This window comes from Ochotona curzoniae, unplaced genomic scaffold (genome assembly GCF_017591425.1).
Source record: "Ochotona curzoniae isolate NIBS_2020 unplaced genomic scaffold, NIBS_Ocur_1.0 contig_3437, whole genome shotgun sequence".
Classification (NCBI taxonomy): Eukaryota; Metazoa; Chordata; class Mammalia; order Lagomorpha; family Ochotonidae; genus Ochotona; species Ochotona curzoniae.
The window spans coordinates 806,656-942,180 of NW_024465862.1; the positions used below are offsets into that span (position 1 = coordinate 806,656).

General features: G+C 41.5%; 1 protein-coding gene and 3 pseudogenes across 1 annotated transcript; 1 reads left to right on the forward strand and 3 right to left on the reverse strand.

Moving 5' to 3' along the window:
- Positions 1–7,103: 7,103 nt before the first annotated feature.
- LOC121156616 lies at positions 7,104–7,664 on the reverse strand (annotated as a pseudogene).
- A 28,276-nt stretch (positions 7,665–35,940) lies between these two features.
- LOC121156620 lies at positions 35,941–39,083 on the reverse strand (annotated as a pseudogene).
- Positions 39,084–39,338: 255 nt separating this feature from the next.
- On the reverse strand, positions 39,339–44,076 carry LOC121156621 (annotated as a pseudogene).
- A 929-nt stretch (positions 44,077–45,005) lies between these two features.
- LOC121156613 (cytochrome P450 3A6-like) lies at positions 45,006–111,154 on the forward strand. The gene is made up of 13 exons (XM_040980404.1): positions 45,006–45,076; positions 47,165–47,258; positions 51,256–51,308; positions 65,824–65,923; positions 68,244–68,357; positions 68,697–68,785; positions 70,678–70,826; positions 100,172–100,299; positions 100,518–100,584; positions 101,897–102,057; positions 103,565–103,791; positions 109,324–109,492; positions 111,059–111,154. Exons 1-13 carry the CDS (start codon positions 45,006–45,008, stop codon positions 111,152–111,154), a joined length of 1,518 nt encoding a protein of 505 aa, XP_040836338.1.
- Positions 111,155–135,525: the final 24,371 nt, after the last annotated feature.

Consider the following 135,525-nt stretch of genomic DNA (forward strand, 5'->3'; position numbering starts at 1 on the left):
GTCCTTGTACTCACAAAGAGTTCTGTCTTTAGCTATCAGTGTCAAGATGCCAGGGGCCTCTGCTGGGATTTCCTACCCCTGATTCCCCCATCAACATGCAAATTCAAGGCACACTCCACGTGGCCCCTATGTACACGGGGACTCTGGTTGCCCCCACAGCACTGGTGTTACAGCCACCTCAATTTCAAGGTATGTTCCACCTGGCTCTTCTGTTCACTGGGGCCCTGGGCACCCCTGTGTCACCAGTGCATCTCAACATCTTTCCTCTGCAGCACTCATTCTGTTGTTAAGCATGTGACCGTGATTTTCACTTGTGAAGTTTCATGTTTGACCTGCTTAATTTCTGTGATAATGTTATTTTTTAATTACTTGAACTCTTCCCAGCGCCTTTCACTGTCTCTGAGGAATTCCATGATTCTTTTTTATATAACTTATCTGGTAGCTCCTCAGTGTCTTCTTCTCGCAACTCAGGCACTGAGGTTTTTTGTTTTTTTGTTTTTTTTTTTTTTTCATCATTTTGCAGGGAATGCTGGCTCTTTCCTCTGAATAATTACTTTTTCTGATGCTTCTCTCCATTGCATTGTTGTTTTGGAATTTCAGCCTTTGATGTGCTTTTGGGGTTTCTGGGACCACTGTGTCTGTTTGTTGCTCTGTGGATTGTTGGGGCCCATCAGTTAGCCTGGTTACCAGTGTGTCTGTCAGCTGCTGCCATCTTGTGGGCGACTCTTGGTTTCTCTCTCCTCAGCAGTTGGGGCTTTACACGGATTTTGTGTGTCAGCCCTTTGTCCACAGCCTCTGCTGGCAGTACAGTTGCCTAGAGTGGGTGTGGTGCAGCTACTGCCACACTGTGTGCAGACAGCAGCATGGTTCTCCATGTTCAAGCAAGGGTGGGGAATTTGGTGACTGTGTCCTGAAATTTGTACCTCTACCACTGGGTTCCCTGTGGTTGGTTGGGTATTGCTATGGTGCTTACTTAAGTGCACCTTAAGAGTCTGGTACTATGAGAGAAAGTTCTGACCCTGGGGGCCCTTGTGTCTGTGTTTTGGGCAATTCAGACATCCTTCTGTACAGCTCAAGTCTGAGTGTGCTTGGGTGGGGATAGGCTTGTGGCTCTCTCTGAGCACCTCCAACCCACATAGTTCCCTTCCCAACTCTCTATTCCCCAAAGGCATTCATCCTTCACAAGAGGCTTCTCAGGGCAATACTTCCGGAGCAGTTCTCTCTGGTGCGAATTTTTTTTTTAATCCCACGAATATCCTGACCTAAGAGTCTTTCTTCCTTCCTCCATCTCTTATGGGTTGGCTGGGCTTCCACTGGCTTCTTCCCTGCCTGGATTTGTGACTCACCAGATTTAGAGTCTGTATGGTCCAGCTGGTATCTGCCTTTGGCAGCTCTGGGTGCAGGTTGCCCTCTTCACTTTTTTTTTTGAGTTGGTGTTCTGAATTGTGTGAATCATGTTGTTCACACTGAATTCAGGGAGCTTCAGACACCTTTCCCTGCAATTCTATACTTCCTGGTTCCCCCTCTTCTTAACTCTGTCCCTTTCTCTTTGCACTCTCAGCTGCACCAATTTTCTGTTGTTCATATTTTTCCCTGCCTTGAATAATATTCTATCATAGCCGGAACCTCTTCGTCTTCATGTTTTCAGTTGAGGTCATTGTTTAATATTCAAATGACAGAAGAGAGAGAGGCAGTCCCATAAGAACATAGGCGATATATGTAATTATTAATAATTTGTAATTAGTTGGTTTGATTGTAGTTCTCTTTCTAGGATGTCTTTTCTGTTCCTTTGGACTCAGTGTTTATGTTTGTGCTGAACCAGTCTGTTTTTGTTGTTTTAAAGATTTTTTTTTTAATTTGAAAAGAGGATTTACAGAGAGAAGGAGAGACAGATGTTTCATGTTCTGTTTCACTCCTGAATGGCCACAACAGCCAGAGCTGAACGCATTTGAAGTTGGTTTGCAAGAGCTTCTTAGGGGTCTTCCTACGATTGTAGAGTCCCAAAGTTTTGGGCCATGGTTTGCTGCTTCCCCACTTCATAAGCAGGGAGCTGGATTGGTAATGGAACGACTATGTTACACTGTGCCCGGATAAGAACCTGGTGTTTGCTATGGGATGATGATCTAATTATGAATACTTTAAAAAGAGGTATTTATTTTATCTGTAGAAACAGAGAAGTAGAGACAAAGAGAGATATCTTCCATCTGTTGGTTCACTCCCTGGATGGTTGCAGTACCTGGAGCTGAAGCCAGGATCTAGCAGCCTACTTTGGTTTTCCATGTGAGTTCAAGGACCAAAGGCTTAAGCCATTCTCCACTGCTTTTACAGATCTCATGGATATCTGGATAGAAGGTAGAGCAGCAGAGACATGAAGTGGTGCACATATGGGGTGCTGGCCCTGCAGGTGAAGGGGTGGCTTGATTTTCCTCTGTGTTGTTCCCCTTGCATGTGAAGTTCAGTATCATTTTATCCAATTCTGAGAAGAAAGTTGTATCCATTTTGATTGGAATTGTATTGAATATGTAAATTTTGTTTTGGTTTATCTGGACATATTGGTGATATTATTTTTAAAAGTCCACAAACGGGATTTTTTCCATGTTTGTGTCTTCTCTTTAATGTTTTGTCATTTTTGTTTTTCAAAGGATATTTATTATTTAATTGTTATTCAAAAGGCATTTTCTTTGTTAGAGGTATTATGTAATTTTTATCATAGCAATCTCTCAGATCCCTGTTAATTATACTTCAAGATAATAAAATTTTTGAATCTATTATGCATAGGGCTTACAAATTCTTTTTCAGCCATGGAATATTTTAGAAAATCAAAAGCTATTGATTTGTAGGTATTGATTTTTCTCTCCTGCAACTTTGCCAATAGGTTTCTGCGCTGGAAAGAATCATGTCATCTTCTCACAAGGATAGACTGACTCCCTCTTTCTAGTACATTTCATTTTTATGAGGAGTGGTAGGGAAAGCAGGAGGATTAACTGCCCAGGAGGGAATAGATAGGATATGATGGTCCCTGGGAGCTTGTGCTCACACTGCTGAGCAAAGCATCAATGTGATAAACAGAACTGCTTAAGTCAGGTGATCAGGAACAAGGTCAATAGTCTAATCTCAACAAACTTCCAACATTTCATTTGGTTTTAAAATTAAAACTTGAACTGCTGCGTCCTCTACTCAAGTTCACAATGCCATGAAGTTAAATAACATGAGACTGAATGACTAATGCATCACTGAGGAAATGACAAAGAAACTCAAGAACCATGATGAAGAAAATGATGTTACTGTATGACCTATAAGCCAGTGAAGATGATATGAGAAGAAAAAAACTGTTTTGAAGAAAATTAAATAAAGACCAAAACATCAAAATCCAAGTGACACAGTTTCTGCTGATCTTTGTTGATAAGATGTCGTGTGTCTTCTGGAGGCAACAAAAATGTTTTTTAAAAAAATTTATGTATTTTGTTGCAAAGTCAGATATACAGATGGAAGGAGAGGCAGACAGGAAGATCTTTCTGATGACTCATTCTCCAAGTGGCTGCAATGGCCGGAGCTGAACCAATCTGAAGCTAGGATCCAGGGGCCTCCTCTTGGTCTCCAATGCAGGTGCAGGGTCCCAAGGTTTGGAGTATTGTTGACTGCTTTCCCAGGCCACAGAATTCGTCAATTCTGCCCTTGTCCCCCAAAACTGTACATGCTTACAAACATACTAACATATAACTAACGAGGCCACCAGGGTTATCCCAACCTGGCAGTTGTTTGCTGGCCTCACCATGACTCATGTGTGCCATCTGGTCCAGGCACTAGTCTCATGGTGCATTCGAGGAACAGCTCCACAACCCAGTGATATCTTGGGCTTCAGCTCCTGCAGGCAGGTGCGGTTTCTCTCCCGACAGTGCTTCTTATGGGCCGGCCAGTCTTTCTGCTGGCACTGGGAGCTGCAGTATCATGCCACCTAGCAGTCCCTTCAGATGTTGACCTCCTGGAGCTGCTTCTTGATCACTGTGCAAGGTGGGTAGTGCCACTCATAGTAGGTGCACGAGTCCTACTCTTTCTCCACCACGTCCCATTTGGTGTTGTAGTACTGTGTCATATTCAGGCCAGGAAACTGCTTTTGTCCAGGCTTTGAGCTGTCCTTGAGTGCTTTTCCAGGCCACAAGCAGGGAGCTGGATAGGAATCAGGGCCTCTTGGATAGGAACTGTTGCCCGTAGGGATCCCAGCACATACAAGGGAAGGACCTTAACTGTGTGAGACTGTGAGACGACCACGCCAGGCCCTTATTTCATTTTGAGAGAAAACAGAGAGTTGCTGGATACTTTATTCTGGGCAGGCTTTTTTCTTTGTTTAGCTTTTAGAATCTGGAATATGTTGCTTCATTCTCTTCTTGCCTGTAGAGTTTCCTGTGAGGGGTCAGCTGTGAATCTGATTGCCATTTCTCTATATGTCAATTGGTATTTTTAAAAGGCAGATTTAAGAATCTTTTCCTTGTGTTGGTTTGAAGAGAGCTTGAGAGTTCTGTGCCCCTCCTGAATATTGTTTCCCAATTCTTTTTCCAGATTATGGTAACTTTCCCATATTATTTCATTAAATGCATTTTAAACTTATCTTTCTGTACCTTCTCGAACTCCCATAACTCCTATTTTTCACTGTTTAAGTTTGAGTATTTTTTAGCTTGACCCAGGTTTGCTTTCAGCAATTTGATTGTTTTCCACTTGTGACAAGAAATTCTGAGATTCTTTCTTCTGCCTCTTCATTTTATTATTGAGACTTCCCACTGGAGTTTTAATTTGCTCTATTGCAGCTTTCATTTTCAATAATTTGGCTTGATTTTGTTTCAGTGTTGCTATTTCCTGTGTGACACACTCCTTAAATTCCTTGAACTCCTGCATGTGTTTCTCATTGTTGATAAGAAGCTTTATAATGTGTGTTTGAAATTCTATATGCCTCATTTTGTCAATGTATTCTTAAGCTAACTCTGAGTTTGGCAAAGGCATTTGCTTCTTTGTAGGAGAGTCTTCAGTACCATTCATTGTGCCTCTGTTTGTAATTTTGTTCTTGATCATTTTAATTCTGGTTAGCAGAGTTTTGTCCTCAGGGCAGATTTCTATGGTGTGTTACCCAGGGATTCTACATTTGATTTTACTTATATAGTGCCTTGCCTTCATAGTATTAACAAAAAAAAGAAGTGAATTCAAACTTTATAGTTCAAAAAGGCCGGCTATTCCCCAGAATAATGTTACCTTGAGAATTTAAAAATCCTGAGAGAAATAAATTCATTAGAATCTTATGACATTTGGGCCCAGTGGCGTGGCCTCGTGGCTAAAGTCCTCACCTTGAATGTGCCAGGATCCCATATTGGTGCTGGTTCCAATCCTGGCAGCTCCACTTCCCATCCAGCTCCCTGCATGTGGCCTGGGAAAACAGTCTAGGACAGTCCAAAGTCTTGGGACCCTGCACCCCTGTGTGATACCTGGAACAAGTTTCTGGATCCAGGCTTCGTATCGGCATAGCATTGGCCGTTGCGCTCACTTGGGGAGTGAATCATCGGACAGAAGGTTTTCCTTTCTGTCTCTCCTCTTCTCTGTGCATCTGACTTTCCAAAAAGCAAATAATTTTATTTTAAAGAATCTTATGAGTTTCTCAGGGAGGATGATGAGGAAGAGGTTGGAGAGAAAAATCCATAAGTATTTTATGATTTACTCTGTAGAATTAAATATTAAAAAATCTGTTCTGAAGCACTGTGTTTCTTTTCTCTCCAAAAGTGTAAGTAAATAGGTATGAAAGGGTTCTTTTGTTTCTGTTGGAAATCTATCTTTGGTTCTACTTGTAAGTACTCAGGATGTTCCTCAGGACTCATCTGAAGATGCACCAGAGCCTTCCCTCACTTAAGCACTGCCTACCATGACTGCTGTGTTTGACTTCAAAGAAAGTTCAAGTAATTCCTATCGTGCTCCTTAGTCATGCTGGATGTCTTGGCCCTTTTCCTAGAGCAAACAAAGTCTATAACATTTAGGGATAATTCCAATAAGCCTGGACAGACTGTTGCTTTGCTTTCTGCTATCTGTTTTGGGGGAAGGTGAAAGGGTAAGAACAGGGAATGGTAACTAAATGAAGGTGAGGAAAGCATGGAGAGCTCAAGGAGGTCGGCCAAGTGCTGTTGTGAGCTCTCTGCTTCTTAACCAAGCCACGCTGATACTATTGCTGAAATTTCCATCATTTGGTAATGTCTCTGACCAGCAACGACACTACCTACAAAGCACACTCTTGAGGGTCTGGGAAAAGCCAGAACTGCAACCGGACCCCTTAATGCCAAAAGTGTCTGCGATTTGGTCTTAGCTTTTCTCCCTGCTTCTCTAGCCCACTCTCCACTACTTTTCTTTCCATTTTACTCCTTGTAGTTGCTTTTGTACCACCTCTGGTGCTCTATTCTTTCCGTAGGGCTTATTGCTTTTGCACCCCTCTCTGCTTTTTCTCCCCATACACCTTAGCTTTTCTCCCTGAAGATCTTAGCTATTCTACTTGTCTCAGCTGCTCCATTCTTCTCATTTCATGTTTCAGCTTTAGGTGGCTGATTTTATACCACTCTACACCAATGACTTGTCCTCATGGGTCCACTTGGTGCTACCAGATATGCCAGTAACCATGACATAATTACAGTGAGGGCATCAGCTTATCCCTGTTACTTCCAGTTTATCTGCTTGTGAGACCAATTCTGCATCCTTGACCTGGGCCAGCTACCATCCTGCAATGGCCTTTCCTAATCCTGGGAGCAGCTTCGACACCCCACTCTCCACATTGTAGTACATTATGATAACGTTAAAAAAGGAAAAATGTTAAGAAAATGTATCTAAGTTTTAAAGTTATCGCTGGAATATGCTGAATTGTTTGGTTCTGTGTAAAGTACAAGTAATTAAGACACTGACTTTTTTTATACTTGTGAAGCTATCAGATCATCTGCATGAGACAGGCAGCAATGATGAGTTGTTATATGTTGTTACTGGAGGGCAAAGGTTCAAGCCAATATTCACACTGCAGTCAATGAGAGGAAGCAGGCCAAGGCAGTGGGCTTCTAGAGTAGCACAAAGTGTAGGTGCAGTCAGTATTAGCAGGAACAGCATTTGCCGACTGGCTCGTCCTGAGGCTTTTCCAGTTTTATGTCAATCATGTCTTCTCTGCTTCTGTCCTGTGTGCTTTCCATTCCAGTCAAAGTTGCTGCCACTCATTGGAAGAGCTGCTTTATGTTTATCCTGCTTTTCCATTAGTTTCAATAAACATGACATTCAGATCTTGGGCTTTCCTCTCTCCCTCCTCAGTAGACACTAGCTTCTTGTCAACAACATCTGTTTCATTTCATTCTAGCATAATGATAACACCACTTTATTCTGTTCTGACATCGTCAATCCATTTTGTAGTTTGCTGGATGAAATTGACACTAGTAATATCATAAACTACTATGGCTGCAGCAGAATTGTGAAAGTAAGTGGAATGAGGCTATGGAAACGTTCCTGATTCTTAGTATTCCCCCACTGTAGCCTCATTGCTCAATCCTGCAAATACATTGTTTTTGGTATAAAACCAATGCCAATTGTTGTCTGGTAGGTGTTGTCAAAAACATCATACATGAATCTGGTGATCAAGAATGTCTTTCTAATGCTCTACTCTCCCAGGATTACTCAATGGATTCCTGAAGTGCCCTTCCATGGACATGATGGAGCCAGAGGAGCTGCTGCAGCTTCAGCTTAGAAGACGGCCTGCTCTGATGCCTACTACCACTGGCTGAAAGAGAAGAAAAACAAAATTGAAAAATGCGGAAAAATAAAAAAGCGTGGGTCAGCACAATAGCAGGTGCATCCTCCACTGCTTCCCTGTAGAGTAGTCTAACAATGAGTGAGGCCCAAACGTGTGTGCTGAGATGGAGGGTGGTTTCAAAACAATCAGGGCTGTGCTCATGGCTCCCGAGGCAAGTGCCTTTCCCTGCCTCAGCACCCAGGATGGAGACTGCCTGCAAGAGGCTGAAGGTGGTGAAGCGGCATCCTCAGATGCTTCTGGGACCTCTTAACACCTAGCTTCTCAGCTCCCATAGCTGCAGCTAATGCTGCCATTGCTGTAGTCCAACCTGCCAAGGGCACAAGTCACTCGCACTGAGCAGGGAAGGCTAGGTGCTAGCTTACCACTCCTCTGGCCAAGATTGTGAATGAGTCACTATGGCTTTTTGTTTTAATTGTTTGGAGAAGTCTCTCTTCCATCAGTTTGATTCCACAATGACAAAGTGGGTACCAGCACAGTCTCATTACTAATTATCTCCTAGGGCTGCAATGAGGATTGATTAAGAAAGGTGAGAGACACTTGGTAGCCACGCAGTGCTGTGGAGAGGCATAGGAGTTGTCTATCAGAAGAGACATTGTTCTAGAGGCACTAGAACATGAGCAGTAATGATAAGGTCCTGCTCGTCCTTTTTTCTCAGTAACTTTGCAGCAGTGTAAGGAGGGTGGAATGGACACCCTATGCCTTCTCCCATCCTCTGTAGGCAGGCTTCCATACCAGATTAAGGGTCAGGATTTATCATCCATCAATAAACCCCCTACTGACTAGGAAAATAGATGGTATGTTCTTCTAACCCTCTTGTCCCAAAGAAGAAGTTCTAAGTTATATCTTTAAAGATCTGGGTGTAGTCTGTGCTACCTAAGGTGACATCTGCCACAGCCTTGATGTCCATGTGGACATGTGGGCTGTTCTGTTGTGTTTTTGTCACACCCATTCTTTTGGATACATAATCTTCCTGTAGTGAGAGAACCAATGTGAATGAAATCTAATTAGTGTACTGCAAGGTTCTGAGTGCACACAACACAGCCTGAATTGATGTAGCTCAAGGCAGCCATGGTTGCATCAAGGGCAGTCTTCAGGAATTCTTGTGGCAGCAGAATCCTGGTGGATCACCCACAATGTTCAGTCATGGGAACTGAGACACTGATAGCTCCTCTCACTGTGGAAGATGCAATGTTCTCCACAGGGTCACAGAGAAAGGGCATACAGGGTCCAGCAGTATTACCTGACTCAACTAACCTGTTGAGTCACACCATGATAGAAGCTAGGGACATAACAGAGACTAAGACCAGGCCATGCCCTTGAGATGCTTGTGATGTAAAGAAAGCACAGGTAGAACTGACAGTGATACTGGAGGGCAGGGAAGACAATGACCCAAATGTGTGTGTGGGACTGATGCTACCTGGAGGAGAGTGCTTTGTGTGCTTGAGGAGTTTGATGAAGAGTGATGCTACCTGGAGGGTTTCTATGTGTTTTGGTGTTTGAAGGACAAATAAGCCTCTATGGGCAGGGGGTCATTCTAGTCAGGGGAAGCTTCATGAGTAAGATGTCTTGGTGTGAGTTATTTGTGTGGATTTCAGATAATTTGAATGTGGGCAGCAATGGAGAGAAAGGTTGGGTGTGATTTGCTCTTATAGTCCATTATTTGTTGTTGTTGCTGTTTTTAGTATTGATCTGGCACAGAACATGAACTTGACCGAGATGACCAAGGGGTGTCTAAGATTCCTTGCCAACTGCCAAGTTGGAGAGAGTCCCAGATTGCAGGCAGGGCACAAGTAAATCTTCTACTCATTGCAGTTTCAGCTACACCTCATTCCCCAGTATATAAATATCCTAGTCACCTTAAATGGATCATGGCTTACAGGGCAGGGCAGCTGTGCATGCACAGCCCAGCAAAGAGCAGCACACACAGCTGCAGAGAACACTCAGACAGAGCTGCAGCAGAGAGTGACAATGGACCTGATGCCATACTTTTCCTTAGAAACCTGGGTTCTCGTGGCTACCAGCCTGTTGCTCCTGTATCTGTGAGTATCTGTCCATCTGATCTCTCCTTTAGTCTTGCATCTGGAATGGTAATGAGGCTTGTCTTTCATTCATCTGTGCTTTAGCCCTGGAACTCCCCTAATGCCACCTATCTCCTGTGAATTGACTCCTCAGCCTTTCACTAGGTAGAATGGTGATTTTCAGAGGAGGGCAGACCTGGCAGCAATCTGCAACTATCTTTTCCTTATTCATTACAGTTTCTCTGACATTAAAAATTTGGCATTAATATAGAGATTTATTTTCATTCTGATATTTTTCTTCAAGTAGCCTCAAGAAACCAGAACACCACCAAATTCACTTTTAATTTTCTTCTTATTTTTTTTTTAATTTCCCTTTAATATTGTTCATCATTGAAAGTGATTCGTGTTCATATGGGTTCTGATTAAGGTGAGAGTTTGAGGCATGGAAGAATGTGTGTGTGTGTGTGTGTGTGTGTGTGTGTGTGTGACATATGTTTCAGTTTTATTTGTTTTTGTCCTGAGTCTGCAGTGGAGTATGTAGGAGGTGCTATTCCTTGATGTTAGATTACCTCAGACCCCATGGATGGGGATCAGTCATTGATTGATGCCTTTGAGACCCAGAATTGTGGAAGAATGTCTCAAGGGAGTTATTTCAGTAATTTTGATACTTCTGAAAAATTTTTGAGTTCATTACTCCCTGTTGAGAAAATCTTTCCAAGGTCTGTTGGTTGACAAAGTCCAACTATTGCATCCACAGACCTAGGCACATGATGCAATGCTTGGCCAAAATTGTATAATCTGTTCTGTTTTCATCTTCTGGTGAGTCAGTTGATATCCCCTGCTGGCCTAGATGAACTTGCTGTCATGACCCTGGTGTGCATCTGGACATGCTCTCCTCCATAGTGGCATCAGTAACTGAGGCAGTACAGTCCAAAACATGTGCTTCAAAGTTGAACCATGCATCCTGTGAATTTCCTTGAGTCCAGCATCTGAACCTAGCTGTTTCTTGGGAGTCCCTAAGAAACCTCATTTTGATTACCTCATTCTTGACTCTTGTGTTTATTTTCCAGTACTTTGTCACCTGCAGTAGCCAGCACACATACCATACTCTTTGTTCAGTTTCAATTTTACCCCATCCCTCATGTGAGTTGATAGGTGCCTTGGTCCAGGCCTGCCTGAAGTATACCAGTGGGTTGTGCAGACTAATTGAGCAACTTCATGACCTCCACTAGGACTGCCCTCAGCCCTGGTTTTTGCTATCTTCTGCTGCAGCCTAGCTCTACTCAGTGCACATCCCATCTGGCTCTCATGAATACTTATGGGTGCTGTGGTTTAGCTCAGAATGCCCCACCTCCACACATAGACCTGGTTCTTGGGTTCCAAGGTGATAACACAGCACGGGAGTGCTCCTAGTTCCTAAATCAGGGATGTTCACAGCACTGAATCCTGTGCCTTCCCTGGTGTACTGCTGTCCAGCCTAATATGATTCACAGCTAATGCTGGCACCTGTCAGCTGATGCAGCAGTCCAGCTCAGCCTGGCCCATTTCCAAATGAATCCACAAACAGTGCCAGCTCTTATTCTGATACTGAGCATGTGTCCCTTCTATGTATCACCCCTGTGACCTGACTTCTTGACTTTACAGATATGGCACCTCTACACATGGCCTTTTTAAGAAGCTGGGCATTCCTAGGCCAACACCTCTGCCTTTCCTTGGTAATGTCATGTGCTATCGCAAGGTCAGTGTCATTTGAACTGCTGTCTTTTCTTCACATATTTGCATAGAATGTTGAGTTTTATGAGATGAAGTTCTCCTCAGGGGAGAAGGTTTGAATTTATCCACTTTCTGATAGATGTGTGAATCGCAATATCCATGATTACACTTGGTCAGAAGTTGAGAAGTTCAACTGAATCCAGGCCTCATGAGTAAAATAGAGGTACCCTGTTAGTTGAGCCATATTTGCTGCAGGATACAATATGTTTCAGTGTGAATTTAAAATGAGAATGCAGGGACAGATATGGGGCACAGATACTCATATATGGGAGAGAGGTGTCTTAGGTGCTTGCTGGAATGCCTGACCCTGTGCCATTATTATAATGTGCTGGTGCTGTGTGTTGCAGTGGTATTTGTTACTCTTTCCCACATTTTGCTCTCATACTGGAAGGTGAGTTCACATGCATTCTTTCACCAATGCATTTTCCCCCTCAGAAACATAGTCAAGTGTGCAAATATATTGACTGGTGTCTTTAGTATCTTAAATCTGTCAGATGTCTAGAAAGCTCATGGGATCTAGTTATGTGAGTGGATTCATCATGGGGACCATCACAGTTTTCCCCAAGTCTCAGTTTCCGCATGTATGCATGGAGAATTGCTGGGCTATGAGATATTTTATTTTAAGACCACAGAACTCAGGAAACTGCTTCACAGTGATAAGGATTACATAGTATCTGTAGATAAGGTGTAGCCACACGGTTTCCACAGTAATCAGGCAAAATCAAACGTGCCTTTGTATTCTCCACTTCAAATATTGTCTTTCTTTTTCTCGAGGTGTCTCTGAATAGGAGTTTCTGGATAATTAGATGCTAACATATTAAGCTCATTGTAGTTGTAGTTTGCTTCAATTCGAGATCAAGTTTACTGGTTTTACAATAGTAATCAGATTTCATTTTTTCTCCCATTCAGGGTGTGTGGGAATTTGACATAAAATGTTGCAAAGAATATGGAAATATGTGGGGGTGAGTATTTGGAAAGCTTCCTTGTTCTTCTGAGGTACTCACTGTTTTGGGGACAGCTTTAGCTCACAGCCTTTTTGTATAAGGATATCCACGGTAAAGTTTTGGAGGCATGTCCTATGAAGGGCTGCATACACTCCAGCTATCAGTGTCTGAATTTGGTGTCAGTGTTGTAGGTCATCACTTTTTTCAGCTGTTGTTTTTCCAGGAACCCCAGTCTGAACAGAGTCATGCTGTTGCATATTTGGCTGCTTATAGATTCTTAAATGAGTACAATATATTTTCCCAGGACATTGTAATATATCTTTGTACCTGTGTGATAGCATATTTTCTTCTATTAATTCCTTTGAATTAAACATCTGAATTCTTTTACCTAAAGATTGTATTTGTTATGTGCTTTTGAAAGACGGATTATGGGTGGGGCTGGCATGGTGGTATAGATGGTTATTCCTCCACCTATTAGTGCTGGCATTGCACATGGACGCCCGCTTGTGTATAACTGCTCCACTTGTGTTTCAGCAATCTGCTGACTGCTTAGGAAAGCAGTGAAAAATGGCTCAAGATTTTGGTACCCTGCCTGCACGTGGGAAACTTGGAAGAAACTCCTGGTTCAATGCTCATTATTCAACATAGGTGTCAGGGCTGCTAACTCATGCTCCGTCTTCTGCTGCTTTTGGAAGTTGATATGTGGGAGCTGATTCTAATATTGAGCAGCTTTTCTGGTGATGAGTTTCAATTCTTATGCCACTATGCCAGCACTCTAGCATTATTTCTATGTGTGTGATCTTCATGATGAATTATCTAGTTTTTTAAAAAGTATGAATGGTATGGTACAATTATGTAGGGTCTCAGATTACCAACCCCTGAAACTCACAATCCCAGAACGAATTTACCCATATTGTTACAGTAATATAGTCATCCATCACAAGTTATAATTTGATTAGCCTGTTATCTAAGAGTGCCCCAACATTGTTGGTAAAGACAATGTCAGACACTCCAGTATCCCATTGCCTAGACATGTCCAACAATTTCATTGGGAGTCCATTTTTGACTTGATGTTAGGAATGCATATTGCATTGTTCATTCACATCTGAGTATCGTAGTCTCTATTAATCCATCTCTATATATTCCCTTAAATGATAAGCCACAAAATAAGATAAAAAACAGATTTGATGTTAAAACAAGGACAAAATGAAAATAAAGAAAAATATGTCATGATAGAGTTGAAACAGCACACCACTGATGAATTAATGCATGTGTGACAGAATGAAAACACAAATGCCTAATTTGATGAACTTTTACTTATATTAGAGAGAACATATGTTATTTGTCCTCTTGTGATTGAGTTATTTCACTGAAGATGATGCTCCCTAGCTGGGGGCATCTAGTTGCTAATGGTTTAATTTCATTCTTTTTAATGGCTGAGTAATATTCCATGGAGTAAATGTACAACAGTTTTTTTAACCCCTCCTCTTTGGACGGGCATATGGATTGTTTCCATGTGTTTGTTATTGTTGCTTGTGCTGCTGTAAATATAGAATTACAGCTCCCTTTCTCATGCAGTTTCCATTAAGTTTGGGTATATTGCTAGGAGTGGGATATCTGGGTCATATGGCAGGTTTATTGGCAATTCTCTAAGCACCCTACATACTGATTTTCATAGTGGTTGTACTAACCTATACTCCCACCAGCAGTGAATTTGGGTACCTTTCTCCCCACTTCCACACCAGCAGGCATTTTTAGTAGAGTTCTGGATGTAGGCCCATCTGACTGGAGTTAGGTGGCACCTCAATGTGGTTTTCATTTGTATCTCCCTGACAGCTAGAGTACCTGAGCATCTGTCTGATATCCATTTGGATCTCATTTGAAAAATGTGTGTTCATTTCCTTTCCACATTTTTTTCACATTTTTCTTTTGTTGTTGTTCCTGGGAGTCTGTGGAGAGGGCCAATCTTTTCCAGCTAGAACTATCTGGCCCTGATTTGCAAATCTGTGAGCGGAACTACTTAATCAACACCAGCACATACCAGCCCTAAAACATGAGTACTGAGAAGAGTGAAAGCTCCCGCCAACCACAAGGTGGCAGCAGCCAACAGTGACCTGACCATCTGGCTGGCTGATAGGCAAATTAGGGTTGGATGACATAGGTCCAGTAGGGTGAAGTGCAAGGACAGATTGCAGGAAAAGAAAGGGATCTGGCAATTGGCAGGGGTGTACATGGAGACCCTCAGTACAGAGGGAAGCAGCAGTGAGCGTAGAGTAGTGTTGTAGAGAACAGAGAGCACAATAGTGGCTGGTGAGCAGAGATCCAGACCCCAGCAACAGCCAAGGACCCAGCAGCAGTCATGGCTAGATTCTTCTGGCTGCCAGGTATTTCATCTTACAAATCATCACTAAGGAGAAGAATTCGCCAACTATAATAGCAATGTCAAAAGCCAAAAGAAGAGACAGAGACAGTATGAATGTTAGTGAAGACTCTTCAGCAAAGGAGAAAAAGCACTGCCCACCCTCAGAGTTAATGGAGGAAGACATTGAATAAATGGGACACACAGAATTCAGAAAACTGATTACACAATGTGAATATAGCAATGTGAAGCACATGCAGGAATTCAAGGAATTTAAATGATATGTTACATAGGAAATAGCAGGAATGAATCAAATAAAAGCTGATATATCAGAAATAAAGAACACTGGAGCAAATTAAAAGTACATTGAAGAATCTTACAAAATAGAACAGATGAAGCAGAAGAATTTCAGAACTGGAAGATATTTCCTATCAGTATGGGAGAACAAACAAAAAGCTGGAAACAGAGCTGGGTCAAGCTAAAAGCAACATTGAAGAAATGAAAGATACTATTAAAGGGCCCAACAAAAGAGTTATGGGATTGCCAGAAGGTGCAGAATGAGAAACTGTGATTAAAGGTGTAGTCAATAAAAAAATGAATGAAAGCATCCCTAATCTGGAGAAAGAATTGGAAAACAAGATACAGGAGGTTAATAGAACTCCCAACAGAGTTGATCAAAAGGGAGTGTCACTGGGACATGTGATAAATTAGCTCCCTTCAGTTAAATAAAAGGAAAATGTTTCATTTTGCAAAGGAAAAAAAACCCCACCAAATTAAGTATAAAAAAATCCCAATCAAACTGATAGCTGACTTCCCAGAGGAAACACTGTAGGACAGAAGAGAATGGAGTGATATATTTCAGATTCTAAAAGGAAAACATTTTCATCCCAGGATAACAAATCCCATAAAGCTCCCTTTTTTTTATTAGAAACTGAAACAAAACTCTTCCATAGTAAAGAGACACTCTAAGAATTTGCTTTTCTCAGACCAGAATTAAAATTGAAACTCAAAGATGTTGTTGTATAAGAAAAAGGAGTAACAGCTACCAAAACCAAAGACAAATGTGGGGAACATCCCACTAAAAGCCTAGAAGAAGTCTAACTCAACGAATAAACCAAAGTTACACTTATGAATATTAATATTGAATGTAAATTTCCTAAATTCATCATTCAAACACCCCAGATTGCAGGACTGGATCAAAATACAAACCGGGGGAACGAGTCAAGATGGCCAATGGAGTTAGACTGATGTAATCCCGGGTCCTAAATGATAGGGATGGGAGCAGTTTGAAGTGAGCCCAAGAGGAAAAGAACAGCGGGGAACATGTGAGAAATTCCCCAGTCCCACCAGGACTGAGAAAAATGGCACATGGCAGTAAACCAATCATGAAATACTGGGATCAACAACCTGAGAAAAACAAAGAGAGAGCCCTAGACTGCAGAGACTCCCCTGAAACTTCGGTGAGTCCCTAACACAGGGGAGAATCTGCCTTTAGCAGGAGGTGAAACCAGGAAATCGATCGGGAAGCGAACCCTTGGTGAAACGCAAAAAAAGAGTCCCCCCCCGCCCCCCAGCAGGAGGCAAAATTTGGCTAACGAAATTGGGCTAGCGCAATTCGATGAGTCAGTAGCACAGCGAAAGACATGTCCTAAGCAGGAGGAACTTGAGGAAAAAAAAAATGAAGAAAGGTGCCTGAACTATTGGATTGGATCCAAACAGGCTCAGATTTGGGCAGACTGGCCAGAGGTGGAAAAAAAAAAAAAAGAAAAAAGAAAAAAAATCCTTGGTCAGCAAGACTTCAGGTCACCAACTAGGTGGCAGCAGGGGTCAAGGGTGCGAAGCCAGCAATACCTTATATCACATAGACATGAGGAGAAGTCATAGGAAAATAAATGAGTCAGAGGATGGAGCCAGTGCCACCCCAAAAAGTCACCAAAAGGCCTTGGTCAATTGCAGAGATTATGGATGAAGAAATTGAAGATGTATCAGATAAGGAGTTCAAAAAAATAATTATGATACTCTTCAGAGACAATGAAAAACGATGGGAAGAACATAAGGAATTCAAAAACCACATAATCACAGAAACAAAATTACTCAAAAACAAGATCCTCGACCTCAAACACAGAGTCGAGAGCTTAACCAACAGAATTACTGTGGCAGAAGATAGGATATCCAAATTGGAAGATTCCCAGATTGAAAGCAGGCAGTTCATTAACCAACTGGAGACACAATTACACAAGGCATCCAAGGCGATCCAGGATATGACAACATCAAGAAGTCAAATATCAGAATTATGGGGCTCCCAGAAGGAGTGGAGAGACATCCATATGACCAGTGCTCAATGAAATTATACAGGAGAACTTCCAAAATGCTTGGAACATGAGCCCACTCCCAATCCAGGAAGGCCAGAGAATGCCCCACAGCTTTGACCCAAAAAGATCTTCTCCCAGACACGTGGTAATTATGCTTCCCTCCAATGAACACAAAGAAAGAATCCTGAGGCTAGCATGAAGCAAAGACAAGCTTACATTTAGAGGCAGGTCCATCAGAATCACCACTGACTTCTCAGAACAGACGCTCAAGCAAGATGGGAATGGAATAAAATCTTTCCAATACTGAAACAGAACAACTGTTTCAACCAAGAATATTGTACCCAGCAAAGATCTCAATTGTATTTGAGAATGAAATTAGACACTTCCATAGCAAAGAGCAATTAGAAGACTATGCCAGCACAAAACCAGCTCTACAAAGTCTCCTCAGAAATGCGCTACTCCCAGAGAAAAAGGAAACAAACCATAAGCAAGGATGGCAAGTGGAAAGATCACTACATTAAAGCTCATGCAAGGAAAGACACTCAAATATCAGCAACCTCAAAGACACACACGCATGGCAGGACAAAATCGTAATCTTTCAATTTTAACCCTTAACATGAATGGACATAATTATTCAGTCAAAAAACACAGATTAACAGACTGGCTTAACAAACAGGACCCAACTATGTGCTGCCAACAAGAAACAAATATAACTAGAAAGGACGCTAAAAACTGAAAGTGAAGGAATGGAAAAAGAGATTTCATGCCAATGGATGAGAAAAAAAGTCTGGTGTAGCTGGTCATAATTTCAGATGATATAGACTTCAACGTGACAAGAATCAAAATGGACAGGGAAGGGCGATATATATTGTTGGAAGGCAAGATCCATCAGGAAGAAATGATCATTCTTAACATTTATGCTACAAGTCCAGATGCACTCAGCTACGTGAAACAATTACTTATATATTTAAAGGGGGATGTAGATGAACATACAATAATCCAGGGAGATCTGAATACTCCATTAACACCAATAGATAAATCAATGAGACAAAAGATCAACAGAGAGGCAACAGAGCTCACACAAACATTAGAACAACTGGACTTGGTAGACATCTATAGAATATTTCATCCTAAAGCCGCAGATTATACATTTTTTTTTTTTAGCAGTGCATGGCAACTTCTCTAGGATAGACCACATGATAGGACACAAAGAAAGTTTAACTAACTACAAAAAATCAGAATCATACCATGTACCTTCTCAGACCATCACGAATGAAACTGGAAATCAGCAATTCAAAATGCCCCAGGAAATACATAAACTCTTGGATATTGAACAATATGCTATTAAATGAGCAATGGGTTAGAGAAGAAATTAAAGATGAGGTAAAAAAAAATCCTAGCCAATAGAATTCAAAAACACATCAGATAGATCATTCATCCAAACCAAGTTGGATTCATCCCGGGAATGCAGGAATAGTTCAAAATTTGGAAATTTATAAATGTAATACACCACATCCAAAAACTGGAAAACAAAAAACGTATAATAGTATCACTAGATATAGAAAAAGCGTTTGGCAAAATCCAACATCACTTTATTTTAAAGACCCTAACCTGGGTAGGCATAAAAGGAACAATTAACAACATAATCAAAGCAATAAATTAAAAATCCAATGCCAGCATCATACCGAATGGAGAAAAACTGGAACTCTTTCCACTGAGATTTGGAACAAGACAAGGATGCCCTCTATCACCACTGCTATTTAGAATAGTCCTAGAGATGCTCACAGAGGCCATAAGACAAAACAAAGAAATCAAAGGAATTCTTATGGGAAATGAAGACATTCAGAGATGACATGATCCTTTACATAAGAACCAAGAGACTCAAGACAGAGACTCCTAGTACTTATATGAGAATTTGGCAGAGTGGCAGGGTACAAAATAAATGAACAAAAAACAACAGCCCTATTGTATGCAAACAGCCCCAAGATGGAAAAAGGTCTAACCAGCAAGTTACCATTCAAAATAACAGAGAAAAGTATGAAGTAGCTAGGAATAAATTTAACCAAAAGCATAGAAGACCTTTTTGAAGAAAATTACAAAACACTTTAAAAACAAATTGAACAAGACCTCAAAAGATGGAGCAATATCACATCCTCCTGGATAGGCAAAACTAACATCATTAAAATCTCTATACTGCCAAAAGCAATATGTACTTTCAATGAAAACCCAATCAAATTACCCAAAACATTCTTCATTGAACTGGATACAATGATACAAAGGTTTATCTGGAAGCACAAAAAACCACGAACAGCTAGAACCATCCTGAAGAACAGGAACTTAACAGGGGGAATCACAGTCCCAGACCTCTGGACATACTATATGGCAGTGGTTATCAAAACAGCCTGGTACTGGCACAAAGATAGAGAAGAAGATCAATGGAACATAATAGAAACTACAGAAGGAAACCCACATAGATACAGCCAAATAATCTTTGACAAAAAGACAGGTGACAACCCAAGCAAATGGGAAAGTCTTTTCAACAAATGCTGTTGGGACATCTGGATGATAGCTTGTAGAAACAAGAAGATAGACTCATACCTCTCACCATACACTAAGATCAAATCTAAATGTATAAAAGACCTAGACCTACATCCAGAAACCTTCAAACCTTTGGAAAAAAATGTTGGAAACACTGTGCAAGAGCTAGGCACAGGCCCTGACTTCCTATAAAGGACTCCAAAAGACATAGCATTTAAGACCAAAGTAAACAAATGGGACTTCATCAAACTAAGAAGCTTCTGTTCAGCAAGGGAAACAATCAACAAACTAAAAAGCAACCCACAGAATGGGAGAAGATCTTTGCACACTGCATAGGTAATAGTGGGCTAATGTCAGAAAATACAAAGATCTCCAGAACAACTAAGACACCAAAACAAACCAACCAGTAAAGAATGATCACAGGAAATGGTAAGACGTTTCACAAAGGAACAAACCCAAATAGCAAACAAACATATGAAAAAATGCTCAAGTTCCCTAACAATAAGGGAAACCCAAATTAAGACAACAATGAGGTACCAGCTAACGCCAGCAAGGATGGCACACATACAAAAAACCACCAACAACACTTGCTGGCGAGCATGTGGGTAAAAGGCAACCCTACTCCTCTCCTGGTGGAACTGCAAACTTGTACAGCCTCTATGGAAATCAGAATGGAGGATACTCAAAAAACTGAAAATCAGCATACCGTATGACCCAGCCATAGCACTCCTAGAAATATATCCAAACCACCTGTTTCACAAGAAGCCAACATGCAGCCCTATGTTTATAGCAGCAAATCAATAATTGCAAAGAATTGGAAGCAACTGAAATGCCCATCAACAGAAGACTGGATAAGAAAACTATGACTTATTTAATTCATGGAATACTACTCAGCTATTAAAAAAAAAAAAACAAAAACGAAATGCAGTTTTTGTTTGGCCAAATGGGCCCAACTGGAATCCATTATGCTAAGAGAAATGAACCAATCCCAAAAGGTTAAATACCACATGTTTGCCTTAATTTGAATTGAAAAGATGTCAATCTGGAAAATAGTACCTGTATATTGTAATATTATTACAATCTCTGACAGCCTGTATCCAATGTAATAAGATAAGCCGTTGTAATCTACAAATCAAAAATTAATGTGAGTTAGACTGCTTATGATCTACATCAAAGAACTATAAAACCTAAAACTCTTAATACCCTATGTTATTCCATAATGGGGAGGGCATGTAGAGAAATCTTCCATCTCCCTAAAAAATGTGAGGAAGACAAGAAATATAGCCTATCAAGATCAAATCTGGTAACTCATAGACAACAGACTTGAGTAGGCACTAGACAATAGTAAAGCTACACAGGCATAAGGGTGGAACTGGGAGCAATCCTGACAGCCTCTTAATAGGAGGACATGCATATAGAGCAGGGGGGAGACACTGGAGTGGAGCGGGTGGACAGAAGGAGGCTCATCTCCAAACCCTGAAGACTCCCAGATCCTTACCAAAGACTATCAGTACAGACATCAAGGATTACATCACAACTGCCAAGGAGACCACGGGGAATAGGAGTGCCTTCGGAGGCCTAGAACTCCGAGATCACCCACCCCCATCTGGAGCTTCCACTGGTGATGGAAGAAGTCCAAACTCTGCTGTGCAGAAACCAGCATCATTGGAATGACAACCAGGAGTCCTGAGTGGTCTGCAGAAACAGAAGAATAATAAACTTCCTTCGTGACTAGGGAGGTGAGCTCTCTCTGGTCCTTGCCTAGCTCCAGCTCTGGGTCCCCACCTTCTCTCTCGATGACCATTAGGATCACTCCAGTAACTGCTCAGAACAAATGAACAAGCACACAAACAAACAAAAAACCTAGAATGGACAGACAACAACAAGGAAAGCTTAGAATCAGACAGGAAATGGTGAGCGTGGATTCACTCATACCTCACTAGGTGGGACACAAAGATTAGTTACGCCTCACTGGGGTATTGCAGATTTCTCTGCACACCTCTCCTAAAAAAAATGTTCTGTACCTAAACTGATGACACATGTCTTGCTAGAGTTATAAGCCAGTTCAGACCATCTGAAAAACAACCAAGTTCAGCAAAATCATGCTTCAACACTATAAACAGCTAAATACTAAAACGAAAATAGTCACGAGACAGCTGAATAGTAATAGTAATAGTAATAGTAATACTAATAGTAATAGTAATAGTAATAGTAATAGTAATAGTAATAGTAATAGTAATCTATAGCCATTTTGAGGGTATAGAACCCGATTGAATATAAACCAAAATTGAAATGTCTATGAAGAAGTCATAGGATGTGGTTAAGAACCTGCATTTTTCTATTAATATATTTGTTAATCAATACTATGTCAATTAATGCCATAATGTTCTAAATTGTTGTTGATGTTATGTTGGGGCTTTTAATTGATTGGGATGATACTTTATTGGCTTTACCTTCAGACCAATGATGGTCTCACCAAGAAATCACTGAACTCACTAGGATAATAAGATGCTGTATTTTATGCTTGATAAATACTTCCAATTTGAACTGTGGCAATGCAACAAGGTGGAGAAATCCACCATGGGAGAGGGTTCAGGGAGGTATGGGGGGAATCCCAGTGCCTATAACACTGTGTCACATAATGCAATGCAATTAATAATAATAAAGAAAACAATAACAAAAGCAAAGATCAACTGAATTGACCAAAAAAAAAAAAGCCGCATTTATCTACTGCTTACAGGAGATACATCTCACCAAGAAAGATCAGAGGAAATTGAAAGTGATCAAAATTCCTCATTAACAGCGAGAGACAAATCTATGAAAATGAAACTCACTAGAACAACAACAGAATTCACTCAAGCTCTAGAAATGGATTTAGTTGATTTGTACTGAACCTTTCATCCTACTGACAGAGAATACAATATTTCTTACCAGTATATGGAACCTGCTGCAGAATTGATCATGTTATAGGCCACAAAACAAGTGTCAGCAAATTTTAAAAAGTTAAAATTATACCATGCATCTTCCTAGACCATCATGGAGTGAAGGTAGAGACCAAGAACTCAAAATACCAAGGAGGATCTATAAACACATGGAGACTGAATAACATGTCATCAAATAAGAAATGTGTTAGAGAGGAAATCATAGGGGAAATAAAAAAAAACCGAAGGCATCAATACAACCTATCAAGACTTCTGGGGGCATAATCAAGGCAGTGTTAAGAGGAAAGTTCATCTCAAGCAATGCTTAAATTAAGAAAATAGAAAGGAATCACATAAATGAACTAAACCTACAATTGAAGGACAGAAAAGCAACAGCAAAGCAATTCTAAGAATAGTAGGAAAAAACAAGAAATAAACAAATAAGGAAGGAAATTACCCAGATAGAAACCAAAAGAAACTACACATAAGAACAATCAATCAAAGAGCTGGTTCTTTGAGAAAATCAACAAAATAAACTCGCTACTAGCTCAACAAATCCCAAAGAAGGAGACAGAAGATACGCATCAATAGCATCCGAGATGAGAAAGGAGATGTAACAACATACTTTGGAAATACAAAGAATCATCAGGAACTATTACAAGTAAGTATATGTGAACAAATCAGAAAACCTAGAAGAGATGGATAGATTTTTGGACACATAAAATCCACCAGAACTAAATCAAGAAGCGATTAACAACCTGAATAGATCTATAACATTGACTGAAATTGAATTGGTAATTCAAGCCCTTCCAACAAAGAAAAGTCCTGGACCAGATGGCTTCATTGCTGAATTCTACCAAACTTTTCAAGAGAACTTACTCCAATCCTTCAAAGCTTTTCCAAACAGTAGAAAGAGAGGCAATTCTTCCGAACTCTTTCTATGAAGCCAGCATTACCTTAATACTACAGCAGGGGAGCAAAAAAGAGAAGGAAAAGAAAAAGAGAACAACAGACAGATATCCTTGATGAACATAGATGCAAAGATCCTCAATGAAATAGTAGCCAAAAGGATGCAACATTACATCAGGCAGATCATTCACCTGGACCAGATGGGATTCATCCCAGGCTCGCAGGGATGAGTCAACATTCACAATTCACTAAATGTGATACATCACATCAATAAATTAAAAAAAATAAAGATCACATGATCATCTCAATAAATGCAGAGAAAGCATTTGATAAAATTCAACACCACTTCATGCTGAAAACCATAAGCAAGAGAGGCATACAAGGAACATTCCACAACACAATCAAAGCAACTTACAGAAAGCCAAATGCTAGCATCATTCCAACTGGGGAAAGATTGAAAGCCTTTCCACTAAAATCTGAAACTAGACATTGATGTCCACTGTCACCATTATTCCTCAATATAGCATTGGAAATCCTTGCCAGAGCCCATTAGGCAATAAAAAGGAATTAAAGGATTTCAAATTGAAAATGAGAAACTGAAAGGATCTGTATTTGCAGATCACATGTTTCTCTATATAGGAGAACCAAAATACAGTTGAGGCACTATTGGATCACATTTTGGCATGGTAGCAGTATACAAAATAAATGAACAAATATGTGGTGCTAAAGTATGCAAATAATACCATGGCTGAGAGAGAAATTGTAATTATTGTCATGTTTCTCCTCTCTCTTTCTCTCTCTCTCCCTCTGTGTGTGTGTGCATGTAGTTAACCACATGAGACAGATGTGTAGATTTGTATAGTTAGCAGCACAAACAGATCAGAACTCTTCCATCAGAGAAAACTCACTTTTACTCTTGTTAAGAGTGACAACATGTATCTTATCCCTTAATTTTAACAGATTTCTTGTAAGATTTTTTACTTTTTATTCAGAGGAGACCAATTTCTTCATTTTGCCCAAAGTTCATTTTTTTCAAAGTTGAATGAAATAATGTTGAAATTGAAAAAAAGAATTAAACTTTTTTTTGATAAGGTTTTAGCTGCTGCTGGGTTCTCCCTGCCCCCGTCCAACTTAAATATCTTCTCCGCTTTTTCTCCTCTCCAGTCTCACAATGTGTGCTGTTTGTGAATTTTCCCAAGTCCACCATGTTGCCACTGGAGTGTGTCCCAACCACGTAGGAGACATGTCCCTTTTATCACTGTTGTTGGTACTGCCCATAAATAACAAAGATCTAGTTCTCATCGTACCTTCATTAGGGGCCTGGGATACAAGGATGAACTCACAACAAAATGACTGACAGTCTCCTACATGTCTGTTGTTTATTTTGCTTTTGATATCAAGTCTGAGAATTCTTTGCCTAGCACTTCTGTGTTTTAAGATTTTATGGCTACACATTATGCATATAATCTATTTTGACCTAGTATTTATGTCAGGTGTGAGGTTTAGACTACTGTTAATTTTTGACTATGTGCGACCCATTTGTTTCAACATTCCTTCACTCACTTCATTGAACTGATTTATCACCTGTGAAAATCAGGAGTGATTGTGTGGGTCTAGGTTTCATCATCTGTTCTGTGGAACTGATGACTCTGTCTATTCCTCCAATAATGCCATAGTGTCTTGGTAATGGCAGCTCTATAAAAGCCTTAACATGTAGAGTGAATTCTGCCACTTTATTTTTCAGGACTGACTTAGCTGTTCTTGGTCTCTTATCTTTCCATACAAATACGAATCTAGGATAGCTCATTTTTGTCTGCAGCAAAGCGCAGATGAACTGTTAGAGTCTGTGTCCTTGGAGTTGTGAGTCTGTCTGTCTATGGCCATAGCATGCATCTCCATTGTGTTAGGTTTCTTTAATTCTGTTCATTAACATATTGCTATCATACTATCTAACTATGCATCCATCTATCTCTATGTATACATGTTAATTCTTTACCTAAACTGCTTATATATATTGGAAGTGATTGCAAGTATATTTATATTATACCTTTATACATGTAACAGGAGAGTGATTTCATCTGAATTCTGACTGAGGGAATGATAAAATGTTGAGTTTCTCCATTACATTGTATAATGACTAAAAGCCTTTTCTTCTACTCTTTTCGTTTACTCTGTAAGACAGCATCTCTCTTTTTTTTTTAAAAAAATCAAGTTAAGGAAATTTGTCTGTATATCTGTGTTTTAATTATTTTCTTTTATAGTGTTGGAAATGTTCATTTTAAACAAACTATAGCTTTAGAAGATGGAAAAATGTTCCTAAAATTTTGACTTTTTCGGCCAGTCTCAGGATGGTCTATATAATTCTCTTTTTCCTTTTCCTGTTGTGGTGATATTGAGACAAATGAACTTCCATAGAACCTCATTGTTTCTTCAAAATAGCAAATAAGTTTTTTTTTTTTTTTAAGATTTGTGTATTTTTATTTGAAGGGCAGATTTTGCAGAGAAAGAAGTTGAGATGTGCAAGGAAGTTTCCCATTCACTGGTTCACTTTATAAGAGGCTGCAATGGCCAGAGCAGATTTAACCAAAGCCCAGCTGCAGGAAGTTCGTCTGGGTTTCCCATGTAGGTGCACAGGAGAGGTGACTTCCTCAATCTTTCCAGTTTCTCCAGGTTATATGCAGGGAGCTGGATCAGAATACTGATATAGGATGTCAAAGCTGATATAGGATGTCAGAACTGCAATGAGAACTTTAGCATCACAAATAGTTATCTAATCTCAGAGATACAATTTTTCATTTCTGCTGTGTGATTTTTCAATAAATACATGTAGAATCAACGGAGCAGGGAGTTAATATTTTTGGTCTTTAATTTTGTGAAAGGTTTTCATTAGATATACCAGAAATCGCTTACTGAAAAGAGTGGTGATGGCAGAGAAAGAATGGGAGAGAGGGTAGGAGAGTAGGAGTGAGACTTAGAGTGTGAACATCCATCCGTTGGTTCACTCCAAAATTACTGCAATGGCCAGAGCTTGGTCAATCTGAAGCTGGAAGCAAGGAAGTCTTTTTGTCATCCTCTGTTGCTTTGCTTGTCCATTAGAAGGGACCTGGAACATAAGTAGAGCATTGGTGACCTTATTGGGTCCCACTGACACTGTTCCTTCTATTTTTTTATAGTTTCATTAAGCCAGGCCCCATGAGTTCTTCTCTTCAAGTGTTTCATTCAATAGAGATATACACTACTGTGAAGTATAGATGTATACTTTACTATCAATTCCTAAATGTTATTACTACACAGTGTTATGGTGCCTGCCTTTCAACATCCTTCTGTTTCCTCCTGCAGTCTTTCAAGGCATGCAATAAACCTTCTTTGTGTTCAGAATGGACTCTAAAACACATACACATGAAAGAAACATTTGGTGTTTGTTTTTCTGTGTATGGTTTATTGGGCTTAGGATAATAAGCTCCTGTTCCATCCACTGTTCTGCAAATAACAGGACTTCAGAGTTTAGTTCTTTCTTTAATATTATGATTTCATTGTCTGGAGGGGAAATATCCCTCAAAGTGGAACAACTGAACCTAAATGAAGTGTATTTCTACTTTTCAAGGAAAGTTCTCTTATTTGTTGTAGCTTATGTGCATGATTTTGTGTATAGAGAGATGGGCAAAGGGATGGAAAACAAAGTTGGTTTAAAGAAACATACAGTTTCTGTGGGCCATCTGGCTTTCCACCAGCAATTCCTTTCTGTTCTGCTTTATGTTAGAGGATTTTCTAGGATCCTATTTCTGTTTTGCCTCCTAGAATGACAAACTCTCTGATTTATGGCACATTGACTTTTATAGGAAAATGGAAGAAAAATGCCTCAGATCATAGCAAATTTACTATCCTATGTGTCTAGGCATTTGGAATAATATTTATTGAACACATAATCTTAGCAGAGCAACTGGTATACTTTTACTAAACACTTTAGAAATGTCTGATGTGTGTGTAACTAATGTTTACAACAGTGATGATCCTTAGAACTTATACAGAGCAAAATGTCTGTATTTGAATTCTAGTCTTTTGGACCAGTAGGAGTTATGAAAAACATGCTTGGCAACTCTAAGGATAAAGAATGGGAGAGACTTAGAACACTGGTGTGTCCAACCTTCACTAGTGGAAAACTCAAGGAGGTAAGAAATTAGTAGATGTTTAAATAAAAACTTAGCTGAGTCTGGAGTAAAGTCGAAAGAAAATCCTAGTGAATTTGAAGGAAAAGTTCATTGGGCTCAAGTTTCCTAAAAGTGATCTTTTTGTGTATGTGTCCTAGAAGAGACATTAGATCATTGAAGATTTTGCTGACTTATCTGTGCTTTGGTAATCCATTCCTTTTGACTTGGATATTTATTTTAACTGTGAATTGTCTGGTGTATACTTAGACCTATGTCACTCCCAAAAATGCATTAGAAAACGGTGGAATAGGGTAAGGACACGTTTAAACGGACGGAGAAGCATTTAACCAGAATGAAGTAGAGAGGACGTATTTCAGGGAGTACGAAAGGACAGAACAACAGCAGAGGGGTACCTGGAGACTGATGGACACAGAAAAGCAGTGGGCACAGCAGTGTGGTGCTGTAGTGAATGATATTCCAGCATGGCAATCTAAACTCCACCAGCAGCCGGAACTCCACCAGCAACCAGGTGGGAAGGGACTTTCACTGGGAGCTTGGGAGGTGCACCCAGACGGGGAACTGTCTGTCTTGCTGGTTCATTTGATTTGACCAGGAGCAGAAACAGAGCAGCAGATCGCAGGTGGGCAGTGCGAGAACAGCAAGGATTTCATAGCCCAGTCAGCCCCCTAGAGCTGAATTGTTCGCCATTTTGCCTAAGGAAGAAAGGGCAAGGGAAAGGACTGAGCATGCTCTGAGAAGGGAGTGAGCTCATTTCTGACTCAGTGAACTGCAACTACGTGGCATTCTATGGGTTCCATCTGGGGCAGGTCTGGGTACCCCTCGGATCTGACAGCCAGCAGATCAAGAATTGTTGTGGTAGCATGTCGGGCGCCATTTTGTGCACTGTGGCAATAGCTTTGGGACTGCAGGGGACAACAGAGAATTGCGCATGTGCTGAGCTCACGAGAACTCGCTGAGATCTCACAGGAAAATAATACCGACTGTGGCATCGTACAGGTCAAAACAGGTCCGTGTGGCACCCAGATCTAACATCCAACAAGTTTGGACAAGATCAGCGCCACCAACAACCTAAGTAGATAGGACGCCTGGTATATCTTTAATCCTGGAACCCACTCCAGCCAGAAGAGGGAGAAAGGTTGCAGAGACAATAGTGCAGCCTCAGCACGGTATCACAGGAGGTGGAGAGTGGTGAGCCAAGAGCTGGGGCTGTGGAGACCACGGTGGATATCTGACATAAGAAGCCAGACCTGGAACTCGCTGGAGGTTGTGGCACAAGTGGCTGCAAGCAACAAGTTGTGTACCAACTTCAATAAGTAAAATCACATTGTAGACCTGTGGGTCACACAGCTTAGAAACCTGCCCCAAGAAGAAGACTCTGCTAACCAGAAGTACAATGATCAAGAGCAAAAGAAGAGACAAAGTCACAATGAGCATTACTGAAAACTCCCCTGCAAAAGAGCAAAACCCTTTGCCAACCTCAGAGTTAACTGAGGAAGACATTGAGAAAATGGGGAACACAGAATCCATAAGACTCATTTTAAAGATTCTGGTCAAAAATGAGAAGTTAATGCAAGAGTTCAAAGAATTTAAGGAAGCAGTAAAGCAAATCAAGACTGGAATATCAGAAATTAAGAACACAGTAGAGCAAATTACAAGTACAGTGGAGAGTCTCCAAAATAGAATGAAGCAAGCAGAAGAAAAAAATCTCAGAATTGGCAGATATCTCCTGTCACCAGGGGGAAGCAAACAAAAAGCTGGAAGCAGAGCTGGATCAGGCCAAAAAAAGTATTCAAGAATTGAAAGACATGGAGAGTTTTAAGATGGCCAACGTAGGAGGAAGGCTGTGAGGGAGAGCCCAGTGAGAGAGGCAGCACAACAGTCACACAGTGGAATCTAGCACTGCCAGACAAACCCTCAGCCATAGCTTTCATGTGGGCTGGCATGTGGCAGTCAGTGATGTTGTATGCTAACTGCCCATCTTAGGACTCCCATGTGGGCTGATGAATCATTCTGACCCAAACAGATCATATGGACTCTCCCCTCCAAACCACCATGTCTCAGTCCCCATGCTTGCCAGCAAGTTCAGTGACCCCGTCATTGGAAATCACACAGAATTCATCCCTCACCTACACTCACGTTGGTCTTATTCATGGATGTCTCTAGGTAGCAATTACATACCCCAAAAATCCTAGAGCTTGTAGCAGGGTGGCCAGCATGCAGAGCCTGGCGGCACTTGGTGTGCTGGCTGCCTAAAGCCCCGGGCTCACTCACTGTGTGGCAATGGTGTCCATGGCTAGAGTCCCAAGCATTGTGTCTCACCTGGCTCAGGTAACCCCATGCAGTTGCCATGCTGCTGAGGATTGTTTTCACCGGAACCTTGCATCTGAACACCCACCCCCTAATCTCCTCATGCCACAGGGCCAGAGGTTTAATCCCATTTCGGAGATTCCCTCATGGAGTCCCAGGGGAGAGAAATCTCTCAGGCCTCTTAAAAGCTCAGGACTCACTCTCCACCTGGCAGTGGTGTCCATGGCCAGAGTCCCAAGCATTGTGTCTGACCAGGTTCAGGTAACCCCTGCAATTGCTAGGGCTGCTTTCACCCTAACCCTGTGGTTGAACACCCCAGGAGCTTCTTATCATGGCAGTTGATGAGTACCTGAATGCTGTTCTTGACCAATTGTGTGAGCACCAAGTGAAGCCCATGTTGAATTGCTCCTCCTGCCACTTCAGCAGCCCCTCGGGCATGGTCTCACTCTTGGGCTTGTTGAGGAGGCTCATGGTCCTGGCTATGCCTCTGTTCACTTCCCTCTACATTGCCACTGTTTCTGTAGCCCAGATTTGTTTCACAACATAGATTTAAATGTCCAGTTAAAATAATTGCAAACAACAGGATATCTATCTATATACATAAATATCTATTATACATATTTACATTATAATTGTATTATAACAGTTTGAAATAAGTACTCTTAACTTGAGAATGACGTGGTTTATTTCAAGTTAAACCTTGTGGATTTCAGAGAAGTCAACATCATGTTAATTTATAATCACCTGCTGGTTCATTTCCCAAATGTTGCAATAGCTGTTTTGGCTTCAGGAATGGAGCTGGACTAAAGTGAACTGTCTTATAACTGAGCCATTTCAGTACGTGAATGGGGGCCCTTGAGGTTTCATAGTAGTGTGAGCTGCAACCTGTGACATTGGCATCCTATATATAGGCATGGATTGAACTACCAGCTCCTCTATTACAATGCAGCTCCCTGCTAACAAAGCTGGAAAGCTGGAAAAATGGTGGTGAATGTCAAGTGCTTGAGCCTCTATCATTCATTTGGGGAACCCATATGAACTTCCTGACTCCCAGCTTTGCCCTGGCTGAACACCAGCTGTCATGAACATTTGGGGAATGAATAGGCAAAAGGAAGATCTGTCTCTATTACGCTATCTATTAAATAAATAAAATAAATCATAAAAATAATTCTTAAAATTGAAGCTGACCTGTGTTATAAGACTTAATATCCGATAAATAGCAGTGAATTTCCTACAGATATATCAATAATAAACACTTACTAAAGTTAATGAGAAATTCTCAGTAAAGATCAATTTGAGTATTTGGGGTTGAATTTACCTTGAAAAGTGCAATTTTTGCTCAAGAACACCTACAGTGTATAATTTCCAAGATTATGTAAGATGCAAGTGAATTCACATGGAAAAATTTAAAACCCTTTGGATCTCATTGATTGACATTCTGCAGATGGTATGGAGTGAGCATAATATTTCAGCTAGCTTTCACGGGGCATTTTCTTTGGATAATGTAATTTCTGATCATGTTAATGTGAGTTGTCCCACTTGTTCCTGGGAAAACCAGTTCATATTCTCAACCTGAATAATGTTTTATTACAACCTGAACCTCTTCAATTTCATGTTTTAAGTTGAAGTCATTGTTTAATAATCAAATGACAGAAGAGAGTGAGGCAGTCCCATAAGGAGACAGGAGATATACGTAATACATAGTAATTTGTAAGTAGTTGACCTGATGTGTAGGTCTCTTTCTAGGAAGTCTATTCTATTCTTTATTCAATGTCTATGTTTCTGCCTGAACCCATCTTTTTTAAAAGATTTATTTATTTTTTTAATATTTGAAAAACAGATTTACAGAGAGATGGAGAGACAGAAAAATGGATTTTTCATGTTAGGTCTCATTCCTGAATGGCCACAACAGCCAGAGCTGAGACAGTTTGAAGTGGGGTTGCAAGAGGTTCTTATGGGTCTTCCTATGGTTGCAGGGTCCCAATGCTTCAGGCTCATATGGGGTGCTGGCACTGCAGTGAAGGGGTGGCTTGTTTTTCCTCTGTGTGGATCCCCCTGCATATGAAGTTCAGCATCATTTCATGCAGATCTGAGAAGAATTTTGCATCTATTTTGACTGGGATTATGTTGAATATGAAAATTTTATTTTAGTTTATATGGATGTCTTGATGATGTTACTTTTAAAAGTACCTAAACATAAGGATTTTTCCACTTTTGTGTCTTCTGTTTGTTTTGTCACTTTTGTTTTTCCAAAAATTTTATTATAAAATTTTTATTCAAAAGACATTTTCATTTGTTAAAAGTATTATGTAATTTTCATCATACAGATTTCTAAGATCCCTCTTACATGTTTTTCAAGATATTAAAATTTTTGAATCTATTGTGCATAGGGCTTACAAATTCTTTTTCAGCCATAGAATATTTTAGAAAATCAAACGCTATTGATTTTTTGGTGTTGATTTTCTATCCTTCAACTTTACCAGTAGGCTTTGGTAGAAGCTTGTTTCTCCCTTAGAGAAAGTCATGCCATCTTCTAACAAGGATAGACTGACTTCTTTCTAATACATTTCATTTTATGAGGAGTAGTAGGGCAGGAGGAGGATTACCCACCTTGGAGGGAATAGATAGAATATGTCGGTCTCTGGAGCCTGTGCTCCCACTGCTGAGCTGAGCAAAGAATCAATGGGATAAAGAGAGCTGCTTAACCCAAGTGATCAGGAACAAGGTCCATAGTCTAATCTCAGCAAACTTTCACAATTTTGTTTGGTTTTAAAATTAAAACTTGAACTCCTGAATATTCTACTTAAGATGAAAACACATTATGCAATTTGAGGCTACTTTATAACTGTCATCCTTGTTTAACCATTAATGAAACTTTTTTTTCCCAGGTAGAATGAACTGTTTTGCTGAGACAGGTGAGGATCAGGTACTGGGCAGATCCTCTGTTCTCACCATCTTTTTTTTTTTTAAGATTTATTCATTTTTATTACAAAGTCAGATATACAGAGAGGAGGAAAGACAGAGAAGAAGATCTTCCGTCTGATGATTCACTCCCCAAATGAGCCACAATGGCTGGTACTGCGCTGACCCAAAGCCGGGAACCAGGAACCTCTTCCGGGTCTCCCATGTGGGCGCAGGGTCTGAAAGCTTTGGGCCATCCTTGAATGCTTTCCAAGGCTACAAGCAGGGAGATGGATGGGAAGCGGGGCTTCTGGGATTAGAACCGGCACCCATATGGGATCCCAGGGTGTTCAAGGTGAGAACTTAAGCCAGTAGGCCACGCCGCCGGGCCCTGTTCTCACCATCTTAATCGAGATTGGCTGATCAAGGTCCCAAGCCTACTGTAGATCACAGATCAGGGTTTATCCTGATGTGCAGTGCTCTATGAGGGAAAGATATAATCCTGAAGGTCCCATTTCCAGATCAGGCAGTTGAGGCTCAAGAAGGATAAATAATTGGTGTGGAGAGGCTGAACTGATCACATGCTTTGGACCTCTCTGTTAGGATTCTGCAAAATGGAATAGATAACCGTATAGTCCCAGAAAGTCCATGGTTACTTGGTAAAACTGGTACCCATACCCTGTCTCTTCACCATGTCCCTGTCAGGTTCTTACTGGTTCTTGCAATTTCACAATTTTAAACTCCCAGCAATGTTACCACCACACAATGAATCATAGAGCTGAATTAATCAAAGAAGGGAAATGACAAATGTTAAGGAGAATATACAGAAATGGCAAAGCCCATAATTTTTTAAATCTTTCCATTTGTTACTATTATACTTATTTTCACTTTGTGATACAGTTCCATAGTCCCTGGGATTTCCCTTAATCCTTCACCAAGTCTCCCTCCCCAGCTGAGTCCCCATATATAATTATAATTGTATAGTTCTTCATAAGCAGTCATAAACCTATCATTATAGACATGGACAATGATAGTCCTGCATCCTGTTAATTAAATATATTTAGCAGTTTCATTGGGATTTCATCTTTGATCTGAAAGTAGAGATGCAAATTGCATTGTATCCTCACAGCTGGATATGAGAGTCTCCATTAGTTAGTATAAATTCCCTTAAATGGAAAACCACAAAACAAAATCAACAACAGAAGAAATAGAAATTCACAATGCCATGAAGTAAAAGAATATGCTATTGAATGACTAATGTGTCGCTGAAGAAATGACAAAGAAAATCAAGAACCATGATCAAGAAATGATGTTACTGTATGACCTACTAATCAGTGATGATAATATGACAAAGAAAAACTAGTTTGAATAAATGAAAATACAAACTCAAACATCAAAGGCCATGCAATATAGTTTCATTCCCAAAGTGACCGCAATGACTAGAGCTGAGACAATCCAAAGCCAGGAACTCAGAGCTTCTTCTTTTCTCCCACGCTTATGCATGCTCCCAAGGTTTTGGGCCATCTTTGAATGCTTTCCCAGGCCACAAGCTGGGAGATGGATGGGAGGCAGGTCTGCCAAGTTTAGAACCGGAACCCATATATGTTCCTGGTGCATTCAAGGTGTGGAAACAAGCCATTATTCCACGGTGCCAGGTCCAGTCTTATTTTTTATATTTACTGCTCTATGACATCTGATTGATGGGCTTAAGCCATTTTCATTGATTGTTAGTATGAACAGATGGGTGTTTGTCCCTGTCACTTTAGCAATGGGTTGTGATTGTCATGGTTGGGGTTGTGAGATCAGTAGTTCAGTTGGAGGGTTTCCCAGAGAAAATTTGTCTGAGTGATCCCAGAACTGCTTCTTGTGTGTGCTTGCCAGTACAGAGTCCAGCACAGTCCAGCGCCCCAATCAGCTTGTGCATATCAGCTGTGTTGCAATTACTGTGTCAGTTCTGTTTTCAGTCCTGTCTTCTGTAAGAACCAATGGGTGTTGCTGTCAAGCTTGATTCTGTCCACTTCACACTCGGCTCTCACACAAACCAGTGGGAGCTGCAGCCTAGTTGGGGCGACTCCCAATAACCCACACCTGGCCTGTCCCCTATCGTGGTTCCCATGTTTGCCAGTTATGTATCACAGTCTCCTTCAGTCTGTCCCACATCCCATTCAGCTTTCATATAGGTCAATGGGCATTGAAGCCTAGTTCAACCTAACCAGCCCCATTATCCAGCCCACAAACATGCTGTCAGGTGCCGTTCTGGCTAGCCGTTCCTGCTTCAGGTGTGGTTTTCATGCTCTCCAGTGGGAGTGGTAACCCAAGAGCGGGGTGCCCACTATTTCCCTACTGATCTACTCTCACACCTGGGTCATGCACTCTCCAGGTGGTCCTTCAGGTTAACTTGACAGAATTAGCCCCCAGTGCCACCCTCTGCCAGCTGATGCAGCCACAAAGGCCAACCAACACTCTCTGATTTGTGGTTGCACTGGTAGAAACAATCAGTCCAACCTGGCTTTTCTCTGATCTAGGTCACATGAGGCCCACAGGTATTGTAGTCCTGCCTGATCTGTTCTGTCGCCATCTCAATATATGCTTTCCAGTGGGAGTTGCGTTCATCAAGGGGATCCTCCACATCCCCCCTACTCTTAGCTTTTCTTTAAGATGGAAGAATATTTTTTCTTTTATTTATTTATTTATTATACTTATATAATATAAAGTATATTATATATATATATATATTCTGAGTGGCCCTGTGCCATCCTAGGGTCAGAGTAATGATTCTGTTTGTCACTTCCGCCCTCCCTACTTCCCCATCCTCTAAAAAAACTGTACATGAGTTTACAAACATATTAATATATATAGAATGAGAGTTTCAGGGGGTGCCTGATGCCGGCAGCTGTGGCCTGGCCTCATGCCTCATGGGCACCTTCAGGTCCAGGTGCCAGTCTGATGGCACATCTGAGAAGTAGCCCCACACCCCAGTCATAACTTGGGCTCCAGCTCATGTAGGCAGTAGTGTTTTTGCTTCAGTCCGTGCTTCTTGTGGGCTGGCCATTCCTTCTGCTGGCACTGGGAGCTGCAGTATCAGGCCACCTGACTGCACCTGCAGATGTTGAACTCCTGGAGCTGCTTCTTTGTTGTGGGCTAAGGAGTTGACTAGCACTTATTAAGGCAAGCACTACAGGGAGTGGGCTTGGGGCTAGAAGCACCTCTTCTCAGCTGTATCCAATATGCGTTAATGAGGGTGTGGGGTAAAAGAGTAAACAAGAAGTAGGTGAAAGGCCAAGAGAGAAGGCAATAAAGGGAAGCCTCAGAGAGGCTTTTGGGAGAGACTTCTACCATCACAGGTCTCAAGTTGGTGCCTCAATTCCTCAGACCCTCGCCATGTCCCATGCTACTGACGCAGCTGGCCATAACACTTCTTGATCACTGTGCAACTCAAAGTAGGTGCACAGGTTCTTTTCCTCCACCACGTCCCCATTGGCATTGTAGTACTATTTCTTGTTCAGGTTGGGGAACTGCTAGTCTATGGGGCCTGTAGGGAGCTGCTAATTCGTGAACAAATACAGTCTGTGCTCCCATGCTTGTTGGAGGCCTCCTCGGCTCAGGGCCGCCAGCCTCAATGCACAAGCTGTAGGTTGTCCATGGTCATAGTGTTTAGATGTACCACCTTGAAGCTGGCACCAACCTGGTGCTGCTTCCAGCATCTTGTGCATGAGCCTGCAGCATCCCTGCTTTGGTTCTTGTCAAAGTTGTACTCGAAGAACTTAGCAATCTTAGCACCATTTCCATCCATATTAATTTCCAAGTGGACTTCGAAGGTGTAGACCTCCACCAGTGGGAAGTCCTGCTCATGGATCAGTGTGTACTTTGCACAATGCCCAATTTGTTTTTGGTCATGATCAGACCTGTGCTGTCTGCCTGAAGCGCTGTTCCTTATTTGCAGTCACTTGTGCCACTCCCTCTGGCGAGTTTCAGATCTGGGTTCATGTTAGACTTCCACCATGGTCTCCATAGCCCATCCCCTGGCTCACTACTACCTCCTTTTATTCTATGATGGTGTTGCACCATGGTCTGTACAAACTCTCTCTGTGTGCATTTGAGAAGTTCCAAGGACTAGTGAGATACTACGTGTCATAGGTAGCTAGGTTGTTTTTGGTGCTGATCTTTTGTGGAATGTGTTTGCTGTTAAGTTTGAGGGTCACCCAGATCTATTTTGAGCCGTAAGATGCCAAAGGCAGTATAATTTTTGATGTGGGATCAGTGCAATGCAGTGAACTTAGTGAGTTCATTCCCAGCTCAACACATACACAGCTCACTGCTGTCCCTGCAGTCTCAAAGCCTTTGCTGTACAAAATGGTTGTGCCACATGTGGAGTTGTCAAACTGATGGGTATTAGGCATGAAAGCTATCCAGGCCAATTTTGGGTTGAACCTGGGTTCTACCCAGGTGAATTTCTGTCTGCTGGTGCAGTTCAGATTGCCATTCACGGACTGCAGCTGGGGTGCATGGTTTCTTCAATAGCATACCATTGTCTTTGTTGGCTTCTCATGTCTATCAGTCTCCAGGTGCCCCCCTGCCATCAATCTGTCTTCTCCTATTTCCTGGAATTTGACCTCTCTGCTTACTCTTTCTAATGTGTCTTCATTTGTTTTAAGTGTGTTCTTACCGAATTCTACCATCTTGATTCTCAGAAATAGGTTTTGCACACACTGATTCGTTCCCTAGTGGCTGTAACAGGAAGAGCTGAAGTGATCTGAACAATGCTCATATTTTGCCAGTGAGAATGTAAAGTAGTGCAACTGCTATGGAAAATAGTTTTTGTTTTCTCAAATGATTAAACCTAGAAATACCATATAATCTAGAGATACTATACTTGCTGATATTCTGAAGAGAACTGAAAGGTGTAACTCTAAAATATATTTTCAGACTCACTTCAGCCAGTTCTGCAAGAGCCCAAAATGATGACACCTCAAATGCTCTGAAATAAATGGGTAGGTAAAGAAATTATATATACATATTATGTAACACCATGCAGCCATCAGTATGGTTCATATGCATGATTCTTGACATATGATGCTAATTGAAAGAAATCAAACATCTTAGTCCACATGTTGTTTGGTCTTGTTCATGTGAATTGTCCAGAATGGGCTGACTTATCTGAACAGAGCACACAGTTTTTTTTTTCCAGGAGCTGAGAGAAGAAAGAATGTGAAGACAGTATTTATTGGAATAGGATTTTCTCTTGGAGTGATGTGCATATTTGAAATGAAATTGAGGTGTTGATTGCCCAACAATGTGAGGATTATAAATTCAGTTCTTGTTCATTTTAGGATTAATTAAAAGTTGAGATTTTTATTTGAAGTATGGAATTAGGAGAGAAAGAAAGAGGAAGAAAGAGAGAGAGAAGAAGAGAACAAGGGCTCAGCTTCCAGGCCTTTGTTTGGCCAAATCCGGGAACCTGAAACTTCATCCAGGTTTCCCACCTGGGTGTCATGGGCTCTAGCACTTGAGCTTTCTGTTTTCCAGGTGTGTAATTTAGCAAGGAGGCAAAATGTATCATTTGCTTCAAACATGGCCTGCACATGGCTAGGTGGACTGAAGCAAGACAAGTAAGTCATTGAACAGATCAAGTGTGGCCTTGATCACTGGAGGCAGTTATTGCAATCTGTGGGTGATATGAACTGTTGCAGGGACTGGAGTGAAGGAGGGACATTACGTGGTGCATGCCTTATCTGGTGGTCGAGGAGGAGATGGCCTTCATAAGGTCAGGTTGGGGTCAGGTAAAATAAGTTAGGAAATCACTGCAATAGTCAGTATGGCAAATGTCATAGTGTTGCCAACTTCCACACAACCTGTTTAATCGAACTGTTCCATGTAGTCTCTGACTTATTGGAAACCTCACTTTTCTGATTGCAAAACATCAGAAGTGTTTGCAACACTGATAATTCTGTTGATTTTAAAGCTTTAGTGGATTTGTAAGTTTGTACTGAGTTAAAGATGTGTGTGTGTGTGTGTGTGTGTGTTGTTTTTGTGGTTATGAGCACAAAAGCATTTGTGGAGCATTTTTGGAATCACAATGAAAGTTTTTTGGGAGATGTGCAACAAAATATTACCTTATGCATGTTTAACACACTGAACCCCAGTAATTATGACACTGATTCATGTTGTGGCCACTAGATAGGACTTCATTCTATGGCTTATTTTTTTCCGTTTTCCATATTGTATTGATATTTATTTCAGGACATGCCATGTCAAAATAAAACAAGAGTTATCCCTTGCATTTAATAGTAATATTGTCTTATAAAAGCACTTTACAACTTCATTCTATCTTTGAGTGTGAGTTACAGGTAGGTGGGCTAATATGTGATTACATGTCTTTATCCAGATCCGTAATCTGAGTGCTCTCTGTATAGTACAAGGTCACAATAATTGAGCTGTGGAAGAGGAGGAAAACAGGGAAATAAGGCTTTCCTGTTAAGGGTTTTGTTGCAATAAGGAGATAAGGAAATATGAAGACATTTTTGTCATCTTTTCATCTTTATACTGGGTTAAGCAATGCTTACAATGTAAATTTAGCAGGTTTTTCAGGGTTTTTACTCAGAATTTTTCTTCCTGCGAACAACGCATTTACAAATGAGTTTATTAATTTATACAGCAATCTCCTAACAACTAGTAAAAATTGAAAGTTTGCAGTCCTAGTATATTTTTTGTAGTGTCTTATGCGAAATACATTTTGCCATGGTGATGAAGCTCTAAGACAATCCAAAAGTTGTTGGCTGCTGGTGGGTGCCACACCAGGATCATCTCCATCCTCAGAGTCCGACTCCAGCTACTGGGTACGCACAGTGACCTGTCCCTGGGCCCACCCGAACTCCAGTGTCTGCTTCCTTCATGGTTACTACACTGAAGGGGGAAGTCTGGAGAGCTGGGAGGGTCCAAGGGGACCCATCCCCTGCCATCATTGTGCGGTGGATGGAATAGGAGAGGGGACAAACTCGATGTCTGCGGATTAAAACTTCCAGCAGCCTGTTGGCTACTGGTGGGTGCCAGGCCAGGATCGTCTCCATGCTCGTAGCTCTGGTTCCAGCCAACACATAAACGCGGTGACTTGTCCCTGGTCGGCCAGTGCACCATTTCGCGCTAGGCTATGCATGCTGGGCACCAGTTGGTGAGCTCTGGGGTTTCGGTGCTTGGATTTGCTGCTCAGGTAGCTCTATGTTAATCCCACTGTATTTCTGGGATGTCAATCAATCCTAAAGACTCCCAAACAATGAAACTTTTTCTTTGAAGGTGAGCAATGCTAATGAGAGCTGGTAGGTTGGAGGAGAGGAACCAGATGATTTTTATGAATAAGACTGATACACCAAACTCCTTTAAATACTATGTAGAAATTGTAACCACAGAACATTGTGGACCACCGAGCACCAGTTCATGCAAAAGCTAAGGATCGGGGCATGTATAGGAGAATCATATCCTATTACCCAACATGATGATGAATCAGGAGACAGGTTACATTAGGCATGGCCATAACATTAACTAGCACTTGAGAGAACCATATCCAGGGGTAGATTCTGTGGGAGATGTGTCAGCCAAACACTCTGGAAGTAGGAGACCCACTGGTTAGCTCAAAGTTTGGGTGGATGGGCTATGCTAGGTATTAACAAGGAGCTTGCATTCAATCACAGGTAAAGAAACTCACAACAGTCTGGACTGGTCCAGGCAACAGCACCAGAATGTGCATTCTGAACAGGGTGTGGGATGGGCTGGGCTGCAATATTCACCAGCACATACAAAACCTAATGGAAGGCCAGACAGCGCCAGACACTGGCCTTAAATCCAGTGGCATGTGTGAGAACTGGGTTGGGGAGTGGATCAAATGGAGGAACTTGGGAAACGCCCCTGGTGAGTCATAGCTTCCACTGGTGAACACATGGTCCAGACCTGGGGGTTGGACAAGCTGGTCAAAGTAGCTCCAATGGCTAGCTAATGTGTGAGTTGGTAAAGGAGTGGAATAGATGGGGCAGGACTGAGAAATCCTTAGCCCACAAGCAAAATTAGAAATCAGGATGGAGCACAGGTCATGCCGAGCTAGGCTCTTGCACCTGCATGAGCCAGAGACGCTAAGCCACAGTTTCTAAGGCAGAGGTTGGGACAGGTGAGGGGCTGAACTAAGCTTAGTCAGAGCAACCACTGGCATGCGCACGATTTATGCCTGGGAATAGGCCCAGTTGGAGACTTGAAGGACACACTAACTGGGTTGAGGTTCCCACCAATGTGCTAGAATGGGGTCTGCCTTTTGATCAGGAAACGGTTGTAGTCTCCCTTGGCACAAGTGTGGACTGGGACTGGAAATACCAGGCTGGGCCAGATCCCAACACAGTCTGGTGTCCTGGAGGACCAGCGTAGATGTGGGATGGACTAGGCTAGGTCTCAACCCCTACTGAGCCATGTGTGCACTGTATGTGTTTATGGCCGAGCCATGGCTGAGCTGAAACATCCAATAGTAATAGGGCTGGCTCATGGACCCACTGGTATGTGCAAAATCTGGCATTGGGAGAGGTTCTGATGGAGGAGCCTGGACAACTCCTCTGGCGGGACACAGACCCGGCAGGTAAGCACAAGAAGCATGATAGCAAACAGCCCAGAATAGGCCATTGAGAGTTTCCCACTGGCATACATTTGACATAGGTTGGGGGAAGACCAGGCTGAATCAGTTCCCATCAACCACTGATGCACTGGCAAATCCAAGCACCAGAACAGAGTGTGGGTTTAAGCCAGGTTTAGTTGTCACAAAACTCTAGTGCACAATACGGAATGCTATGGTGAGGTTGCCTGTACCAGATATGACTGCAGCCCCCAACCAGCACACGTGTGAGAACCAGGAAGTGAGGGAGCAGAGCCAGGAAGGGGAATAAGATGTAGTTACCTTGCTGGACAGCCACCCCTACTAGAGATTGTGAGCCAGGATGGAGGGCAGACCAGACTAAGCAGGGCTACAACACCTGTGGGCCTCATGTGGACTAGATCAGGGAAAAGCCAGGCTGGGCTGATTATTCCTACTGGTGCAAACAAAAATTAGAATAGGTGAGGGTAGTTTGGGCTTACCCACAGCCTCAACAGACAGAAACTGGCACTGGCAGCTAGTTCTGTCAAGTTAAATCACAGAATCACCTGGAGAATGCATAATCCAGTAGTGGAAGTGGCCTAGTAATAAACAGTAGGCTCATCACTCTTCGGCAACTACTCCCACTGGAGGGAAAAAACCCAGGACAGGGGCAGCGTGGCTAAACAGAAAGGCACCTACCAGATCTGTGTGGGCTGGATAGTTGAGCTGGTTAAAAGAAACTAGGCTTCAATCCCCAGTGACATGAATGAGCCACATGGGAAATGCACATACTGGACTGGTCTGCTACACATACTGGCAAACCAGGGTAGGGTGCAGGCATGGTGGGGGTTATTGTGGTCCTGAGACTTTTGCAGTTTTATATCAGTCATGTTTTCTCTGCTTCTATCCTGTGTGCTTTCCATTCCTGGCAAAGCTGCTGCCACACATCAGATGAGCTGCTTTGTTTGTCCTGCTTTTCCACTAGTTTCAATAAACATGACATTCAGCTCTTGGGCTTTCCTCTCTCCCTCCTCAGTAGACACTTGCTTCTTGTCAGCAACATCTAATTCATTTCATGCTAGCATAATGATAACACCACTTCTTCTTTCTTTTCTGATATCATCAATCCATGTTGTAGTTTGCTAGAAGCAATTTACTCTTGTAATATAATAAACTGCTATGGCAGCGGCAGAATTGCAGATGTATGTGGTAATGAGGCTACGAAAATGTTCCTGACCAACAGTATCCCACACTGTAGCCTGATTACTCAATCCTCCAAACACATTGATTTTGATAAACAATCAATGTGAAATGTTGTCTGGTAGGTATTGTCAAAAATATCACACATGAATCTGGTGATCAGGAATGTCTTTCCAATGCTTTACATCCCCAGGATTACTCAATGGATTCCCGAAGTGACCTTGTTGTGTGTGTCAAGTGCAACAGCAAGTGCATGAGCCATTGGAGGAGCAAGGCTGGAGCGCAGCAGCCCCAACTGCTTCCCTGTAGAGTTGTCTAACAATGAATGAGGCCCACAAACTGTGTGCTGAGATGGCGGGTGGTTTCGAAACAATCAGGGCTGTGCTCATGGTTCCCGAGGCAAGTGCCTTTCCCTGCCTCAGCACCCAGGATGGAGACTGCCTGCAAGAGGCTGAAGGTGGTGAAGCGGCATCCTCAGACGTGTCTGGGACCTCTTACACCTAGCTTCTCAGCTCCCACAGCTGCAGCCAATGCTGCCATTGCTGCAGTCCAACCTGCCGAGTGTACAAACCTCTGGCACCAAGCAGGGCAGACCAGGTGCTAGCTTGCCACCCCTCTGGCCAACGTCGTGTATGTGTCACTATGGCTTCTTGTTTTAACTGTTTGGGGAAGTTCTCTCCATCTGATTGATTCCACAATGACAAAGTGGGTACCAGCAGAGTCTCATTACTAATTATCTCCTATGGCTTCAATGAGGAATGATTAAGAAAGGGGAGAGACACTTGGTAGCCATGCAGTGCTTTGGAGAGGCATAGGAGTTGTCTATCAGGAGAGACACATCACATGAGGAGCTAGAACATGAGCAGTAATGATAAAGTCTTGGTCATCCTTCTTTCTTCACTAGCATTGAAGCAGTGCAAGGAGGGTAGAAAAGGAACCCTGTTCCTTCTCCCAGCCTTGGTAGGCAGGCTTCCATACCAGATTAAGGGTCAGGATTTACCATCCATCAATAAACCCCCTACTGACTAGGAAATTGGATGGTATGTTCTTCTATCCCCTTTGTCCCAAAGAAAAAGTTCTGAATTATATTTTTAAGTATCCTGTGTTGCCTGTGCTACCTAAGCTGTCATCTACCACAACCGTGATGGCCAAGGTGGTTGAGGTCCATGTGGACATGTGGGCTGTTCTGTTGTGTTTTTGTCTCATTCATTCTTTTGGATACATAATCTTGCTGTAGAGAGAGAACCAAAATGAATGAAATTTAATTAGTCCACTCAGCTCTCTGAGTGCACACAACACAGCCTGAATTGTTGTAGCTCATGGCAGCCATGGTTCCATCTGGTCCAGTCTCCAGGAATTCTTGTGGCAGCAGAATCCTGGTGGATCACTCACAATGTTCAGTCATGGGTTCTGAGGCCCTGATAGCTCCTGTCACTGTGGTAATAAACTGGAAAGATGCAATGTTCTCCACAGGGTCACAGAGAAAGGGCATACAGGGTCCAGCAGTATTACCTGACTCAACTAACCTGTTGAGTCACACCATGATAGAAGCTAGGGACATAACAGAGACTAAGACCAGGCCATGCTCTTGAGATGCTTGTGATGTAAAGAAAGCACAGGTAGAACTGACAGTGATACTGGAGGTCAGGGAAGACAGTGACCCAAATGTGTGTGGGACTGATGGACTGATGCTACCAGGAGGAGAGTGCTTTGTGTGCTTGAGGAGTTTGATGAAGAGTGATGCTACCTGGAGGGTTTCTATGTGTTTTGGGGCTTGAACAACAAGTAGCCTTGTATGGGTAGAGGGTCATTCTAGTCAGAGGTAGCTTCGTAAAATGTCTTGGTGTGAGTTATTTGTGTGGATTTCAGATTATTTGAATGTGGGCAGTAATTGGAAGAAAGATACTGTAGGGAGATTTGCTGTGACAGGTCATTGAGGGTTTTTTTTTTTAAAGAATTGATTGATTACAGTACATGAACTTCACTGAGATGACCGAGGGGTGTCTAAGATTCTTTGCCAACTGACAAGTTGGAGAAACTCCCAGTAGGTAGGCAGGGCATATGTAAATATCCTATTTGTTGCATTTCTAGCTACACCTCATTCTCCAGTATATAAATATTGCAGTCACCCTGACTGGATCATGGCTACAGGCAGGGCAGCTGTGCATGCACAGCCCAGCAAAGAGCAGCACACACAGCTGCAGAGAACACTCAGACAGAGCTGCAGCAGAGAGTGACAATGGACCTGATGCCAGACTTTTCCTTAGAAACCTGGGTTCTCGTGGCTACCAGCCTGGTGCTCCTGTATCTGTGAGTATCTGTCCATCTGAATTCTCCTTTAGTCTTGCATCTGGAATGATAATGAGGCTTGTCTTTCCTTCATCTGTTCTGGTGGTCAGACGGGAAGTTGTCCAAGTGCTGGGTGATACCCATAGAAAGGTAATTACAGATTTCAGTGAGACTACAAACATATCTCACCCCTTCCAGTTCCCAACTCTGCCTGTAAGAAGTGTTAATGGCATCTGTTTCATAGAAGAGACTGATTGGCTCTCAGTTTGGCCAATGCTGTCTAGTTGGAATTCAGTTGACATTGGTCATAAAAACATGGATTCCAAGTGCAGGGGAATCCTCATCCAGGGCCTACACTCCCGAGATTCTGATGGCAGAAGAGCTTAACTTGCACTGATTTGGAGTAGCTTTACCTTCTGAGTCTGCAACTGCACTGCAGGAGTGTGGGAAATCATTCCCTGTCCGTGTGGTTGGCTCTTGCCTTTTTCTTTTCCACTGCCCAGTTATCATTGACACAGAGCAGTCCAGTGTCCCGGACTTCAGTGGAGGCTCAGATTTCAGTTTTTCTATCCCTCTGTGCTTCAGCCCTGATACTCCCCTAATGCCACCTGTCTCCTCTGAATTGACTCCTCAGCCTTGCACTATTTGAAATGGTGATTGGCAGCAATCTGTGACTATCTTTTCCTTATTTGTCACAGTTTCTGTAAAGTTAACAAGTTAGCATTAGTATAGAGATTTATTTTTCCTCTGATATTTTTCTTCAAGAAACCAGAGCTCCACCAAATTCACTTTTAATTTTCTTCTTAATTTTTTTTTTTTTTTACTTTCCTTTTAATATTGTTCATCATTGAGAGGGACCCATGTCTATATGGGTTCTGATTAGGGTGAGAGTTTGAGGCATGAAAGAATGTGTGTGAGATATATGCTTCAGTTTTATTTATTTGTTTTTGTCCTGAGTCTTCAGTGGAGTGGGCAGCAGATGCTATTATTTGATGTCGGACTATCTCAGACCCCATGGATGGGGATCAGTCATTGATTGATGCCTTAGATACTCACAATTGTGGAAGAATGTCTCAAGGGAGTTATTTCAGTAATTTTGATACTTCTGAGAAGTTTTTGGTTTTGTTACTCCATTGTTAAGAAAATCTTTCCAAGGTCTGTTGGTTGACAAAGTCCACCTATTGCATCCACAGACCTAGCAACCTGTTGCAATGCTTGGCCAGGAGACTAGTCCAACCTGTTCTGTTTTCCACCCTCTGATGAATCAGCTGATATCCTCTTCTGACCTAGATGAACTTTCTGTCATGACCCTGGCGTGCAGCTGGACATGCTGTTCTCCATACAGCATCAGTAACTGAGGTGGTCCAATTCCAATACATGTGCTTCAAAGTTGAACCATACATTCTGTGATTTTGCTTGAGGCCAGTGTCTGAATGTAGCAGTTATTTTAGAGTCCCCTAAGACATTTCACTTGGATTACCTCATTCTTGACTCTTGTTTATTTTCTAGTGCAGGTCAGTTGTGCTGTCACATGCAGTAGTCAGCACGCATACCATACTGTTTGGTCAGTTCCAATCTTACCCCATCCCTCATGTGAGTTGATGGGTGCTGTGTTCCAGCCCTGCCTCATGCATACCAGTGGGTTATGCAGACTAAATGAGGTAACCTGCAAGACCCTGACAAGGACTGGTTCCAGCCCTGGTTTTTGCCATCTTGTGCTGCAGCCTAGCCCTACTCAGTGCACATCCCATCTGGCTCTCATGAACGATCATGGGTGCTGTGGTTTATCTCAGCCTGCCCCACCTCCACACCCACTCCTAGTTCTTGTGCTCATCACAGTGAGACACAACCTAGCACAAGAGTGTTCATCATTCCAAAGCACACGGATGTTCAAAACACTGAAACCTGCACATTTTAGCTAGTACTGCCATCCAGCCTAATATGACTCATAACTAGTGCAGTCACCGTTTAGCTAATGCAGCAGTCCAGCTTAGCCTGGCCCATTTCCAAATGAATCCACACACAGTGCCAGCGCTTATTGTGATATCTGAAGAGGCATCCCTTCTATGTAAACTATTATTTCTGTGACCTGACTCATTGAATTTACAGATATGGCACCTCTACACATGGCCTTTTTAAGAAGCTGGGCATTCCTGGGCCAACACCTCTGCCTTTCCTTGGTAATATTATGGGCTACCGCAAGGTGAGTTTCATTTGAACTGCTGCCTTTTCTTCACATATTTGCATAGAATGTTGAGTTTTATGAGATGAAGTTTTCCTCAGGGGAGAAGGTTTGAATTTACCCACTTTCTGATAGATGTGCGGATAAAAATATCCATGACTACACTTGATCAGAAGCTCAGAAGTTCAACTGAATCCAGGTCTTTGTTTTACAATTTTATTTTTATTTTTTTATTATATTTTTTTACAATCTTTACATAGTTAATTAGGGTAAAAATGTTCAAAGGCTATAGGTAAGAATATTATTTCCATATTGTTTTCTTCATGCAGCTGAGGTAAAGGGGGGATATAGAGGGAGAAGCTCCACCCAGTCTCCCATCCACCCCAAGTCCCAGATGTGGAAAATGCTCTGAGGGTGTTGCTCAAGTGGTTTTGATAGTTCAACAGTTAGGAATGACTACCAATCTCACCATTCCAAGCACGATGAGGTCCTTGAAGAATCCACTGATATAGTCCATCATAGAGTCTCCATTTGCCCGGTTTTTCACTTCCAAAAGGTTAATGTGGTTGATTGACTTGTTCTGTCTTCTGTCTTTTCTTAGTTTTGGTTCAGAGTCCTGCAGTTCGATTGGGGAGATCCCCAAAGAAACTTTGTTTGAGATGTTCCCAGACCAGATTCTTGCATGTACTTGCAAGTACAGGGCCCAGCACAGTCCATCTCCCTGATCAGCTGGTGTTTGCATTTGCTGGGTTGGTTTTGTTTCCAGCCCTGTCTTCCACTGGAACCAATGGGTGTTGCAGTCCAGCCTGGTTCTACCCAGCACATACTCAGTCCTCACATACACCAGTGGGAGTTGCAGCCTAGTCAGAGTGACCCACAATAACCCCCACCATGCCTGCACCCTACCCTGGTTTCCCAATATGTGTAGCAGACCAGTCCAGTCTGTTCCACATCCCATTTGGCTCATTCATGTCACTGGGTGTTGAAGCTCAGTTCCATCTAACCGGCTCAACTATCCAGCCCTCACCAATGTTGTTGAGTACCTCTCTGTCTAGCCACCGCAGCTCCCATCCTAGATTTTTTGCACTCCCGTGGGAGTGGTAACCCAAGAGGGAGGAGCCCACTATTTCCCTCCAGGTTTCTCTCACTCCCAGGTTATGCCCTGTTCCGGTGGTTCTGTGGTTTGACTTAATAGAATTAGCCCCCAGTGCCAGCTTCTGCCACTGATTCTGTAGCTAAGCCCAAACAATCCTCACCTATTCTAATTTTTGTTTGCACCAGTAGGAATAATCAGCCCAGCCTGGCTTTTCCCTGATCTAGTCCACATGAGGCCCACAGGTGTTGTAGCCCTGCTTAGTCTGGTCTGCCCTCCATCCTGGCTCACAATCTCTAGTGGGAGTAGCTGTCTGGCAAGGGACTCTCCCCTATTCCCCTTCCCGGCACTGCCCCCTCACTTCCTGGTTGTCACACGTGTGCTGGTTGGGGGCTGCAGTCATATCTGGTACAGGCAACCTCACCATAGCATTCCGTATTGTGCACTAGAGTTTTTGTCGTGACCGAACCTGGCTTGACCCACACTCTGTTCTGGTGCTTGGATTTGCCAGTGCATCAGTGGTTGATGGGAACTGATTCAGCCTGGTCTTCCCCCAACCTATGTCAAATGTATGCCAGTGGGAAACTCTCAATGGCCTATTCTGGGCTGTTTGCTATCATGCTTCTTGTGCTTACCTGTCGGGTCTGTGTCCTGCCAGAGGAGTTGTCCAGGCTCCTCCATCAGAACCTCTCCCAATGCCAGATTTTGCACATACCAGTGGGTCCATGAGCCAGCCCTACTCAGTTCACCTCCTGTCCTAGCATGAATAGTGGCTTTTCCTGATTGGCCTTCATCCCCATCTGTTTCTTGCTGTTGGATGTTTCAGCTCAGCCATGGCTCGGCCATAAACACATACAGTGCACACATGGCTCAGTAGGGGTTGAGACCTAGCCTAGTCCATCCCACATCTACGCTGGTCCTCCAGGACACCAGACTGTGTTGGGATCTGGCCCAGCCTGGTATTTCCAGTCCCAGTCCACACTTGTGCCAAGGGAGACTACAACCGTTTCCTGATCAAAAGGCAGACCCCATTCTAGCACATTGGTGGGAACCTCAACCCAGTTAGTGTGTCCTTCAAGTCTCCAACTGGGCCTATTCCCAGGCATAGATCATGCACATGCCAGTGGTTGCTCTGACTAAGCTTAGTTCAGCCCCTCACCTGTCCCAACCTCTGCCTTAGAAACTGTGGCTTAGCGTCTCTGGCTCATGCAGGTGCAAGAGCCTAGCTCGGCATGACCTGTGCTCCATCCTGATTTCTAATTTTGCTTGTGGGCTAAGGATTTCTCAGTCCTGCCCCATCTATTCCACTCCTTTACCAACTCACACATTAGCTAGCCATTGGAGCTACTTTGACCAGCTTGTCCAACCCCCAGGTCTGGACCATGTGTTCACCAGTGGAAGCTATGACTCACCAGGGGCGTTTCCCAAGTTCCTCCATTTCATCCACTCCCCAACCCAGTTCTCACACATGCCACTGGATTTAAGGCCAGTGTCTGGCGCTGTCTGGCCTTCCATTAGGTTTTGTATGTGCTGGTGAATATTGCAGCCCAGCCCATCCCACACCCTGTTCAGAATGCACATTCTGGTGCTGTTGCCTGGACCAGTCCAGACTGTTGTGAGTTTCTTTACTTGTGATTGAATGTCAGCTCCTTGTTAATACCCAGCATAGCTCATCACACCCAAACTTTGAGCTAACCAGTGGGTCTCCTACTTCCAGAGTGTTTGGCTGACACATCTCCCACAGAATCTACCCCTGGATATGGTTCTCTCAAGTGCTAGTTAATGTTATGGCCCTGCCTAATGTGACCAGTCTTCTGATCCATGATCATGTCAGGTCATAGGATATCCAGCTGGACAAGCCCCGATCTTCAGCTTTTGCATGAACTGGTGCTCGGTGCTCAGCATTGTTATGTGATTTCAAGTTCTTCAAAGAATAGTTACTGTCATTGTGAATCTTTAGGATTGACTCACATCCCAGAAGCATAGTAGGTTTAACCTGGAGCTACCTAAGAAGCGATTCAAAGAACCAAAATCCCGGATCTCCCTGGTCAGGCAGCCTGCAGGTGGAACCTGGTGCCAAATGGTGCAGTGACCGCCTGGGGACTACGTGCTCATGGTGGCTGGCTTGTGGGATCCAGGCATAAGATGCCCTGTCCTGAGGCCCACCTGAATCCAGTTCTTATGCGTAGAATGGAGGTAGCCTGTTAGCTGAGCAATCTCTGCTGCAGCCTATGATATATGAATTTAAAATGAGAAGGCGAGGACAGATAAAGGGCACAGACACTCAAATGTGGCAGAGAGGTGTCTTAGCTGCTATGCTTTAATGCCTGACCCTGTGCCACTATTATATGCTGGTGCTGTGTTTAGAGGTGGTGTCTGTTACTCTTTCCCACATTTTGCTCTCATACTGGAAGGTGAGTTTACATGCATTCTTTCACCAATGCACTTTCTCCCTCAGGATCATACCCAAGAGTGACATAAATCTTTAAATACAAAAAAAAAAAAAAAATTGACTGGTGTTTTTAGTACCTAAAACCTGTCAGAAGGAACCTCACAGTTTTCCCCAAGTCTCAATTTCTGCATGTGTGCATGGAGAAAAATACTTGCTGGGCTATGAGATATTTTGAAACCACAGAGGCCCAGGAAACTGCTTCACAGAGATAAGGATTACATAGTATCTGTAGATAAGTTTTAGCGGCAGGGTTTCCACAGTATTCAGGGAAAACTAAAAAATGCCTTTGTATTCTCCACTTCAAATATCATCTCTCTTTTTTTCCCCAGGTCTCTCTGAATTGGAGTTTCTGGATAACTAAATCATAACATATTAAGCTCGTAGTAATTTTATTTTACTTAGTTTGCTTCAATTGGAGATCAAGTTTACTGGTTTTACAATAATAATCACATTTCATTTTATTTCCCTTTCAGAGTGTGTGGAATTTTGACGTGAAATGTTATAAAAAATATGGAAAAATGTGGGGGTGAGTATTTGGAGAGCTTCCTTTTTCTTCTGAGGTACTCACTGTTTTGGGGACAACTTTAGCTCACAGCCTTTTTGCATAAGGATATCCAGGGTAAAGTTGTTGATGATTGTCCTATGAAGGGCTGCATACACTCCAGCTATCAGTGTCTGAATTTGGTGTCAGTGTTGTAGGTCATCACTTTTTTCAGCTGTTGTTTTTCCAGGAACCCCAGTCTGAACAGAGTCATGCTGTTGCATATTTGGCTGCTTATAGATCCTTAAATGAGTACAATATATTTTTTCCAAGAAATTGTAATCTGTCTTTGTACCTGTGTGCTAACATATCTTCTTGTGTTAATTCCTTTCCATTAAAAATATAAATTCTGTTACCTAAAGATTGTATTTATTATGTGCTTTTGAAAGAAGGATTATGGGTGGGGCTGGCATGGTGAAACAGATGGTTATTTCTCCACCTGTTAGCGCTGGCATTGCATATGGACAGCTGCTTCTGTCTAGCTGCTCCACTTGTGATTCAGCACTTTGGTGACTGCTCAGGAAAGCAGTGAAGAATGGCTCAACAACTTGGGCCCCTGCCCCCATATGAGAAACTTGGAAGAAACTCCTGGTCCATTGTTTGCTTCAGGTCAATTCTGGCCATTCTGGCCATTTGGGAAGTAAACTAGAGGATGGGAAACTTTTTTTTTTTTTTGCATTTCTTCTCTTTTTGCAAAATATGCCTTTAATAGAAGAATGATGAATGAGTCAATAGAATTCTTAAGAAAAGAAACAAGGACTGAGAGGTGCAAGTAAATATTTTGTATATATACTATATACGTATGTAATATATGTGTATATATGTGTATATTAGGGTGACATATGGTACATCATTGTCCATTTCCAACATTTTTTCAGCAGAGAAAGTGGTATAACTGATGTGCTTGGAATCTATGAGGAAATTGGAAAAGATTTTGCCTCTTCCTACATTTTTTTTTTAAAATTTCAGATCTTGTCTGATCAATCCTAATAGCTGGTCCAGGGGCTTCTGAGGTAACACGGTCTACAAAACTATTGTGATCTGATGGGAGAACATAAAGCACTGGATCTCGTTTCACTCAATCTTAAATTTCCCTTGCTGGATTTAGTACTTGTCAATCTTAGATGATTCACTTGCCTTTGTATATCACTTGCTTTGCACCAGTTTTGTAAATTAAAAGATATGCAGAGAGAAGAGGATCTCTGCCATTTGTTGGCTCATGCCACAAATGCCAGAGAATGCTAGGGTTTGTCTGGTTGTGGATATGTGTAGTAGATGGGAGGAGCCAGGATCATATTCCAGATCTCCCATGGAGGTGACAGGAAGCAATCACCTGTATGACCACTTTCTGCAACTCAGGGTTTTCTCTGACATAATACAGAATCTGTGGTTGGGTCTTCAAAATGAACTCAGCCAACATAGTGTAGGATGTGGTAACCGACTGCCATGGTCACTGCTGGGAAATGCTTACTCCCTTATTTGACTTCACGGTGTTATAAATTCTCTGTTTTTCTTCCTGTTCTTGATTTTGCTGTATGGATTTTCATCTAAGGGTATGTGTAGTAGTGGTGCAAGAGTGACTATCATATCCAGACATGAAGATACAATACAATATGCATCTCAACTTCCAAATCACAGATGAACTCCCAATGAAAGTGTTACATTTATCTTAACAATAGAATGCTGGACTCCGCTATTGTCTATACCTACAACATCAGAATACATAAAAAGCAGAATGATGGACTTATGACTATGTATGAAGGACTGTACTACAGCAATATAGGGGAAGGGAAATCCCAGAACCTATGGAAATGTATCATAAAATAATAAAACCAAGAATGTTTTTTTAAATCATGAAATATCTGAGATTACAAAAGAGTTTGTGGGAAATTTATATGATGAACAAACTATCCATGATTTGCAGTTTTACCTCAAATTCAGCTTATCTTTTCCTTGGTGTAATTTGAAATTCTCTTATTTTTTACTTTGTTTGAACATAGATCTAAGAAATGTTCTAACATTCTTTCAAAAATATTTATTGTAGTTTCAAAATCATAATTACAGAGAGAATCAGAGAAAAACAGGTTTTCCATCTTCTGGTTCACTCTCTGTAAGACCAAATAGCTTGTATGAGACAAGTTAAGGCCAGGAACCAGGGGATTTATTCAGTCTTCAACATCGGTGTCAGGGCTGCTAACTCATGGGCCATCTTCTGCTGCTTTTGCAAGTTGCTATTTTCGAGCTGATTCTAATCTTGAGCAGCTTTTCTGGTGATGACTTTAGATTCCTATGCCACCGTGGAAAAATCTAGCATTATTCCTATGTGTGTGATCTTCAGGATGAATTATCTAGTTTTTTTCTTTTTAATTAGGAATTTTATGGTACAATTATGTAGGGTCTGAGATTACCTACCCCTGAAACTCGCAACCCCTGGCCAATTATACCATATTTTTACAATAGTATAGTCATCCATCACAAGTTATAATTTGATCAGCCTCTTATTTAAGAGTGCCCCAACATTGTTGGCAAAGACAATGTCAGACACTCCAGTATTCCATTGTCTAGACATGTCCAACAGTTTCATTGGGAGTCCATTTTTGACTTGATGTTAGGAATGCGTATTGCATTGTTCATTCACATCTGAGTATCGTAGTCTCTATTAATCCATCTCTATATATTCCCTTAAATGATAAGCCACAAAATAAGGTAAAAAACAGATATGATGTTAAAACAAGGACAAAATGAAAATAAAGAAAAAATATGTCATGATAGAGTTGAAACAGCACACCACTGATGAATTAATGCATGTGTGACAGAATGAAAACACAAATGCCTAATTTGATGAACTTTTACTTATATTAGAGAGAACATATGTTATTTGTCCTCTTGTGATTGAGTTATTTCACTGAAGATGATGCTCTCTAGCTGGGGGCATCTAGTTGCTAATGGTTTAATTTCATTCTTTTTAATGGCTGAGTGATATTCCATGGAGTAAATGTACCACAGTTTCGTTAACCCCTCCTCTTAAGACGGGCATCTGGATTGTTTCCATGTCCTTGCTATTGTTGTTTGTGCTGCTGTCAATATAGGATTACAGCTCCCTTTCTCATGTAGTTTTTATTAACTATGCGTATATTGCTAGGAGTGGGAAATCTGGGTCATATGGCAGATTTATTTGCAACTCTCTAAGCACACCCCATACTGATTTCCATAGTGGTAGTAATAGCCTGTACTCTCAGCAGCAGTGAAGACAGGTAACTTTCTCTCCACATCTACAACAACAGGTATTGTTAATAGAGTTCTGAAGGCCAATCTGACTGGAGTTAGGTGGCACCTCAATGTGGTTTTCATTTGTATCTCCCTGACAGCTAGGTAGCTTGATCATCTTTCATTATGTCTGATATCCATTTGGATATCATTTGAAACATGTGTGTTCATTTCCTTTCCACATTACTTTTTCACATTTTTATTGTTGTTGTTGTTGTCACTGGGAGTCTGTGGAGAGGGCCAATCTTTGTCAGCTAGAACACACTGGCCCTGCTTAAAAAATCTATGGTTAGAACTACTTAATCAGCACCAGCAGATACAAGTCCTACAGCAGAAAATGTGAGTACCAAGGAGAGTGAAAGCACCTGCAAAGCACAAGGTGGCAGCAGCCAACAACAACAACCTGATTACCTGACTGTTTGATAGGAAAATGAAGGTTTAATGACATAGATCCAGTAGGGTGAAGTGCAAGGACATTACAGGAAAAGATAGGGATCTGGCAGTTGGTGGAGGGGTGGGGTACATGTAGACCCTCTGTACAGAGGGAAGTTGCAGTGAGGGCAGTGTTGCAGAGAACACAGAGCACACCGGGGCTGGTGAGCAGTGATCCAGACCCCAGCAACAGCCAAGCACCCAGCAACAGTCACAGCTAGATTATTCTGGCTGCCAGGTAATACATCTTACAAATCTGCATTAAGAAGAATAATTCACCAAGCAGAATAGCGATCTCAAAAGGCAAAAGAAGAGACAGACAGTATGAATGTTAGTGAAGACTCTTCAGCAAAGGAGAAAAAGCACTTCCCACCCTCAGTTAATGCAGGAAGACATTGAATAAATGGGACACACAGAATTCAGAAAACTGATTATACAGCTTTTTGAACAACAATGTGAAGCAATGCAGGAGTTCAAGAAATTTAAGAAATATGTTACATAGGAAACAGCAGCAATGAATCAAATGGAAGCAGATATATCAGAAATAAAGAACACAGGAGCAAATTAAAATACAGTGGAGAGTCTCAAAAATAGAATGGATGAAGCAGAAGAATTTCAGAACTGGAAGATATTTCCTATCAGCATGGGAGAACAAACAAAGAACTGGAAACAGAGCTGTGTCAAACTTAGAGAAATACTGACAAAAATGAACGATAGTATTAGTAGGACCAACAAAAGAACTATGGAACTACCTGAAGGTGCAGAATGAGAAGCTGGGAGTAAAGGTGTAGTCAATGAAATAATGAATGAAAAACGTTCCTAATCTGGAGAAAGAATTAGAAAACAAGATACAGGAGGTTAAAAGAACTCCCAACAGAGTTGATCAAAAGTGAATGTCGAGGAGAAGAAGATGGCCGACGTAGGAGGAAGGCTGTGAGGGAGCGTCCAGTGAGAGAAGGATAGAAAGCTACAGAAGCAGCAAAGAGGAACAGCAGGGATCCGCAGGGAGAGGTCCGTGAAGTTCCCTGGGACAGTGTGGAGCCAAAAAGATCCACACAACTCGGAAGAACAACGAGAACGGAGCAGGGCAAAGGCAGAGAAACCGACATCCCACTCCAGACCTGCTGAGTCACTTTTGAAAACGGCCTGACGGGAGACGCGGCCAGCTCGGAGGCGGGGAGATCAGGGGGATCATCGCAGGCGGGAGGCCTTCGGCAGCAGTGGAGGCAGACTGCAACAGCCGGACATTTGGTGAGCTGGGGGTTGACGTGGCAGCCTCCGCATTCCTCGCCCCATGCTGAGGTTCCAGCCTCTGAGAACGCGGAGCAGGCGGCCAAAACTGTTGGGTCTGTGTGGAACTACGCACAGTGGTGTTGGTGGCTGAGGGGGCCCCGGGGGCCAGTGTGTCTCGGTGCGCAGAGGCAGCTGGCGAGGGTCTGGAGTCCCCCACATCCTGCCTGGTGAGTGCGCGAAACCACCAGGAGGACTCTAAACGCCGCACCGAGCGGGCTTGGCAGCCCCGCCTGCAGCAGCAGCACCTCCGCAGCGCAGGTGTCAGGTGTCAGGAGAGCTCTGAGATTTGGGAAGTGTAGCGCTGTGGGTCCCTGACACGCAGGTACCACTCCCATAGTGAACTGCTCACTTCTCGCCTCCCACCCTGCAGTTCTGAGTGTGGGCGACCCACCAGGAGAGCTCTGAAAACTCCTGCACCAAACTGACACGGTGCAAACCTACCGTGAAGTCATTATAACAGGGCGCCTGGGCCACTCCTCCGCTAAGGGCCTGTGTGGGGGAGCCACACGGGAGCAGGGGCTCTGAACACCCACACACCACGAGTGGTGGATTCACTGCACAAGAGCCACGCCCAGAAAGTGCCTCACCCACAGTCCCGTGTGTGGGAGACGCACCAGGTGGGCTCTGAAAAACCCTGCAGTCCCTGACACGGAGAACGCAGGGAGAAAGCACATAAAACCTTCTACGCCCTGTGGATTCCTGTGCAGGGGGCACACCCAGAGAGCGCCTCCATCCCTCCACGCCCTGGGGTGTCACACCTGTAGAAGAGGTGCCCAGAGTGTGCCTGGAATCCACTGGGCCCCCAAGGTGGTGCTCTACAGCCCCGGGCCCTGAGAACGCACCAACGGTGCCTTGAAAATTACCACGCCCGGCAACACCACGCCTGCAGGCTCCAATCTCTACAGGAAAGCACCTGACAGCCCCTCAACACACGGGTCCATTTGCCTCACCAGAATACACCAACGCAATGGGAAAAACCACCAGAAAGAGTTGTGCTCCAGATGAAAGAGCCAGCACCCCACCAAACAAGGGCCAAAAGCCATTATCAATATCGGCGATACGAGATGAAGACATGGAAGTGTTACCAGCAAAGGAATTGATGAAAATAATGCTAAAATTTCTCAGAGACGTGGACACAAAGCTGGAAGACCTCCAGAACCGCATAATCACCGAAATACAACAAATCAAAACCAAACTGGATGCCCAAGATAATAAGATTGAAAGCCTCATCAACAGAATAAATGCGGCAGAGGAAAGGATCTCTGAAACAGAAGACACACAAAATGAAAGTGCCCAGCGAATTAAACAGCTGGAGACAAACCTCAGCAAAACTAATAAAATGATGCAAGAGATGAAGGATTACCTTAGAAAATTGAATATTCGGATCATCGGCCTCCCCGAGGGAGTAGAAAGAGAATCTGGGATGCAAGCAGTGCTTGATGAAATTATACAGGAAAACTTCCAAAACACCTGGAACACGAATCCACCCCGCATACAGGATGGACAGAGAACTCCCAACAGACATGATCCAAAGAGATCTTCACCCAGACACACGGTGCTCAAGTTCTACTCCAATGAAGACAAAGAAGGAATCCTGAGACAAGTACGAAGTAGAGAAAAGATCACATACAGGGGAAAACCCATCAGAATCACTGCTGACTTCTCCGAAGAGACCCTACAAGCAAGGAGAGAATGGACAAAGATCTTCCAAGTCCTGAAACAAAACAACTGTCAACCAAAAATAATCTACCCAGCAAAGATCTCATTTGTATATGAGAACGAAATCAGATACTTCAATAGCAAAGAAAAACTAGAAGAATATGTCTACACAAAACCAGCTCTGCAAAGTCTCCTTAGAAATGCGCTAGTCCCGGACAAAAAGGAGGCAAATCACAAACAAAGTTGGCAAATAAGAAGGTCTCCAAACTAAAGGCCGCACAAACAAGACAATTACATAGGCAACAACACACACACAACACAATCACATGGCAGGGCAAAATTGCAACCTCTCAATTTTAACTCTCAACACAAATGGTCTAAATTCACCAATCAAACGACAGAGATTAATAGAATGGATCATCAAACAAGACCCAACCATCTGTTGCCTACAAGAAACGCATCTAACCAGAAAGGATGCAAAGAAACTGAAAGTGAAGGGATGGAAAAAGATATTTCACGCCAATAGACGAGAAAAAAAAGCTGGGGTAGCTATCCTAATTTCAGACGAGATAGATTTCATTCTAACTAACATCAAAAGAGACAGGGAAGGCCATTTTATACTGGTGAAAGGAATGATCCATCAAGAAGCAATCACCATCATTAATGTTTATGCACCGAATCTTAATGCACCTAGTTACGTAAAGCAATTACTTACAGACTTAAGGGAAGACATAGACACCCGCACAATTCTTGTAGGCGATCTCAACACACCTCTAACAACAATGGACCGGTCTACGAAACAAAAACTCAACAAAGAAACAACAGAGCTCACACAAACAATAGAACAACTGGACTTAGTAGACATATATAGAACTTTTTATCCTAAGGCCACAGACTATACATTCTTCTCAGCAGTGCATGGCACCTTCTCCAGAATCGACCACATGATAGGACATAAAGCGAATCTAAACAACTTCCAAAACATTAGTATCATACCATGTACCCTCTCAGACCACCATGGGATGAAACTGGAAATCAACAACTCAAAACTCCCCAGGAAGTATAGGCACTCTTGGAAATTGAACAATATGCTATTAAACGAACAATGGGTCAGAGAAGAAATTAAAGATGAGATCAAAAAATTTATGGAAACCAATGAAAACTCTGATACAACATTCCAAAACTTGTGGGACACCGCCAAAGCAGTGCTACGAGGTAGATTCATCGCAATCGGAGCACATGTCAAGGCCCAAGAAAGACGCCAAATACAGGAACTAACCTCACACCTCCAGGATCTGGAAAAACAGCAGCAGAAGAGTCCCACGCACAATAGGAAACAAGAAATCATCAAAACAAGGGAGGAGATAAACCAAATAGAAATCAAAAAAACTATACATAAAATCAACAAATCAAAAAGTTGGTTTTTTGAGAAAATAAACAAAATAGACACTCCACTGGCCCGATTGACCAAAAAAAAAACAAGAGAAAGTGAGAATCAATAGCATTAAAGATGAAAAAGGCAACATAACAACAGACACTGCAATCATTAAGAAAATAATTAGAAATTACTACAAAGAACTGTACTCCCACAAATTTGAGGACCACCAAGAAATAGAAAAGTTCTTGGACTCCCACCACTTACCAAAACTCAGTCCGGAGGCAACTGCAGAATTAAATAAACCCATAACCGAGGTAGAGATTGAAACAGTCATCAAAGATCTCCCAACGAAAAAAAGCCCAGGCCCAGACGGCTTCACTACAGAATTCTACAAAACATTCCGAACAGAACTAACCCCAATCCTCTACAAGCTCTTCAAAACAATAGAGGAGGAAGCAACCCTCCCAAACTCATTCTATGAAGCCAACATCACCTTAATCCCAAAACCGGACAGAGAACCATCAGAGAAGGAAAACTACAGACCTATTTCTCTGATGAACATTGATGCTAAAATTCTCAACAAAATCCTAGCCAATAGAATTCAAAAAATCATCAGACAGATCATTCATCCGGATCAAGTAGGATTCATCCCTGGAATGCAGGGATGGTTCAACATTCGGAAATCCATAAATGTTATAAACCATATCCAAAAACTGCAAAACAAGAACCACATAATAGTTTCAATAGATGCAGAAAAAGCTTTCGACAAAATCCAACACCTCTTCATGCTAAAAACTCTAGCCAAAGTAGGCATAGATGGGAAAATCCACAACATAATCAAAGCAATTTATGAAAAACCCAATGCCAGTATCATACTGAATGGAGAAAAGCTAGAACCCTTCCCACTGCGATCTGGAACAAGACAAGGGTGCCCGCTATCACCACTGCTATTCAACATAGTCCTAGAGGTACTTGCAGAGGCCATAAGACAAGAAAAAGAAATCAAAGGCATACGTATAGGAAACGAAGAAGTCAAGCTTTCACTATATGCAGATGACATAATCCTATACATAGAAAAACCAGGAGACTCAATACAGAAACTGCTAGAACTTATACGAGAGTTTGGCAGAGTGGCGGGGTACAAAATTAACGAACGAAAATCAACAGCCATAGTGTACGCAAATAACACCAAGATGGAAGAAGATCTAACCAACAGGATACCATTCAAAATAGCAGAGAGAAGTATGAAGTATTTGGGAATAAATCTAACCAAAAGCGTAGGAGACCTATTCGAAGAAAACTACAAACTATTTAAAAAGGAAATTGAACAAAACCTCAAAAGATGGAATAACATCCCGTGCTCCTGGATAGGCAAAATCAATATCATTAAAATGTCTATACTACCACAAGCAATATACATTTTCAATGCAATTCCAATCAAATTGCCCAAAACATTCTTCACGGAACTGGATACAATGATTCAAGAGTTCATCTGGAAACACAAAAAACCACGAATAGCTAGAACCATCCTGAAAAATAAGAAGTTAGCAGGGGGAATCACAATCCCGGACCTCTGGACATACTATAGAGCAGTGGTTATCAAAACAGCCTGGTACTGGCACAAAGACAGAAGGGAAGATCAATGGAATAGAATAGAAGCACCAAAAGGGAACCCACACAAATACAGCCAATTAATCTTTGACAAAAAGACCAATGACAACTCAAGCAAGTGGGAAGGCCTCTTTAGTAAATGTTGTTGGGACAACTGGCTGATAGCCTGTAGAAACAAAAAGATAGACCCACATCTATCACCATACACCAAGATCCAATCTACATGGATAAAAGACCTAAACCTACATCCAGAAACCTTCAAACTCTTGCAGGAAAATGTAGGAAATACCCTGCAAGACCTAGGAGTAGGTTCCGACTTTCTAAGAAGGACACCAAAAGCAATAGCAGTTGAGAACAGAATAAACAAATGGGACCTCATCAAACTAAGAAGCTTCTGTACAGCAAGGGAAACAATCAACAAAGTAAAAAAGCAACCCACAGAGTGGGAGAAGATCTTTGCACACGATATAGGCGATAGGGGGCTAATTTCCAGGATATACAAAGAACTTCAAAACAACCAAAAAACCAAAACAAACAAGCCACTCAAGAAATGGGCACGGGAAATGGGCAAACATTTCACAAAGGAACAAGTCCAAATGGCAAACAAACATATGAAAAAATGTTCCAGCTCCCTAGCAATAAGGGAAATCCAAATTAAAACATCGATGAGGTACCACCTAACACCAGCAAGATTGGCCCACATAAACAAGAACACCAACGACGCTTGCTGGCGAGGATGCGGGGAAAAGGGAACCCTACTCCACTGCTGGTGGAGCTGCAAATTGGTACAGCCTCTATGGAAATCAGTCTGGAGAACACTCAAACAACTCAAAATCTGCATACCATATGACCCAGCAATAGCACTCCTAGGAATATATCCAAAACACCTGTTTTACGACAAACCAACATGCATCCCTATGTTCATTGCAGCACAATCAGTAATTGCAAAAACATGGAAGCAACCGAAATGCCCATCAGCAGAAGATTGGATAAGAAAGCTTTGGTTCATCTACTCCATGGAATACTACTCAGCTATTAAAAAAAACAAAATGCAGTTCTTTGTGGCTAAATGGGCACAACTGGAAACTATAATGCTAAGGGAAATGAGTGAATCCCAAAAGATTAGATACCACATGTTTGCCTTGATTTAACCTGTAATTTTTGTATGGTTGTTTGTTATTTTTTGAACCTGTCATTGATACTGTCTCAACCCAGATGTTTCGAAGAATGGAACTTGCATCATTTTTAACATATTGTTTACCCAATACTATGTCAATTAATTCCATAATGTTGTATATTGATATTGAGGCCTTGTTGGGGCTTTTAACTGACCGGATCTTTACTCTGTTAGACCTATCTTCAGACCATAGAAGGTCTCCCCAAGAGGCCACTGAACTTATCTGGACAATAAGACGCTGAACTTCATGCTAGGCATGTGTTTGCAAGCAATGAATCTCAACTGAACTTGAACTATGGTTATGCAACAAGGTGGAGGAATCCACCATGGGGGGAGGGGTATGGGAGGGGTGGAGGGAATCCCCAGCGCCTATAAAACTGTACTACATAATACAATGTAAGCAACAATAAAAAAAAAAAGTGAATGTCACTGGGACATGTGATAATCAAGCTCTCTTCAGTCGAATAAGAGGAAAATCCTTCAATGCACAAAGGAAAATAATAATAACAACAACAACAACAACAAATTCATGTGGCCTATAGAGGAGTCCCAATAAAACTTAAAGCTGACCTTTCAGAGGAAACAGCATAGGACAGAAGAGAATGGAGTGATATATTTCGGATTCTAAAAGGAAACTTTTCTCAGCCCAAAATAACATTCTGTAAAGCATCTCTGTGTATTTGAAACTGAAATAAAATTCTTCCACAGGAAAGAGAAACTCCAAGAATTTGCCCTTTTCAAACCAGCCTTACAATTGATACTCAAAGATGTTCTTGTGTAAGAACAAAGGAATAACAGCTACCAAAACCAAAGACAAATGTGGAGAACATCCTGCTAAAAGCCTAGCAGAAAACTAAATCAAAGAATAAATCAAACTTACCCTTATAAATATTATCATTGAATGTAAACTCATCAATCAAACACCACAGATTGTACGAGTAGGTCACAAAACAAACTACATCTATCTACTGCTTAAAGCATATACATCTCACCAACAAAGATCAGAGGAAACTGAAAGTGATCTTAATACCTCATTAATATCACCAGACAGATGGATGAGAATGAATCTCAGTAAAACAAAAACAGAACTCACCCAAACTCTAGAACAAATGGATTTAGTTAATATGTACTGAACCTTTCATCAAACTGACAGAGAATACACTATTTCTTATCAGTATATGGAATCTTCTCCAGAACTGACCAAGTTGTAGGCCACAAAACAAACCTCAGCAAATTTTAACGTCAAAATTATACCATGCATCTTCACGCCATCATGGAGTGAAGATAGAGACCAAGAAGTCAACATAACAAGGAAGATTTGTAAACACATGGAGATTGAATAATATGTCACAAAATGAGCAATGGGTTAGAGAGGAAATCAAAGGGAAATTTAAAGAATTGTCTGAAACAACTGAAGGTATGAACACAACATATCAAGACTTATGGGACACAATCCAGGTAGTGTCAAGAGGAAAGTTCATCTCCAGCAATGCTTAAATTAAGAAACCAGAAAGGAAACAAATAAATAAGCTAAGTCTATAATTGAAGCATTTAGAGAAGCAACAGCAAAGTAATCCCAAGAATAGTAGGCAAAAAATGAAATAATAAAAATAAGAAAGGTAATTTTCCCAGATATAAACTAAAAGAACTACACTAAGAACAATAAATAAAAGAGCTGGTTCTTTGGGAAAATCAACAAAATGGCCTTCCTAATAGCTCAACAAATCCTAAAAAGTAGTGAGAAGATAGATATCAATAGCATCAGGAATGAGAAAGGAAATATAACAACAGATACCTGGGAAATGCAAAGAGTGATTAGGAAATATTATAAGAAAGTATATGTGAACAAATCAGAAGACCTAGAAGAGATGGATAGATTTTTGGATGGAACATTCTATGATACAGTCAAAACAATTCATTAAAAACCCAATGTTAGCATCATGATAAATGGAGAAAGATTAGAAGCCTTTCCATTAAAATCTGGAACTTGGCATGGATGTCTAGTTTCCATTTCTCTTCAATATGGTATTGCAAATCCTGACCAGATCTATAAGGTAAGAAAAAGGAATTAAAGATTCCAAATTGAAAATGAAGAACTGAAAGAATCTGTTTGTTAGATAACATGTTTCTCTATATAGGAGAACCAAAACACAGTTGAGACACTACTGGATCTCATAAGAGACTTTGGCAGAGTAGCAGGATGCAAAATAAATGAACACAAATATGTGGTGTTAGTGTATACAAATAATTCCATGCCCAAGAAAGAAATTGTAAGTATGGTCCACTTTAAGAGAGCAGAAATCTTAAATACTTAGGAATTAATCAAATCAAATGTGTGGAAGACCTCTATGAAGAAAACTATAAAACATTAAAAGAAAAAAGAAGAAGAGATTTAAAATGGAGAAACTTACCATGTTTAAGGATTGGCAGGATCAACATCGTCAAAATGTGTCGGGGTCCCTCACCCTGCGAGCAAAACTCCGACATGGTATAGACTCTTTGTAAAATTTATTCCTGCGGATTTCAAGTGTAGCGGCAAAGCGAAATCAGTTACAACATAGCGCTAGGAGCGCGCCTGGGGGAAATCCCCTTTTTAACCATTTTTTACCCACAGCTTTTTTCACATTACACAAACCAATCCATACACAGCTCCTCATAGCATGCGGCAAGCACACCAATCATGACTTAGATCACGTAGCTTCCCTGCGTGCTCGGCCCAATCCTCAATAACTTCCCGAAACCTGTTTACCACTTTTGTGCCACGAAGCATTGATCAACAAGTGCCATCTTTGAGGTGCGGCTCCACTCTCCACAAAAATGAACATATTCCCAAAAGTAATATACAGATTCAACACAATCCCAATCCGAATTCTAACAACATTCTTCTCAGAAATGGAAATGATGATATAAAAATTCATCTGGAAATACAAGAGACCACTAATACCCAAAGCTATCCTGAAGAATAAAATTCATACTGCAGGAATCGCAATTCCAGACCTGAAGACCTACTGCAGAGCAGTGGTCATCAAAACACTCAGGTACAGAAACAGAGATTAATAGAATGGGATAGAAACACAAGAAGGGAGCCTGCACATGTACAGGCCACTGATTTCTAACAGGAAAACTGAAAACAATCCAGGCAAAAAGCCTGGTCTATTCAACAAAAGCTTTTGGGACAACTGGATAGCAGCATGCAGAATTAAGAAGGAAGACCCACTCCTGTCCCAATACACAAAAATCAGCTCTAAACGGTTCAAGGACCTAAATGTACATTCAGAAACCATTACACTATTAAAGGAAAACATTGGAAGCACTCCCCAAGAGACAGGGAAAGGCTTCTTAGAAAAACTATTTCATTTTTAAATGCATTTTCTTCACTTGATCTACCTTAATTTTTTGAATTTAGGAGTGTCTTCTGTGGTTGGAATCTTGCTGTATATGCTACCCCTACTTGAACCAGGAAGGGAACTTGCTGTGTATTGTATAAAAGGGACATAAGAAACATAACGTCAGGATCAAAGTGTCATTCTTACTCTAACTTGAACCAGGAAGGGATATTGCTTTATGTTGTAAAAAAGGGGTATAAGAAACATAACCTCAGGATCAAAGTGTGGTTCCTGGCCTTGGCTGTGCCTGCTGCATCAGGCTTGTTGTGTTTAATCATTTCTGTTTTCCCATAATAGATGGTTTGAGGGTCCGCAGCCTGTGCTGGCCATCACTGATCCAGACATGATAAAAACAGTGCTTGTGAAGGAATGTTACTCTGTCTTCATAAACCGGCGGGTAGGTAGTGAGATATTTTTCAAGTTTAAGTATTAATTGTTAAACTTCTATTCTTAAATATTAGATACTTACAAAATGATCAGGGAAGACTCATAATTGCTTCATACTGTTTTTCTGGGTGACACTAGGTGCAGCTATAAAACTAGTGTATTTTTTTTTACCTAAATTACTTATATATTGGACGTGCTTGCAAGTGTATTTATCTTGTATCTTCATACCTCTAACAGGAGAGTGATTTCATTTTAATTCTGACTGATAGGAATGGTAAAATGTTGACTTTCTCCATTGCATTGTATATTGACTGAAAGTCTTATCTTCTACTCCCCTCCTCCCCCTTTTTTTGGTAACACAGCATCTCTCTTTTTTTTAACCAAGTTAAGAAAATTTGCCTGTATTTCTGTTTGAATTATTTTCTTGTACAATGTTGAAACATTCATTTTAAACAAATTATTGCTTTAGAAGATGGAAAAATGTTCCTAGAATTTTGAGTTGCTCGACCAGTCTCAGGATAGTCTATATAATTCTTTCTTTTCCTTGTCTTCTTGTGGTAATATGGAGACAAATGGACTTCCATACAATCTCATTATCTCTTCAGAATAGCAAATAAGTTTATTTTTTATATTATTTATTTTTATTTGAATGGCAGATTTTGCAGAGAAAGAAGTTGAGATGGAGAGGGAAATCTCCCATTCACTGGTTCACTTCATAATTGGCTACAGTGGCCAGAGCAGATTTAACCAAAGCCCAGATCCAGGGGCTTCTTCTGGGTCTCACATGTAGGTGCAGGTACCAGATGACTTCATCATTGTATGCAGTTTCTACAGGCTATATGCAGAGAGCTGGATCAGAATGCTGATATAGGCTGTGAATGCTGATATAGGTTGTCAGAACTGCAGTGAGAGGTTTAGTATGAAATGCCACATGCTGGCCTCACAAATAGGTGTCTGATCTCAGAGGTATTTTCTACTTTTAAAAAGTCATTGTATAAACATGCAAGTTTTTGTGGTTACATATAATACAATTGTTTCATTCTACTGTATGGCATTTCAATAAATACATGTAGAATCAATGAATCAGGTAGTTAATATTTTCAGTCCTTAATTCTTTTCAGGGTTTTCATTAAATATACCAGAAGTCTGTTACTGAAAGGGGTGGTGATTGCAAAGAAAGAATGAGAGAGAGGGTGAAAGAGAGTAAGAGTGAGACTTAGAGCATGAGCGTCCATCCATTGGTTCTCTCCCAAATTACTGCAATGGCCAGAGCTTGGTCCAACTGAAGCTGGGAGTCAGGAGCTTCTTCTGGGTTTTCCACATGGATGCAGGAACCAAAGTATTTTGGTCATCCTCCATTGCTTTCCTTGGCCATTAGAAGGGATCTGGATCATAGGTAGAGCAGTAGGTGCCTTTATTGAGTCCCACTGACACTGTTCCTTCTATTTTCTTAAAGTTTATTCAAGCCAGGGCCAATGAGTTCTTCTCTTTCAGTGTTTCATTCAATTAAAAAATACATTATTATGAAGTATAGATGTGCCACTCTAGTATCAATCCCTAAATCCTACTATGACACAGTGTTATGGTGCCTGCCTTTCAACACCCTTCTCTGTTTCCTCCTGCAGTCCTTGAAAGCCTGCAGCAATCACTCCTCTCTGTTCAAAATGGGTTATAAAACCTGTACACGTGAGAGAAACGTTTGGTGTTTGTTTTTCTGTGTACGGTTTATTGGGCTTAAGATAACAAGCTCCTGTTCCATCCAGGACTTCAGAGTTTAGTTCTTTCTTTGATACTATGATTTCATTGTCTGGAGGGGATATATAACTCAGAGCGGTACAGCTAAACCTAAATGAACCCCATTTTTATTTTTAAGGAAAATTCTCTTCTTTTATCAGTTGTAGATCATGTGCATGTTTCTGTGTATAGAGAGTGAGGCAGAGGAATGGAAAACAATAATTTGATTCAAAGAAAGATATAATTCTTGTGGACCATGTGACCTTCCACCAGCAACTCATTTCTGTTCTATTCTATGTTAGACGATGTTCTATGGTCCTTCTTCTGTTTTGTCTGCTGGAAGGACAGATTCTCTGATATATGGCACACTAACATTTATAGGAAAATGGAGGAAAAATGGCCCAGACCATAGTAAACCTACTATCCTATGTTTCTAGGCATTTGGAATAATATTTATTGAGCACATAATCTTAGCATAGCAACTGGTATACTTCTACTAAATACTTTTGAAATGACTGATGTATGTAACAAATATTTACAACAGTGATAATCCTTAGAATGTATGCACGATGAAAATGTCTGTATTTGAATTCTAGTGTCTGGGACCAGTGGGATTTATGAAAAGCACCCTCACCAACTCTAAGGATGAAGAATGGAAGAGACTTAGAACACTGGTGACTCCAACCTTCACTAGTGGAAAACTCAAGGAGGTAAGAGATTAGTGGATGTTTAAGTAGAAACTTCGCTGAGTCTGGAGTGAATTAGAAATAAAATCCTTGTGAATTTGAAGGGGAAATTCATTGGGCTCAAGGTTCCTCAAAATGATCTTTTTGTGTATGTGACCTAGAAGTGACATTAGATCATTAAAGATGTTGCTGAAATACCTCTACTGTTGTAATCCATTGCTTTTGACTTGGATATTTATTTTAACTGTGAATTGTGTGCTGTATTCTTAGACCTATGTTACTGCAACATGCATTAGAAAACTATTTCCTTATGTAACTTAAATCTCTGCATCTCACTGTGGCTGGTGTTGTGTGTGTACCTAGATGTTACCCATCATTTCCGATTATGGAGATGTGTTGGTGAAAAATCTGAGTCAAGAAGCAGAAAAAGGCAAGCCCATCAATGTGAAAGTGTAAGTAGCAATGTTTGGGTGGGGTTCAGTGCTCTTCCAGTGCATGGCCTGGATTTGAAATTTCCCTACTGGAATCCCTAGAGTGAGCATACAATAGCAAATATGCTGCGTAAACTCCAATGATTCAGTCAAAAAATGTCATGCTGAACTCAAAGGGAGTTGGGGACAGAGTTGGGCCTTCTTTGAATAAAGCACATAACGGAGTAACTAGCTTGACTGTCACCTTGAGTACTTGAGAGACAAAATTCAAGTGTAGAAAGAAGGAAAATGATTGTGTCAAAGTTAAAATTTTGTTTGTTTTTGTTTTGGTAGATGGTATGGAATAGGGCTGGGGCAGCAGGGGAAGCATCTGGAACATTTGGGGAAGCAAGCTCTATGACAGGAGAGTCCCAGTATGTGTGTAGGAAGAACTGAAATGCCTTCATGATATTGCTAAGGATATTAGAAAAATGCTAAATATTGAAGTATGTTTTTTACTTTAAAGTTCTTGAATATGTGGAGAGAGAAAGTCCAGAAAAGCCATTTGGGGTTGACAACAAAATTTGTTATCTCAACTAAAAATAATTTGTTATTTATGTAAGTATATTTATTTGGTGTGATGAGAGGCCTAGAGTATGACATATGTTCCATCTCCTGGTTCTAAATATCTGCAATAAGTAGGGATTAGTTAAACCAAGAGGTAGGGATTCAATCTAGTTCTCACCTGGGTGTTGAATGACACCAGTGCATGAGCTGTTCCTTGGTGTCTCCAAGAACATGCATTCTGAAGAAGCTGAGATTTATTAGTGGAGCTGACATTTGTCCTGAGGACTTACACGTGGAATGCAGCATCCCGAACAGCATCCTAACTGTTCTGTTCTGCTCCTCTAATCATTATGTGGAAATTTTGTATTATTTAGTAGTAGACTTTGTAAACTACAAATTCCTGGAGAAGCAGGGAGCATATCACATAGTTGCAAAGTCTGCCTAATAGTAGGTTTAAGGGAGATTTATTCTTATAGTTATCCATGGTTGTCCATGATTTTAAAGTGAATTCTACCTTCAGGGCTACCTCAGATTCTCGTGATGGAAAACAGGGTGTATTTTAGAGGATTGTCAATGGATGGAGGGAAGGAGAAATGAAGTTCCTGCAATTTAGAGCAGAGCGTTGTTGGTTAGTAGTGTGCTAGGGAAAAAGCATCTTTCCCAATAGTGTCTGGTGTGAGTCAAGACCTAGATGAATGTCACCTTCTTGAGTTTCCTGGAAAGAGTGAGTTATCCCACCCTATCCTGCTAAAGCTTAGGTCTTCCACACCAGTTACATCCACATACAGCACACACTTCTGTAACCTGTGTGATTATGGTCTTTAGCTTTTCTTGAGTGTAGATGCATGCCTAGTATTCCTAGAGTCCCTGCTACCCACAGGACAAAGACAACTGCACATTTCACCGTTGACATATGTGAGTGTGAGTAACAGAAGCAATGTTCATACCAATGATCTAGGTGGTAGTTTTATTTTTTTAACAAATTGGTTTATCTCAATGGTAGAGAGGGAGATACATTCTATTTGCTGGTTCACCATACCCTGTACTTTCGAACTCATGTACGTCCTGCATGTGTGATAGGGTGCCAGTTGTTAAACTACAATTTTCTGCATCCCAGGATGTGTTAGCATGAAGCTGGATCAGAAATGTGGTCGGCTGGATTTGAGCCAGAATTCCTACTGGTGATGTGTGCTTACTAAATTGAAGCCACTGGATCCCTATACCTGCCTCCAGATGTGGTCCAGAAATGGTTTGGCTGTCTGCCTGTTGTGCTTGACATGTGTTTTCTCAGCACTTCTTGCTGCATGTGTGGCTGAAGAATGGCAAGTAGGTGCTGGTTTTAATTGTTCTTGTGTCTCTCTTCACAGAATCTTTGAGGCATACAGCATGGATGTGATCACTGGCATATCATTTGGTGTGAACATTGATTCCCTGAGAAACCCAGAGGATCCCTTCTTGAAAAATTTCAGGAGGCTATTGAATCTTAATTTCTTTAGTCCTTTACTTTTCTCAGTCAGTAAGTATAGCACTATTTATTCATTTTTTTAAAAATATGCCTTTCAGAAGTTATTAATAAACAATAACATACATATTTTAAATGTATAGTGTAAGCCATCATTGTTGCCAATTCTAGAACATTTTTGTCAATTCAGTAATTCTGTTTCTTCTCTCATTACTCCTTGCCCCCTGTAGCATTAATCTTTTATCTCCATAGATTATTTCTTAAACCGTATTCAAATGGAATTGTTTCACACGTGTTCCCTTGTGATTGGTTTATTTCAATCACTGTTAGGCAGCAAGTAATGATCCATTATGTAACTTTCAATATTTTGCTTCTCAATGGATCATTAGTTGTTGGACATTTGAATTGTTATTGCTTTGTCTTGAAAATTGTGTTCATTCTTTGAAAATTCATGTTAAATTTGTGTTTTAATATCCTGTTCAATCTTTTGTATATATGTTCAGTAGTAGAATTAGTGGCAATAATTCTATATTTAGCTAATTCAGTATCTTTCAAGTGTTTTTCCATAATACCTGTATGATTTTGCTTTCTTACCTGGAGTATATAAGGTTCCAACTCTTTCTCTTTCTTGCCTGTGCTTGACTCTTGCATCTTCATAATATAGCCATTCTATTGGATAGAGGTCATAACCCATGCTGGTTTTGATGTTCATGCTCAAATTGATAATTACATAGCCATCATTCACCATTGTCATGCTTTCTTTCAATAACCATCTACTCAAGTTCCAGTACCATTCTATTTAAATTATTTTTTTCCTGTGTTATTGAATTGAAAGAATTCCTTATCTTGTAGAGAAAAGTCTCTTTACAGTTAAATGGTTTGTAACATTTTCTCCTGTTCTGTAAGTATCTTTTACCATTGTAGGTAGTTTCTGTATTAGTGTAAATCATTTTTTGTTTGTTCCAATATTATTAGTTCCTAAATTTCTTCATCTTCTGACACAATTCCATAGGCTCTTGGATTTCCCTTAACTCCTCTGTAAATTCATACCCCTGTGATTTCTCCTGTATTATGGCAATAGCATGGTCATTAGTAAGCAATCATAAGTCCAACATTTTGCTATTTAAATGTACCCTAATACTGCAGGTATGGACAATAGTGAGAGTCTAGGTCTGTGGGTATCTTTTACTCTAAATAGCTGCTGTGTAAGTGCAAATGATTAAGGTTTGATGACGTGTGATTTGTGTATTTTCCTTTTATTGCTTGTGATTTGATTATCAAGTCTAGGAATCCATTGCCAAATCTGAAGTCATGAACTCAACCCGCTTGGCTTTCTGCTAGAATTGTATAGCTTTATATCTCCTCTATTGTAAGTTGATGCATTTTAGGTTTCTAAAGCTATGTATGTTTTTTATCTGAAAGGCAGAATTAAAAAGATGGTGAGTGTCATTGGTGGGAGAGATGGCAGCGAGAGATTGAGAGCCAGTTTCATCTCTGCACTGGTTTATATCAAAGATTTCCTCAAGTTTTTGGGACAGGGCAAGGCCAAATCCAGGAGTTAGGAGATTCATGAAGGTCTTTACCTGAAGCAAGGGCCTTAGAATTTCTCTCATCTTCTGCTACATTTCCAAACTACATTAGCAGGAACCTGGGTGGGAATTTGTGCAGTCAAGACTTGAAGCAGCACCCATATGGGATGACTCTGATGCAGAAGGAGACTTAATTTCTCACAGCACAGTGCCAGTCCCTGGAGTTAGCTTTGTACAGAGTGATAAAAAAAAGACTCTCTTTTCTGTTTTGACTGTGATTGTCCAATTGTAGCAGCACTAATTGTTGAACTGAATAGGCCTCTCCCTTATATGGAAATAAATCATTCACGTTATTCAGTAGAAAAATGGAAATAAGGTTTCCTTTTGGTCTCTGTTTCTTTTATTTTAATCTCTGTCTATACTGAAGGTCCTATACTACTTGCTGTGGTGTTATAGCTTTCTATATGTTGAAACTGGGAATTGTAAGAGTAATTTTCCATCTGTTGATTCCTTCCTCAAATAGCTGTAACATTTGGAGTTGAGCTAATCTGAAGCCAGTAGTCAACATCCTTTTCTGGTCATTGCATAAATGCATGTATTTATTGAAAAGTCAGATTTGCAGAGAGGAGGAGAGACAGAGAGTAAGATTGTCCATGCATTGGTCCACTACCCAAGTGGCCATAACAACAGGAGCTGAACTGAGCCAAAGCCAGGAGCCAGGAGCTTCTTTCCTGGATTCCCATGCAGGTACACTGTCCCAAGGAATTAGGCTACTTCTACTACCTTCCCAGGCCACAGGCAAGAATGGGTAGAGAAGCAGCAGGAATACGAAATGGTGCCCAAATGGGATCTTACCTTATGGAAGGCAAGGATTTCAGTCTCTAGACTATTGTGTTATGCCCTGATTAAGTCATTTAATCTGCAGATAGATTATTGGTCAGGTTGCCACTGCACAGGCCTTGATATCTAATGTTATTATCAGAGTAATATTAGTTTCATAGTATGTGTGTGGAAGTATATATTCTTCCAAATATTTTTATAATTAATTTTATTAGTTTGTGATACACTTCCATTAGTTCTGGAATTTCTTCTTATATATCCTAAAGCACCTTCTCTTCATTAATATCCCCCATAGTATTATAACAGTATAGTCCGTCATAAACAGTCCATCATTCTGTTGTTTAAGTGTATCCTGACATTGTAGGTATGGACAGAGATTCCATCATCCTATTGTCAAGATATTTTTAACAGTTTCATTGGAAGTCCATTTCTAATTTGAAAGTAGAGTTGCACATGCTTTTGTATCTTCACACTGTTTATGAAAGTTTCTATGACACAGTCATTATACATGCCCTTAATGAAAAGCCATAAAGCAAAAGTGAAATATGCGAAAAAGAGAAAATTTACACCATGAAGTCATGAAGTTAAATAACATGCTACTGAATGGCCAATGTGAAACTGATGAAATGAAAAAGGAAGTAAAAGCTTTCTGGAAGAAAATGATGCTAATGTATGACCTATGTGTCACTGAATAAATCTGTAGAAAAAAATCTTTAAAAATAAAATAAAAGCAAAAATATCACAACCCATGAAATGTGGCCAAACAGCATTGAAAGGGACATTTAAAACATGACACAGTTAGAAAACAATCAAAATATCTCAAATAAATGACCTGATAGAGCATCTCAAAGATTATTTAAAAAGCAAAATGAACAGGAATTTAGAAATGATTAAAAAATCACATCAAAATGAATTGAAACTAAATGTCTGCAAATTGCAGCAAGGATGAACAGTTTTTATTTTTATTTTTATAAAAAATTTTATGATGTTTGTCAGTTGATTCAAATAGAAAAGGTTTAGTATCACAGAAAAATGGTTCATGCCATTGTATCCGCACTTTCTGTTCCTTCTACCTGTATATGGGGAAAGGGCAGAGTAAGAGGATATGCCACACCCAGCCTGCTAACCACCTCAGTACTGAGGAATGGGGCATGGCACCTGATGTCATTACCAAGTCATTGATATAGATATACCACAAGAGTTCTGCTCAAGTGGTTTCAATGGTTCTAAAATGCTGTTGAGCTCACAGATGCAAAGATGAGGATATCTTTCCAAGGTCCATTTGTTGACACAGTCCACCCTTTGGTCTCTGTTGGCTCAGAAATGTGCTGTCATGCTTCACTGTGGTAGTTGACCAATTTAACTGCGCTTTTTCCACTGCTATGGTACCAGGTGTCCTCTGCAAGCTCAATGGTCTGACATATCCTCCATGTGCTTTTGGGTATGCTGTCCATAGCTCTGTCAAAGCCACTGGGAGGCCCAATTGGGACACATGCACTCCACTGACAGACCGCCGATCCTGCCACCCTCTCCATGGTTGAAATTATAAGTCCAGCAGTTTTGTTTCGGGATCCTCATAGCATTCTTTTCCATGTGATATCAGACCTGACTCTTCTGTGTAAACCTACCTATATTGGGTAAAAATTTTTCTTTCACCCATGTTACCATATGTTGACACTGGTAATTGCAATTGCTAGGTCAGACCTATCTCAAGCCTGGTTTATTTTTTAAATTAATTATTTGCTTTGTTTATTATTATTATCATTGTATGACACAGCTTTATCAGCCCTGGGGTTTCCCCTAGCCCACTTTTTAGTCCAACTCTGAGCCAATGTGTTCTTTCATATCATTACAATAGAATTGTTCCTTGTAGACAGTCATAAATCCAACATTGTAAGCATGGACAAATGACAGTGTCCAGCATCCCACTGTCAAGTTTTACTTGGAGTTCATCCTCGATCTAGATGTGGAGATGCATACTGTACCTTACCCTCACATTTGCACTTGTCATTCTCCACTCCACAGATATAAAAATCCCTTAAGAGAAAAGCCACAAAACAGCAGGAGCTCTCCACATTCCCCTGCAGCATTATATAGCAGATGCTGGCACTGGAGGCTAATATGAAAGGTTAAACTTCAAAACTATCTGGAAAGTGCATGAGCCAGGTTTGGAAGTGGCCTAGGAAAGAAATATTGGGCACCTCCCTCTTGGGTTACCAGTAGCCCTGGAAAGCATGAAAACCAGGACTGGGGCCAGGATGGCTGAACAGAACAGCACCCACCAGCATGTGTATGGGCTGGCTGGATGTGTTGAACTAGGTGTTATTGCCCAATGACATGTATCAGAGCTGAATGGGAAATGAGACAGATGAGATTTTTCGGCTGTATATACGGGCATGCCCTGAAATGATTACAGGGGATGGGCCTGGTGGGGGTTACTGGGTATTGCTCTGACTAAGCTGCAGCTCCCACTGGTTTATGTGAGGGCCAAGTGTGTGCTGGGCAGAATCAGGCTGGCCTGCAAGATCCATTGGTTCCAGTGGAAGACAGGGCTGGAAACTGAACCAACCCAGCAATTGCAACTACCATCTGATTGGGGCAATGGACTGTGCCAGGCTTGCAAGTACACACAAGAATCTGGTCTGAGATTACCTCAGACAAAGTTTCTTTGGGAATCTCCCCAATTGAACTGCCAGACTCAGAACAATAACCATGAAGAGAAGTATAGGTCCCATGGTCTGTCACGGAGTGCAAATGCCAGAGCCAAGCCTCCTCAGAGGCTCAGACAGAGCAGTGGTCAGCATAATCAGGTGCACGTGGAGGATATTGTAGGCTATCAGAACCTGCAGGGAATGCCTGGCACCTCAACAGAGGACAGAACAAATCAATCAACTATCCCAGCCATGTGTTGGCAGTGAAAAACTGTGCAAATGGAGATTCTAAAATGAACTATGTCAGCCAGTGGATTCTGCAGTGACTTCATCGTGCTTGGGATGGTGAGATTGGCAGCAATTCATAACTGATGAACTATTAAAACCACTTGAGCAAGATCCTCAGAGCATGCCACACACTGGGCCCTGGGATAGGTGGGAAGCCGGATGGGTCTTCTCCCTTCATTTCTCCATTTACCCCTGAAACAGAAAAAAAGAAAATGTGAAAAAATAGTCTCATGCACTTTTCTGTAGCACTTGAACCTTTGTGCCCTGATTCACCATGTAAAGATTGTCAAAAACAAAGAAACAATAAAAGCCACAAAACAAAGCCAACAACAGGAAAAAAAAAAGAAATTTGCAATTCCATGAAGTTAAAAACCTGTCACTGGATATGATGGTCTTCATTACACAGTTACTGTACGTCCTCTTAAATGAAAAGCGACAAAATAAAGTCAACAACAGGATGAAATGAACAAAAATAAAAATACCATGAAGTTGAATAGCATGCTACTGAATGAGTAGTGTGTTGCTGAAGAAATGAAAAGGGAAATAAAGCAGCATTATGAAGAAAATGATACTAATATGTGATCTGAGTCTGTGGAGAATTTAATGAGATAAAACATGTTTTGAAGAAATGAAGCTAAAAGCAAGAAAACCCATAAGATGTAGTTTCCACTTATCTTTGTTGGTGAGATGTATTTGCTGTAGGTAACAAACAGATGAGTTTTGTGATTTTAATCCAGTCTATGCCTCCAAGACATCTACTTGATGAGTTAAACCATTCACATTCACAGTTAAAATAAATAGGTTGCAATTTGGTCCTGTCTTTGTAGCAATGGGTTGTTCATTGATTTAAACATATGCTTTTATTTTATTGCAATAATCGTCACATTTGTCTTTGGTATTGGTATGTGCTATTCCTCTTCTCTGTCAAGAGAACATCTTTTAAGTATCATTTGTAAGGCAGGTTTGGAAGAGGAATATTCTTTTAAATTTTCTTTACTTTGGAAGACATTTATTTCATTTTTATAGACAAAGGAATGCTTTGCTGGGAACATTATCCTGGGCTGACAATTCTTTGCTTTTAAAATCTGGACTATGCTGTTCCATTCTGTGCTGGATTGTGGAGTTTCCTGTGTTCAATCAGCTGTGAATTTAATCGTCATCCTTCTGTATGTCAATTGATTCCTTTTTCACGTTCACCTTTAAGAATCTTTTTATTATGTTTGGTTGCAGAGAGCTTGATTATCATGTGTCATGGGGAATATCGCTTTTTGTCAACCATTTTGGAGTTCTCTGCCCCTCCTGGATGTTGTTTCCCAATTCTTCCTCCAGGTTACGAAAAATTCCCTTTATTATATATATATATTTTATTAATTACACTGCATTATGTGACACAGTTTTATAGGCACTGGGATTCTCCCTAAATCTCCCCGAACCCTCCCCGCATGGTGGATTCCTCCACCCTGTTGCACTACCATAGTTCAAGTTCAGTTGAGGCTCTTTCATTGCAAGCATATACCAAGACTCTTGTAAGACTTATGTTTTCAATTGAGTACTGTTTTTCTGTTTCTGAATACTTTTTTCAGCTTGATACAGCTCTGCTTTCAGCATTTTTTTTTTTTTTTGATTCCTCTTGGTGACAGAAAATATCTTGCAATTCTGAGATTCTTTCTTCTGCTTTCTTCATTCCATTTTGGAGTTTCTCCATTTTACTTTTCATTTGCTCCATTAAGAATGAGAAATTCTTCATTTCTGATATATCCGGTTTCATTTGAGTCATTGCTTATATTTCCTGTGTAACACATTCCTTAAGTTTCTAGAACTCCTGCTTTACATGCTTCTTGTTGTTAAGGTTTATAACAAGTGTTTTGAACTCTGACTCCCCCAATTTTTCCATGTATTCCTCAGTTAATTCTGAGTTTTGCCAAGGCTTTTGCTCCTCTGCAGGAGAGTCTTAAGTCACATTCATTGTGCTTTTATCTCTGTTTTGCTCTTTGTCATTGTACTTCTGGTTATCATTTCCTTATAATTGAGGTATGTTTCCAAGCTGTGTCCCACACAGGTCTGCAGTTCAATTTTACTTCTTGTGGGTGGTATGCAGATCTTTATTTACAGTGGCCTGTACCACTCCCTCCATCGAGTTTCAGATCTGTGCTCTTGCATTACACTTCCATCACAGACTGTGTACCCCAGCTCCTGGCTCACCAGTCTTCCTCCTGTGACCCTGTACTATCATTGCACTGCTGTTTGTACAATGTTTCTCCCATGTTTAGTTCACATAGTTGTTGTGATTATACTGTATGTGTAGCTCACTGTTGTCCCTACAGTGCCAGAGCCTTTGCAACATTGTACAAAATGACACCTCATGTGAAACTTGTGGAGTTCTTGATCTACTGGCCATTACGTCTGGAGGCTACCTGGACCTATTTTGGGTGAAACTTGAAGCATGCCACATTGTTGCAGTTCACTGAGCCAGAAATGAGTTCATTTTCAACTTAGTTCATGTGCAGTTCTGTCCCATATCTTTTGCCTTCCTACACAAATTGGCACCCAATTGGGCTCTAGTGGGGTTAGGCTGTGATATCTGTCCTGTTTCCGTACCACCTGTTTGGAATCTGATGCTGTGTCTCTGCTCTTGGTCAAGTAAAAAAAGCCAGCAGATTGGGCAGTTCTTTGGGTTCACCTTCTGGGTTCTCAATCAACATCCCTTTGCAAGTGGTTTCTGGTGGAATTCTGGCTCCTGGTGCAGTTCAGGTCGCCATTTGCTTAATGTCACTGGTGCATTTGATCACTGAGGTAGCACATCATTGTCTTTGCTACTTTCCTGTGTTCCTTAGAACAATGAATGGGAATAGATCTTTGTGCACTACACAGGTGATTAGGGTTAATCTCCAGCATATACAAAGAACTGCAAAACAACCAAAATACTACAACAAAGAAGCCACTCAAATAATGGGCACGGGAAATGGGCAGACATTTCACAAAGGAACAAACCCAAATGGCAAACAACCTTATGAAAAAATGCTCAAGTTCCCTGGCAATAAGGGAAATCCAAATGAAGACATCAATGAGTTACCACCTAATGCCTGTAAGATTGGCTCACATATGGGGAAACACCAACAACACTTGCTGGTGAGGGTTCAGGGAAAAGCGAACCCTTCTCCACTGCTGGTAGGGCTGCAGGCTGGTACAGCCTCTATGGAAATCAGTATGAAGAACACTCAAACAACTAAAAATCTGCATACCATATAATCCAGCAATAGCACTCCTAGGAATATATCCCAAACACCTGTTCCACGAGAAACCAACATGCACCCCTATGTTCATAGCAGCATAATCAGTAATTGCAAAAACTTGGAAACAACCGAAATGCCCATCAGCAGAAGACTGGATAAAAAAGCTATGGTTTATTTACTCCATGGAATACTACTCAGCTATTAAAAAAAACCAAAATACAGTTCTTTGTGGCCAAATGGGCCCAACTGGAAACTATAATGCTAAGGGAAATGGACCAATCCCAAAGTTAGACACCACACGTTTGCCTGAATTTAAGATGAAATGATGTCAATATGAAAAATAGTACCTGTATATTGTAATATTATCTCAACCTCAAACAACCTATCCCACATGCAATAATATATTGTGAAGTACCCAATGAACCAACAATCAATGTGAGTCAGACTGCTTATGAACTGCATCAAAGAACTATAAAACCTAATATACTTTTAATACCCTATGTTATTCTGTAATGGTGCAGGAGGGCAGAGAAATATTCAATCTCCCTAAAATGTGTAGGAAGATGTGAAATACAACCTACCAGGATCATAATTGGTAACTCATAGACAACAGACTCGAATCAGCATTAGACAACATTTAAACTAAAAAGACATATAGGGGGAATCAAGAGCAATCCTGACAACCTCTTAACAGGTGGCCATATGCACAGAGCAGGTGGGGACTCCAAAGTGAAGCAGGGGGATAGGAGGAGGCGCATATCCCAACCTAAGGACTCCCAGATCCTCACCAAGGACTATCAGTACGAGCACTGAGGTCTACATCCCAACCACCATGGAGACCACTGGGAATTGGAGCGCCTTCAGAGGCCAAGAACTCTGAGGTCATCCACTCCCACTTGGATCTTACCACATGGGATGGAAGAAGCCCAAATCCCTCCTTGCAAGATCCAAGGACATCAGAACAACAACCAAGAGCCCTGAGCAACCCACAGAAACAGAAAATCAGTAAACTTCCTCAGGAATAGGGAGAGGAGGTCTCTCTGGTCTTTGCTTGGTTCCAGCTTGGGGTCCCCACCCTCTCTGGCAATGACCATCAGGATACCTCCAGAAACCCCTCAAAACAAACAAACAAAAAATCTAGAATAAATAGACAGAGAACAACAAGGAATGCTTAGAATCAGACAGGAAATGGTTAGCATGGATTCACTTATACCTTACTAGTTGGGACACAAAGATTAGTTACTCCTCACTAGGGTATTAAAGATTTCTCTGCACATGCCTCCTAAAACTGTTCTGTGCCTAAACTGTTGACATATGTCTTGTTAGAGTTATAAGCCAGTCTAGACTACCTGAAAAAGAGCCAGATTCAAGAAAATTGTGCTTCAACACTATAAAATGCTAAACACTATAATAAAAATAGACACAAGGCAACTGAATAGTAATCCATAGCCGTTTTGAGGTGTATCACACCCTATTCTGTGCATAAACTAAAATTGAAATGTCAATGAAGAAGTCACAGGATGTGGTTAAGAACTTGCGTTTTTTTTTTTTTTTTAACATATTGGTTACTCAATACAATGTCCACTATTTCCATAACGTTATAAATTGTTACTGATGTAATGTTGGGGCTTTTAATTGATCAGGATGATACTCTGCCGGCTCTACCTTCAGACCAGAGATGGTCTCCCCAAGAAGCTGTTGAACTTATCTGGACCATAAGATGCTAGATTCTATGCGTGGTATATGCTTGCAATGAAAGAGCCTCAACTGAACTTGAACTATGGTAATGCAACAGGGTGGAGGAATCCACCATGCGGGGAGGGTTCGGGGAGATTTAGGGAGAATCCCAGTGCCTATAAAACTGTGTCACATAATGCAGTGTAATTAATTAAAGAAAAGAGTACTTTTACCAGCTTAATTATCTCCAGCCCCATTTCTTATATAAAAGGATGGGTGCTGTGTCCCACCCTAACACTGTCGTCCACATAGTCTGCCCTCATGTACACCATCGGGAACTACAGTCCAGTCAGAATGACCCGCAAAAACTACCATGTTCAGTAGATTGGTCTGGTCTGTCTTATACCCTCTTTAGCTCTGATTCACATAATTGGGCATTGAAGCCTAACTCTTCCTTATTGACTCCACCCTTCATCCCACACTCTTGCCAGTGGGTACCAACACCAGTGTCTTGGCAGGCCTGCCTGCAGTTCTGGTTCTCATGAACAAGTCATTGTTTAAAGAAGTTGAGCAAAAGAATGTTTCACCCAGATAGAAAAGGAAAGCAACAGAGAAACCCAAGTAAAGTTAGAAGTGAAAAACAAAAAGATCCTAAGAAACAACTCAATTGATGTGTTCTTTACTATTGGATCCTGTGATAATAAGGATCATTGCTTTAAATGTTTTTCATGTCAAAGTCTGTATTATCTAATATAAGAATTACTATGCCAACTTGCTTTTTACTTTTCATTAGCTTTGAATGAAAAGCTAATGAAATTCTTTCAATTCTGCATATCTTTGTTGGTGAAATGTGTCTCCTATAGGCAGCAGACATATGGGTTTTGTTTTTTGATTCAGTATACTAATCCATGAAAATTGATTGATGTTCAAGCCATTTATATTCAGGGTTAACATGGATAGGTAATAATTTGGTCCTTACATTTTAGGAATGTGTTTAGTCTTCTGTTGTCCTTTTACTGGGACATTCTCCACATCTGTCTTTGGTTTTGTTGGGTGCTGTTCTTCTTCTATGTCAAGAGAACATTTTTGAGGGCAGGTTGGATCTCTCTGCAGTGTGGCAGCTGTGGGGCACAAGGGCCCTGTCAGGCCGGATCCAATGCTGGGGAATCAGGCCAAAACCACTGCTGAAAGGCAATGACTGAATCTTTGGCTTTCTCCAGGCCCAAGAGAGATCTTCCCTCAGTGTGAGTACACCATGAGGGTAACTTTGGAGCTGGATTAAAGTCCAAGCTCTAACCTGCCACTAAGACCTTGTTGTAGGAGGAGTCTGGGATGGGTCTAAGCCTTGGGGTTTGGTGCAGCTTGCAGCTCCCTGAAATGTTGTGCCCATGGGGGTGTGCCTGACGGGCCAGAAACAATGCTGGGGACTCAGGCCAAAGCCATGTTGAAAGGCAGTGACCAAATCCTTGGCTTTTGGCAGCCAGTGCAAGAAATGTTGCCAGGTTCTCCCTGTGGACTGCCTAGTGGCAAACTCTGGGTTTTTTAGGATATGAAATTGCTGCTTAGGGACACCCATGAATAAGGCCAGTTTTCTTGTAGTTGAGAGATGAATTCTGGGTGATTCCCAGTAACAGGATCATGAAAATTTTGGGCAAGCATGGGTGCTGAGACCTGATTGTTTGGAGGGGATTGTGCATAAGATCTGTTTTGGCTAGACTGATTCACCAGCCAAATTAGGAATCCTGAGATGGGCTGTTAGCATAGAGCCTCACTGACTGCCACACACCAGTCCACACCAAAGCTATGGATGGGGGCCTGTCTGGCAGGGCTAGGTACCATTACTTGACTTGGTGGTGGTGCAATAGACTGGTCACACTTGGTAGGATCAAGACACTAACCAGCATGCAAGATAACTTGGTCAGGGATAAATTCTGTGGGGAAAATGAGAGCCAAACCCTGTCGAAATACATGTCCTGCAGTTTAGCTTGCAAGCTGGGGTGGCAATTGGCTCAGGTTGGAGTGACCATGGTACCTGCCATCACTTAGGGGTAAAGGAACCAATGGCAATCTGGGCAGGTCAAGGCAGCACCACCCAAAGGTGCATTCTAAAATAGGATGGAGGGGTGGGCCAAGCTGCAACTGGAAGTGGGCGGACTGGGCAGGTCCAAGAAAACTTCAACTCACAAAAAGAAAAGAAATTAGAATGGAGCAAATGTTATTCTGTCTTAGGCTCTTAGCCCAACTGGTCTTCATGAGGCAGGGATACTACGACAGAACATCAAAGGCAAAGGTTGAGACAGGATAGAGGCTAAACCAACGGGGTCAGAGCTCTCACTGGCATGCACACAATCTAGTATTGAGAATAGATGTGGTTGAAGAGCTGCAAAAGTACTCCCTTGCTGGGTTGGGATTCCCAAAGGAGGGTATGAGGGCTAGAGTGGAGGCTGCGTTCTGGTCTGGATATGGTTACAATCTCCCTAGGCACAAATGTGGCCAGGGGCTGGCACACCAAGCTGGGCTAGATGCCAGCACCATCTGGCCCTCTGGAGAACCTGGGAAGATGTAGGATGGACTAGGCTGGGTTTCTGCCCCTACTGAGCCATGTGAGAGCAGTGTCTGGGTATGGACAAGGCTAGCCTTGGCTGGGGTGAAACAGCCAACACCAAGAACTGGAATGGATTGAAGGCCAGCAATGATGGCTGGCCCATGGAACCACCAGTACACACAAGACCTGGCATAGGGAGAGGTTCTGAAGGAGGAGCTTGGGAAACTCCTCTGTCAGAACACAGCCCCTACAGGTGAGCACAGGAACCATGACATGGAGCAACCCAGACCAGGCCAGAGGAAGATACTCACCATCATACATATGGCATAGGTAGGTGGCAGACCAGGCCAAACCCATTCACATCAACTGCTGGCGAATCTGAGCACCAGCATAGAGTGTGGGTCAGGCCAGTTTGGGTCTCAAAACATACCAGGGCACATTAAGTCATGCCAAGATGAGGTGAGCCATACCAGATGTGGTTGCAGCATCCAAACATGAGAATCAGAGGCAGGGAGGCAAATTCAGCATTGGAATGTGGGCTCTCCTACCAGACAACCACTCCCACCATAGAGCATGAGTTTTGATGGGGGCAGGCCAGACCAGGAAGTGCTATAACAGCTGTGGGCCTCATATGAGCTAGATTGGGAAAGGGCCAGATTGGGCTGACTGTTCCGACTGGTGCAAACAAAAATTAGAGTGGGATAGAAAAAAATGGCCAACGTAGGAGGAAGGCTGTGAGGGAGTGTCCAGTGAGAGAGGGATAGAACGCTACAGAAGCAGCAAAGAGGAACAGCAAAGAACCGCAGGGAGAGGTGCGTGAAGTTCCCTGGACAGTGTGGAGCCAAAAAGATCCACACAACTCGGAAGAACAACGAGAACAAAACAAAAGATAAAGAAGCCAACATCCCGCTCCAGACCTGCTGAGTCACCTTTGAAAGTGGCCGACAGGAGACGCAGCCGACCCAGAGACAAGGAAATCGGGAGGGATCATCACCGGCAAAGGTCTTCAATGTCAGCAGAGGCAGACTGCAACAGCCGGAGGTTCGGTGAGCCAGGAAAGGGTTAACAGCCTCTGCATTCCAGGGACTGGGCACAAATCCCAAGCCTCTGGGGTGCTCCTTTTACCCTCACTTCCTGCAGAGGTTTCAGCCTCTGAGAACACAGGGCAAGCGCCTTGAAACTGCCGAATCTGTGCCTTGGAAGTGGCACACAGTAGTCCTGGGTGCTGAGAAGGCACAAAGAAAGCGCCCCAAATATTCCTGCGCTGAGTGGGCCACTGCATCTCAGTGCGCAGGAACTACCAGCGAGGGTCTAGAATCCCCCACACCCTGATACCCTGTGGGTGGGCGACACACCAGGAGGGCTCTGAACACCGCACCGGGCGGGCTGGGCGGTCCCGCCTGCAGCAACCACTGCCACAGAGCGAAGCTACACCAGGAGGGCTCTGAGCACTGGGAAGTGCAGCGCTGTGTGACCCTGACACGCAAGAGCCACTCCCATAGAGTGACTTGCCCACTCCTTGCCTCCCACCCCACAGTTCTGAGTTTGGGCGACCCACCAGGAGAGCTCTGAAAACTCCTGTGCCATACTGGCACTGTGCGAACCCACTGCGAAGTCATTTTAACAGGGCGCGTGGGTCACTCCTCCACTGCAGTCCTGTGTGAGGGAGCCACACCAGGAGTGCTCTGAACACCCACATGCCACGAGTGGTGGAATCACTGCACAAGAGCCACGCCTGGAAAGTGCCTCACCCACAGTCCCTTGTGTGGGAGACACACCAGGTGGGCTCTGAAAAACCCTGTAGTCCCTGACACGGAGAACGCAGGGAGAAAGCACATAAAATCTTCCATGTCCTGTGGATTCCCGCATGGGGCACACCCAGAGAGCACCTCCACTCCTCCACGCCCTGGGGTGCCACACCTGTAGAAGAGGTGCCCAGAGTGTGCCTGGAATCCACAGGACCCCCAAGGTGGTACCCTACAGTCCGGGGCTCTGAGAACACACCAAAGATGCCTTGAAAATTACCACGCCCTGCAACACCACGCCTGCAGGCTCCAATCTCTACAGGAAAGTGCCTGATGACCCCTCAACACACGGGTCCATTGGCCTCACCAAAATACACCAACGCAATGGGAAAAACCACCAGAAAGAGTTGTGCTCCAGATGAAAGAGCCAGCACCCCACCAAACAAGGGCCAAAAGCCATTATCAATATCGGCGATGCAAGATGAAGACATGGAAGAGTTAACAGACAAGGAATTTAAAAAAATAGTGCTAAAATTTATCATAGACGAGGACATGAAGCGGGAAGACTTCAAGAACTGCATAATCGCCGAAATACAACAAATCAAAACCAAACTGGATGACCAGGAACGCAAAATTCAAAGCCTCATCAACAGAATAAATGCGGCAGAGGAAAGGATCTCTGAAACGGAAGACACACAAAATGAAGGTGCCCAGCGAATTAAACAGCTGGAGACAAACCTCAGTAAAACTAATAAAATGATGCAAGAAATGAAAGATTACCTTAGAAAATTGAATATTCGGATCATCGGCCTCCCGAAGGAGTAGAAAGAGAATCAGGAATGCAAGCAGTGCTTGACGAAATTATACAGGAAAACTTCCAAAACACTTGGAACACGAATCCACCCCGCATACAGGATGGACAGAGAACTCCCAACAGACATGACCCAAAGAGATCTTCACCCAGACACACGGTGCTCAAGTTCTACTCCAATGAAGACAAAGAAGGAATCCTGAGACAAGTACGAAGTAGAGAAAAGATCACATACAGGGGAAAACCCATCAGAATCACTGCTGACTTCTCCAAAGAGACCCTACAAGCAAGGAGAGAATGGACAAAGATCTTCCAAGTCCTGAAACAAAACAACTGTCAACCAAAAATAATCTACCCAGCAAAGATCTCATTTGTATATGAGAACGAAATCAGATACTTCAATAGCAAAGAAAACCTAGAAGAATATGTTTATACAAAACCAGCTCTGCAAAGTCTCCTTAGAAATGCGCTAATCCTGGAAAAAAATGAGGCAAATCACAAACAAATTTGGCAAATAAGAAGGTCTCCAAACTAAAGGCCGCACAAAGAAGGCAATAACACAGACAACAACACACACAAAACACAATCGCATGGCAGGGCAAAATTGCAACCTCTCAATTTTAACTCTCAACACAAATGATCTAAATTCACCAATCAAAAGACAGAGATTAATAGAATGGATCATCAAACAAGACCCAACCATCTGCTGCCTACAAGAAACGCATCTAACCAGAAAGGATGCAAAGAAACTGAAAGTGAAAGGATGGAAAAAGATATTTCACGCCAATAGACGAGAAAAAAAAGCTGGGGTAGCTATCCTAATTTCAGACAAGATAGATTTCAATATAACTAGCATCAAAAGAGACAGGGAAGGCCATTTTATACTGGTGAAAGGAATGATCCATCAAGAAGCAATCACCATCATTAATGTTTATGCACCGAATCTTAATGCACCTACTTACGTAAAGCAATTACTTACAGACTTAAGGGAAGACATAGACACCCGCACAATTCTTGTAGGCGATCTCAACACACCTCTAACAACAATGGACCGGTCTACGAAACAAAAACTCAACAAAGAAACAACAGAGCTCACACAAACAATGGAACAACTGGACTTAGTAGACATATATAGAACTTTTTATCCTAAGGCCACAGACTATACATTCTTCTCAGCGGTGCATGGCACCTTCTCCAGAATCGACCACATGATAGGACCTAAAGCGAATCTAAACAACTTCCAAAACATTAGTATCATACCATGTAACCTGTCAGACCACCATGGGATGAAACTGGAAATCAGCTACTCAAAACTCCACAGGCAATATAGGCACTCTTGGAAATTGAACAATATGCTATTAAACGAACAATGGGTCAGAGAAGAAATTAAAGATGAGATCGGCCGAGGGGTTTTAAGATGGCCGACGTAGGAGGAAGGCCGTGAGGGAGCGTCCAGTGAGAGAGGGATAGAACGCTATAGAAGCAGCAAAGAGGAACAGCAGGGAACCGCAGGGAGAGGTCCGTGAAGCTCCCTGGGACAGTGTGGAGCCAAAAAGATCCACACAACTCGGAAGAACAACGAGAACGGAGCAGGGCAAAGGCAGAGAAACCGACATCCCACTCCAGACCTGCTGAGTCACTTTTGAAAATGGCCTGACGGGAGACGCGGCCAGCTCGGAGGTGGTGAGATCAGAGGGATTGTCGCCGGCGGGAGGCCTTCGACAGCGGCGGAGGCAGACTGCAGCGGCCGGACGTTTGGTGAGCGGGGCGGGGGGGCCCGGGGGGTGTTGACGTGGCAGCCTCCGCATTCCTCGCCCCCTGCTGAGGTTCCAGCCTCTGAGAACGCGGGGCACCCTGAAACAGTTGGGTCTGTGCCTTGGGATCTACGCACAGTGGTGTTGGTGGCTGAGGGGGCCCCGGGAAGGCGCCTCGGATGTTCCTGCGCTGAGGTGGCCAGTGCGTCTCGGTGCGCAGAGGCTGCTGGCGAGGGTCTGGAGTCCCCCACATCCTGCCTGGTGAGTGCGCGAGACCACCAGGAGGACTCTGAACACTGCACCGAGCGGGCTTGGCGGCCCCGCCTGCAGCAGCCGCCTCCGCAGCGCAGGTGTCAGGTGTCAGGAGGGCTCTGAGTTTTGGGAAGTGTAGCGCTGTGTGTCCCTGACACGCAGGTACCACTCCAATAGTGTGAACTGCTCACTCCTCGCCTCCCACCCTGCAGTTCTGAGCGTGGGCGACCCACCAGGAGAGCTCTGAAAACTCCTGCACCACACTGACACGGTGCGAACCTGCTGTGAAGTCATTATAACAGGGCGCCTGGGCCACTCCTCCGCTAAGGACCTGTGTGGGGGAGCCACACGGGAGCAGGGGCTCTGAACACCCACACACCACGAGTGGTGGATTCACTGCACAAGAGCCACGCCTGGAAAGTGCCTCACCCACAGTCCCGTGTGTGGGAGACGCACCAGGTGGGCTCTGAAAAACCCTGCAGTCCCTGACACGGAGAACGCAGGGAGAAAGCACATAAAACCTTCTAAGCCCTGTGGATTCCCGTGCAGGGGGCACACCCAGAGAGCGCCTCCATCCCTCCACGCCCTGGGGTGTCACACCTGTAGAAGAGGTGCCCAGAGTGTGCCTGGAATCCACTGGGCCCCCAAGGTGGTGCTCTACAGCCCTGGGCCCTGAGAACGCACCAACGGTGCCTTGAAAACTACCACGCCCGGCAACACCACGCCTGCAGGCTCCAATCTCTACAGGAAAGCACCTGACAGCCCCTCAACACACGGGTCCATTTGCCCCACCAGAATACACCAACGCAATGGGAAAAACCACCAGAAAGAGTTGTGCTCCAGATGAAAGAGCCAGCACCCCACCGAACAAGGGCCAAAAGCCATTATCAATATCGGCGATGCGAGATGAAGACATGGAAGTGTTACCAGCAAAGGAATTGATGAAAATAATGCTAAAATCTCTCAGAGACGTGGACACAAAGCTGGAAGACCTCCAGAACCGCATAATCACCGAAATACAACAAATCAAAACCAAACTGGATGCCCAAGATAATAAAATTGAAAGCCTCATCAACAGAATAAATGCGGCAGAGGAAAGGATCTCTGAAACAGAAGACACACAAAATGAAGGTGCCCAGCGAATTAAACAGCTGGAGACAAACCTCAGCAAAACTAATAAAATGATGCAAGAGATGAAGGATTACCTTAGAAAATTGAATATTCGGATCATCTGGCCTCCCCGAGGGAGTAGAAAGAGAATCTGGGATGCAAGCAGTGCTTGACGAAATTATACAGGAAAACTTCCAAAACACTTGGAACACGAATCCACCCCGCATACAGGATGGACAGAGAACTCCCAACAGACATGATCCAAAGAGATCTTCACCCAGACACACGGTGCTCAAGTTCTACTCCAATGAAGACAAAGAAGGAATCCTGAGACAAGTACGAAGTAGAGAAAAGATCACATACAGGGGAAAACCCATCAGAATCACTGCTGACTTCTCCGAAGAGACCCTACAAGCAAGGAGAGAATGGACAAAGATCTTCCAAGTCCTGAAACAAAACAACTGTCAACCAAAAATAATCTACCCAGCAAAGATCTCATTTGTATATGAGAACGAAATCAGATACTTCAATAGCAAAGAAAAACTAGAAGAATATGTCTACACAAAACCAGCTCTGCAAAGTCTCCTTAGAAATGCGCTAGTCCCGGACAAAAAGGAGGCAAATCACAAACAAAGTTGGCAAATAAGAAGGTCTCCAAACTAAAGGCCGCACAAACAAGACAATTACATAGGCAACAACACACACACAACACAATCACATGGCAGGGCAAAATTGCAACCTCTCAATTTTAACTCTCAACACAAATGGTCTAAATTCACCAATCAAAAGACAGAGATTAATAGAATGGATCATCAAACAAGACCCAACCATCTGTTGCCTACAAGAAACGCATCTAACCAGAAAGGATGCAAAGAAACTGAAAGTGAAGGGATGGAAAAAGATATTTCACGCCAATAGACGAGAAAAAAAAGCTGGGGTAGCTATCCTAATTTCAGACGAGATAGATTTCATTCTAACTAACATCAAAAGAGACAGGGAAGGCCATTTTATACTGGTGAAAGGAATGATCCATCAAGAAGCAATCACCATCATTAATGTTTATGCACCGAATCTTAATGCACCTACTTACGTAAAGCAATTACTTACAGACTTAAGGGAAGACATAGACACCCGCACAATTCTTGTAGGCGATCTCAACACACCTCTAACAACAATGGACCGGTCTACGAAACAAAAACTCAACAAAGAAACAACAGAGCTCACACAAACAATAGAACAACTGGACTTAGTAGACATATATAGAACTTTTTATCCTAAGGCCACAGACTATACATTCTTCTCAGCGGTGCATGGCACCTTCTCCAGAATCGACCACATGATAGGACCTAAAGCGAATCTAAACAACTTCCAAAACATTAGTATCATACCATGTAACCTGTCAGACCACCATGGGATGAAACTGGAAATCAACAACTCAAAACTCCCCAGGAAGTATAGGCACTCTTGGAAATTGAACAATATGCTATTAAACGAACAATGGGTCAGAGAAGAAATTAAAGATGAGATCAAAAAATTTATGGAAACCAATGAAAACTCTGATACAACATTCCAAAACTTGTGGGACACCGCCAAAGCAGTGCTACGAGGTAGATTCATCGCAATCGGAGCACATGTCAAGGCCCAAGAAAGACGCCAAATACAGGAACTAACCACACACCTCCAGGATCTGGAAAAACAGCAGCAGAAGAGTCCCACGCACAATAGGAAACAAGAAATCATCAAAACAAGGGAGGAGATAAACCAAATAGAAATCAAAAAAACTATACATAAAATCAACAAATCAAAAAGTTGGTTTTTTGAGAAAATAAACAAAATAGACACTCCACTGGCCCGATTGACCAGAAAAAAACAAGAGAAAGTGAGAATCAACAGCAATAAAGATGACAAAGACAACATAACAACAGACACTGCAATCATTAAGAAAATAATTAGAAATTACTACAAAGAACTGTACTCCCACAAATTTGAGGATCACCAAGAAATAGAAAAGTTCTTGGACTCCCACCACTTACCAAAACTCAGTCCGGAGGCAACTGCAGAATTAAATAAACCCATAACCGAGGTAGAGATTGAAGCAGTCATCAAGGATCTCCCAACGAAAAATAGCCCAGGCCCAGACGGCTTCACTACAGAATTCTACAAAACATTCCGAACAGAACTAACCCCAATCCTCTACAAGCTCTTCAAAACAATAGAGAAGAAAGCAACCCTCCCAAACTCATTCTATGAAGCCAACATCACTTTAATCCCAAAACCGGACAGAGAACCATCAGAGAAGGAAAACTACAGACCTATTTCTCTGATGAACATTGATGCTAAAATTCTCAAAAAACCCTAGCCAATAGAATTCAAAAAATCATCAGACAGATCATTCATCCGGATCAAGTAGGATTCATCCCTGGAATGCAGGGATGGTTCAACATTCGGAAATCCATAAATGTTATAAACCACATCCAAAAACTGCAAAACAAGAACCACATAATAGTTTCAATAGATGCAGAAAAAGCTTTCGACAAAATCCAACACCTCTTCATGCTAAAAACTCTAGCCAAAGTAGGCATAGATGGGAAAATCCACAACATAATCAAAGCAATTTATGAAAAACCCAACGCCAGTATCATACTGAATGGAGAAAAGCTAGAACCCTTCCCACTGCGATCTGGAACAAGACAAGGGTGCCCGCTATCACCACTGCTATTCAACATAGTCCTAGAGGTACTTGCAGAGGCCATAAGACAAGAAAAAGAAATCAAAGGCATACGTATAGGAAACGAAGAAGTCAAGCTTTCACTATATGCAGATGACATAATCCTATACATAGAAAGACCAGGAGACTCAATACAGAAACTACTAGAACTTATACGAGAGTTTGGCAGAGTGGCAGGGTACAAAATTAATGAACGAAAATCAACAGCCATAGTGTACGCAAATAATGCCAAGATGGAAGAAGATCTAACCAACAGGATACCATTCAAAACAACAGAGAGAAGTATGAAGTATTTGGGAATAAATCTAACCAAAAGCGTAGGAGACCTATTCGAAGAAAACTACAAACTATTTAAAAAGGAAATTGAACAAAACCTCAAAAGATGGAATAACATCCCATGCTCCTGGATAGGCAAAATCAATATCATTAAAATGTCTTACTACCACAAGCAATATACATTTTCAACGCAATTCCAATCAAATTGCCCAAAACATTCTTCTAGGAACTGGATACAATGATTCAAAAGTTCATCTGGAAACACAAAAATTCACGAATAGCTAGAACCATCCTGAAGAATAAGAAGTTAGCAGGGGGAATCACAATCCCGGACCTCTGGACATACTATAGAGCAGTGGTTATCTAAACAGCCTGGTACTGGCACAAAGATAGAAAGGAAGATCAATGGAATAGAATAGAAGCACCAAAAGGGAACCCACACAAATACAGCCAATTAATCTTTGACAAAAAGACCAATGACAGTCCAAGCAAATGGGAAGGCCTCTTCAGTAAATGTTGGGACAACTGGCTGATAGCCTGTAGAAACAAAAAGATAGACCCACATCTATCACCATACACTAAGATCCAATCTACATGGATAAAAGACCTAAACCTACATCCAGAAACCTTCAAACTCTTGCAAGAAAATGTAGGAAATACCCTGCAAGACCTAGGAGTAGGTCCCGACTTTCTAAGAAGGACACCAAAAGCAATAGCAGTTGAGAACAGAATAAACAAATGGGACCTCATCAAACTAAGAAGCTTCTGTACAGCAAGGGAAACAATCAACAAAGTAAAAAAGCAACCCACAGAGTGGGAGAAGATCTTTGCACACGATATAGGCGATAGGGGGCTAATTTCCAGGATATACAAAGAACTTCAAAACAACCAAAAAACCAAAACAAACAAGCCACTCAAGAAATGGGCACGGGAAATGGGCAAACATTTCACAAAGGAACAAGTCCAAATGGCAAACAAACATATGAAAAAATGTTCCAGCTCCCTAGCAATAAGGGAAATCCAAATTAAAACATTGATGAGGTACCACCTAACACCAGTAAGATTGGCCCACATAAACAAGAACACCAACGACAGTTGTTGGCGAGGATGTGGGGAAAAGGGAACCCTACTCCACTGCTGGTGGAGCTGCAAATTGGTACAGCCTTTATGGAAATCAGTCTGGAGAACACTCAAACAACTCAAAATCTGCATACCATATGACCCAGCAATAGCACTCCTAGGAATATATCCAAAACACCTGTTTTACGACAAACCAACATGCATCCCTATGTTCATTGCAGCACAATCAGTAATTGCAAAAACATGGAAGCAACCGAAATGCCCATCAGCAGAAGATTGGATAAGAAAGCTTTGGTTCATCTACTCCATGGAATACTACTCAGCTATTGAAAAAAACAAAATGCAGTTCTTTGTGGCTAAATGGGCACAACTGGAAACTATAATGCTAAGGGAAATGAGTGAATCCCAAAAGGTTAGATACCACATGTTTGCCTTGATTTAACCTGTAATTTTTGTTTGGTTGTTTGTTATTTTTTGAACCTGTCATTGATACTGTCTCAACCCAGATGTTTCGAAGAATGGAACTTGCATTATTTTTAACATATTGTTTACCCAATACTATGTCAATTAATTCCATAATGTTGTATATTGATACTGAGGTTTTGTTGGGGCTTTTAACTGACCGGATCTTTACTCTGTTAGCTCTACCTTCAGACCAGAGAAGGTCTCCCCAAGAGGCCACTGAACTTATCTGGACAATAAGACGCTGGACTTTATGCTAGGTATATGCTTGCAAGGAACGAATCTCAACTGAACTTGAACTGTGGTTATGCAGCAAGGTGGAGGAATCCACCATGGGGGGAGAGGTATGGAAGGGGTGGGGGGAATCCCCAGTGCCTATAAAACTGTATCTCATAATACAATGTTAAGAACAATAAAAAAAAATTAGAGTGGGTGAGGATTGGTTGGTCTTTGCCACATCATCAGATGGCAAAGCCTGGCACCGGGGGCTAATTCTGTTTATTTAAATGCCAGAATCTCCTGGAGAGTGCATCTGCATAATCTAGAAGTTGGAGTTGCCTAGTAGGGAGATAGTGGACACTTCCCTCATGGGTAACCACTCCCACTGGAGAGTACGAAAACCAGGACAGGGGCAGGAGTGGCTAGACAGAAAGGCACCTGCCAGAATGTGTGTGGCCTGGATATTAGGTTGGTTCAGTTGAACTAGGCTTCAATGCCCATTGACAAGTATGAGAACTAAATGGGATATGGGACGGAATGAACAAACCTGTAGTACAAACTGGCATGCATGGGACCCACGGTAGGGATCAGGCCTGGTGGGAATTATGGGGAGTCTCCAAACTAGGCTGTGGCTCCTACTGGTATATGTGAGGACAGAGTATGAAGTGGTTGGGTTTGAGCTGGACTACAACACCCATTGGTTCAAGTGGAAGACAGGCCTGGAAACAGAATTGATGCAGCAACTGCAATGACCAGCATGTGCATAAGCTGATTTAGGCGACGGACTGTGCCAGACCCTGTACTGGCGAGCTCACACAAGACACAGTTTTGGGATCATCCCAGATGAAGTTTCTTTGGAAATCTCTCTTACTGAATTGCTGATCTCAGAACCCCAAGCATGAAGACATTATGTCAGCCAGTGGATTCTGAATAGGTTAAATCGTGATTGGAATGGTGAGATTGGTAGCAATTTAGGACTGTTGAACTACCAAAACTGCTTGAGAGGACCCTTAGAGCCTGCCTTACATTGGGGACCTGAGATGGGTGGGAAGCTGGATGGGACTTTTCCCTGTGTTTCTCCCCTGAGCTAAAATACAGGGGGAAAAATGGTATTAGTGTGCAAAAAATGGTATTACCCACTTTCCTGTAGCCCTTGTCCCTTTGTACCCTAAATAAGATTATTTAAGAATATATATAAATTTTAAGAAAGAAAAACAAAAACAACAAAAAAGAGGGAACATCTTTAAGTATCATTTGTGGTGCAGGTCTGAAGAGGAAATTCTTTCATTTTTTTTCTTTTTTGTGAACGTGTTTTATTTCATTTTCAAATACAAAGGAAAGCTTTGTGGGGAAGCTCTTTTGGGCTGACAATGATTTTCCTTTATTATATGTAACATGTCACTCAATTCTCAATAAATTGAATGATTGTTTTTCAAATTCACTTTTATGGATATCTTCCTTGTTTTTAACTGAAGTGAGCTTGATTTTCATGTTGTGGAAAAGATTGTTTTGGTAAAACCAATTGGGAGTTATTTGTCCCATTTGTATATTTTCCCCAATTTTTTCTTCAAATTAAGGAAGTCTTTATTTCTTATTTCACTGCACTCATTTTTAAAATTCCGCTTCTTTTTTCTCTCATTTTTGGAAATCCTGTAATTCTTATGTTTGGCTTTTAAATAGTGTCCCTTAATTCTTGAATGCTTTTGTTAGCTTGGTTTATTTTCCAGCTTTTTGGTTTTTCTCCCATTTTTGAAATTAATGTCTTCCAATTCTGAGATTTCTTTCTTCTTTGGGGGTGAAAATGAATTTTTAATTTGCTGCATTGTGCCTTTTATTTGTAATAATTCACTTGATTTTGTTTAAGTGTTGTTATATGCTGTGTGATACAATATTTAAATTTCTTAAACTCCTATATGTGTTTTTCATTGTTGTTAAGAAGTTTTATACCAAGTTTTTAAATCTATTTAAAAATTATTTTTGATAATTAGTATATTATTGATTGGGGTGGGAATGGACAAAAGGGTTAGAGGAATGCGAGTAAGATGATTACTTCCACATATACATTTTTGCTTCTTTTTCTGAGTAAAGAGGGAAATGAGGGGAGAAGCCAAATCCATCCTCTCAACCACCTCTGTTGCATGGAATGGGAGATGGCTTCAATGCCATATCAGGTCCATGATGTGAGGCATGCTCTGAGGGTCCTGCTCAAGTGCTTTGATAGTTTAATATATCTGAATTACTGCCAATTTTGCCATACTAAGCACAATGAAATCCCTCCAGAATCCACTCATTGACAATGAATTGCAGTCAAAGTTTGCCCAGATATTCACTTCCAACACTTGGTTAGGGTAGTTGCTCAATTTGTTCTGTTCTCTATTTTCTTTTGTGGTACCAGGTGTCCTCTGATGACTCCAATGCACTGCCATATTCTCCATGTGTATCTGGCTATGCTATTCACTATTCCTTCCAATCCACTGAGGAAGCCTAGCTCTGACACATGCCCTCCATGTTCAGACCATGGTGCCTACAATTTTCCCCATGTTTGTAGTACTGAGTGCAACAGTCATTTGGGGAGATCCCCAAAGCAACATCATCTGAGGTGATACTGAACCTGATTCTTGGGTTTGCTTGCCAATATAGGGTCAGGCACAATCCATCTCTCAAATCAGCCCACATGTACACTGTTGAGTAATGTACATGTACATGTACAAATGCTGAGTAATCTCTTTCTCCAGCCCCATTTTGTATGCAATCAAATGGGTGTTTCAGCCCAGCCTGGTCATGCCCACCACATATTCATCCTCCAGGTAAACCAGCAAGTGCTGCAACATAGTCAGAATAAGATTCAATTATCCACAGCAGTCCTGATGCCTGAACTGGTTCCCTTGCTTGCCAGTATGTAGTCAACTGGACCGGTTTGTCCCACATCCTATTCAGCTCTCATACATCTCAATGGGCCATGAAGCCCTGTTCAAGCAAACCAGCCCCTCTATCCAGGACACACACATGCTGCAGGTGCCACTTTTGGTCTAGCCATGCCTGCCCCAGTCCTGATTTCCATGCCCACTAGTGGGAGTGGCAACCCAGAAGGGAGGTTCCCACTGTTTCCCTTTTGCATTCACTCACAGATCTGGAATTATGCAAGTGATTCTACAGTTTAGCTTGACATAATTTGCCCCCTGTTGCCAGCACCTGACAACTGATTCTGCAAAAAAGCCCAACCAACCTGCAACCATTCTGGCTTAAGCATGTACAAGTGGATACAGATATCCCAGCCTGGCTTTTCCCTTAAACCAGTTCATATGCAGGCTAATAGGTGTTCTCCTACTGGGGTTACACCTCTCCCCTCTGGGTCTCATGTGTTCTGGTTGGATGCTGCATCCAAGTACAGCATGCACCCATCCCATTGGCATTTGCCAGTGGGTGCTCTAGCCTGGCTCATCCTTGCTTATCTTCATTTCCAGCTCTCAATGGAGCAGGCTACAGCTTAGCCCAGCCCAGGGAACCCCCCAGTGCTGGGCCTAATGTGAACTGGTTGGTATTGTGGCCCAACTTTGCCCAACTTACACTGCATTATGGTGCTCAGATTGGTAGTGGGTGATAGGAAGATATGAACTGGCCCATTCTGGATTGCCCCAACCTAAGCAAAAAGTATGCCAGTGGGTACTGTAAATTGGCCTGATCTGGGCTGTTTCCTGCCTTTTTTTTTGTGCTCACCTGCAGGGACTATACCAACAGAGAAATTCCCCAAACTCCTCCATCAGAAACTATCCCAGTGCCAGGTCTCTCACACACTGGTGGGTCAATGCCCAGTCAACATGACCCACATTCTAATCTAGCAGGAACAATGGCCTTTCCTGACCAGCCCTCACCCATTTGGATTCTTATTGTTTGTTAGATGTTTCAGCTCATTAAAGCCTGGTCCACACCCAGAACTCACACATGGCTCTGCAGGGTCAGAGACCTAACCCAGCCTTTCCTTCACCCACCTTGGTACTCATGATGATGGGTAGATGCTGGACTGCAGCCTAAGATTTCACACCCCATACCCAGTCCACATCCATGCCAAGGTACATTGCAGCCATGTCCAGAGGAGATCATAGACCCCCTCCACTTTCACACTCACCACTTGGAACCCCCACTCATACTTGGTGTCCCCTTAACTCCCCAACCTGCCCTTTTCCTAGCCAAAGAGTATGGGCATGCCAGTGGTTGCTCTGCCCCAGTTTGGTATAGCTCCTCCCCTATCTTGGACTTTGTCTTCAGAAGCTGCAGCGTGGCCTGACTCAGCTGGATTCACTCCCAAATCTTGTTGACCTGTGTCCAGTCTCTGCTTAATCTGCTTCCATTCCTGCCTCAGGAATGTTTGATATGATAGTCAAACTATTTGATATGAAAGTCAAACCTGGCATGATCTCCACTCCAGCATGGTTTCTGCACTTGCTAGTGTGCTAAGGTTTGCTTGGCTTTGCCGTTCCACCCCCTTCCAAAGAAAACACACACACTTGCCAGCAAGTGGAGCTACATTGTCAAGGCTGTCCATTACCCAGGCCTGAACCATGGTTCACTAGCAGGAACTATGGCCAACCAGGAAAGTTTCCAAAGTTCCCTTACCTGGCTCAATCCCAGACATAGATCTCACATATGCCAGCTGATGTAGATTTATACCTCATAGCTTGCCTTCTCAACAAGTGTTTGTATGAGCTGGCTACTATTGGCCTAGTCTGTCCCATACTCTGTTTTAAGGAGCAAATACAGGTACTGCAGCCTGAATCTGCCCAATATGGTCCTAACCCCAGAACCCATGTAGGCAGGTTCCATGGTCATGCCCAGTTCAGCCCATCACTACAATCCTTAAGCTAACCAGTAGGACTTGGGATTCCACAGGATTAGGCCTGCATATTCTCCACAGAGCCTACCCCAAGACCTGTTCTTTGGTGTGTTTCTTGGTGTCATGGGCTTATATACTATTACTTGTCCCCTATGCTGACCCTCACTGTTAGATACTGTGACCTAATCCTGTCAGGTATGCCCCTCGCCTTGGTTTTATTTATGCTGGTGTGTGGTGGTCAGCAGAGTTTCATGCTAACAAGTCCAACTCAGGGCTCCTATTTGGAAGTACATTGGTCAGACCCATAAATGTCCTCTCATCTCTCCGCTCCATACCCCCAGGCTTCAGTACGCTTGCTTACTCTAAAATACAGTGGCCCTCTTCCTGGGAGTTCCTCAAGAATAATTTTTTTTCAACATACTCCATGACCTGTCCTCCCTTTCCCATATACCCTCACCCCTGTCATAATGAATCCACAATCTTTGTGTCCATCAGTGCATGCGATCTCCAGGTCAGCATTTGCAAGCACAGTAAATGGTGTGCTAATCCAGAGCTCTGCCTCCTCACCAGAGTCCCCATATCCTGGTATACTTGGTAGCCTGCTGCCTTACCCCTCCATGCACCCAAGATCCAGGCATATTGAAGTTTTCCAGTTCTGGTCTACCAGCACACCGGGGCAGCATGCTGCCCTAGGACTCTGCCTTCCCCTCACCTCACCTCACCTGGCACCAAGCACATGGGGAATTCGCCAGGTTTGTTTACCTGTGTAGATGTGGGCTTTTAGGTCCTCACATGGCTCCCATGGGCTGACACTCACCTACTCCCTCTGGCCTCCCCATCTCAGCAAGGGAATGTCAGTTTAAAAAATTTCTTTCACCCCTATTCTTCAATGTATTCCTCAGTTTACTTCAGAGTTGAGAAAGGTTTTTACCTCTGTGGAGGGAGGAATTAGTAATACTCATTGTGCCTGTCCTTTCTTTTGCTCTTGGTCATTGCACTTCTGGTTAGATTTCTCTTAGGCTGTTCTCTAACCTTTGTCACCATAGGTCTACATTTAGTGTTATTGAATGTGTTCAGTACTCTGTTCTTCATTTGCAGTCTCTTGTACTATTCTCTCTTGTGAGTTTAGCCCAGGGCCCTTGTCATTAAAAATGCAGATAAGGCCATTGATGCTCCTTTCAGTAATGGCCTCTGTGTGTGGTTGTGTGATTATTGCTCTGTGTTTGCTCTGGAAGTCTAAAGAAAATGCTGAGGGAATGCTTCCTTGTTGAAAACCCTGAAGACTTTTACTCCTCTGATTGAGAAATTATATTCGTGCCACATAAATTTTGCTTTTCATTATGATTTATTGTTTTCTTTTTCCTATAGCACTCTTTCCTTTCCTTACCCCAATATATGAGGCATTGAATATCACAAGGTATCCCAGAGATGTTATAGATTTTTTGAAAACATCTGTTGAAAAAATTAAAGAAGATCGCCTCAAAGACAAGACAAAGGTGAATCTGTTGTTACTTGCATGGGGATGTTCTTTTTCTGCAGATTTTGGGGCTTTTAAACATATGATCATTTTGAGGCATAGTATTGAGATGATAACTCAGGCCATTCCAGTCAGACCTCTCAGTTTGAGTGGGGTCTCCTCAGAGAGCAGCTGCAGTGCTGAGCTCCTGATGGACTTCTGACATAGCTTTACCTTGTTTCGATCTTTCTCTTTCAGCACCGAGTGGATTTTCTGCAAATGATGATTAACTGCCAGAATTCCAAAGAGGTTGATTCCTACAAAGGTAACCAAGAGTGTATGGGAAGCTCTGATGCAGAAATGGCTGTGTCCTATGGTAGACCTGTTTTCAGAATTCTGAGGAATCCCCACGTTGTCTTGCATAATTGTTGCAGGAAAATTGCATTTTTAATGTGCTCCCAGGTGCTGTTCATCCTTGGGCTGCGATCTGAATGTCACTAGTTTATCTGTATCCTATTCTCATCCCCTTAATTTAACTCACATATACTTAGATGAATCATTCTTTACATTTCATACAGGACAGCCTTGGTGTTTTACACTTAGTGTTTTCAAATCTTTTAAGTAGAGTATAATGTATTTTCCTTAAGGACAATGCTACTCCATATTATCTAAGTGGTGTACTGGTTGCACTGTGCGTATGTGACAGAGAAGCTTTCTCCTAAAATCACTCAGCTGAGATGGTGATGAGGATGTTGTAATGAAGAGAGAATAATGGGGCCTGGGATAGATTGGGATAATTTAAACTCAAGCAATTTTTATTTCTGGATCTGTGTGGATAATATTCATTGTTTAATGTTGAATTTCTTCCCCCCCCCTTTTTTTCATACAATTTTTATTGGCGATACAGATCAGATTTACAGAGTGAAGGAAAGACAGAAAAATCTTCCATCCACTGGTCCACTCTCTGATGGCCACAATGGCCAGATTCAGCCTATCCAAAACCTGAAGCCAAGACCTTTTCCCCTCTCCCCCATGCAGGTGCATGGGCTTTTGGTTTTGACTCCTCTGTGTTGCTTCCCAGCTGTAAGCAGGGAGCTGAATGGGAAGTAGAACACCTGGGAGTTGAACCGGAACACAGATGTGATGCTGGCTATGGAAGGTAGAGCATTAGGTGATTGAACCAATGTGCTGGGTGTTTATACATTTTTTTTTTCTGAAGGAATTTTGAAAGTAATGTAAATATTTTGTTCCTTTAAGTATTTCTTTGTTTAAAATAAGAGTTACAGAAGGAAATGGAGAGTGAGTGTTCAGCCTTCACTGTTTGATTCCACACATGGCTGCCATAGCCTGTGCTGGACAGGAATAATCCTGTATCCTAGATCTCCATTGAAAACTCTTTGGCATATTCAAGGTTCCAAGTAGTGGAGCCATCAATTTTCCTTCCAGAATCATTACCAGAATGCTGAATTAGAATTGGAAATCTGGACGTGAATCCAGCAGTCACATCCAATGTAGTCTTTGCAGGCAGTAGCTTAAATGTGTGTACTATAACATCTGCTTGCATGTGGAATTCTTTATCTACTACAGGGTGATTCACAGTGATACACTTTACTAAAATGCTTTTCTTCTCTTTTCAGCTCTGACTGATACAGAACTTCTAGCACAGTCAATCGGCTTTCTTTTTGCTGGCTATGAGACCACTAGCAATACTCTTTGTTTCATTGTGTATTTATTGGCCACTCACCCTGATGTCCAGCAGATACTGCAGCAGGAGGTTGATTCAGGTTTTTCCAATAAGGTGAGTAAGTGAGTGATACTTGGGATTGGTACATTGTGGGACGGGGGCAGTGTCTTGATAGAATGCTTACAAGGCACTGTTCAGGGGACTGCTGCCACAAAGTGTGTGGTGAGGATACTTTATGGAAAAATAAAGGAATAATCAAAAGAGAAAAACACATGGAGAAGCAAGGTTGAAACTGCTATTCACAGAACTATAAAATATTTGAGGATCAGTGTTGGTCCTAGAAGTGTTACCAGAATCCACAGTGGCACCTAGAAGGAATCTTTGCTACTCAAGTTTGAGTTAATTAGCTCTGCTTCTATTGGCTGGATGTTGTCTTGTTGAGTTTTTGTGTGAGTGAGGCTAACCTGGGCTGGTCTGGACTGTCATGGGGAGGCAGACTATGCTCTGCTTCCTGGCATGCTCATCCTGCATTCAAACCACCAATGTTAAAGAAGCCAAGACATGATTCAAAGTGTCTGCCGTTGATTGTGAAGGAGCCTGGAATCTAGTGTTTTGTGGCTGTTTTACATCCAGATAAACACCAGAATCATCTTCCTAGTTTGCAGTTGAGGACTGAAGCTATGCCTGAGGAACTATTCTATAAACAATATGCAGAGAAGAGGTGCTTTCCTATCTGTATAGAACTCTCACTTGACCTGAATATGTTTCCACATTTACATCAATAAAAAAAAATCGGAGGCCTAATAGGCTCATATTTCAAAATAAAAGTTTTTTTTTTTCTCTTTTTTTCCCTTTGAGAGTCAAATGTACAGAAAGAGAAAAAAAGAAGGAGGGACAGAGAAGTCTTCTACTTTCTGGTCACTCCGTTTATGTCCACAATGACCAGTGTGGCATCAGGATTAAGCCAGACAGGGATTTTCTCCTTTTCACGTCCCATTTTGTTGGCAATGTTGTAGCCTCTTTTTGAAAGGTGACATTGACTTTTGCATATTTTGTTGAACGTAGTGTTCTATTCTGGTCATCTCTTCTTTAAAAAAAATTTTTTTTTAATGGAAAGTCAGATATACAGAGAGGAGGAGAGACAGAGAGGAAGATCTTACGGCTGATGATTGACTCCCCAAGTGACTACAACAGACAGAGCTGAGCCAATATAAACCCAGGAGCCAGGAGCTTCTTTGGGTCTCCCACTTGGGTGCAGAGTCCCAAGGCTTTGGGTTATCCTCGACTTATTTCCCAGGCCATATGCAGAGAACATAATGAGAAATGGGGCCACCAGTTTAGATCCCACACCCATATCAGATTCCAGTGAATGAAAGGCAAAGTCTTTGGCCAGGAAGTAACCATGGTGTGCCAAATGTTCATCTGTTTCATACACGTGAGTTAGCATGAGTATTATAAGGACACATGGAGGATTTCTGGCCCTGTCTAGGGGTTTATCCTCAAAATTTCCCAGTTCTCAACCACTTCCCACATCTGAATGCACTGTTTATTGAACAGGATGAAGGGCACATCTGTTTTAATTTCAAATCTCATTTTCTCAAAATCTGTTTCTTTCTTCCAGGCACTTGTCACATATGATGCCATCATGCAGATGGAATATCTGGACATGGTAGTGAATGAAACTCTCAGATTATACCCAATAGCTGGCAGATTTGATAGAGTCTGTAAAAAAGACATTAAAATCAATGGAGTATTCATTCCCAAAGGGAAAATTGTGGCAATTCCGGTCAATGCCCTTCACCATGATCCAAAGTACTGGACAGATCCTTATGAATTCCACCCTGAAAGGTAGAAGAAACCACCTTGAATCGGTCTTGTTTAAGCTTATCTCTTAGAGTAAACAAAGACTCATGATAATAGAATAATTATTTTTTATAATTTTACTTCTTTTTAGTATCATTTAATGATTTCTTTGTAATTTTACATCTTTTTATTATTATAATTATATGAAACAGTTTCCTAGGCCCTAACATTTCCTTTATCCCCTCGAGAATGCCCTCCCCCCATCACTGAGGTCCCCTATATCATTATTGTAGTATAGTTCTTCATACAGAGTTGTATGTCTCTCATTGCGGACATGGACAATGGCAGAGAATCCAGCATCTCATTGTCAAGATATAGTAAACGGTTTCATGGAGAATTGAACCTTGTCTGGAAGTAGAGATGCATACTGCATTGTATCCTCACATCTTGGTATGATAGTCTCCATTACAGCTACTACACATCGCCTTAAATGAAAAGCTACAATACAAAATCAACAACAGGAAGAAAAAATAGAAATATGCAACAACATGAATTTAGAAGCATGCTATTTGATATGATAGTCTCTATTATACAGTTACCATACATTCCCTTAAATGAAACATCACAAAAGAAAACAAAATCAACAACAGGAAAAAAAAAAGGAAATTCAAAATACCATGAAGTTGCATAGCATGCTGCTAGACATGATAGTGTCCATTACACAGTTACTATATGTCCCATTAGTGAACCGCCACAAAGCAAAACTAACAGGAAGTAAAAAAGAAGTCAGCAATACCATGAAGTCAAATAACATGTGACTGAATGAATAATGTCTTGCTGAACAAATGAAAAAGGAAATCAAGAACCTTCTTGAAGAAAATGAATCTGCTGTATGATCTATGAGTCATTGAAGAATTTAATCAGAATAAAGTGTGTTGTAGAGACGATACTAAAAAAAAATCAAAATAATGAGATGCAGTTTTCACTGATCTTTGCTGGTGAAATATGTCTCCCATAGGAAACAAATAAATGGGTTTTGTTTTTTACTCCAGTCTACTAATCCATGCATTTAAGCCGTTGACATTCAGGGTTAATATGCATGGATGAGACTTTGGTCCTGTCATTTATCAAGAAGTTGTTCATTCATTTAGTCTTCTGTTGTGATGTTACTGAGATATTCTCACATTTGTCTTTGGTTTGGGTGGGTGCTATTCTTTCTCTTTCAAGAGAATAGCTTGGGCCCAGCGCGGTGGCGCAGTGGTTAAGGTCCTCCCCTTGCACACCCGGGATCCCATAAGAGCGCCAGTTCTATCCCGGCAGCCCCGCTTCCCTTCCAGCTCCCTGCCTGTGGCCCGGGAAAGCAGTGGAGGACAGCGCAAAGCTTTGGGACCCTGCACCCGTGTGGGAGACCCGGAAGAGGCTCCTGGCTTCGGATTGACATAGCATGGGCCGTTGCGCTCACTTGGGGAGTGAATCGTCGGACGGAAGAGCTTCCTCTCTGTCTCTCCTCTCTGTATATCCGCCTTTCCAATAAAAAAATAAATAAATAAATCTTTAAAAAAAAAAGAGAGAGAATAGCTTGAAGTACCATTTGTAAGGCAGGTTTGGAAGAGGCATATTCTTTTAACTTTTCTTTACTATGTTAGAATTTTATTTAATTTTAAAGACAAAGGAAAGTTTTGCTGTGTTCATTATCCTAGGCTGACAATTCTTTGCTTTGAGAATCTAGAAGATGTCACTTCATTCTCTTCTGGCATGTAGTTTCCTATGAAAGGTCTTTTGTGAGATTAATCGGCATTCTTTTATATGTTAGTTGATTTTTTTTTTCACTAACACATTTAAAGATTTTTCTTTATGTTCGATCGAAGAGAGATTGATTATAACGTTGTGGTGAAAATTGCTTTTGGTCAACCCTGTTGGGAATTTTGTGTCCCTCCTGGATGTTGTTTCCCAGTTCTTTCTCTAAATTAGAAATATTTTCCCTCATTATTTCATTGAATACACCTTTAATCCCAGCTTCTCTTTCTGCATGTTTGGGACTCTCGCTATTCTTATACTTGGCCTTTTAATAGTGTCTTTCAATTCTTCAACAGTGTCTTTCTTGTTGTTACTGATACATCTCAGCATCTAGCTTTTTGTTTGGTTTCCCCTGGTGACAGGAAATATCTTCTAGCTTTCAGATAATTTCTTCTGCCTTCTTCATTCTGTTTTGGAGATTGCCCACTGCTCTTGTGGTTTGCTCCATTATATTCTTCATTTTTGATACATCAGCTTTTATTTGATTCATTTCCTTGATAACATATTCCTTGAATGCCTTCTTCACATGCTTCTCGTTGTTGATAAGAAATTTCATAACAAGTGTTTTGAATTCTGTATGCCTCGTTTTCTCGATGTCTTCCTCAATAGACTCTGAGTTTGGCAAAGATTTTTCTCCATTGCTGGGGAGTCTTCAGTCATATTCATTGCACCTTTGTCTCTCCTTTTACTCTTGGTCATTGTATGTCTGGTTAGCAGATTCTTGTCCTTGTGGCAGGTTTCTAATCTTTGTCACCCATTTGTGTACAATTCGATTTTACCTATCATAGTTAGCACACTGCTTTTTGTTTGCAGTCAGCTGTGCCACTCCCTCCAGCAATTTCCAGGACTGGGTTCTTATGTCAGATTTCTACCATTTTCTCCAAAGCCCCAGCTCCTGGCTCACCAGTCTCCATCTCCTGTGATACTGTGCAGAGAGTACACTATTGTCTGTACCACCTTTCTCCCACCTCTGGGTGGAGCAGGACCCAGGATTAGGGAAACAAAAGCTGTCCTAGTGGCTACGATGTTTTTGTTGATGATCTTGCCAGAACTTGTTGGTTGTTAGATCTGAGGGTCACATAGACCTATTTTGATCTCTGAAAGTGCTGTGTCATTTTCTGTTAGGGACTTGAGTGTGTGAATTGTGTATTTGTGGGGATCCTGGATATTGTCTTCTTCTGATACACATAGACAGTATAAACATGCAAAAACTTACGAAGATTTGGTGATATTTACATTTAACTGTAGTTTAGTAACTGCTACCTTATTTTAGGAGTACAGGCTTTGAAAAATTCTTTCCAGTTTTCCTATGCTAATTTCTTTGTCTGTCTAATGTCACAGTACCTATGGAAAAGCTCTCTACCTTCATCTGATGGCCTCTTACTCTAGAGCAATTGTAAAACCAGAGGCTGTGCTGATGAAAAGTGCTCACTGCTGATGGACAGAAGAATCAGTTTGGCTAGAGTATAGTCTGTGTGCCCTGATCCTGCTTCTGGTTGCCATCCTCTGGCAGCTCACATGTTGTTGTAGTAGTTAGTGACTCTTTCCAGTGTGAAGTAACTGGCTCTCGAGCTTGCTTTCTATTTTTGTAACTACCAATATAGGTCAGAATGTTGTGCATTGTACAATTTGAAATGGATAATTGACTACCATTGTTGTTTTAATAAAAAAATGATGAAAGAATTTGTAGAGCACTGTCTAGCAAGGCAAATCAGAAGCCTTGGGATGAAGACATTTTTATCTCCTACAGGTGATCCTTCTGTTGACAGAAACGATGTTGTGGTCTTATTGAGCCTAGTGATGGTACAGAGTGCTCATGTGGTAATTCTGAGTTCTTTTTTTTTTAAAGATTTATTTTTATTATTTTTTATTGGAAAGGCGGATATACAGAGAGGAGAGACAGAGAGGAAGATCTTCCGTCCGATGATTCACTCCCCAAGTGAGCGCAACGGGTCGATACTATGCCGATCCGAAGCCAGGAGCCTCTTCCGGGTCTCCCACGCGGGCGCAGGTTCCCAAAGCTTTGGGCTGTCCTCGACTGCTTTCCCGGGCCACAGGCAGGGAGCTGGAAGGGAAGCGGGGCTGCCGGGATTAGAACCGGCGCCCATATGGGATCCCAGGCGTGCAAGGCGAGGACTTAACCACTTGCGCCACCGCGCCGGGCCCAATTCTGAGTTCTTTTAATCAGTGTTCATTATAGTCTTTTTGTTTTCAAAACCATCAATTCTTTGTTTTCTGCAATCAGAACTTCTACTTGGTTTAGCGTCTTTCATGTTCAATGATAAGTCCTAGGGATCTCTTTGATTACTTTGTTCACCAAGCTTTAAATGTCAGTGATTGGGCCAGGCAATGAGAAGTCTGGATGTTATCAACGTGGATTCTGGAGTGTTTGAAATATGCCCATATATAACAGACAGATACAAGTCTATGGGGGCACTTCTAATGCATCTGCATGGGCCTAATGCTTGTGGCAATACACACAATTTGTGTCAGCTCTCTCACATACTGTATTACTCTGATTGATAGACTATTGGAGGTCAAACATATACTGTACTCCCTCTATTGATACAGTGGTTTGAGCAAACAATCTATAGGGGCCCAGCTCATTGGCCTAGTCCTGACATCCTTGCCTTTCATACACCAAGATCCCATGTTGGATGTTGGTTAGTGACCCGGAAACTATGCTTCCCCTCCAGCTCCTTGCTTGTGGCCTGAAAGGGCAATTGAGAATGACCCAAGGTGTTGGCACCCTGCACCAGTGTGGGATAGATACTTGGAGTAATTTTTTAGCTGTTGGCTTTGGATTGGCTCAGCTCTGCCAATTGTGTCTGCTTGGGGAGTGAAACAATAGAAGGGGAATCTTCCTCTCTCTCCTCCTCCTATATGTGTCTGACTTCCCAATAAAAATGATAAATAAATGTTTAGAAAAGAACAGCCTATAGAAACTTAGGAATATTCTACAAAATTGTAGCACTATTTTAAACTCTAAAGAGCTATATTTCATGATCATTTTGCCAGTATAAACATTATTTTCTTAATGCCATCAACTCTCCAGGAATTTTATGAATAAATGATAGCTTTAATATTCAAATAATTTATAGCCTGGTTAAAAAGATATAAAAGCATTTACCAGTACTCTAATAACTGATGCTATTAGAGTAGAGTAGCATCTGGTGTCATGTCAGTAATGTCACTTAAACAATTATGGTAAGAGAGAAGTAGTGTGCTGGTGGGGAGGATCTCAAAGAGTATTTGATGGAGAATTTGGAAAGAGAAGGAGTATGTGTAGAAAGAGTGAAGTGAAGGAAATGTGAAAGAGAATGAGGAGGAAGACAGGTAGGAAGGAGTTTGGGGAAGAGAGAAAATGAGGAGAAGAATTATTTAGATACTAGGAGGTATCATCTTCTCCCTCAGTTAACCTATGCCCATAGGGTTGTCAGTTGAAGCAGGAACCTGCTTTCCCCTCCATCATCCTTACTTCCCATAAGTATTCCAGGATGTGAATTCGTCACCACTCTCAATGTAATTTTCAAGTGTAAACATAAATGTCTTTTTAAGCAGCACTCACATCATCTCATCAACAAGACAAAATGGTCCTCTTGGGTGAGAGTAATTGGTCATTGGAAAATTCTCTAATTTACAACTCTTAAAGCTCAATAATAGTAAGATTTCAATGGCCAACCCACAATTATGTGAAAGATGTAATTGACAACTCCAAAATAGGTGATTCTTGTGGTTCTATGCATCAGTAATGTGTTTTCATTTCTGTTGTGGAACCAGGTTCAATAAAAAAGACAAGGACAACATCAATCCTTACATATACCTTCCCTTTGGAGCTGGTCCTCGAAATTGCATTGGTATGAGGTTTGGTCTCATGAACATAAAACTTGCTCTGGTCAGATTAATGCAGAACTTCTCATTCAAGCCTTGTGAAGAAACCCAGATTAGTGTACTTCATGTAGTGAGAATGTTTTTTCAGGCAGGGTTTTAAAAAACTGAATGTTGCAGTGTTATAATAGAATATTTTGTCATTACAGCATTTTTCTTAGTTCTGTTTTTCCTACATCTCTGAATGCTTCCCCAAATCTACACTCTTGAGTGTCACTTTTGTCTTTGAATAAATCTTCAATACTGTTTTTATGGGACTCATTCCACAGACAGCATGCAAAAAATTGTTTAAGGAATGATTTGATTTTGATTTGGAATTACTTGGAAACAATAATACCAAGAGAGACCTGTGTATGTCTTCTGTGAAAGTACCTGATCACATTTCATATTTAAATACAATCACATGTTGTGTTTGTAATATAAATTATGATCTTCTACCTCCATGTCCAATAACATGAGAATCTGTATAACAGAATCCGTGAATTTCAATTGTTCATTATGTTGATCATCAAGATCACTTGTGAAGGGCTTGTTTCAGAACTCCAATGTGATGACAAAGATAGATGTGAACTAATCTGTGAATTTGCTGATACCTTAGAAGGCAAATTAATAGCTATATTTTGATGTTCTGAAGTACATATTTTTGTAACCATTAAGTGAACATTGTCCTTTGTGTAATTGTGATTTAGTGTTTCTATTTCCTCTCTCAGCATGTTTGTGTTTATACCCCTCTTGATTTCATCTTCAAACATGAACTGTTAATACCATGAGAGTGAAGTAATAATACTTGAACAAATATATGCTTGTGTAGAATGACTGATAAGTAATCCCAGTTCCAGTGGTTGTTAGTTCTGTCCAGTGTCCATCTTTTCCTGGATTTTTTCCTGGACTTGGTTCTGTGAGGAGTTTACATGACTGTTTCATTGATTCCTACCAGGGAAGGCTCTAGGAAGCTTATTTCTAGGGTTTAAGTTGCATTTAGTATCCATCTCCTTAGTTTGATTTCTGCAGAGGAACCTAGGAGGATAGAATTGGTGACCAATTGAAATTCAGTGTGTAAGTTTACAAGTGTGTGAAGAAATGGAGTCATCTCTGAGAGAAAGCAGGTCTCTGTCACACTTGGTGTGGGATACTTCCTCTTTGGCTGGCTTCCAGTCATCTTCATCCTGGCACTTCCTCATGCATATGAGGAGTTGAAGGAGCTTCTCCTTACCGAGAGAACAATTGGATGCTTCCCCACACTGAATGAAATACTAATTGAGAATGATGCTAAGAGGGTTCATGAAGGCTCCTCAGAACATCACAATTTTTTTTTTCATTTGCCATTTACAACACGATTGGAAGGCAAGAGGGAAAGTAAGAAACAAAAAGTACATATTTTGGAATTGACTTCTCCATAATTTGAGAACCATCCATACACTTAAAATGTGTGTCACCTATTTAAGTGTAATTAGATTTCAACACAGAATAGTTAATTACATGTGACTTTTCTAGATGTGTTAACCATATGTTATAAATGATGTTTACATTATTTCTGTATTGTTATTGCTATTGTTTTCCTGCTATGCTTCTGTTATGGGTGGTGCTTAATTTCTTGATTCTCAGCATGCTTACTTCATCATTTCAGATCCCACTTAAAGTAGCCGCACATTCAGTCATCAAGCCTGAGAAGCCCATTATTCTAAAGGTCGTGTCAAGAGATGAGACTGTACATGGAGCTTGATTATCTGTGGACTTTGCCTTTGTTCTTTCTGGAAATTGTACTCAAAACATCAGAGACCTCAATGCATTTTCTTAATAATAGTTGGGAATAATGTTGTAACTGACCTTGGCATAAAATGAAGGATTACAGAGAATGGGCAATTTGATCCATCTGTGTGTGCAAAGTTCAGTCTGATGTGTAATACAGAAGAGTTAATTAAATCAGTCCCAGATATGTAGACTCAACATCTCTGGTTGTTAATGGTCATCTATCTCCCTCATCTTTTAGTCTTCTCATCCATTTCCTAGGCTGAACATTCAATAAATATTTTTAATAGTTTGTCAATAATTCTTAAATAAATTTGAATAAATGATATTAGCATATCAGTGTTGTTTGTATTCTATATCATTTGTGGTTGTATTATTTCCAGTAAATATCCATTGAATATGCCAATTTCTTTATAAAAATTACTTTTAACTCATGTTTGCCATTTAAATGGGAATCTATCATACTGAATCAGTGAGAACCAACAGCTCACATTTTGCATCCTCATGTGCACTGTGTGTGAAGCATACTCAAGAATTTCAGAATGACTATTTTTTTATTTTCTCTTTTTTATTATTATCATTTTATGAGACATTTGCAAAGGCCCTGGGATTTGCCTTATCTCCAATACCCTCCCACCTCTGTGAGTCCCCCTGTGACATGATTATAGTGTAGTTCTATACACTACATATCTCTATCATTGTGGACATGGACAATGGCAGAGAGTCTAGCATCCCATTGTCAAGATATAGTAAGCAGTTTCATTGAGAGTCCATCTTTGTCTGGAAGTAGAGATGCATACTGCTTTGTATCCTCACATCTGGGTATGATAGTCTCCATTATACAGTTACTATACATCTACTTAAATAAAAAGGCACTTCCCCACTGGATCTCCTTCTGCTCCAAGATCTTGTAGTCTTTCGGTGGTTTTGCAATTTAACTTGACAGAATTTGTGCTTCCTGTGTCAGCATCTGTCAGCTGATGCTGCACTAAAGCCCAAGAAACCTACATCCACACTGGCTTGTTCTTTGATCAGTAGGAACAATCAACCCAGCCTGGTGTTTTCCTGATCCAGCTTACATAAATACAGGTGTTGTATTTATGCCCAGTATGGCCTGGGAGTGCTGGTCCAGCAGGGGAGCATAACACACTCCTCTATTGGCTTTGTCCCCTCTCCCAGGGTCTCATGTGTGCTGATTGGGTGCTGTATCCACGTCTGACATGGCCAACCTCACGTCAGGGTTTGCTAGCGGGTGCTGTAGCTTGGCTGAGCCTGCCCCAACACTAATTCTAGGTCTTGCAGCTGGGAGCTACAACTCAGGGCAGCCTACCTGGCCCCCAGTCTTGGCCCTCATATGAATTGGTTTATGTTACAACCCAAACATGCCTGACCCACATTCCATTCTGGTGCTCATATTCACCACAGGATTGATGTGAACTAGTCCAGCTGGTTTGTACCTGACCTGCACCAAATGTATAATGGTGGTTCCATTTCCTGATTTCATGATTTGCAGTTTTACCCCACATTTAGCTTATCTTTTACTTAGTGCAATTTGAAATTATTTTATCTTTTCAATTCTTTGAACCCAGATGTAAGAAATACTCTAACTTTTTTCAAAAATATTTATTTATCGTATTTAAAAAAACCTTGACAGAATTAGAGAGAGATTTTCCATATCTAGGTTCACTTCATGTGTGGCCAAAGTATGAGGGGCCAGGCAAGGAGACGAGCCAGGAGGGTTATCCAATCTTCAACTTGGATAGCACAGCTGCTAACTCATGGACCGTCTTCTGTTGCTTTCGCAGGGTGCTATGTGGGAACTGATTCCAATATTGAGCAGCTTTTCTGGTGATGATTTTCAACTATTATGCCACCATGCCAGGAATCGAGCATTATTTTTGTATGTGTGTAACCTTCATGATGAATTATTTGGTACAATTATGTAGGGTCTGAGATTACCCATCCCCAAAATTCCCATGCCCAACTGATTTTCCACATATTATTACAATAGTATAGTCCTTCATTATACGTTATAATTTTATCAGTCTGTTATTTAAGTGTTGCCCAACATTACTGGTTGAGATGTTAGACAGCCCAACATCCCATTGTATAGACATGTCCAACAGTTTCACTGGGAGTCCATTTTTGATTTACTATTAGGAATGCACCTTGCATTGTTTACTCACAACTGAGTATGGCAGTCTCTATTAATCTGTCATTATACGTTCCCTTCAATGAGAAGCCACAAAATAAGGTTGACAATAGATGTGATTGTAAAACAAAGACACAACAAAAATTAAAAAATAAAAACAAATGTGTCACTAGGGACTAGAATTAACATACCACTGAATAATCAATGCATGGGTAACAGAAAGAAAACACAAAAACCTAATTTGCATAATGGTTTATTTATATTAGAGAGATATGGTATTTGTTTTTGGGCGAGAGTGTATTAACTTTTTGCACTGAGGACGATGCTCTCTCTGTTGGACCATCTAGTTGCAAACAGTTTAATTTCATTCTTTTTAATGACTGAGTAAAATTCCATGGAGTAAATGTATCATGTTTTCTTTAAGCACCCCTCTTTGGACGGGCGTCTGGATTGTTTCCACGTCTTTGCTATTGTTGTTTGTGCTGCTGTAAAAATAGCATTATAACTCCATTTCTCATACGCAGTTTTATTGCTTTTGTGTATATTTCTAGGAGTGGGATATCTGGGTCATATGGCCGGTTTATTTGCAATTCTCTAAGCACCCTACATACTGATTTCCATAGTGGTTGTACTAGCTTATACACTTATCAGCAGTGAAGGCAGGTACCTTTCTCCCCACATCCACACCAGTAGGTATTTAATAGAGTTCTGAATATAGGTCCATCTGACTGGAGTTAAGTGGTTTTCATTTGTCTCTCCTGACAGCTAGAACCTGAGCATTTTTCATATGTCTGTTAGCCATTTAGATCTCATCTTTTGAAAAATGCTCATTTCCTTTGCACATTTTCACAGGTTTGTTGATTATGCTGTTGTTGCTGTTGACCCTGGGATTCTGGGAAGAGGGGCTATCAATAAGGATTGGTGTAACTAAGTGCATGGGAGAAATGGGGAGAAAAATTGTAAATGTAGAGAATAGGAAGAGGAAGATTTCTGGAAAAGCTATCTGAATCTCCTCTGAGTTGGTGAAATCAAGCCAGGGGCTGAGTAGACAAAGAGGACTATGAAAAAAAAATTCTCAAGGCAGCAAGCATCAAGTTGAACCAGTGGAAATGAGTACAATTTGGGTAATCAAGGACACAGACAAAGAAAAAAATAGGAGTAGCTGTTGAGTCACATTTCAGAGGCTTGTGGGTTAGAATTTGAGCCAATACCCAGCAAAAGATCTTGAGAACCTGGGTCACATAGAGATACAGAAAAAGTGACCAAAACAGGGACAAGAGGTCTCTATGAGTCAGGGGTCTGTATTGGTGACAAAATATACCCTGGTAATGGCAGGACAGATTCTGGGTGTAAGTAAGAGAGGTACTGGTGAAAAGTGACATGCCCAGGCAGTCGAAGATGAACAGAGCATCAGGTGTGTGAGGGAGAAAAGCACACAAACCACCTGTACATAACACCGCTGCACAGAACCTTCCCCAGCTAGAACACACTGGCCCTGCTTAAAAAATCTATGGTTAGAACTACTTAAAAGCAGATACAAGTCCTACAGCAGAAAATGTACCAAGGAGAGTGAAAGCTCCCGCAAAGCACAAGGTGGCAGCAGCCAACAACAACAACCTGATTACCTGACTGTTTGAAAGGAAAATGAAGGTTTAATGACATAGATCCAGTAGGGTGAAGTGCAAGGACATTACAGAAAAAGATAGGGATCTGGCAGTTGGTGGGGGGTGGAGTACTTGGAGACCCTCTGCACAGAGGGAAGTGGCAGCGAGGGCAGTGTTGCAGAGAACACAGAGCACACCAGGGCTGGTGAGCAGTGATCCAGACCCCAGCAACAGCCAAGGACCCAGCAACAGTCACGGCTAGATTATTCTGGCTGCCAGGTAATACATCTTACAAATCTGCATTAAGAAGAATAATTCACCAAGCAGAATAGCGATCTCAAAAGGCAAAAGAAGAGACAGACAGTATGAATGTTAGTGAAGACTCTTCAGCAAAGGAGAAAAAGCACTGCCCACCCTCAGAGTTAATGGAGGAAGACATTGAATAAACGGGACACACAGAATTCAGAAAACTGATTATACAGCTTTTTGAACAACAATGTGAAGCAATGCAGGAGTTCAAGAAATTTAAGAAATATGTTACATAGGAAACAGCAGCAATGAATCAAATGGAAGCAGATATATCAGAAATAAAGAACACAGGAGCAAATTAAAATACAGTGGAGAGTCTCAAAAATAGAATGGATGAAGCAGAAGAATTTCGGAACTGGAAGATATTTCCTATCAGCATGGGAGAACAAACAAAGAACTGGAAACAGAGCTGTGTCAAACTTAGAGAAATATTGACAAAAATGAACAATACTATTAGTAGGACCAACAAAAGAACTATGGAACTACCTGAAGGTGCAGAATGAGAAGCTGGGAGTAAAGGTATAGTCAATGAAATAGTGAATGAAAGCGTTCCTAATCTGGAGAAAGAATTAGAAAACAAGATACAGGAGGTTAATAGAACTCCCAACAGAGTTGATTAAAAGTGAATGTCACTGGGACATGTGATAATCAAGCTCTCTTCAGTCGAATAAAGAAAATCCTTTAATGCGCAAAGGAAAAAAACCCAAGTGGCCTATAGAGGAGTCCCAATAAAACTTAAAGCTGACCTTTCAGAGGAAACATTGTAGGCCAGAAGAGAATGGAGTGACAGATTTCAGACTCTAAAAGGGAAAAGTGTTCAGCCCAGAATAACATTCTGAGAAGCATCTCTGTGTATTTGAAACTGAAATAAAATTCTTCCACAGGAAAGAGAAACTCCAAGAATTTGCCCTTTTCAAACCAGCCTTACAATTGATACTCAAAGATGTTCTTGTGCAAGAACAAAGGAATAACAGCTACCAAAACCAAAGACAAATGTGGGGAACATCCCAACAAATTCCTAGAAGCAGACTAAATCAAAGAATACCCAAGCTTCTACTTATGAATAGTAATATTGAACTAAATTTCCCAAACTCATCAATCAATCGCTGCACAATATAGGACTGGATTTAAAAAACAAAGCACTCTACCTATTGTTTACATGAGATACATCTCACCAACAAAGATCAGAGGAAACTGAAAGTGACCTTAACACCTCTGTAACATCAATAGACAAATCAGCAAGAATGAAACTCAGTAACACAAAAACAGAACTCACCCAAACTCTAGAACAAATGGATTTAGTTGATATGTACTGAATCTTTCACCCTACAGACAGAGAATGCACTATTTTTTTATCAGTATATGGAATCTTCTCCAGAACTGACCATGTTGTAGGCCACAAAACAAACCTCAGCAAATTTTAAGGTTAAAATTATACCATGCATCTTCTCAGACCATCATGGAGTGAAGGTAGAGACCAAGAAGTCAGCATAACAAGGAAGATTTGTAAACACATGGAGATTGAATAATATGTCACCAAATGAGCAATGGGTTAGAGAGGAAATCAAAGGGAAATTTAAAGAATTGTCTGAAACAAATGAAGGCATGAACACAACATATCAAGACTTATGGGACACAATCACGGTAGTGTCAACAGGAAAGTTCATCTCCAGCAATGCTTAAATTAAGAAACCAGAAAGGAAACAAATAAATAATCTAAGTCTATAACTGAACAATTTTAAAAGCAGCAGCAAAGCAATCCCAAGAATAGTAGGCAAAAAATGAAATAATCAAAATAAGGAAGGAACAAAATTAAACAAATAGATACAAAAAGATTTATACATAAGAGCAATAAATCAAGGAGCTGGGTTATTGAGAAAATCAACAAAATAGACTCGCTACTAGCTCATCTAACCAAAAAAGGAGGGAGAAGATATACATCAATATCATCAGGGATGACAAAGGAGATATAACAACAGATACCTTGGAAATACAAAGAGTGATTAGGAAATATTATAAGAAAGTATATGTGAACAAATCAGAAGACCTAGAAGAGATGGATACATTCTTAGACACATAAAATCCACCAGAACTAAATAAAGAAGCAGTTAACAACCTGAATATATCTATAACATGGACTGAGATTGAATCAGCAATTAAAGCTCTTCCAATCAAGAGATGTCATGGACCAGATGGCTTCATTGCTGAATTCTACCAAACTCTTCAAGAGAACTTACTCTAATCCTTCAAAAGTTTTTCTAAACAATAGGAAGCGAGGGGCCCGGCGTGGTGGCGCAGTGGTTAAGGTCCTCCCCTTGCAGGCCCGGGAGCCCATATGGGCGCCGGTTCTATCCCGGCAGCCCTGCTTCCCTTCCATCTCCCTGCCTGTGGCCCGGGAAAGCAGTCGAGGAAGACCCAAAGCTTTGGGACCCTGCACCCGCGTGGGAGACCCAGAAGAGTCTCCTGGCTTCGGATCAGCTGTTGCGCTCACTTGGGCAGTGAATCATTGGACGGAAGAGCTTCCTCTCTGTCTCTCCTCTCTGTATATCCGTCTTTCCAATAACAAAATAATAAAAATAAATAAGTCTTTAAAAAAAAATAGAAAGCGAGGCAATCCTTCCAAACTCTTTCTATGAAGTCAATATCACCTTAGCACTAAAGCTGAAAAGAGAAGCAACAGAAAAAGAACTACACACTGATATCCTTGATGAACATAGATGCAAATTTCCTCAACAAAATACTAGCCAACAGGATGCAACATCACATCTGGCAGATCATTCACCCAGACCAGGTGGGATTCATTCCAGGCATGCAGGGATTTTTCCATATTCACAATTCACTAAATGTTATACAGCATGCCAATAAATTGAAAAATAAAGACTATATGGTCATCTGAATAGATGCAGACAAGGCATTTGATAAATTTTAACACCACTTCATGCTGAAAACCATAAGCAAGATAGGCATAGAAGAAACATTCTAAAATACAAAGTAATTTATATAAAAACCCAATGCCAGCATCATAATAAATGGAGAAAGATTGTAAGGCTTTCCACTAAAATCTGGAAATAGAGATGGATATCCAGTTGTCACTAATACTCTTCAAAATAATGTTGGAAATCCTTGCCAGAGCTGTTAGTTGAGAAAAAGGAATTATGAAATTCTAATTGAAAATGAGGAACTGAAAGAATCTGTATTTGCAGATGACATGTTTCTTTACGCAGGACAACCAAACTCAGTTTAGACACTGCTGGATCTCATAAGAGATATTTGGCAGGGTAGCAGGATGCAAAATAAATGAATCACAGATATGTGGTGTTAGTGTACACAAAAAATTCCATGCCCAAGAAAGAAATTCTAAGTATGGTCCACTTTAAGAGAGCAGAAACCTTAAATACCTAGGAATTAATCAAACCAAATATATGGAAGACCTCTATAAAGAAAACTATAAAATATTAAAAAGAAAAAAGAAGACATTGAAAAATAGAGAAACTTACCATGTTTCAGGATTGGCAGGATCAACATCATCAAAGTGAACATATTACCAAAAGTAATATACAGATTCAACACAATAGCAAACAAAACCCCAACACCATTTCTCAGAAAAAGAAATGATGATACAAATGTTCATCTGGAAACACAAGAGACCATTAATATACAAAGCTATCCTGAAGAATAAAATTCACCCCGCTGGAATCACAATTCCAGACCCCAAGACCTACTGCAGAGCAGTGATCAAAACAGTCCAGTACTGGTGCAGAAACAGAGAAGAGCAATAGAATGGGATAGAAACACAAGAGGGGAGCCCACACATGTAAAGCCAGCTAAACTTTGAGAATAAAAGTGGAAACAATCCAGGAAAAAGCCTGGTCTATTCAACAAATGCTTTTGGGACAACTGGATAGCAGCTTGCAGAATCATGAAGCGAGTCCTACCTAACCTTCACATTATATAAAAATCAGCTCTAAATGATTCAAGAACTTAAGCCTACATTCAGAAACAATCAGACTATTAAAGGAAAACATAGGAAGCACTCCCCAAGAAACAGAAACAGGGAAAAGCTTCTTAGAAAACCTATTTGGCTTTTAAATGCATTCTCTTCACTTGATTTACCTTAATTTTCTGAAGACAGGAGTGTCTTCTGTAGTTGGAATCCTGCTGTATATCCTACTCTAACATGAACCAGAAAAGGATGTTGCTTTGTGTTGTACAAAAGGGCTGTAACAAATATAATCTCAGGATCAAAGTGTGGTTCCTGGGCTTGGCTGTGGCTGCTGCATAAGGCTTGTCATGTTTAATCATTTCTGTTTTCCCATAATAGATTGTTTGATGGTCCACAGCCTGTGCTGGTCATCACTGATCCAGACACGATGAAAACTGCTTGTGAAAGAATGTTACTCTGTCTTCACAAACCGGCGGGTAGGCATTGGGATATTTTTCAAGCTTAAGTATTAATTGTTATTAAGTATTAATTGCTAATCTTTTATTTTTAAATATCAGATATTCACAAGATGATCAGGGAAATTTCATGAGTGTTTTATTTTGTTTTTCTGGATGACACTGTGTGCAACTACAAAATTAGTGTATTTCTCCAATGGCAGGTAGATAACAAAAATTGTTCCGATTTCATGTTTCGTCTCTCTCTCTCTCTCCGTTGTGTGTGTAGCTAACCATATGGGACAGATGTGTAGATTTGTATAGCTGGCAGCACAAACAAGATCAGAACTCTTCCATCAGAAAAGACTCTCTCGTACTATTTTGTTGGAGCTACAACATGTATTGTATTTTTTATTTTAGCAAATTCCTGGTAAGATTTTTTAGTTCGTATTTAGAGGATTCCGATTTCTTAATTTTCCTTAATGCTCATTTTATTTTTTCAAACTTGAAAGAAATAATATTGAAATTGAAAAGAAAAATTAAACTGTTTTTTGATACATTTTAGTTGGTTCTGGGGTCTCACTGTCCCCTACCAAAGTTCCCTCCTCTCTCATCTTTTATCCTATCCAGTTTCACAATGTGTGTCTTTCCTGAATTTTCCCAAGTCCATCATGCTGCCACTGGAGTGTCTCCTAATCACGTATCAGACAATGCCTCTTCAATCACTGTTGTTGGTACTGCCCATGAATAACAAAGATTTAGTTCTCATTGTACCATCATTAGGGCCCTGGGATACAAGGATGAATTCACAATCACATGACTGACAGTCTCCTACATGCCTTTTGTTTCTTTTCCCTTTAATATCAAATCTGAAAATTCTTTGCCTAGCACTTCTCTATTTTAAGATTTTATGGCTACACTTTTTTTTTGCATATAATCTATTTTGACATAGTATTTCCATCAGGTGAAAGGTTTAGACTACTGTTAAATTTTGGACTATATGCTACCTAATTGTTTCAACATTCCTTCGCTCACATCATTGAATTGACCTATCACCCATGAAATTCAGGAGTGATTGTATGTGTCTAGGTTTCATCATCTGTTTTATTGTAGTGATCACTCTGCCTAATCTTCCAATAATACCATAGTATATTTGCTGTGGTAGCTCTATAATAAGCCTTAATATGTAGAATGAATTTTCCCACCTTTTTTAGGACTGGCTTAGCTGTTCTTGTTTGCTTGTCTTTTCATACAAATACAAATCTAGGATAGCTCATTTTTGTATGCAGCAAAGTGCAGATGAACTGTGTTAGAGTCTGTGTCCTTATGGCGGTGAGTCTGTTAATCTAGGACCATAGCATGCCTCTCCATTGTGTTAGGTTTCTCGTCTTTCTTTCATTAACATATTGCTATCAGTATATGCTATCTCTCTTATGTCTTTCTCCATATATACACATGTTATATATATCTCTATATATTTATGCATATATATGCATACACATACATACATATATGTATATATGTATGTGAGATATATATATATTAAACTTTTTAACCTAAATTGTTCTTTTTATTAGAAGTGATTGCAATTATATTTATATTATGTCTTCATACGTTTTAAATGATAGTGATTTCTGACTGATGGGAATGTTAAATTATTGAGTTTCTCCATTACATTGTATATTGTCAAGTCTGCTTATTTTTTCTTTTTTTTTTTTGATACAACAGCATCTTTTTAAAAAAATCAACTTAGGCAAATTTGTATGCATTTTTGTGTTTTAGGTTTTTCTTTTCATGTGTAAATGTTGAAAATGTTCATTTTAAAACAAAATATAGTTTGAGAGCATAGAAGATGGCTCTTAGAATTTTGAATTGCTAGGCCAGTCTCTGGATGGTCTACATAATTCTTTATTTTTCCTTTTCTTCTTGTGGTGATATGGAGACAAATGGACTTCTGTACAATCTCATTATCTCTTCAGAATAGCAAATAAGTTTGTTTTTACAATACTTATTTATTTTTATTTGGAGGCCAGACTTTGCAGAGAAAGGAGGAAAGACAGAGAGGGAAGCCTCCCATTCACTGGTTCACTTTATAAATGGCTACAGTGGCCAGAGCAGATTTAACCAAAGCCCAGATCCAGGGGCTTCTTCTGGGTCTCACATGTAGGTGCAGGTACCAGATGACTTCATCATTCTATGCAGTTTCTCCAGGCTATATGCAGAGAGCTGGATCAGAATGCTGATACAGGCTGTGAATGCTGATATAGGTTGTCAGAACTGCAGTGAGAGGTTTAGTATGAAATGCCACATGCTGGCCTCACAAATAGGTGTCTGATCTCAGAGGTATTTTCTACTTTTAAAAAGTCATTGTAGGGATTCGGAAGAAGATGGCCGACGTAGGAGGAAGGCTGTGAAGGAGCGTCCAGTGAGAGAAGGATAGAACGCTACAGAAGCAGCAAAGAGGAACAGCAGGGAACCGCATGGAGAGGTCCGTGAAGTTCCCTGGGACAGTGTGGAGCCAAAAAGATCCACACAACTCGGAAGAACAACGAGAACGGAGCAGGGCAAAGGCAGAGAAACCGACATCCCACTCCAGACCTGCTGAGTCACTTTTGAGGGCGGCCTGACGGGAGACGCGGCCAGCTCGGAGGCAGGGAGATCAGAGGGATCGTCGCCGGCGGGAGGCCTTCGGCAGTGGTGGAGGCAGACTGAAGCGGCCGGACATTTGGTGAGCTGGGGGTTGACATAACAGCCTCCGCATTCCTCGCCCCCTGCTGAGGTTCCAGCCTCTGAGAACGCGGAGCAGGCGGCCGAAACCGTTGGGTCTGTGTGGAACTACGCACAGTGGTGTTGGTGGCTGAGGGGGCCCCGGGAAGGCGCCTCGGATGTTCCTGCGCTGAGGGAGCCGGTGCGTCTCGGTGCGCAGAGGCTGCTGGCGAGGGTCTGGAGTCCCCCACATCCTGCCTGGTGAGTGCGCGAAACCACCAGGAGGACTCTGAACACTGCCCCGAGCGGGCTTGGCGGCCCCGCCTGCAGCAGCAGCACCTCCGCAGCGCAGGTGTCAGGTGTCAGGAGAGCTCTGAGATTTGGGAAGTGTAGCGCTGTGTGTCCCTGACACGCAGGTACCACTCCCATAGTGTGAACTGCTCACTTCTTGCCTCCCACCCTGCAGTTCTGAGCGTGGGCGACCCACCAGGAGAGCTCTGAAAACTCCTGCACCAAACTGACACGGTGCGAACCTGCTGTGAAGTCATTATAACAGGGCGCCTGGGCCACTCCTCTGCTAAGGGCCTGTGTGGGGGAGCCTGGGCCACTCCTCCGCTAAGGGCCTGTGTGGGGGAGACACTGCAATCATTAAGAAAATAATTAGAAATTACTACAAAGAACTGTACTCCCACAAATTTGAGGACCACCAAGAAATAGAAAAGTTCTTGGACTCCCACCACTTACCGAAACTCAGTCCGGAGGCAACTGCAGAATTAAATAAACCCATTACCGAGGTAGAGATTGAAACAGTCATCAAGGATCTCCCAACGAAAAAAAGCCCAGAACCAGACGGCTTCACTACAGAATTCTACAAAACATTCCGAACAGAACTAACCCCAATCCTCTACAAGCTCTTCAAAACAATAGAGGAGGAAGCAACCCTCCCAAACTCATTCTATGAAGCCAACATCACCTTAATCCCAAAACCGGACAGAGAACCATCAGAGAAGGAAAACTACAGACCTATTTCTCTGATGAACATTGATGCTAAAATTCTCAACAAAATCCTAGCCAATAGAATTCAAAAAATCATCAGACAGATCATTCATCCGGATCAAGTAGGATTCATCCCTGGAATGCAGGGATGGTTCAACATTCGGAAATCCATAAATGTTATAAACCATATCCAAAAACTGCAAAACAAGAACCACATAATAGTTTCAATAGATGCAGAAAAAGCTTTCGACAAAATCCAACACCTCTTCATGCTAAAAACTCTAGCCAAAGTAGGCATAGATGGGAAAATCCACAACATAATCAAAGCAATTTATGAAAAACCCAACGCCAGTATCATACTGAATGGAGAAAAGCTAGAACCCTTCCCACTGCGATCTGGAACAAGACAAGGGTGCCCGCTATCACCACTGCTATTCAACATAGTCCTAGAGGTACTTGCAGAGGCCATAAGACAAGAAAAAGAAATCAAAGGCATACGTATAGGAAACGAAGAAGTCAAGCTTTCACTATATGCAGATGACATAATCCTATACATAGAAAAACCAGGAGACTCAATACAGAAACTGCTAGAACTTATACGAGAGTTTGGCAGAGTGGCGGGGTACAAAATTAACGAACGAAAATCAACAGCCATAGTGTACGCAAATAACACCAAGATGGAAGAAGATCTAACCAACAGGATACCATTCAAAATAGCAGAGAGAAGTATGAAGTATTTGGGAATAAATCTAACCAAAAGTGTAGGAGACCTATTCGAAGAAAACTACAAACTATTTAAAAAGGAAATTGAACAAAACCTCAAAAGATGGAATAACATCCCGTGCTCCTGGATAGGCAAAATCAATATCATTAAAATGTCTATACTACCACAAGCAATATACATTTTCAACGCAATTCCAATCAAATTGCCCAAAACATTCTTCACGGAACTGGATACAATGATTCAAAAGTTCATCTGGAAACAGAAAAAACCACGAATAGCTAGAACCATCCTGAAAAATAAGAAGTTAGCAGGGGGAATCACAATCCCGGACCTCTGGACATACTATAGAGCAGTGGTTATCAAAACAGCCTGGTACTGGCACAAAGATAGAAAGGAAGATCAATGGAATAGAATAGAAGCACCAAAAGGGAACCCACACAGATACAGCCAATTAATCTTTGACAAAAAGACCAATGACAACTCAAGCAAGTGGGAAGGCCTCTTTAGTAAATGTTGTTGGGACAACTGGCTGATAGCCTGTAGAAACAAAAAGATAGACCCACATCTATCACCATACACTAAGATCCAATCTACATGGATAAAAGACCTAAACCTACATCCAGAAACCTTCAAACTCTTGCAAGAAAATGTAGGAAATACCCTGCAAGACCTAGGAGTAGGTCCCGACTTTCTAAGAAGGACACCAAAAGCAATAGCAGTTGAGAACAGAATAAACAAATGGGACCTCATCAAACTAAGAAGCTTCTGTACAGCAAGGGAAACAATCAACAAAGTAAAAAAGCAACCCACAGAGTGGGAGAAGATCTTTGCACACGATATAGGCGATAGGGGGCTAATTTCCAGGATATACAAAGAACTTCAAAACAACCAAAAAACCAAAACAAACAAGCCACTCAAGAAATGGGCACGGGAAATGGGCAAACATTTCACAAAGGAACAAGTCCAAACGGCAAACAAACATATGAAAAAATGTTCCAGCTCCCTAGCAATAAGGGAAATCCAAATTAAAACATTGATGAGGTACCACCTAACACCAGTAAGATTGGCCCACATAAACAAGAACACCAACGACGCTTGCTGGCGAGGATGCGGGGAAAAGGGAACCCTACTCCACTGCTGGTGGAGCTGCAAATTGGTACAGCCTTTATGGAAATCAGTCTGGAGAACACTCAAACAACTCAAAATCTGCATACCATATGACCCAGCAATAGCACTCCTAGGAATATATCCAAAACACCTGTTTTACGACAAACCAACATGCATCCCTATGTTCATTGCAGCACAATCAGTAATTGCAAAAACATGGAAGCAACCGAAATGCCCATCAGCAGAAGATTGGATAAGAAAGCTTTGGTTCATCTACTCCATGGAATACTACTCAGCTATTTAAAAAAAACAAAATGCAGTTCTTTGTGGCTAAATGGGCACAACTGGAAACTATAATGCTAAGGGAAGTGAGCGAATCCCAAAAGATTAGATACTACATGTTTGCCTTGATTTAACCTGTAATTTTTTGTTTGGTTGTTTGTTATTTTTTGAACCTGTCATTGATACTGTCTCAACCCAGATGTTTCGAAGAATGGAACTTGCATCATTTTTAACATATTGTTTACCCAATACTATGTCAATTAATTCCATAATGTTGTATATTGATGCTGAGGTTTTGTTGGGGCTTTTAACTGACCGGATCTTTACTCTGTTAGACCTATCTTCAGACCATAGAAGGTCTCCCCAAGAGGCCACTGAACTTATCTGGACAATAAGACGCTGAACTTTATGCTAGGCAAGTGTTTGCAAGCAATGAATCTCAACTGAACTTGAACTATGGTTATGCAACAAGGTGGAGGAATCCACCAGGGGGGGAGGGGTATGGTAGGGGTGAGGGGAATCCCCAGTGCCTATAAAACTGTACTACATAATACAATGTAAGCAACAATAAAAAAAAATCTGTAAAAAAAAAACAAAAACAAAACAAAGTCAGATAAAAGAGGAGGAGAGACAGAGAGGAAGATATTCCCTCAGATGATTCACTCCCCAAGTGAGTGAAATGGCTGATGCTATGCTGATCCAAACCTGGGAACCAGAAACCTCTTCCTGGTCTCCCATGCTGGTTGCAGGGTCCCAAGGCTTTGGGCTGTCATTGACTGCTTTCACAGGCCACAAGCAGGGAACTCGATGGGAAGTGGAGCTGCTGGGATTAGAACCAGTGCTCAAATGGGATCCAGGTGCGTTCAAGGTGAGGACTTTAGCTGCTAGGCCACACAGCCTGGCCCCCTTCTGATGTTTCTATTCTGTTCCACTGATCTTCTTCTCTGTTTCTGTACCAGTACCAGGCTGATTTGATAATCACTGCTCTGTAGTATGTCTTAAGGTCTGGAATTGTGATTCCTCTGGTTTGGTTTCTACTTTTCAGGATAGCTTTAGCTATTGGTGGTCTTTTGTGATTCCAGATGAACGTATGTATCATCTTTTCTATTTCTGTAAAGAATGTTGTTGGGATTTTGATTGGGATTGAATTGAATCTGCTTTTGGTAATATGGTCACTTTGATTATGTTGATCGTGCTAATCCAATAACATGGTAAGGTTCTCCATTTTCAATGTCTTCTTCTATTTCCTTTTAAATGATTTATAGTTTTCATCATAGAGGTCTTTCACATATGTAGTTAGCTTAATTCCTAGGTATTTAAGATTCCTCTCCTCTATTTTAAAGGGGACAATACTTACAACTTCTTTCTCAGCCATGGACTGAGACAGCCATGGACTGTGTACACTAGAGCCATTGATTTGTGTTCATTAATTTTGTATCCTGCTATTCTGCCAGTCTCTTAGGAGTTCCAAAAATCTTTTGACTGAGTCTTTTGGTTCTCTTATGTAGAGAATCACGTCATCTGCGAATAGCAATATTTTCAATTCATCATTTCCAATTTGTATTCCTTTAACTGCTTTTCCTTGCCTAATGGCTCTGGCGAGGACTTCCAATACTATATTGAAGAGTAGTGGTGAGAGTGGACATCCCTGTCTAGTTCCAGATTTTAGTGCAAAGGCTTCCATTCTTTCCCCATTTAGTATGATGCTGGCATTGGGTTTTTCATAAATTGCTTTGATTGTGTTGTAGAATGTTCCTTCTATGCCTATCCTGTTTAGCGTTTTTAACATGAAGTGGTGTTGGATTTTATCAAATGCCTTCTCTGGATCTATTGAAAGGGTCAGATGATCTTTATTTGTCAATTTGTTGATGTGATGTATCACTTTTATTGTTTTGTGAATGTTGAACCATCCCTGCATGCCTGGGATGAATCCCACCTGGTCTGAGTGAATGATCTGCTTGATGTGTTGTTGGATCCTGTTGGCTGGAATTTTATTGAGGATCTTTGCATCTATATTCATCAAGGATATCAGTTTGTAGTACTCTTTTTCTGTTGTTTCTCTTTGGCTTTGGTATTAAGGTGATATTAGCTTCATAGAAACAGCTTAGAAGCATTGCTTCTTTTTCTATAGTTGCTTGTAATAGTTCCTGATGATTCTTTGTATTTCTGAGGTATCTGTTATATCTCCTTTCTCATCTCTGATACTATTGATGTGTATTTTCTCCCCTTTTTTTGATTAGTCACACTAGGGGGGAGTCTATTTTGTTGATTTTCTCAAAGAATCAGCTCTTTGATGAATTTATCTTTTTAAATATAGATTTACTTATTGTTATTACAAAGTCAGATATAAAGGGAGGAGGAGAGACAGAGAGGAAGATCTTCCCTCAGATGATTCACTCCCCAAGTGACCGCAACAGCTGGTGTTATGCCAATCCAAATGTGGGAACCAGGAACTTCTCCTCCAGGTCTCCCACACTGGTTGCAGGGTCCCTGAGCTTTGGGCTGTCATTGACTGCTTTCACAGGCCACAAGCAGGGAGCTGGATGGGAGCTTCACTCCTTGGTGGTCTGAGAAGATGCATGGTGTGATTTCTACTTTTCAAAATTTGCTTAGGCCTGTTTTGTGGCTTATAACATGATTATTTGTGGAGAAAGTTCCATGTACTGATGAAAAAAAAAGTGTATTCTCTGTCTATAGCATGAAAGGTTTAATAAGTGTCAACTAAGCCCATTTCCTCTAGATTTGGGTGACTTCTGTTATTTGCGTGCTGAGTTTCTGGCTTTTTGATCTGTTCATTTGTATTAGTGGGGTATTAAGGTCTCCCACTATGATCGTATTGGAGTCAATTTCTCCCTTTAAGCCCGTTTTATTTGTTTCACATAGCTAGATTCTTTGGCATTTGGAGCATAAACATTTATTATGCTGATCTCTTCTTGCTGAATGCACCCTTTAATCATTATTTGGTATCCTTCTTCATCTCTTTTGATGCTCTTTGCATCAAAGTGTATGTTGTTAGATATAAGAATGGCTACACCTGCTCGTCTTTCCTTACCGTTTGCTTGGAATATCTTTTTCCTTCATTTCCCTTTCTTTTGTTTTTAATTTATGTATTTATTGCAAAATCAGATATACAGGGAGGAGGAGAGACAGAGAGGAAGATATTCCCTCAGATGATTCACTCCCCAAGTGAGTGCAATGGCCGATGCTATGCTGATCCAAATCTGGGAACCAGGAACCTCTTCCGGGTCTCCCATGCCAGTTGCAGTGTCCCAAGGCTTTGGGCTGTCATTGCTTTCACAGGCCACAAGCAGGGAACTGGACGGGAAGTGGAGCTGCTGGGATTAGAACCAGTGTCCAAATGGGATCCAGGTGCGTTCAAGGAGAGGACTTCAGCTGCTAGGCCACACGCCACTGGGCCCCATCCTTTCACTTTCAATTTTCTCTGATCTTTGTTGGTGAGATGTGTCTCCTATAAGCAGCAGATATTTGGGTTTTGTTTTTTGATCCAGTCTCCAATCCATGGTGTTATTATGGATAAGGGGCATCTTGATCCTGTCATTTTGGCAATGTGTTGTTCTATGACTGAGTTCTGTTACCTTTTTATTGGGATGTTCTCCACATTTACCTTTGTTTCTGGTGATTGCTATTTCTTTTTTCTTTCATGGGATCATCCTTCAGTTTCATTTGTAGGGTAGGTTTAGAAGAGACAAAATCTTGAATATTTTCTTTATTTTGGAAGAATTTTATTTGATTTTCAAAGACAAAGGAGAGCTTTGCAGGGTAAATTATTCTGGGCTGAAAATATTTCTCTTTTAAAATCTGGACTATGTCTTTCCATTCTCTTCTGGCCTGTGGTGTTTCTTCTGAAAGGTCAGCTGTGAGTTTGATTGGGATTCCCCTGTATGACACTTGATTTTATTCATGTGCACATTTAAGGATTTTTTTCTTTTTGTTCAACTGAAGAGAGCTTGATTATCATGTGTCGTGATGAAGTTTGTTTTTGGTCAACCTGTTGGGATTTCTGTAGCCCTCCTGTGTATTATTTTCCAATTCTTTACTCAGATTAGGCAAGTTTTCCTGTATTATTTCATTGAATACACCTCTAATCCCAACTTCTCTTTCTGCACCTTCTGGAATTCCCATAACTCTTATGTTGGACCTTTTAATCATATCTTTCAATTCTTGAATAGTTTTTTTTTTAGCTTGACCCAGCTAGGCTTCCAGATTTTTGCTTGTTTCTTCAGGGTGACAGGAAATATCTTCTGATTCTTACATGCTTTTTTTTTTGCCTCATTCATTCTATTGTTGAGACTCTCCACTGCATTTTTAATTTGCTCTACTATGTTCTTAATTTCTGATATATCAGCTTTAATTTGATGTATTACTGCTATTTCTTCTTTGAACTCTTGTTTGTACTTCTCATTGTTGACCAGCAGCTTTGCAACGAGTTTTCTGAGTTCTTTGTCTGAAATTTTCTCAATGTCTCCCTCAGTTAACTCTGATAGTGGATGAAGCTTTTGCTCCTTTGTTGGGGAGTTTTCAATAGCATTCATGGTGTCTTTGTCTTTTCTTTTACCATTTGTAGTTGCCAATCTGGTTGGCAAAATCATCACTAAGGTGTATTGCTTACAGGTCTACACCTTGATTTTTTTTTTTTTTATGTTCAATCAGTGCCCTGGATTTGGAAAACACAGCTGTCCAGAACAATTGTTTTGTTGCAGCACTGATTTTGTAGGCAGCACTGATCTTGTCGCCCCCTGCTGGCCAGTAATTCTGAGTACCTCCTGGGGCTGTTTGTCCTGTGGAACCTCTGAAATGCTCTAAGATGGTGGTGACTTTGTTCCCAGCTTAATTCTTGGGGAGGTCAGCTGTCTTCCCTTCATTGTAACAGTGTCTGGTCCCGTGACACTGTTATCTGAGAGCTGCTGAATTGGCACATGTGCAGTTTACCAATCCACCTCTTGCAGGTTATCAGTATTCTGAGCACTTGCCTCAGTGTCCTAGATGGCGCCCATAGGGGCGTAGGAAAGCTTTGTTGAATAAGTTATTTTTGGCTGACAATCATTTCCTTTTATTATGTGTAATATGTCTCTCAATTTTCAATAAATTTACTGATTGTTTTCAAGTGGACCTTTCCTTGTTTTTAGCTGAAGTGAGCTTGATTAGCATGTGATAGCTAAGATTACTTTGGTAAAACCATTTTGGAGGTCTGTGCCCGCTTTTATAACTTTTTTTCCAACTAATTTCCAAATTAAAGAAGTTTCCATGTCTTATATTACTGCACACATTTTTAATGCACAGCTTCTTTTGGAACTCTTCTAATTCTTACATTTGGCCTTTTAATAGTGTCCCTTAATTCTTGAATGCTTTTGCTAGTTTGATTCATCTTCTAGCTTTTTGGTTTTTCTCCAATTTTTGAAAGTAATGTCTTCCAATTCTGAGATTTCTTTCTTCTTTGAGGCTTCTAAAGCATATTAAATTTGCTCCACTGTGGCTTTTATTTGTAATAATTGACTTGATTTTGTTTGTGTTGCTATATGCTGTGTGCTATGTTCTTTAGATGTCTTGAACTCTCATATCTGTTTCTCATTTTTAAGAAGTTTTGTAACGAGTTTTTGAAAGTATTTTTCAAAATTTTGTTTTTTATTATTTCTACATATTAGATTAGTGAGAGACAGGTCAAGGGCTAGAGGAATGTGAGTGAGATTATTATTTCCACATTCTCATTTTTGATTCTTTTTCTGAGTGAAGAGGAAAATGAGGGGAGAAGCCAAATCCATCCCCTCAACCACCTCTGTTCCATGGAATGGGAGATGACCACAATGCCATACCATGGTCCATGATGTGAGGCATGCTCTGAGGGTCCTGCTCAAGTGCTTTGATAGTTTAATATGTCTGAATTACTGCCAATCTTGCCATCCTAAGCACAATGAAATCCCTCCAGAATCCACTCATTGACAATGAATTGCAGTCAAAGTTTGCCCAGATATTCACTTCCAACACTTGGCTAGGGTAGTTGCTCAATTTGTTCTGTTCTCTATTTTCTTTTGTGGTACCAGGTGTCCTCTGCTGACTCCAATGCACTGCCATATTCTCCATGTGTATCCGGCTATGCTATTCACTATTCTTTCCAATCCACTGAGGAAGCCCAGCTCTGACACATGCCCTCCATGTTCAGACCATGGTGCCTACAATTTTCCCCATGTTTGTAGTACTGAGTGCAACAGTCATTTGGGGAGATCCCCAAAGCAACATCATCTGAGGTGATACTGAACCTGATTCTTGGATTTGCTTGCCAATATAGGGTTAGGCACAATCCATCTCTCAAATCAGCCCACATGTACACAGTTGTACACTCACCACTTGGAACCCCCACCCAGTCTGGGTGTCCCTTTTGTTCCCCATCCAGGCTTGTTCCCAGCCCAATAATATGTGCATCCCAGTTGTTGCTCTGGCCCAGCTTGATATAGCTCCTCCTCTGTTTGTGCTTTACATTTGGGGCAAAGGGTAAGTTTTGTGAGGTTTCCCCCCGAGATTCCTCTAGTACCTCTTTGTGGGAGGTGGTGATCCTGCTACCTGCAGATGGACAGCCAGTGTCTAAACAGTTCTGACTTATTTGGGAAGTAGACATTCTTATGTACAGTAAGGAATAGCATCAAGAGAGGAGTTCCAGAAAGGGAGAAGCTAATAATGAATTTTTATTTGCATGACTGCAGAAACCACCTCTCATCAGCTGTGGGTAGGTGAGGGAAATGGTCCTGCCCAATCATACTTTCTCAGAAACAACTTGACAAGCTGCAATGCTGAACTCCTGATGGACTTCTGACATAGCGTTACCTTGTTTCGATCTTTCTCTTTCAGCACCGAGTGGATTTTCTGCAAATGATGATTAACTGCCAGAATTCCAAAGAAGTTGATTCCTACAAAAGTAAACAAGAATGTATGGAAAGCTCTGATGTAGGAATGGTTGTGTCCTATGGTAGACCTGTTTTCAGAATTCTGAGGAATTTCCATGTTGTCTTGCATAATTGTTGCAGGAAAATTGCATTTTTAATGTGTGCCCAGGTGCTATTCATCCTTGGACTGCATCCTGAATGTCACTAGTTTACCTGTATTCCATTCTTGTCCTCTTAATTTAACTCACATATACTTAGATGAATCATCTTTAATTTTCTTTTTTATAGCAATTGATTTCATTTTTTAAATTATATTTTTGACAATTTATCTTTAATTTTCATACATTAAAACCTTGGTATTTTACACTTAGTGCTTTTAAATATTCTAAGTGGAATATACTGTATTTTCTGTTTTTATTACATTTCATTTTATGACACAATTTCATAGGTTCTGGGGTTCCCTCAACCCCTCCCTGTACCCTCATCCCATGGTGGATTGCTGCACCTCATTGCAGTATCACAGTTCAAATCCTGTCATGATTCTTTCATTACAAGCATGTACCAAACATAAAGTATATTCCTTAAGGACAATGCTACTCCATATTATCCAAGTGGTGTATTGGTTGCACTGTGCATATGTGACAGAGAAGAGTTCTCTTGAAATCACCAACTGAGTTGATGATAATGATGCTGTAGTGAAGAGAGAATAACGGGGCATGGGATAGACTGGCATAAAATGAACTCAAGCAATTTGTCTTTTCTGGATCTGTGTGGATAACATTAATTGTTTGACATTGGATTTCTTCTTCTTTTTTCTTGTTTTCAAACAATTTATACTGACAATACAGATTAGATTTGTAGAGTGAAGGAAAGACAGAAAAATCTTCCATCCACTTGTTCATTCTCTGATGCCACAGTGGCCAGATTTGAACCAATCTAAAACAGGCCTTTTCCCCCTCTCCCCCATGCATGGGCCCTTGGCTTTGTCCCTTGTCTGCTGCTTTCCCATCCTGTAAGCAGAGAGCTAGATTGGAAGTAGAACACCTAGGATACGAACTGGCCCACATATGTGATGCTGGCAATTGGGGTGTGTGTGTGTGTGTGTGTGTGTGTGTGTGTGTGTGTCTAGCATTCTTCCATTTAGCCGATGCGCTGGGTGTTCATACATTTTTTTAGAAAATGAATTTTGAAACTTCTGTAAACTTTATTGTTTCTTTAAATATTTATTTATTTATTTAAACTAAAAGTCACAGAAGGAAATGGAGAGTGAGTATTCTACCTTCACTGTTTGATTCCACACATGTCTGCCATAGCCTGTGCTGGGTAGGAATAATCTTGGAACCTGAATCTAAATTGAAAATTCTTGTGCATATTCACAGGTCCAAGTAGTAGAGCCATCAATTTTTCCTTCCGGAATCATTACCAGAATGCTGAATTAGAGTTGGAAACCTGGACTTGAATCCAGCAGTCATATCCAATGCTGTCTTTGTAGACAGTAGTTTAGCTTTGTTTGCTGTAACATCTGTTTGCATGTGGAATTTTTTATCTACTATAGTGTGATTCACAGTGATATAGTTGACTTAAAATGTTTTTCTTTTCTTTTCAGCTCTGACTGATACAGAACTTCTACCCAGTCAATCACCTTTCTTTTTGTTGGCTATGAGACCACTACCAATACTATTTCTTATGTCATGTATTTATTGGCCACTCACCCTGTTGTTCAGCATGAACTGTAGCAGGAGTTTGATGCAGCTTTGTCCAATAAGGTGATGCTTGGGTTGGGTTCACTGTGGGGCGTGGGTAGTGTCTTGATAGAATGCATTTAACTGCAATTTATTAGCTGGTACCTTATTTTGGTGTACAGAGTTATTAAAGTTCTTTCCAGTTTTCCTATTCTAATTACCTTGGCAATTAATATATGCCACAGTACCAATAGAAAAATTTTCCAACTTGCATCTGGTGGTCTCTTCCTGTAGAGCAACTGTAAAACCACAGGCTGTGCTGATGAGAACTCCTCATTGCTGATGGACAGAAGAGTCAGTCCTTTCTGATCATGTCTGCTGCTGAGGCAGCATCGAGCTTGCTTGTCTCCTCGCACTGCTGTCATGTCCAAGTTGGTTTCTCCCAAAGAGCCCAAACAGCTGCAGAATTTGTTCATCAAAGGCTTGAGCTTCAAAATGACTGACAGGAGTGGAAAGATGACTGACATAGGAGGATGGCTGTGAAGGAGAGCACAGTGAGAAAGGGATAGAACGCTACAGAAGCAGCAAAGAGGAACAGCAAAGAGCCGCAGGGATAGGTGTGTGAAGTTCCCTGGACAGTGTGGAACCAAAAAGATCCACACAACTCCGAAGAACAATGAGAACAAAACAAAACAAAAGAAACAAAACAAAAGGCGGGGAAGATGGCGTGCTGCTCCAGACCTGCTGAGTCACCTTTAAAGGCAGCCAACAGGAGACGCAGCCGACCCAGAGAAAAGGAAGCCTGGAGGGCTTGTCACTGGCAAAGGTCCTCAATAGCGGCAGAGGCAGGCTGCAAGAGCCTGAGGTTTGGGTGAGCTGGGGAGGGACAGCAGTGGGTCAGCAGCCCCCAGAGCTTGCCTTCCAGGGGCAAGCACAAAGCCCGAGCCTCTTTGGTGCTCCTCTCCCGACCCCTTCCCGTGGAGTTTCCAGCTTCTGAGGACACATGGTAAGTGCCTTGAAACTGCCAAAACTGTGTCTTGGAGGTGGTGCACAGTGGCCCTGTGTGCTGAGGAGGCACATAGGAAGCGCCCCGAATATTCCCACACTGTGTGGACCTGAGCAACTCAGTGTGCAGAAGCTCCCAGAGACTGTCTGGAACCCCCCTCATGACCTGCTATCCTGTGCATGGGGGACACACCAGGAGGGCTCTTAAAATTCCTGCCGCACTGTGCAGAACCACCATGCAGGAGTCGCTCCCACAGGGTGCCTGGTTCACTCCTCACCCCGCAGTCCCCTGGCAGGGGACACACAAGAAGGGCTCTGAACACCCCCACACCACGCTGTGTAGACTCTCCCCGCAGGAGTCGCTCCCAGAGCGTGCCTGGATCATTCCTCACCCACATTCCTGTGCATGGGTGACACACCAGGTGGGCTCTGAAAACTGCTGTGCTGCGCAGTGCTGCACGGACCCGCGAAGGAGAAGCTCCCAGAGAGCACCTGGAACCCTCCA

Bases quoted from the DNA above. Each gene is read 5' to 3' on its own strand.
- LOC121156613 (XM_040980404.1), top strand. From the start codon at position 45,006: ATGGACCTGATGCCAGACTTTTCCTTAGAAACCTGGGTTCTCGTGGCT. The intron at 68,358-68,696 runs GTAAGAGATTAG...GTGTGTACCTAG, and splicing joins CTAGTGGAAAACTCAAGGAG to ATGTTACCCATCATTTCCGA. The intron at 102,058-103,564 runs GTGAGTAAGTGA...TCTTTCTTCCAG, and splicing joins ATTCAGGTTTTTCCAATAAG to GCACTTGTCACATATGATGC.